Source organism: Ovis canadensis, chromosome 4 (genome assembly GCF_042477335.2).
Source record: "Ovis canadensis isolate MfBH-ARS-UI-01 breed Bighorn chromosome 4, ARS-UI_OviCan_v2, whole genome shotgun sequence".
NCBI lineage: Eukaryota > Metazoa > Chordata > Mammalia > Artiodactyla > Bovidae > Ovis > Ovis canadensis.
This window is the reverse complement of record NC_091248.1, coordinates 66,921,348-67,065,526: the sequence shown is the minus strand read 5'-3', so window position 1 is coordinate 67,065,526 and position 144,179 is coordinate 66,921,348. Positions and strand designations below refer to the sequence as shown.

Sequence of the window (144,179 nt, the reverse complement as noted above, 5' to 3'; positions counted from 1 at the left end):
ATAGCTCTTGGTTTACATCTTTAAAGCAAAGCACATACCTTAAGGTTCAGAGTGACAAGCAGTATGCTTCAAGTATAAAAGTTAATCAAAACAATTCATTTCTCAAATGCTGATATTTACTTATTTTTTAAATACAGTTGACCCTTGAACAAAACAGGTATGAACTATGTGAGTCCACTTATACGAATTTTTTTTTGTTCGGTATTAAATACTTCAGAACTACACAATCAGCACTTGGTTGAATCCACAGATGCAGAACTGGGGATGAAGAGGAGCCTTGTATATGATGTGCATATACAGGGCTTTCCAGGTGGGTGAATGGTAAAGAATCCACCTGCCAATGCAGGAGACACAAGAGGCACGGGTTCAATCCCTGGGTCAGGAAGAGTCTCTGGAGGAAGAAATGGCAACCCACTCCAGTATTCTTCCTGAGGAAAATCCCACGGACAGAGGAGCCTGGCAGGCTATAGTCCATGGGGTTGCAAAAGAGCTGGACGCAACTGTGCTACTGAACACCCAGATGCCACAAAGGTCACATATGTGGAGGGCTGACTATAAATTATATGGGGGGAATAGTGACTCCTTGAGGGTTGGTGTTCCTAACCCTCATGTTGTTCAAAGGTCAACTGTAGATATTATTACCGACTTTTTACAAATGGGGAGATTGAAGCTCAGAGATCTAACTATTTTGCTTGAGATTTCAAACCTAAGTGCAAAAGCTAGCCATAAAATCCTGATTCTAAGTCTGTTGTGCTTCCCATATTTCCAGAGACACTATTTTTCACAATAAGACTATTTTAAAAGGACTACTTTTTACAATAATACAGGAATACTATACAGGACCATTGATCTCAATGGAAACCAACCTTATAAATAATACAAACAGCTAAAGAATGTGTTGAGAAAAGGTGAGCAAAAACCCTTCTCCAAAATATTTCATTCACTGCCTAACAGATTTCCTCATCCTGGAATCCAGGTCAGGAGGAATTTACCTGAGATGAAAGCAGTAAGACCTCTGTCTTTACCAGTTAGTAATGGATATCAAAATAATATTGGTAGCCTTTTCACTGTACAGTACTTATGCCTAGAACCCTCTATCTCCTCCTCCCAAATCAGTATTTGGTGTGGGTAGGGACTAGCACACCCACTCCAGTGTTCTTGCCTAGAGAATCCCAGGGAAGGGGGAGCCTGGTGGGCTGCCGTCTATGGGGTCGCAAGAGTCGGACACGACTGAAGCGACTTAGCAGCAGCAGCAGCAGGTACTAGCACATATGTATAATGACAATTCAGGGGATTCTCAGTTCAATTTAGTCGCTCAGTCGTGTCTGACTCATTGTGACCCCATGAGCTGCAGCATGCCAGGCCTCCCTGTCCAACACCGATTCCTGGAGCCAACCCAAACTCATGTCCACTGAGTCGGTGATGCCATCCAACGATCTCATCCTCTGTCATTCCCTTCTCCTCCTGCCCTCAATCTTTCTTATCATCAGTGTCTTCTCTAATGAGTCAGCTCTTCGCATCAGGTGGCCAAAGTATTGGAGTTTCAGCTTCAACATCAGTCCTTCCAATGAATAGTTAGCGTTCATTTCCTTTGAGATTAACAGGTTTGATCTTCTTGCAGTCGAAGGAATCCTCAAGAGTCTTCTCCAGCACCACAGTTCAAAAGCATCAATTCTTCAGCACTCAGCTTTCTTTATCATCCAAATCTCACATTCATCCATGACTACTGGAAAAACAGCCTTGGCTAGGCGGACCTTTGTTGGCAAAGTAATGTCTCTGCTTTTGAATATGCTATCTGGGTTGGTCATAACATTCCTCCCAAGGAGTAAGCATTTTTTAATTTCATGGCTGCAGTCACCATCTGCAGTGATTTTGGACCCCCCCAAAAATAAAGTCTCTCACTGTTTTCACTGTTTCCCCGTCTATTTCCCATGAAGTGATGGGACCAGATGCCATCTTGCACCAGATGCCATCTGGAACCAGATGCTTAGTTTTCTGAATGTTGAGCTTTAAGCCAACTTTTTCACTCTCCTCTTTCACTTTCATCAAGAGGCCCTTTAGTTCCTCTTCACTTTCTGCCATAAGGGTGGTATCATCTACATATCTGAGGTGATTGAGATTTCTCCCAGCAATCTTGATTCCAGCTTGTGCTTCTTCCAGCCCAGCATTGCTCATGATGTACACTGCATATAAGTTAAATAAGCAGGGTGACAATATACAGCCTTGACGTACTCCTTTTCCTATTTGGAACCAGTCTGTTGCTCCATGTCCAGTCCTAACTGTCGCTTCCTGACCTGCATATAGGTTTTTCAAGAGGCAGGTCAGCTGGTCGGGTATTCCGTTCTCTTTCAGAATTTTCCACAGTGTATTGTGATCCACACAGTCAAAGGATTTGGCTTAGTCAATAAAGCAGAAATAGATGTTTTTCTGGAACTCTCTTGCTTTTTCGATGATCCTGCAGATGATGGCAATTTGATCTCTGGTTCCTCTGCCAATTTTCTAAAACTGGGGGATTCTAACTTACTCTAATTTAATAACTGTCTTATCAGGATTTGTTGATAGACGACAGTGGGTAAACTAGTTTTCTTTTGTTGAGGTGGTTCTTGATTTAGTCACTGAGTCAAGTCGGACTCTTTTGTGATTCCATGGACTGTAGTCTTCCAGGTTCCTCTGACCATGGGATTTTCCCAGGCAAGAACACTGGAGTGGGTTTCCATGCCCTCCGCCATGGGATCTTCGCAACCCAGAAATAGAACCTGCATCTCTGATGTCTCCTACTTTGGCTGGCAGGTTATTTACCACTAGCACCACCTGGGAAGCCCCACACTGTTCTTCCATCTGTGTCCAAATGTCCTCTTTTTATAAGGACATAAGGAGGGCCTAGAGGAGAGACCCCACATTCAAGATCACGAGGGGTGGCAGTAAGGAGATACCCCTCATTGAAGGTAAGGAGCAGCAGCTGTGCTTTGCTGGAGCAGCCATGAAGAGATACCTCACACCCAAGGTAAGAGAAACCCAAGTAAGATGGTAGATGTTGCAAGAGGGCATCAGAGGGCAGACACACTGAAACCATAATCACAGAAAACTAGTCAATCTAATCACAATAGGACCACAGTCTTGTCTAACTGAACGAAACTAAGCCATACCCTGTGGGGCCACCCAAGACAGGTGGGTCATGGTGGAGAGGTCTGACAGGTGGTCCACTGGAGAAGGGAATGGCAAACCACTTCAGTATTCTTGCCTTGAGAATCCTATGAACAGTATGAAAATGCAAAATAATAGGACACTGAAAGAGAAACTCCCCAGGTCAGTAGGTGCCAAATATGCTACTGGAGATCAGTGGAGAAATAACTCCAGAAAGAATGAAGGGATGGAGCCAAAGCAAAAACAATACCCAGCTGTGGATGTGACTGGCGATAGAAGCAAGGTCCAATGCTGTAAAGAGCAATATTGCACAGGAACCTGGAATGTTAGGTCCATGAATCAAGACAAATTAGAAGTGGTCAAACAGGAGATGGCAAGAGTGAACGTCAACATTCTAGGAATTAGCTAATTAAAATGGACTAGAATGGGTGAATTTAACTCAGATGACCATTATATCTACTACTGCAGACAGGAATCCCTTATAAGAAATGGAGCAGCCATCATGATCAACAAAAGAATCTGAAATGCAGTACTTGGATACAATCTCAAAAATGACAGAATGATCTCTGTTCATTTCCAAGGCAAACCATTCAATATCACAGTAATCCAAGACCATGCCCCAACAAGTAACACTGAAGAAGCTGAAGTTGAACAGTTCAATGAAGACCTACAAGACCTTTTAGAACTAACACCCAAAAAGGATGTCCTTTTCATTATAGGGGACTGGAATGCAAAAGTAGGAAGTCAAGAAACACCTGGAGTAACAGGCAAATTTGGCCTTGGATTACGGAATGAAGCAGGGCAGAGGCTAATAGTGTTTCGCCAAGAGAACTCACTGGTCATAGCAAACACCCTCTACCTACAACACAAGAGAAGACTCTACATATGGACATCACCAGATGGTCAACACCAAAATCAGATTGATTATATTCTTTGCAGCCAAAGATGGAGAAGCTCCTTACAGCCAGCAAAAACAAGACTGGGAGCTGACTATGGCTCAGATCATGAGCTCCTTATTGCCAAATTCAGACTTAAATTGAAGAAAGTAGGGAAAACCACTAGACCATTCAAATGACCTAAATCAGTTTGACCTAAATCAAATCCCTTATGATTATACAGTGGAAGTGAGAAAAAGATTTAAGGGCCTAGATCTGATAGATAGAGTGCCTGATGAACTATGGAATGAGGTTCGTGACATTGTACAGGAGACAGGGATCAAAACAATCCCCATGGAAAAGAAATGCAAAAAAAGCAAAACGGCTGTCTGGGGAGGCCTTACAAATAGCTGTAAAAAGAAGAGAAGCGAAAAGCAAAGGAGAAAAGGAAAGATATAAGCATCTGAATGCAGAGTTCCAAAGAATAGCAGGAAGAGATAAGAAAGCCGTCCTCAGTGATCAATGCAAAGAAACAGAGGAAAAGAACAGAATGGCAAAGACTAGAGATCTCTTCAAGAAAATTAGAGACACCAAGGGAACATTTCATGCAAAGATGGGCTCGATAAAGGACAGAAATGTTATGGACCTAACAGAAGCAGAAGATATTAAGAAGAGGTGGCAAGAATACACGGATGAACTATACAAAAAAGATCTTCATGACCCGGATAACCATGATGGTGTGATCACTCATCTAGAGCCAGACATCCTGGAATGTGAAGTCAAGTGGGCCTTAGAAAGCATCACTATGAACAGAGCTATTGGAGGTGATGGAATTCCAGTTGACCTATTTCAAATCCTGAAAGATAATGCTGTGAAAGTGCTGCACTCAATATGCCAGCAACTTTGGAAAACTCAGCAGTGGCCACAGCACTGGAAAAGGTCACTTTTCATTCCAATCCCAAAGAAAGGCAATGCCAAAGAATGCTCAAACTACTGCACAATTGCACTCATCTCACATGCTAGTAAAGTAGTGGTCAAATTTCTCCAAGCCAGGCTTCAGCAATACGTGAACCATGAACTTTCTGATGTGTAACCTGGTTTTAGAAAAGGCAGAGGAACCAGAGATCAAATTGCCAACATCCACCGGATCATGGAAAAAGCAAGAGAGTTCCAGAAAAACATCTATTTCTGCTTTATTGACTATGCCAAAGCCTTTGACCGTGTGGATAACAATAAACTGTGGAAAATTCGGAAAGAGATGGGAATACCAGACCACCTGATCTGCCTCTTGAGAAACCTGTATGCAGGTCAGGAAGCAACAGTTAGAACTGGACATGGAACAACTGACTGGTTCCAAACAGGAAAAGGAGTCCGTCAAGGCTGTATATTGTCACCCTGCTTATTTAATTTATATGCAGAGTACATCATGAGAAATGCTGGGCTGGAAGAAGCACAAGCTGAAATCCAGATTGCCGGGAGAAATCTCAATAACCTCAGATCTGCAGATGACACCACCCTTATGGCAGAAAGTGAAGAGGAACTAAAAAGCCACTTGATGAAAGTGAAAGAGGAGAGTGAAAAAGTTGGCTTAAAGCTCAACATTCAGAAAGTGAAGATTATGGCATCCGGTCCCATCACTTCCTGGGAAATAGATGGGGAAACAGTGGAAACAGTGTCAGACTTTATTTTGGGGGGCTCCAAAATCATTGCAGATGGTGACTGCAGCCATGAAATTAAAAGACGCTTACTCCTTGGAAGAAAAGTTATGACCAACCTAGACAGCATATTAGAAAGCAGAGATATTACTTTGCCAACAAAGGTCTGTCTAGTCAAGGCTATGGTTTTTCCAGTGGTCTTGTATGGATGTGAGAGTTGGACTGTGAAGAAGGGTTAGAGCCGAAGAATTGATGCTTTTGAACTGTGGTGTTGGAGAAGACTCTTGAGAGTCCCTTGGACTACAAGGAGATCCAACCGGTCCATTCTGAAGGAGATCAGCCCTGGGTGTTCTTTAGAAGGAATGATGCTAAAGCTGAAACTCCAGTATTTTGGCCACCTCTTGCGAAGAGTTGACTCATTGGAAAAGACTTTGATGTTGGGAGGGATTGGCGGCAGGAGGAGAAGGGGACAACAGAGGATGAGATGGCTGGATGGCGTCACCGACTCGATGGACATGACTTTGTGTGAACTCTGGAAGATGGTGATGGACAGGGAGCCCTGGCATGCTGGGGTTCATGGAGTCACAAAGAGTCGGACACGACTGAGCGACTGAATTGAACTGAACTGAACTGAACTGAAGTCATATTGGATCAGGGTCACCCTAATAATCTCATTTTAGCTCAATTATCTCTTTAAAGACTCAGTCTTCAAATATAATCACATTCTGAAGTACTGGAGGTTAAGACTTCACTTTGGGGTAGTGGGGAACAAAATTCAACCCATAATAGAAATTCTTACTGTGTACAATATATAGCTTGCTAGTAATTTCTTTAAGGAATCCTTCATCTTGATTCTTTCCATCTCAGGCTGGGTTAGGTTTCTTTCCTTGAAACTCCTAAAGCAGGGTATACATTCCTCTATCACATGAAAGGGTCTGGTTTTTTTTTTTTTCACTCCACTCTAAGATATGTTTTTATTTTCTTCATTCCAGCACTTATCCCTGTTCTTGGGACATGGCAAGTATGCAAGACTCTTTGTATTTATTTGCTTTATTGAAGTATAAGCCTTCTGGCTTGGCTGTATTATGACAGCATTTCTTGAAATAGGAAATATAGCATTAGCAAGTTTGCCAAAGGAGCTTTCTTTTGTATGCTGAGTTTAAGAGCTATCTATGGGAAGTTCTTAAAGAGATGGGAAGTTCTTAAAGAGATGGGAATACCAGACCACCTTACCCATCTCCCAAGAAACCTGTGTGCAGGTCAAGAAGCAACAATTAGAACCAGACAAGGGATAATTGACTGGTTCAAAATTGGGAAGGAGTAGGACAAACCTTAGATATGCAAATGGTACCACTCTAATGGCAGAAAGTGACAAGGAACTAGAGAGCCTCTTGATGAAGGTGAAAGAGGAGAGTGAAAAGGCTGCCCTAAAACTCAGCATTAAAAACACTAAGATCATGGCATCTGGTCCCACAACTTCATGGCAAATAGAAGGGGGAAAAGTGGACAGTGACAGATTTTATTTTCTTGGGCTCCAAAATCACTGTGGATGGTGACTGCAGCTACAAAATTAAAAGACACTTGCTCCTCGGAAGAAAAGTTAGACAAATGTAGACAGCATATTAAAAAGCAGAGAAATCACTTTGCCATAAAGGTCTGTATAGAGAAAGCTACGGTTTCTCCAATAGTCATATATGGACATGAAAGCTGTACGATAAAGAAGGCTGAGTGCCAAAGAATTGATGCTTTTGAAATGTGGTGCTAGAGAAGACTCTTGAGGATTCCTTCGACTGCAAGAAGATCAAACCTGTTAATCTCAAAGGAAATCAACGCTAAATATTCATTGGAAGGACTGATGTTGAAGCTGAAGCTCCAATACTTTGGCCACCTGATGCGAACAACCAACTCATCAGAAAAGACTTGATGAGAGAAAGATTGAAGGCAAGAGGAGAAAGAAGCGGGCAGCAGAGAATGCAATGGTTAGATAGCATCTCCAACTCAATGAATTTGAGCGAACTTCGAACTTCGGGAGATAGTGAAGGACAGGGAAGCCTGGACTGCCACAGTCCATGGGGTCGCACAGAGTTGAACGTGACTTAGCAACTGAAAAACAACAACAGCAAAGCAGGAAGTAGGAAGTGTGAGCACAAGCTCGGCATTTGCTGAATGGCTGTTATCATTTAGTGAGAATATAAAAATGAGAAGAGAGACAGGAAAAAGGCCTTTAAATAACGACAAAATTTTAAAGAGTGGGAAGAACAAAAATTAAATGGAAAAGTTAGAGATGTAAATGAGACTTAAAGAAGGTGGTTTCAGTTTGCATTTACTCTAATTTCCAAACTGGAATCTGGAGTTTGTGGTGAGCTGTTTTCCTTTTATGTTGCCACCAGGGGTCTCTAGTAACTCCTGCAATATCTGTTAGGGGAGCCCTCAACAAGTACCCTTTCAGTTCAGCTCAGTTCAGTCGATCAGTCGTGTCTGACTTTTTGCAACCCCATGGACTGCAGCATGCCAGGTCTCCCTGTCCATCACCAGCTCCCAGAGCCTACTCAAATTCAGGTCCAAGGAGTCGGTGATGCCATCCAACATTCTCATCCTCTGTCATTCCCTTCTCCTCCTGCCCTCAATCTTTCCCAGCATCAGAGTCTTTTTAAATTAGTCACTTCTTCACATCAGGTGGCTAAAGTATTAGAGTTTCAGCTTCAGCATCAATCTTTCCAATGAATATTCAGGACTGATTTCCTTTAGGATGGACTGGTTGTGTCTCCTTGCAGTCCAAGGGACTTTCCAGAGTCTTCTCCAACACCACAGTTCAAAAGCATCAATTCTTCAGTGCTCAGCCTTCTTCACAGTCCAACTCTCACATCCATACATGACAACTGGAAAAACCATAGCTTTGACTAGATAGACGTTTGTTGGCTAAGTGTTGTCTCTGATTTTTAATATGCTATCTAGGTTGGTCATAACTTTTCTTCCAAGAAGCAAGTGTCTTTTAATTTCATGTCTGCAGTCACCATCTGCAGTGATTTTGGAGCCCCAAAAAATAAAGTCTCTCACTGTTTCCATTATTTCCCCTTCTGTTTGCCCTGAAGTGATGGGACTGGATGCCATGATCTTTGTTTTTGAATGCTGAGTTTTAAGCCAACTTTTTCACTCTCCTGTTTCACCTTCATCAAGAGGCTCTTTAGTTATTCTTCGCTTTCTGCCATAAGGGTCATGTCATTCGCATATCTGAGGTCATTGCTATTTCTCCCAGCAATCTTAATTCTAGATTGGACTTGATTCATCCAGTCCAGCATTTCTCATGATGTATTCTGCATATAAGTTAAATAAGCAGGGTGACAATATGCAGCTTAGATGTACTCCTTTCCCAATTTGGAACCAGACTGTTGCTCCATGTCCAGTTCTAACTGTTGTTTCCTGATTCCTGACCTGCATACAGACTGCTCAGGAAGCAGGTGAGGTGGTCTGGGATTCCCATCTCTTGAAGAATTTTCCACAGTTTGTGGTGATCCACACAGTCAAAGGCTTTGGTATAGTCAATAAAGCAGAAGTAGATGTTTTTCTGGAACTCTCTCACTTTCTCGATGATCAAATGGAAGTTGGCATTTTGATCTCTGGTTCCTCTGCCTTTTTAAAACCAGCTTGAACATCTGGAAGTTCACAGTTCACGTATTACTGAAGCCTGGCTTGGAGAATTTTGAGCATTACTTTACTAGCATGTGAGATGAGTCAATTGTGCGGTAGTTTGAGCATTCTTTGGCATTGCCTTTCTTTGGGATTGGAATAAAAATTGACCTTTTCCAGTCCTGTAGCCGCTGCTGAGTTTTCCAAATTTGCTGGCATATTGAGTGTAGCACTTTCACAGCATCATCTTTTAGGACTGGTGGCTCAGGGGTAAAGAATCTCCCTGCCAATGCAGGAGACGCAGGAGATGTGAGTTCAATCCCTGTGCTGAAAAGATTCCCCGGAAAAGGAAATGACAATCCACTCCATGAACGACTGAGCATAAATGTGGCTTTTCCAGCTGTGCTATCCACACATCAGGTGCCTCACAACAGTAAGTTTATTGGATGCCAGATACTCTTGATTGAAGTAAAGTTAGATGAGTCATCAAGTGATCCATTGGTCTGTGGTCTATTGACTTCCCTGTAGTCACTTGTATTGGCAGTTTTATTGCATGATAAATGAATGAAATGTACTTTTCCCATATCTGCCTGGACACACTAGTGCCCAACATACAAATTGCATAAGGTCTGGTGAGACCTCTAAGCATACTGGAAAAATAGAAAAACCTGATGTTCTAAAAAAAATTCATCATGTTATAGTAGCTCTAGAAAATATTTTTCTTTCTTAAAAAAAAAAAAGATGAGAAGAAAAATAGATCTGTCACCTAGAATGACAGATGGGTGAGACTAGATAGAAGGTGAGACTAGATAAAGCTGACAAGTGTTTATTTCTAAACTTTTCCCTTTTTCTAATTATTCCTACAGATGACACTATTTCTGTAATGACAACATCAGTATCTCCAACAGGTTATAATGCAATTAAGTTATGTGCATATGTACTTTTATATTGGATATTTAAAGTTTTACTAACATGAAGATGTTTGTTAATACAGAAAAGTAGAAATAGCAAAATATCACCTAGAGATGTCCTACATCACTAACACTTTGCCATATTTGTTTATCTGTTTTTTCTCTTGAACCCTTATAAAATAAATTATAAATATTCTGATGCTTCAACCTAACTGCTTTAGCATGCATTTATAGAAAAATAAGAGCATTCTCCCAGCTATTGACAGTACTGTGTGTGTGTGCGTGCTGAGTTGCTTCAGTCATGTCTGACTCTGTGTGACCCTATGGACTGTAGCCCATCAGGCTCCTCTGTCCGTGGGACTCTCCAGGCAAGAATACTGGAGTGGATTGCCATGCCCTCCTCCAGGGGAGTCTTCCTGACCCAGGGATTGAACCTGTGTCTCTTACATGTCCTGCATTGGCAGGTAGCTTCTTTACCACTAGCGCCCCCTGGGCAGCCTGACAGTACAGTAATCACGTCTAGTAAATTTGGAAAACATCTTAATGTCACCTATTTCCCAGTCTGTATTTAAATATTGTTACCTCTTTCCAAAACACATTGTATAGCTCTTTACTTTCAAACCAAGAGCTAATCAAGAACCATGCATTGTCTTCAGTTGCTTTGTCTTCCTTAATCTAAAACAATTACAATTCCTTCTTCCTTTTTCCACTACAATACAGACTTGAGATAAGACAAACTGTCTTGCAAAACATCCCGTATCCTTGATTTCTCTATTTCCTTGTCGTATCCTTTAAATTGGGCTTCCCTAGTGGTTCAGACCTGGAGGAGGAAATGGTATCCCATCCCAGTATTCTTGCCTGGAGAATCCTATGGACTGAGGAGCCTGGCATGCCACAATCCATAGGGTCGCAAAGAGTCTGACATGACTGAAGTGACTTAGTTAGCTAGCTAGTGGCTCAGACAGTAAAGAATCTGCCTGCAATGCAGGAGACCTGGGTTCAGTCTCTGGGTCAGGAAGATCCCCTGGAGAATTCTATGGATGGAGGAGCCTGGCAGGCTGCAGTCCATGAAGTTGCAAAGAGTCGGACACGACTGACTTACAAACACACACACAGTTCAGTTCAGTTCAGTTCAGTTGCTCAGTCGTGTCCGACTCTTTGCGACCCCATGAATTGCAGCATGCCAGGCCTCCCTGTCCATCACCAGCTCCCGGAGTTCACTCAGACTCATGTCCATCGAGTCAGTGATGCCATCCAGCCATCTCATCCTCTGTCATCCCCTTCTTCTCCTGCCCCCAATCCCTCCCAGCATCAGAGTCTTTTCCAATGAGTCAACTCTTCGCATGAGGTGGCCAAAGTACTGGAGCTTCAGCTTTCGCATCATTCCTTCCGAAGAAATCCCAGGGATGATCTCCTTCAGAATGGACTGGTTGGATCTCCTTGCAGTCCAAGGGACTCTCAAGAGTCTTCTCCAACACCACAGTTCAAAAGCATCAATTCTTCAGCGCTCAGCCTTCTTCACAGTCCAACTCTCACATCCATACATGACCAGTGGAAAAACCGTAGCCTTGACTAGATGGACCTTAGTCGGCAAAGTAATGTCTCCGTCCTTTAACCCTCTAGCTCCTATATTTCCTACATACTGGAGGTTAAAACTGGGCCTCCTGAATTATGTTCAAGGTTAAATTCTTAACAGGAATTCTTCTTAAGTGATACTGTGAACATTGCGCATCACACTGAAAGGCACTGGCAGTGTGTCCCTGTCATGTCTGATGTCCCACTTTTAGTGACAGTAAATGTGATTACTAGATTAAAGGCTATGAGCTAATCTCTTGGTTTTAAAATTAAGTTATTTTCCTTTGAGAGCTACATATAATCTGCATTCCCCATCAACCATTTACTTACTGGTTTTAGAATTCATTAACTTTCCCTACTGTGACATGCACAATAAATCCCTCAAAGATGTCCATGTCATAGTCCCCAGAACCTATGAATATGTTACCTTACAAGAAACAAAGAAGTTTCAGGTGTGATTAAAGTCAAAGACCTTGAAATGGGAGAATATGCAGGAATATTGAGCTGAGTCCAATCTAATCACTTTTCCAAGTGGAGCAGAGAACCTTTTCCACAGGTATTCAGATAAAGTGATATAATGATGAAGCAGGGTCAGAGAGATGCTAAGTTGCTGGCTCTGGAGGCGGAGTAAGGGATCCTCGAGTCAAGGAACTCAGGCAGCCTCTAGGAAATGGAAAAGGCAGAGAAGCAAATCCTCCTCTAGATCTTCCAGGATGGAGCACAGCATGCTGACATCTTTTCAGTCCAGTGAGAACCCTCTAGGACTTCCAACGTACAGAATTGTAAAACAATACATTTGTATTTTAATGCTATTTATTTGTTATTTCTGGTGGTGCTGGATCTTCTTTGCTGCAAGGCTTCTCTCTAGTTGCTGTGAGGGAGGGCTGCTTTCTAGTTGTGGTACCAGGGCTTCTCGTTGCAATGGCTCCTCTTGTTGGGAACACGGGCTCTAGGGCACACAGGTTTCAGTAGTTGTGGCACATGGGCTGTGTAGCTGTAGCTCCCGGCTCTGGAGCGCAGGCTTGCTAGTTATGGCACACGGGCTTAGCTGCTCCACGGAATGTGGGATCTTCTCAGATCAGGGATAGAACTTGCGTCTCCTGCATTGGAAGGCAGATTCTTTACCACTGAGCCATCAAGGAAGCCTTATATATTTGTACTTTTTTAAGTCACTAAATCTGTGGTAATTTGTTATAGCAGCAATAGAAACTAATGCAGATCTTCTTCAACTTATAATGGGGTTGCTGCTGCTGCTGCTGAAGCTAAGTCACTTCAGTCGTGTCCGACTCTGTGTGACCCCAGAGACGGCAGCCCACCAGGCTCCCCCGTCCCTGAGATTCTGGGTTACAACCCAGTAAATCCATCATGGCTTGAAAATATGATTAAGTAAAAAATACACTTAATACACCAAACCTTCTGAACGTCATAGCCCAGCCTACCTTAAACATGCTCAGAACACTAACATTAACCTGCAGTTGGGAAAATCATCTAACACAAAGCCAGTTTTATGAGAAAGTGTTGAATGTCTCAAGTAATTGTTGAATACTATGTTGAAAGTAACAAACAGAATGGTTGTATGGATACAGGATAGTTATAAATGTACTGATTGTTTACTCTTGTGATTGCAAGGCTGACTGGATAGCCGCAGAGTGCCACTGCCCAGCATTTCAAGAGAAGATCAAATGCATGTCACTAATCAGGGAAAAGATGAAAATGCAAGATTTAAAGTATGGTTTGAAATGCATATCATTTTCATGTCATCATAAAGCTGAAAATCATAAGTTAAACAATTGTAAGTCAAGGTCATACCTACATTAATTATTTATTGAGGGATGTGAGTGAAAGTGTGTACACATTTTCTACATCAGTCATATTCCAAATCACGTGTTCCTAAAGGCTGTACCTGGTCTATTATGTTGAACTATAACCATGGCCCATCAGTATTTAAGTAGTTATGCAATTGAATGATTTTTACTAATTTTCATGTCAGAGAATGAGATTTTTCTGGTTTTCAAATACTCTACACCTTCTCTATCAAAACTTAGGACTTTATTATATAGTAACAATATGGAGGCAAGCCGGAAAGTATTTATTCTTGGAAAGCATTATCATCATCAGTTAAAAAATATTGCTTATATGGGAATTTTCTTGCATAGCTCAGGAAGTTTTAGAAACTTTATAAACATTAGTTTCCTCCTCTTTCCTATACACTACTTTGTCCCAGAAGACAAATGCCAACAGTAACTAGAAAGAGCTGGAGTATCTGTTACTATTGTCAGACAAAATGAACTTAAAAATAAGAACTGTTACTAGAGACAAAAAGGGCATTTCATAAGGGTAAAAAGGATCATTTCATTAAGAAGATAAAACAATGATAATATGTATGCACCTAAAAACAGAGCTCCAAAATGCATGAAACAAAAACCGACAGAATTAAAGGGGTAAATAGACAATAACAATAATTGTTGGATACTTCATAATCCTATTTTCAATAATGGATATAACAACTAGAGAGATCAACAAGGAAATAAAAACTTGATCAAATTATAAACATAGCAACAGACAAAGAACATCTATAAAACACTCCCCCAATATCACAATATATATTCTTTTCAAATGCACATGGAACCTTCTCCAGAAGAGATCATATATTAGGTCATAAAAACATGTCTCAAACTTAAAAGAAGCAAAATCTTACAAAATGTATTCTCCAGCTTCAATGGAATGAAGTTAGAAAATCACAATAAAATGATGGATGGAAATTTGAAAATTTCACAAACATATAAAAGTTAAACAACATACTCCAAAATAATCAATAGATCTACCTGGCTGGGCAGCTGGATTGGGAGATGTTAGTGCTATAGAAGATTGTGCTAAGCCTTAAGGCTAAAATCAATGTTAGGTAGGGCCTGAGGAGCACTGTTGTGTTCAACTCTCAAATTTTATTTCTTGGATCTGTCTTTGCCTATAAGCAAACATACATTTAATGGCTTCTGAGATAAGCTCCCAATCCCATTTATAATCAAACTAATCTATTAAACTATTGCTCATTACTGCCAATTCAACTGCCCAGCTAGATTAATCCCTCAGGGTTTTGTAACTCAAGGAGCCTCCACATCCTCTGTGCCTTAGCTGTACTACTGAATGCCTGCTCTCATCTCTCTGCTTAGGTATGACACTCCATACGACATTATGCTGTGTGCTGTGCTGTGCTTAGACACTCAGTTGTGTCCAGCTCTTTGCAACCCCGTGGACTACATCCTGCCAGGCTCCTCTGTCCCTGGGGATTCTCCAGGCAAGAATACTAGAGTGGGTTGCCATGCCCTCCTCCAGGGGATCTTCCCAACCCAGGGACTGAACCCAGGTCTGCTACATTGCAGGCAGATTCTTTACCAGCTGAGCTACCAGGGAAGCCCCAATAAGACATTATGTATATGCAATGTTGTGTAAACTAGAATACATTGATGTAAACTACGTTTACTTGCATCCACATCCTTCAAGAACCAGTTAAATGTCCTCTTCTTCCAAGAATCTTACTAAACTCCTATAGTCCTCATTGATCTTATTTCTTTTTATTTTCTAGATTTTCCTCTCTCCCTTTCTCCCTTCCTTCTTTCCTTCCTTCCTATTTTCCTTCTAAAACTGTATTCTCCTTCTTCTATACCTCTATCCCCCACACACCTGGTAAAAACTATTTTGAATTCTGTATTTATTATTTCCTGGTTTATTTCACAGAATTTATCATTCATGTGTATTTCCTGAAATAAAACACTGCTACATTTTGTCTTTTTTAACTTCACATAAAAGCAATTATAACGTATTTATTCTTCTGTACTTTGCTCCTTTTTATCATCATGGGTCTGTCAGTTAACTTGAGTAGGAATTATATACAAGGTTCAGAAAACAAAGCAACACAATACAAAATACTGAATAGCCTTACTCCACCCTCCCCCTCTCCGCCGTAACCTCTGTCTCCCTCTACCTTCTTCCTATGCTTCTATTGAATTTTTCCAGTGAAAGCGAACACCACTGTATTCTTATCCCCGCCCCACCTTTTCAATTAAAAAAGGAGTTAGCATCATGTATAAATCTTTTCATATAAATTTACAGAGAACTTTCTTATTTTTTTATAATATGCATCTGCCTTAGTTTCATAACTAGCCTCTTTAATGGACTCTTGGATATTCTCTAATCTTTTACTAATACCATGTTGCAGATAACAACATATGCCATTTTCTTCTGTGTGCATGTATTTCTGTAGGATAAATTCCTATGAGTAGGACTCCTGGATGGAAAGGGAAAATATATTTATAATTTTGACAGGCATTACCAAATTGCCCTTCAGAAAAAGTGTGCTATTTTATACTTATCCAACGATATGTTCCTGTTTTCCCTCTGTTTCGTTAACCTTAGATTTTTGCTAATCTAATAGGTGAAAAATTCATCTATTGGATTTTAAATTGTGTATATTTTCTTATTTTTAAGACCATTTGTCTATTTTTCTATGAGCTAGCTTTTCATGTCTTTGGTACATTTTTCTTTTAGATTATTGATACTTTTTCAAATTAATTCCTAGCATATCAATTCATAGAGTTATATGAATAACAACTTATTCTCTGATTTTTTATCTTTCACTTTGTGTATTATAGTTTTGCCACAAAGAAATTTTTATAAATGTTAGTTAGTTTTGTCTGTTTTAAAATAGCTCTGGGTTTTTAATCAAAGGTAAAGAGTGCATTCCTAATTGAATTTTGTCAAGATATTCTTCAATGTTTTCGTCTAGTACTTACATGATTTTATTTAAATCTTTGAGTAGAGTTTGAGGACTGGCTCTAACTGTGTCTTTTCCTGAGTGGGGTTTACCTAGTTGCTCCACCCCAACATCATGTATGAGATTCACCAGTGTTGATGCTACTGTTCATTCATTCATTCTACATATTGAATTCCATTGTGTAAATATGAACAACTTTTTATTTTCTCCAGCAATACAGTGATGTTGGTTATTTCCAAAATTTTGCAATTATAAGCAAAGCTTTGTAAATGTGCTTATAACATTTTATTTCTAAAGTCTATAGCACTTACTGTCTATCACATATAACTTGCATTAATTGGATAAATGATTTGATATTTAACTATTTCCTATTACTTATTCACTCTTTTCACACTAGGACTTGAGAAAAAGAAGACAGTAATCTTACATCTTTTCCCCTGAATAGAAGAGAGATGAGCTCTCAGTAGTAAATGAATTGAGTTGAATTAAACTGAATAGAATCAGTAGCCTGCTATAGGCAGTGAACTGTAACATTATTTCCTGTTATTCAACAAAAGCAGAAGCAACAGGATAAAATTAACTGCATACATATTTTGAATATATATAGCTGTTTATTTTTTAAGGGTACAGAGAACATGAATCTTAACGAGAAGCCTGTTGTTATTGTTTAGTCACTAAGTCATTTCTGACTCGTCTGTGACCCCATGGACTACAGCCCACCAGACTCCTCTGTATATGAGATTCCCCAGGCAAGAATACTAGAGTGGATTGTCATTTTCTTATCCAGGGTATCTTCCTGACCCAGGGATCAAATCCACGTCTCCTGCATTAGCAGGTGGTTCTTTACCACTTAGCCACCTTGTTAGTCCAGTCAATTAATTCATTCACCTTTGATACTCTTGGAATTTTTCATGTGCATATGAATACTGATACAGATTCTGTGTGTGCTGTGCTTAATTGCTCAGTCGTGTCTGACTCTGCAACACCATGGACTGTAGCCTGCCAGCTTCCTCTGTCCATGGGGATTTTCCAGGCAGGAATACCAGAGTGGGTTGCCATGCCCTTCTCCAGGGGATCTTCCCTACCCAGGGATTGAACCCAGGTCTCCTGCATTGCAGGTGGATTCTTTACTGTCTGAGCCACCAGGGAAGGCCTTTTATGACCTATCAAAAACAGATGAGAAATGAGAAATGGAAATGTTACTGCAGAGTTTCCTTTTCATGCATTCAAAAATAACACATTGACCTTATTTGGTGTTATCTCTCACATCACTTTTGACTAATCCTTTTGTTTAAATGATAGGCGTCTAGGAGTTCCTACATCCTCTTATGGTAGAAGCAAATGCCTTTTAGAATGCATTCCAGGCTAGGTTTTTGCCCAGGGATTAAAAGCCTGCGTTTTAAGTGAACAAAATCTACATCTCTTTCAGAACTGTAATTGATTTTCCTCCTTACCCAGCTATTACTGCAAGTACTACACTAAAATACTCACCAATAAGCTGGAGTCATCCCTTTTTAGGACTGATTAAACTTATGAAAAATAAATTAATATCTTGTGTTCACACTGAGGCTTACCAGAGGCTCATATTTATACTACAGTTAAGAGGCAATCTTAAAAGTACATTTCCATTAGCAATAACATATTGAGCTCTCAGGAAATGGCATGCCCAAGGAAAAGCAGTGTTTGAAAAATGAGATCTATGTACATTCCTAAGGTAAGAAAATTTGTTAAACGACAATATAACAGAAAGATGCTTTTCTATAAAGCAAAATCATGATTTTACTATTAAGTGATAATATTCCATTAAGGCAAGGTGTTGTGTTATAGTTTAAGTATTAATAGAATTAAAATGTCTGTGAGCTTTGAGCCATATAGGAATTGCACATAGTACTGTCTGACATACAAGCCACTTTGTCTTTTTCTGTACTAAAACACTTTTCTAGAAAAACTATAATTACATTATTTAAGAAATAAACTGCTACAATAGTTAGAAAAATGTAAGACAATACTATTTGTTTAATTTTTTGTGATACTTGTCTTAGTCTTTTGGGGGTGGTATAATAAAACTACCATAACTTGGTGGCTTATACAGCACATATTTATTTCTCACAGTTCTGGAGGCTGGGAAAATCAAGATCAAGGCACTAGCAGATTAGGTGTCTGGTGAGCACCTGCTTCTCCCTATGTCCTCACATTGCTCAAGGGCAAGGGAGCTCCCTTGGGCCTCTTCTATAATGAGTGTGTACTCAGTCATGTCCAACTCTTTGTGACCCCATTACCCTGCCAGGCTCTTCTGTCCATGGGATTTCCCAGGCAAGAATACTGGAGCAGGTTGCCATTTTCTCGTCCAGGGGCTCTTCCTGACCCAGAGATCGAACCCGTGTCTCCTTCCTCTCTTGCATTGACAGGCAGATTCTTTACCACTGTCATGAGAAACCCTCTTTTATAAGCACATTAATCCCATTTATAAGAGTTCTACCATCGTGACCTAATCACTTCCCAAAGGTCCCACCTCTTACTATTACTGCATTAGGGGTTAGATTTCAACATGAATTTTGGGGAGATGCAAGCATTTAGTCTATGGCAGTGCACATGGTTTTTTGTTCCTGCCAATGAGCAAAACTTCAAAAAGCCCTCAGTACTTATTCCTAAAAGCTATCGTTCTATCCAGGGAACATGCTGCCATAGACAATAATTCCACAAATACCATTCAGCCCTCACTGCATATGCCCACAAGGAAATATTTATTCTAAAAATGATGTAAAATTCTCCATTGCAAGAAACACAAGGATTCCTAGCCAATGACTTCAATAAACTCCAAAGCTCTAATGTCTCATGCTTTTATTTTACAACCCTATCTTTTACATCACATTTTCCTTGTTTGCCTAGGAAAGTAGTGAGCATTTAGCATTATTATTAATGTTTAACACTGACTTGTGGAAGAAACAGATAATAGCTTTGCTTTCTGCTTTTTACATCATTTCTAAATTCATCCAGCAATTCAAGAGGGATTACTCAATGCTCTAGGTTTAGGTTAAAAGTAAATCTTACTAAATTGTGGTGAAATAGTGATGGAGTTCTTGCTTTCAAAGCAAAAGAAAACAAAATTTTCCCTAGAATAGGAAAATGATTATGCCAGCATTTCCTTAAGATTATAAGGGACTTAAATAGATAATAACACCTTGTGACTCCTTAGTTTAATAAGAAAAAAAAACTGGTCATAGATCATTTCCAGAATTTTTCAAAATTAAACTTGTAAAGAAGAGTCTTATTTTACTTAGTTATGAAAGATGTGAACTTGAATTATCTGTTGCCTTGTCACTGGTAACATGAAGAAGCTTTGTAAGGGAATGAATCTGAAATACTGCAAGGAAGAGAAATAATTCTAATGAAGTCAATAAACCCAACTGGGTTAAACTAGTTCAAATTATGTTTCTGTCCTATGCTACCTAGACAATGGCAAGACATTGAGAAATTACTATCTGGAAGATGGGGTATTGCAAAGGAAAGGCCTTAATATGTGATTCTATTGGTGAAGGAAGACAATGGTGAGATACAATCCATTGAAAATGATATTAAGAAAGTTAGTTAAATTTCTTTCCAGTTTTCTATTAGGACACAGGCCATGCACACCAAGGCTGTTACTTAAAAGAATTCCAAAACAAATGTCAGGGTATTGGAGGGTGTGGGTGACATCTTACAGTCTTCATAAACTACAAGACAGAGATAAGCTGGATCATCAGAAGGAAGAAAGGATCCTGTGGTATCAACCAACAGTGTCAGTGTTGTTAAGATAAGTACTTTCTACCTGTGGCCAGAAATCCAAAACAGCAGAAAGTCAAAAAAGCACATGTTCTGCTCATACAAAGATGAAACACTCTGTCTCATACTGAACGTAGTGTGTTGGCTTAGAGAGGTGCTTTCAGGAGGAATCAGAGAAATGGAAGATTTTATCCCACATGACTCACCAAATGATCTCCTGTGTCCTCGCTGTTAGGCTACTCTGCAAAAGCCTCATTTCAAGATGCAACCTGGAATCAGTCCTGTGGCAAGGTGAAGCTTTCTATTATCTCTGGCTGTTTGAGGATAGTGGCTTAGAGCAGGCAATTAAATTGAGGTTAGAGAGGTAGACAGAAAACCAAACTTGTTGCTCAGAGATCAAATCTATGGCTCAAGGCTAGAGATGCAAAGATTTCACTTGAAAAGGGTGGCAGATTGTATCCAAAGATGACCATAAAAATATTTTCCATGCCACATTCTTAACTGTGTGATATTTACATCCTTCCTATTGCACAGTAAAGTCTATGATACCATGATCTTGAGGGGACCTTTGTAACTACATTGATCAACAGAACTTAGTGAAATTGATACCATGAGACTTATGAGGCTAGTTTAGAAAAAAATGTCAATCACGTCCACCTTGCTCTCTTGGGATGTTTATTCTTGGAACCCAGCTGCCACATGTGAAGAAGTTCAAATTAGCCTATGCTGAAAGAACACATGGAGAGACCATTTGCAGATGTTTTTGCTGATAATCCTAATCACCAACCATCATCAACTAGACACGTGAAGCACCTTCAGATTATCCTAACCCTAACCACTGAGACAACCCCAGGTTTCAAGTCTTTCAGCAAACAAGCCTTTCCTACGTGTGTGGTCCCCAAGACCACTCTCAGGTTCAATGATTCAGTAGAAAGACTCACAGAACTCAGAAAAACTGTTAAACTCATGTATGATTCATTACAGTGAAAAGATAGATTAATTTCAGCAAAGGAAAAAGACACACAGGGCAGAATCCAGGAGAGACATGAGTTTCTAGTTCTCTTCTTTCAGTGGAGTTACAAGGACAGCACTTAATTCTCCCAGTAATGATGTGTGACAATATTCAGGAAATGTTTTCAGCCAGAGAAACTCACTTGAGCCTTGGTGTCCACTGTTCTACATAGGCATGGGCTGTCTGTGTGACTGGCCTTTGTAACTCAGTCTATAGCCCCCAAGAGGTCCAACTGATACAGCACAGCCCATGAGTCACATTTTTCAACCATCTACTACCTCTTAAGTCTCCAGATATATAAATGCATGTTTCTGAGGCAGGATACTCCAAAAGTTTAGAGGTTATCTCCTAGGTGACAATTAAAGCCAATTTTATTTTTGGAATTTGCAGGGTTTGAACAACTGATATCCATTGAGTTACCCCTCTACTGAGCGTGAGGCTAGTTCAGAAAGATGCCCAGCACTTCCATCTTGCTCTCTGGGACCTTGGAATTCAGCTACCATGCCATAAGGAAGTTCAAACTAACCCAGGCCAAAAAAAAAAAAAAAGAAATCATAGAGAGGCGATATTCAGATGTTCTTGCTGGTAGTGCTGGTCAATATCTATCATTAATCATATATGAGAAGACATCTCCAGAGAATTTTGTTCCCCAAATGTCTTAGGCTCATCCTTAGCCTTTAAGACTTCCAGCTGAAGTCCCAGAGATCATGGAACAAGACTTTCCCACCATGCTCTCTCCAAATTCTTGATCCACATAGTTTCTAACCCTACTAAAATGGCTGTTTTAGGCAGCCAACTTCAAGCACAGGAAGTAAGGTCCTGCCTCCTTCTCCGCCCTGCCTCACACAAAAAAATCTAAAACATCTTACACTGGCTTTGGGAAGAAGTGAGAAGAAATTCAAGGGCCTAAGTATACTATCTGAAAGTCTAAAGAGATTCCAGGCAGCAGTTATCTAAAGCTAAAGAAGGCTGTCAGTGAGTTTTTAAAGGAAAGTATGAAAGTGTTACTAGAAACTGGAGGAAAGAAAGCAGTTGTTAACGTAGCGGTAGAAAATTTGCCAAGACTGTTGTCTGTGGTAATGTATAAAACAGAAAACAGCTAGAACTGGGTAACTGGAGAATATTGAAAGCGCCACTTGACTTCTTTTTACTCGCATGATAAAATGTGAGAAGAGAAAAAAAAATGTGAGAAGAGAGATGAACTAAAGAATGAAATGCATTGTTAAATAAAAAAGGGACTGGTACTTTCTGGGTTCAAAAGCAAAACTGTTTCACATAACCAACATTTCCATATGTCTAACAATTTTTAAATTAAGTATTGAGAAATGGCTTCTTGGTAAATATCAAACTCGGGGTGGTGTATAACAGTCTTTGTTAAGACAGCAGAGAAGTTTAACAGATTGACTCATACATAGTCTTTTAGACAGATGGAAGGCCGCCTGAGGTTAAGGGTGTGCCTCAGATATCATCTGCATTTTAAAGTGTTTCTAAGAATACTAAATATAATGTCTCATGGAAATTTCACACTGGAAGGACAAGATAAAGAAAGGATACTATCAGAGAAGTCTGTGGATGTGGCTTTGGCTTAACAGAATATATTACACATTGGCACATAAGAAACACAAATGGTTTTTCAAATAATTATAAAAGCTTGAACTGAAAGGAAAAAAATCAGTACAAAATGCTAAAAGGCCTTTGGACTCCTATCTTTTGCATTCAGCAAGCAGGTTGAGAAAATGACTCGAATGCAAACATGATGTGCTCTTGGTAGAAAAAGAAGAATGCATCAGAAAGCAAAGCCAAGATTCCAGAGTGGAGTCAAGATCCATGAAGAACAATTGCCAAGGAACAGAAATGAGTGCCAATCAAGGAAGTCACAGCGTGGTCCTGGCCAGATTTCGGAACTGCTATGGAACAGCGGTTGTTATGTGCCTCCTGTTTTACACATTATTGAAGGGGATTGTCTACAGCAGGTATTCCAGGACTCGCCCTCTATACACTAAGTATGCTTGAGGCACAGATTTCTTGTTTGTTTAGTTCAGAGTTTTTCAGATCAAGAGGAATTGTCCTCAAGGAGCTGTAACCAGTTACGCTTGAGGAGTATCATCCACATCTGGCCTTGATGTCGATGACAGAGACTAGACTTTGCACTAAGGAGACCTGCAGCTCTGAGAGAGTGACATAGTTATATTTGGCATGTGAAGGAAGGTGAGTTTTTGTGACAAAGGGTAGATGGTAGATTATATTTTCCAAAGAAGATTGCAACAATATCTCCTATTTTATATACTCTTCTTAAATTGTGATTTTTATACTCTTCTCATCAAGGTGGGGTCTATGTCTCCTCCCCTTAAAACTGAGCAGATGTTTATGATTATCTCAAACAACAGAGCATGATAGAAGTGGTACTACTATATGACTTCCGTAGCCAGAACATAAAAAAATGCCATGAATTCTACCTAACTCTCTTGGAACACTTGCTTTTGAAACCCAGCCACCAAGCTGTAAAGAAGCCCAAGCAGCCCATAGAGGCCCTAGCTGGAGAGGAACTGAGGCCTTCCCCCACCCACAAACATCACTGAGGTCCAAGCTGAGAGCCAGCACTAACGTGCCTGTTGTGTAAAGCCATCTCGCAGTATGTCATGTAGTATTCAGGCATCTCAGCTGATAGTGCATGCAGTGGAGACAGGGGATTCTGGCCTTTCCTGCTCAAACTGCAGATTTGTGAGCAAAATAAAATTGTTGTTCTTGTTGTTTAAAGCTATTAAGTTTTAGGGTGGTTTGTTACACAAAGATAGATAATAGACCTCTGGGATCTTTTAAAGCTGAGTGGTTCTTCACTGGGGATAATTTTGCTCCACAGAACACATCTGACAATGTCTGGTTGTCACAACTGGGGAGGGATGCCACTTGTGTCTAGTGGGTGAAAGCCAGGAATGGTATTTAACATTCTATAATACACAGGACAGCCCCCTGCAACAAATAATTACCTGGCTCAAAATGTCACTGGTCTCATGGTTGAGAGATAGTCAGACATAACTAGCACTTTCAACTTTTCTTAGCACATAGTACCTGAGACATGAAGTCTTCTTAATCTTCTTTCATCACAGGCCGACCTTCTGAAAGCCATCAACTGGAATTAATTTGGGTTTCCCAGGTGGCACTAGTGGTAAAGAAACTGTCTGCCAACGCAAGAGACACAGGAGACTGGGGTTCGATCCTTGGGTCAGGAAAATCTCCTGGAGGAAGGCATGGCAATCTACTCCAGTATTCTTGCCTGGAGAATCCCATGGACTGAAGAGCCTGGCAGGCTACAGTCTGTAGGGTCACAAGAGTCGGACACAACTGCAGCAACTTAGCACACATGTGAAATGTCATTGGTCTAATGGTTGAGAGATGCTGATTTAAAGTTCCCCTGAAATAAAAATGACAGGCATATTCTTAAGTCTCAAGCCTGGCAAAAGGTGTTGTTTTATCCCAAATATCTCAGTCCTCCAAAAAGCTGCTCTTATGGTAGCACAGCTTTCCAGAAGGAAATCCTCAATCAATGCCTTTTTAGAATTCATTTTAAGGAACAATGGATAAGGAAGTGTTTTCCAGAAGTAATAATCCAGTGCCTCTAAAGCAGAAGACAAAGGAACTAACGCCACTGACGGTAAATTTAGTGCTTATATTCTCAATTCTGCAAGATATATTGTTGAGTGTGGAAGAAAGGCCACTGATTGCTTCTGCTTTTTCCTAGTAACAGTTTTACTGTGACTATGTTGCTTTTGTTCTCCCACTGTAATGGGTTATATTATGTCCCCTCCCCCCCAAAAAAATTCATATCCACCCAGAACCTCAGAATATAACCTTATTTGGAAATAGAGTTTTTAATAGACATAATTAGTTAAGATGAAGTCATATCAGATGTGCATGTTAAGTTGCTTCAGTTGTGGCCAACTTTTTGCCATCTTATGGACTATAGCCCACCAGGCTCCTCTGCTTATGGGATTTTCCAGGAAAGAATACTGGAGTGAGTTGCCATGCCCTCCTCCAGGGGGGATTTTCCTGACCCAGGGATCAAACCCACGTCTCTTAAGCCTCCTGCATTGGCAGGTGGGTTCTTTACCACTAGTGCCACCTGGGAAACCCCATACCTCATTAGGGTTGGCCTTAAATCCAACGACTGGTGTCTTCATGAGAGAGAGGTGAGAGATTTAAACAGAGGTACAGAGAAAACAGCCAAGTGAAGATTCTTCAGGAAGGGCTCATGAGAACTGTATTTCCTAAATTCTATGTTTATGAAAGTCTTCGCCCTTTAACTTGAAAGTTACTTCATATAAAATCCTTGGTTTACATTGTCTTTCTTGAATAGCTTAAAATGTTACTCTATCCTCTTCTGATCTAGAGAATTGCTAAAGCAAAAGTGCAATGTTAATACAATTGTCTTCCCTTTTTAAGTCACATCCCTTCCTAAAGCTGAATACCCAAAGGATTTTCTTTCCTATTCTTCAAAGTCCAGTCACTTTACTAGATATGTCTTGTGTTGGTTATTTTGAGTCAATATATTCTCAGGTAAGCAATATGATCTTTCAATATCTAGTTCCATATCATTTTTTTAATTTCAGAAAGTTTTCTTGAGTCACCATTTTTCAGTGTTTGTTCCTTTGGTTTCCATCTTCAGAGACTTATATCATCCACGTACTTGATCTCATCATCTTTTTAATATTTGCTACTTTCTCTGGAATACTTTATATTTGTCATTACTTTTTAAAATTTTTATTTATTTTTAATTGAAGGATACTTGCTTTACAATATTGTTTTGGTTTTTCCCACACATCAGCATGAATCAGCCATAGGTAAACATATGTCATTACTTTTCAATTTTTTAGAAAGAAGAATTTTTACTATCCTATTGTTTGTAGGCATTATCAGTTTTTTGCCATAGTATTCTTTTTAGTTTAGCCTTCATCTATGTAATATTATTTTCTTCATTTCTAATTCTTTCCTGAATTCTATTACCTCAGTTATGAGCTTTTCTAATTCTAATTTGTGTGATCCTTTTATGACATGCATTAACTTTTTGATGTCTTTAATTTGTTTTCAAATAATACACTTTTGCTCAGTTTTGTGGACACATCTTTCTGATGTACTGTAGGGAAGTTATTCTGCTCTGTTTGCTCTCTTTTCTTATAAGTGTGTACTGGATTTGACCTTAATAAATTACTGTTACCCATTATTATGTGACAATAATTTTCCTAAACTTATACAATGATGCAGAGTTTAGAAAATTGTGTCCAACTTCAAAGAGCTTCCTAGTTTTTATGAAGCGCTAACAAATACAACAAGATTTTGGAGATTTCCTGACTCCATTTCCTTTCCTGGCTGTTGAGCACTTGAAATATGGCTAGTATGACTGAGAAGTCAAATTTTAAGTTTTAATGGATTTTAGTTAACCTAATTAATTAAATTTTAAATAACTACATGTGGTTACTGGCTACTACATTGGAGAGAGCTCCTCTAGCCTTTCACTTTCCACTGTCTCTTCTGCCCCAACCTACTTATTCTGATTTCCCTTGACAAAGTTTCTTATTGTGGGACCCTCTCCTAGAAAGAAGTCCTAGTGGGTGAGTCATGAGATATCACAGGGTGAGATTAATTCAGCCCCTTCTGTCACATTTCACTGTTTCCACTGCTGTTTGAAATTTGGCCTGCAGTGTTTTAAAATGGATATCTGGAGGAGAACATCTTAAATTTTCCTGGTGTCCATCAGACACCAACTTATTGCTTCTCTCCCTCCCCTGACAGAATTTTTTATACATGCATGTCTTGTGGCTCTTGTTGGCTTGTCCTTATCTGTCATGTTTTTGGATTTATGGAGATACCTTGCCAGTTTTGTTATGAAGGCTGTCCATGGCTTTTGGTTTTGCTAACCAGTTGATCAGTTTTTTTTTTTTTAATGTAGATTTTTCAGGCAGATTGAAAAATTATACTGCCACTGCCCCACCTTCCTAAAATGCTTTGAATAATATATTTTTAGATAAGGTTTTTCCATTAAGAAATATGCCATGATCATGGAATATTTTTTAAAGGAAAGAAGGAATCCCCATGGACCTATCAATCAGAGACAAACCACTGCTAACATTTTATGAATTTTCCTCATGTTTCTTTTCTGTGCATGATATTTTTGCACAGTTGTGAGCATAATCTATATACCATTCTATTTTCTATTTTGTTCCTATAACATTATGATTGTTTACTGTTAGAAAAAATTAATATAAACTTTTCATGTGAATCATTCATTATTTCCCTAGCCAAACACCAGTGTTTGGTCAACTAAAAAAATTTTTTACAGGTAATAATTTGCTCTGAAAAAATGTTTGTCTCCCCATAGAACAATGTGTAATCCATACAATCTGCTAATGAGCAATAATAGCTAAGTCAGTAGCATAGGAGTTCCTCTAACTGGTGTTAATAAATTATGAACATTTGCTAAAGAGGCCACCTGGGGCTACATTAATAATTGAGGAGACAGGTACAGTCATCTTTATCTTGGAAATTTACCTTACCTGGTGTAGAAAACTTTCCTATTGGTGTTTTCTTTTCCTAATGTTTTGGTATGTTGAGTGTGTGTGTGTTTATATGTACATGTGTATATGTAGATGTTTGTGCCTGTGTATTTATAACCAGTCATCTGCATCTCCATCCCAGATGTCTCTTTTGACTGCCAAACTCAGATCCAATCAGCCTTGCAAAATCATTGCATGCAAATGAAACTCATCTTAAGGTTGGAAAGGAGAGATTTACAGCCACCGTACAAATCACCAAATTAGATTCCTAAGAGTGACTCTTAGGAATGCTCATCCATCCTCCCTTCGAGTCAATCACTCAATTCCAACATTTTCTACTGCCTTAAAATCATTGGTTATTCCTTTAACTCTCTATGTTGCTGCCTCAGTTTGTCCCATAGCCTATTTGACATGGGATACAGCTTTTACTCCCCAAGTTTACTTTCTGTTAAATTCAATGAGAATTTGACCCTTTTCTATAGCTGGACATTGTTGATGAATTCCTTCTTGAATTTCTTCTCTTAAGAGGTTGTTGGGAACTCTAATTTTTTTTTTTTTTTTTTTTTACTAACTAACCTTTATTTCCGTTCTGTGCTTTTCTTGCTCAACTGCGCTCAATTGAGGTAATTGATATTCTCTCTTATTTTGTTATATTCCATGCTGATCTTTTCCATCCATGGCTTTCAATTATTTATCTATGTAAGATATTGACACTTAAATCACCATTCCACTCCAGTTCTCATCTCTAAGATTAATATTTGGATACTTCAGTATCCCAGCCTCAAATCTAATGAATTAAAAACTGTACCCTTTGTCCTCATCCCACTCCCAGGAAAACACAACTAAACACAACCCATATTTTCCTTTTTCCAGAACCACCTACAAAAATGAGCAAGCCAGCAACATGTGTATTATCTTCTACTCATTTTTCTGTCATCAATTACATCTTGTCATCAAACAATGCCAGTTCTAATTCCTTAGTATCTCTTTAGCATAACACTTGAACAGCTAATAAGAAATTAGAGTCTAATCCTCCTAACCTAAAACTTATCTACCTCAATGTTAATTTGTATATAATTGGCACAGTAATGTTTCCAGGTAGATAAAAATTTCAATTAGCAAATGATACACAAAGTGATGCTAGAAGGTTTGGGAGGAAAGAGAGAGAGAAGGGCAAAATACAATGCTAAAAAATGTTTCCAGATATTTTCTTTAGTGTTTGTCTCTCAAATTTCACAAAATAAGCCCAAAATTTATGTTACAACATCATTTGATTCCTTATTTAAACTGTTTCACTGGACATTTTCCATCTGTTAAGCTCCCTGAAAGAGACCAAATTGCCTTGTCATAACTAAACCTCATGTTCATTGGAGTTTACATTGGGTAAACTTTGCAGGAGCCCAAACATTGTAGCATGGTTTGGGAAAATGGCTTGGAAAAGTTTTAATTAAACTGAGTGAGAAGAAAAATTCATGACCATCTTGGTCATTTCATTTTTAGTTTATTAATAGAATAAGAAAAACATCACATCATAAATCAGTGCTCTGTTTGTTACTGAACTGAATTTGGGTCTGCTCATCCAATATGAGACAAAGCTAAGCTACTGACACCAGGTTGTGGTGAAGCAAACTGTAGTGTTTATTGTGAAGGCATCAAGCAAGGAGGACAAGCAACTAAAGCTCAAAACACTAAAACTCCCCAGTGGTTTTTACGGGAGGATTTTTAAAGGCAGCATTTGGGGTATGGGTTGTAGGGTGCCTGACCAGCTTGTGCACAATTCTCTGACTTGTCGGTGATGAAGTAACAGCACACAATTTCAGGAATCCCAATCATCAACCTTCTTAATTCCAACCAGTCTGGGGCCTACATGTTGGTGGTTCATCTGGTTGGAGATGGGCCTGGTTTCTATAAAACCAGTACAAGGATATGGCTCAGGATACTATCTATAGCACTGAAGGAAGAAGCTAAAGGCCCTTGGCTTTACTTTACAGCCAAACTATTATTATTTAGTTTCATTTGACTGTTTTCCTTTGTTTTTGCAATTTCTCATTTAACCGATTAAATTTGCTTTTGGGAACTTGGGAAAAGCGTAGGAAGTTAATGTTCTTCTGCAAACAAAAGGCAGGGGACACCAGGGGTCTGTCCAGGGGAAGATCCTAAGGGTTGAAAACGTTAGCTAAAATGATTTTGGGTTTTTTAAGTTATCATATTTCAAAAGGTAAAGGGGAGAGAGGGCTTCCCTTGTAGCTCAGTTGGTAAAGAATCTGCCTGCAGTGCAGAAAACCTGGGTTCGATTCCTGGGTCAAGAAGATCCTCTGGAGAAAGAAATGGCAACCCCCTCCAGTATTCTTGCCTGGAGAATCCCATGGACAGAGGAGCCTGGCAGGCTACATACAGTCCATGGGGTTGCAAGAATCAGGCATGACAGAGAGACTAAACCACCACCACCACCACCACCACCACCACCACCACCAAAGGGGAGAGAAATGTGGACCTAAATAGCTATATGATTTGGGACTTTTTCCCTTTTAAAAGTAGATGCAGATTAGGTGGTCACTTGCTATCTAATCATTATAATTTTCTATCATTACCATGAACAGAGGAAAAAAAGTCAAAAGGTTGTTTTTTTCCATCTGGAACAAGCTGAAGACACTGCTTAAAGACTCATGAGCTTTAGCTCTGTCCTCAAGAGACTAATAAATTGGGCAGGTCCCTATACTTCTGGGGTCCTCAGTTCCCTGCAAAATGAGAAAGTTATACTCAATAATCCCTAGATTTCCTTTCAGGTCCACCAAGGCAATAGTATTCATTGCCATTGCTCCTGAACGAGGCCATAATATGGATCCAAATCTAGAGCTGCAGCGCTGCTTGTTATGCCTATGATACTGCTTCATCTAAGCATGAGGCACATGAGCAGCCTCACATCATTTCACACAACAGGGGCAAAGGACAAGCCTCTCCTTCCAAAGGAATGGTATAAGTTATCCCTTTACTGGTTCACACTATCCTCATTTTTGAACTATCAAATGCTCAGAAAACCCATATAACCCTCTTCATTGGCTGTCTGAGATAAGGTTTCCAGCCAGTGCTTGGGATATTGGAGAAAAGTATTTAGCCAAGTGCCTTTTCCACAACTCAACAGTGAAATTATAGAGTGCATTTCCATCACGAAGATCCCTAACAATCCCCACAACTTCTCTTTTTCTTCGCTCTGAATTCATATTTAAAGTCCCAAGGAAAACAGGTTCAAGCTGACTGAATGGAAAAGGCTCTTCCTCATTTCAGCTGGAGGCAGCTTGGGCTCCAATTCTTTGGGAGCAGGTAGTCAGGACGCCCAGCGGAGCCTCAGAGATCAACTCCGGGCTACAGGATTGAGCTCCGCAGGGTACCGCCCCGAACGCGGCCCCGCCCCTCACCTTGCTGGCGCCGCGCTCGGCAGCGAAGGTGCGTGCGGCGCTCAGTGATTGGCGGCTGCCTGGAGGGGCCCGGCTGCCATTGGCTGCTTGGGCCTCTTTGTTCCCGGTCCCCGCCGCAGGCCGGCTGCAGCCGACTGGGCAGCGGAAGTTTGACCGTGCCGGCAAGTGGCTGTGGCGGTGGCGCCGGTGTCCCGGTACATCTCCTCCAGTACCGGCAACGGTGCCAGACGCCCGGCGATCCTGGGTGTGTTATCCCCGACAGGAGGAGAAACCCCCTCTGACACATAGACATGGACCTGGAGGCCAAAGTAAAGAAGGTAGGGTGGCTGGCAGCAGCCGCTTCACCTGCGCGGGGCGCCGCCCCCTGGCTACCAGTGGCTGGTGGGGCGCAAGGGCCGTCAGGCACGAGCGGTGTCGGGATCGCCGGCGCCCGGGGCCCCAGTACCCGGTCCTTCGGGTAGAGGGGGTGTCCGCTGGCCCTACTAACTCCTGAAACCCAGGAGCGACTGAGAGTCGCGCGCGAGGGCGGGCGCGGGACATTTCTCCCTGTCTAACCAAGTCCAACGGTTGGAGGTGTTTGAAACTTTTCCTTAAGATGTTTTGGCTGGGCTTGTGCCTCCCAAGAAGAAAAGGATGAGCTTAGGGCGAGTTCGGGCGAAACCGTGACACTACTTCTTCCTGTCTCAGGAAGCTGAACTTTATTAAGCCTTTGTGGTTTGGGGTCACTGATGAGACTTTTGACAGCTCAGACCTCCTCCCTTCCCAGCTTGGCAGTCAAGAGGCTGTCTAGAGTGAGCGTTGATTTAATGTGCTTCCTTCGCAGCAGCGGCTGGTGATGGCGTGAAAGGTGAACTTTTTTTTTTTTTTTTTTTTTGGTCTCTGGTCATTCATTACTTGACTTCCAAAGCACTGCCTTCGTCTTCCAAAGAAAATGTTCTCCTTCTTTGGCAACTAGTCCCAAAGGACGATTGTCAGCGGTGGTTTAGCTCCAGGAGACGTTTCCTGACTGGCTGCCCTCCGGGCGTCAGGACCCGCTGCCCTACCTGAGCCGCTCCGTGATGTTAGGAGACTCGCGTTTCCTGGGAGAAAAGGGTGGGACTAGACTGTGACTCAGAGGGAATGCTGATGTCACATTCCAGTGTAACGTTCTGTGTGAAAGGTCGTCTCATTCCAGGGAATTGATTAAGCTACTTGCTCCTTGGAGAAGGAAATGTTGCTCCTTATCAAATAAGGAAGGAAGTTCTGCTGAGAGTAAAGGAGGGGAAAGTAGAGAACCTAATTTTCTTGTCTTGCTCATTGTGGGTTATCAACATTGCCATTACTTTATCTTCTAAAGACAAGGTTTCTAACCTAAGCATTAGTTCTGTTTCATGCCCAGAGTTGGATTTTTGAAAATATATGCAAGCGCAAAATATTAGGTTAGGTTAGGAGGCTGTTGAAAAATAAAAAGCCTGCAGTGGGGAAAAAAAAAAAACATGTTTGCCCTTTGTGACTAGACTCAGCTTCCAAAAGGGAATTCATGAACAGGAAAACGTATTCTGAGAGTACAGTGATTGAATTCTATTGTCTTCTAGTTTGGTTTCTTATTCTTTTCTTTGCTTTTAGATGACACTTCACTTTCACTTTTCGCTCTCATGCATTGGAGAAGGAAATGGCAACCACTCCGGTGTTCTTGCCTGGAGAATCCCAGGGACAGAAGAGCCTGGTAGGCTGCCATCTCTGGGGTCGCACAGAGTCGGACACGACTGAAGCGACTTAGCAGCAGCAGCAGCAGCACATTTTTTGTTAATCTTGCTTGCTACTAGGAAAGCATTTTGTTTGCCCCTTAATTAGCCATCTGTTGATGAACGCTGCTTATTTTGTTTTTCATGTGGGAAACAGTGGGTAATTTAGTACTTGTCTAAAAATTTTTTGGGGGGATCTTGTCTATGCTTAAACATAGTGCTTCAGAAAAGACGTTTTAAATGCCCAGATCCTTTGGGAGAGAGGGATGAATGGGTGAAACCATTCTGTAAGCTACTGTAATTGTGAATACCTGTCATTATATATTTGTCAAAACCCACAGAATAAACACCAAGAGTGGACCCTAAAATAAACTGTGGACTTTGGGGGATGATGATGTGCCAGTGAAAGTTCATCAGTTATAGCAAATGTACCACTTTGATGTGGGATATTGATAATGGGGGTGGGGGTTGGTCTGAAAAGGGATAGGAGATATATGGGAATGCTGTATCTTCTGCTAAATTTTGCTGTGAACCTGACTGCTCCGGAAAAACAAAACAAAAAACCCCTCTATTTAAAAGGAGGGGGAAAAAAAAAAAAAAAACAAGTAACATTCAAAAGTGATTTTGAAATTATTTGAGACAAGAAGTAGTTCTGAGGGAGAAAGTCCAGAGTTAAGAATTATATGTGCTAGCAAGGGAAAAATCCAGACATTATTTATACAGTTTCCTTAGTTTCAGAATGTGGATTATCATAAATAATGGTCTTGATATATGGTGTAATTTTTCTCCTGCATCTTCCCTTTACTTTAAAAGGTTATCTTTTCAACCGAGAATCTTATCCTTCTCTCTCATCTTCCTCCTCCCCTCCCGCCGCCCCAAGAAAAAGGATTCCATAAATTTAAAACTTGTACAGACAATACCATGACAGTAACAAATCCTTGTTTCACTACCTTGTCATCACTGGTGATTCTCAGGGCAAAGTCCTCAACTAGTAAATTGGAAAGTAAAAGATCCCAAAGATGTCCAGTCTGATTGCCAACATACCTTCTCTGTGTCTAGGTAGGATCCTTGACAGATTAATGTTCTGTGTATTTGACAGAGTGTTTCCCAGTACAAAGAATTTAGAGGTCCCAGAAATACATTTCATAATTTCAGAAAGAAACTTGCATTCCCTTTAGAAATTGTTTTCTAACACATGAGAAGAAGGAAACATTACAAGATCATCTTTGATCTTATGAGCCTTCTTACCCTATTTTGGTATCTAGATACTTTTCAGGTCTCCCTTCTTTTTCACTTGGATATACAAGAAAACTGATAGTTTTACTATACCTTTTAAAAATCATAGCTGAAAGTTGAAATAAAGACACAGCCATTTAACTAAAACTAAATTTAACTTCTGTTTTAAGATGCATGGCATTTTTTTTCCTTTTAAAACCTTTTTACTGTTGTTTTCATAAGAAATTTTCTCCAGGCAGATGACAAATGTTACTTTCCCATTAACATTTCATGTAAAAAGAATTAGAGGGTTATCTTTATTTCACATCCACCTAGGTGGATAATGTTATTATAAGATTTTTTGTTTTTAAGAGGAGAACTTGGGTGTCTATCATGGGCATAAATTTGGATTAATTACCAGTTAAAATACACCATCAAAAAGGCAAGGAATTTTTATAACTAGATTTTACTATATTGTATTTTGTTTGAGATAAGTGAGCTGTTGCTAGGAAGTAAGAGCTAGTTTGGTTATACAGAGTTTTGTTTTAATATTTTAGAGTAGAATTTGAGTTTTACATCTTTGCTCTGTCTTTGGAGTTTCTTGTCTAGATCTCTTCCTTGTGTCTTATGCTTCTTCATTATAATTAACTTCATGTAAGTAGAGCCTGTGTCTGCTTGGAAAACACAATGACCTTTGAGAAACAGAGACAGAGTCTCATTTTGTGATGAATGCTAAATCATGGCCCACAGCCAGCTATTTTCCTCTTTCCTTTCTGTGTTACTCTCCCCTGAGAAACACTTTTTTCCCTTTAAAAACATACCAGAGAGAAAGAGAACTATAGTAATTTCCCTTATGCTGCCTGGAATTGCTATAGAACTTTTAATTTTACACCTTATTCATTGTTTGCCTCCTTTCTAACCTCCATCTTTTGATCCTTCCTGATGTCTTGCGTATTTTTTCTGTAAGATCCTTTTCTTTGTTTCTTTCATTTTAAAAAGATGAGATTTTAAAGATTACACAGTCACTAAAACATCTCCTTTCTCAGCATCCAAACATGTTCTGAAAGCTTCTGTCATTTGCCGAAAAATCAGAGTGACACCATGTGATTGCAGTTGGCAAGATAACTGCACCACAAAGACTGTCTCCGTTAGAAATTAGAATGAACCTTTTCTCTTAGGGTGGCCCCTGACTGAAGTGGGAAAGGCAAGTACACGGTGACCTGGAGGTTCAGCTCTACAGTTGAATTCTCTGCTTGAAGCCGTTCTTGCTGAGAATCATTGGCAAGACTTAGGGTAATGAGAGGGCTTCCAGGGCTTTACCTTAGAGGCAGTTACTCTCTCAGAACAAGTACAGAATAAAGTGTTCCTCAGCAGGGCTTTTATCTCTTTTAAGCCATAGTGTGAGTCATTACATTAATTAGACATGAAAAGTCGCTTTTTCTAACTTGCTTTGAATATTGGTTTGAATAGAACTGTAGTAGATTTTCTGTTGATTTGTTCCTTAATCCTATCCTATGAAGTTGAATTAGGGGTTTATGTCTCTACTGGCTATCAAGCTGTGTACCATCACCTCTCTCCTTGACTTTGCTAGCTCACCTTCAATAATACTAAATATTACTAATCCAAGACACACTCCTCACCCTACTTGCCCCCCTTTCCCCCCAACACACACATCACCCTCCAGGTAATCATTCTTCTTGTTACCAGCTAGATGGAAAATCTCTTTCTTATATATTCCCAAAGCATGTTATTATAACTCTTAGCAAACTTTTTACTTTCTCCCTCTACATTATAGTCTTTCTCTTACTTGGATTGCAAGCTTCTTGAGGGAAATTCATATCCTATTTATACTTGTATAGTTATTTTGTTTTCTGTTCAAAGCAATTTATGAAGCAGACTAGCTTCATTTTAAGGATAAGAAAATTAAGGCTTAGATAGGTTGATCTGAAACTGGCAGAAAGTAACTATGATCTTGCACCATAGTCTTCATAATCCATGTGACTTCCATCACATCACCTAGCCTGAGTCCTCTGATACCCTTGCTCTGATCACTGCATATATGTTGAATGAAGTTCCCTAATAGAAAAAACCTAACATGCATTTCAACATTTTTATTTGTTTAAAGGAATTATATTGGGGAAATGGTTTCTATTCCAATAAAATTACTACTCTACTGGTTTTCTATAGTTTATACTTTACCCATGATCATATGTATGCCTTTAGGGTAAGTTGCCTTTGACATTTTTTGCATGGAAACAAAGTCTAAATAAGTACAAATATCATGAAAAGTAACTTCTGGGAGATTTTACAGTCAAAGAAATTCCATAAGCTCCAATAATATTCTGGACTGTATCTTCTAGGATTCCCAGGTTTTGTTGGGAGCAGTGATAATGCTGCCTTCTAGCTACCTAATATGGTTCTGAACAATAGCAACCCTGCTTTTGGCTCTTTGTCTTTCAACTAGTGACATCTGGAATTGTATACAGGTACTCATGGTTGGCCTGTAGAAGAATCTGTTCTACCTGCTGAACCCCAGAGTTGATAGTAAGCCTTACACGTAACATGGTAGGCTAAACCTCTTTTTCTCCTAGCAACAAAATACTCTAAGTGCTGCTGGAATGGCAGATCAGAATAGAGCAGTTAAAAACAAAAAGTTCAGTGTTAGCAGAATTGTTCATACAAGAAGACCTATTGAGAAGCAGTAGGAAACACCAAAATGAACTATTTAACGAGGCACTCACTGAACTCCAGTAGGGTACCAGTCTTGTGAGCCTGGAATTAACATCATGGACCATAGAGTTAGTCTAGTCTAAAGGGTCTGTTCAGTAGAAAGAACAATAAATTGGTAAAAGAGTACTACTTCCTATATTCTTTTTCTGAAAGCCAGAAGTAGGGATATAGTTTGCCCCATGCTAATTTGAATATGTTTTTTACACGCCAAATCACTACCATGTATTCAGAAATTGAAAAGATTAGTAAGTACCCAGTATAGGTAAAGCGCAGTAGTATACAGAAAGATCTTTTATGGTATATTAGCTTTCTCACGTCTGTTTATCAGTATGATGTTTTAAATTCACTCTGGGCTGAGAATTAGCAGATCTGGGTCCACTGTAGTCTTTGTGATCTTTGCCACTCTGGATCTCAGTTTCCATATCCATAAAAATCAATAGGGGAGCCAAGTGATTTCTAAGATTTCTTCAAACCCAATTACTCTTTTTGACTTTGGAAAATATTATCAGTAGTTTACCAAATATAATAATATTACACAGTGCTTAAAAATCATACAGGCCAAGAATATATAAATATTTATGATTTTCAATGAAATGGCCTGTATATAAATGTTATATATTCGTATGGAGTCCATGAGAAAATGAAAAAATTTTTAATAGATCTTAGCTGCTTTTTCAACTTGTTTTTACTTAGTTTGCCTTTTACATGTTTGTGGCGTATTTGAAAACATTGTTTAATTCATTTAACTCTTTAGTTTACAGCTTCAAAGGCATATAAATTGCTTTCTTAGCATGAGGCAAATAAGCCTAGTTATGATGTATATCACTCTCTATGGTACTTAATTACAGGAAAATGAAAAATAATGGAGCTTTTATTGTCTTTAAAAGTTATCTCTCCCAAAATAAGATGATTCATTTAAAAACTATGTGAGTAGTTTATGTGCAAAACATTTTTCTAAACCCTGGGGGTATAGTATGAACAAAAAGACAAGATACCTTGTATTATAGAACTTACACTATTGAGAGAAATGATAGAGAAAAAAAATGACAAAATAAATGATAGAAAGTAAGTACAAATGGGATTATATCCCTTAGTGAACTCTTTACAGGACAAGACTACACTAGATTTGTAACACAGAATGTCCTAATTTAGTGGTGATTCTTGGCATTTGTTCCTGGCTTTGCAAGCTTTATAATTAGGAGTGATTATTTGTCTTAAGTAATATCAAATGAAAAAGAAATGAGAAAGCAGCTTATATGTATTAGAATGTGAAGAAGCTCATAATCAGATAAAGCTAAAACATTTACAGTGTTACACCTATAGATACACAAACTGTCTTTTTCCTGATTACAAATGTGCTGCAAGGGTCATTCCTGTATTGCATTTCCTGTTTACAATCATTACTAGTTTTTGTTTGGTAACTACTGTCATGGTACCTGAAAGAATGACTTTTTAAAAATCCATTTATTAGATCATTGATATACAATACATAAAGGAAATTATTTTGCTTTTTTACAAAGTAGTGATGTTAGGGATTATTATATAAATTATGAATTATGAAATAACTTCAGTGATAAGAAAATAGAGAAAAGACTAACCAAATTGAAAAAGAGTTTTAGAACCTCAAACTTTCAAGATTTTAAGGAAAAATTAATTTGATAAATTTGTATTTGATCTTTGAGTAAAATCCATGGATTAAAATGTGCCTTAAGCACTGTTATTAGAGGATTAAATTTAGAGGTTATGTTTTTCAGCTATCCACTTCCAGTCTTTGACTCTTTTATAAAAAAGCTCCAGTCATATTTTAAATAGTTTCACTTATTTTTTTTTCAAGTACCTGATCTACCTAACTCCCTACTTAAATAATAGGAAATTAGAAGAATTAATATGCATGACTATAATTTTCTAATGCAAGTTCAAGCTGTGATTCTAAAATGACTTTTTAATTATTTTTCTTTCTTTTTTCTTCTCAACATTTATAATCACTGTTCATTGCCATTTACAAAAACTATAAGAAAGAACAGAAGGTGATAGAAGAAAGAACCTATCTAAAGAAACTCACTAGGTATAATCTGGGGACTGCTATGGAAGTATTTCATGTTTCTGTAGTATTTAGCTATAAAAATTGGTTGATTGTAGGTATCACTGCTTTTATTTTGGTCATATTCAACAAAGGAGAAAAGCATAGTTTAGGATTGCCACTTTCTCTTATCCTTGGCTAGTCAAGAATGTAGGACTGCTTGGGTTTGAGTATGGCTTGAGGGAGGGACTGTAGGAGAAGCCAGGCAGTTTGAGGACTGCCGAGAGCGCATCTGCTAAGCAACAGCCAGGCTACCACTATGTAAATATAATTAAACTCTGGATGAGGCCGGATCATCCTCAGATCACCTATGCTTCAGTCTGTCTTTATTACAGTGACATTCTGACCACCATACAGATTTTAAAAAGGGGTTTCAGGGCATCTGTTGGTTACATAGCTTCGTATCTGAACAGTGCGCTTAGCAAAAAAAGAGGCTGAAATCCTAGCACAGATGCCTTGGTGCTGAGTCCGTTAATGTCTGTTGCCACCATGAACTTATTACCCCTGTTTTGTTTAAAGATAAAGTGATATCATGTTTCATTGCAAAATGACAATGCAAATATTAGGTGTATTTTTCTTTTTATGAGTGTAATATCATGGAAGTCTTCATAGAATGAGTCACAAAGTAAAGGTAAAGAATATATTTTCATTATGGAATACTGGCATACAATACAAATAACTGAGGGTTAGACAAAACAAAGTCACCATTTATTTTTCACAGAGGATATTAAAATTTCAGTTTAGATGTAAAACTACAGTATCTTAATTCCTTTTCTATCAGTATCACCTGTTGAGCTTATGTCCCCCAAAATTCCATGATGTCATCTCTGGTGGATCAAAGAAGGAATGTAGGCAGGCTAGCTAGTGGGCAAGATGTGAATTAACTACAGTGCTGGATAAATGACATAAGTGCTGTAATACAGTATTGCTCAAAATATCTGTGTTGAGGAACCATTTTTTCAAAACTCCGAATCTGTCCCAGGCAAAATACTTTTAAAAACACAATAAAAATGAATTACTAAAAGAAAAAGACAAAAATGAGGCCAATTTAAGAAATATACCAGACCTACTGTCAAAGTGCTTAACAATTCCTAATTTCTTTCAGTTTCTTTGTATGTTTCATAGCAAACTGGTAACCAACAGTTTGCAGGCTGCACACTTTGTAGCACTGCAATAATAGGAATACAGACCATTACGACTACCATTCTCTACCCTTATCAGTGGAGAAGATGTTTCAAGACTCCCAGTGGATGCCTGAAACTGCAGATAATACCAAACCGTTATATATATGGTTTTTTCCTATATACACATGCCTATCACAATAAACAGTGGAAAATTCTGAAAGAGATGGGAATACCAGACCACCTGACCTGCCTCTTGAAAAACCTGTATGCAGGTCAGGAAGCAAGTTAGAACTGGATACAGAACAACAGACTGGTTCCAAATAGGAAAAGGAGTCCGTCAAGGCTGTATATTGTCACCCTGCTTATTTAACTTCTATGCAGAGTACATCATGAGAAACGCTGGGCTGGAAGAAGCACAAGCTGGAATCAAGATTGCCGGGAGAAATCTCAATAACCTCAGATATGCAGATGACACCACCCTTATGGCAGAAAGTGAAGAGGAACTAAAAAGCCTCTTGATGAAAGTGAAAGAGGAGAGTGAAAAAGTTGGCTTAAAGCTCAACATTCAGAAAACGAAGATCATGGCATCTGATCCTATCACTTCATGGGAAATAGATGAGGAAACAATGGAAACAGTGTCAGACTTTATTTTGGGGGGCTCCAGAATCAGTGCAGATGGTGACTGCAGCCATGAAATTAAAAGACGCTTACTCCTTGGAAGGAAAGTTATGACTGACCTAGCTAGCATATTCAAAAGCAGAGACATTACTTTGCCAACCAAGGTCCGTCTAGTCAATGCTATGGTTTTTCCAGTGGCCATGTATGGATGTGAGAGTTGGACTGTGAAGAAGGCTGACCGCCGAAGAATTGATGCTTTTGAACTGTGGTGTTAGAGAAGACTCTTGAGAGTCCCTTGGACTGCAAGGAGATCCAACCAGTCCATCCTAAAGGAGATCAGTCCTGGGTGTTCTTTGGAAGGACTGATGTTGAAGCTTAAACTCCAATACTTTGGCCACGTCATGCGCAGAGTTGACTCATTAGAAAAGACCCTGATGCTGGAAGGGATTGGGGGCAGGAGGAGAAGGGGACGACCGAGGATGAGATGGCTGGATGGCATCACCAACTCGATGGACATGAGTTTGGGTAAACTCCTGGAGTTGGTGATGGACAGGGAGGCCTGTCGTGCTGCAGTTCATGGGGTCGCAAAGAGTCGGACATGACTGAGTGACTGAACTAAACTGATGATGAAATTTAATTTATAAATTAGGCACAGTAAGAGATTAACAACAAGAACTAAAAATAGAAAAATGATAACTATATACTATAGTAAAAGTTTTGTTGATGTGGTTTCTTTCCTTAATTAACTTCTTCATTCCTACCCAAAATGGAGCAGTGGCTTATTCAATGGCAGACCTAGTCTCTGCAGTAATTTTTATATTTTTCTGTCCAAACCCATTCCCGAATATTTGTAACCATCCCTTGCATGCGTGCTTGCTAAGTTGCTTTAGTCATATCCGACTCTTTGCAACCCTATGGACTGTAGGCTGCCAGGCTCCTCTGTCCATGGGATTCTCCGCGCAAAAATACTGGAGTAGGTTGCCATGTCCTTCTTCAGAGGAGCTTCCTGACTCAGGGATCAAACCCATGTCTCTTTTGCCTCCTGCAGTGGCATGCAGGTTCTTTCCACTAGCGCCACCTGGGAAGCACTAAGTGGTATAAGTCATCTTAGGGGATCCCTTGCTGAAGTCTTCATGTGGGCTTCATGTTTTCTGGTGCCACATGTTACCACCAACTAGAATATGTTTCTGCTTATGTCTCCCACCCATGACTTTAATGCCTTTTCCATCTTAACTAGGCAATTAGCATGCACTGTGTGGCTATAATTTCTGCAGTTTGAGGTGCAACAGCAACACTAGCAAGAATTTGTTTTTCCTTCATCACAATTTCATGGATAGAAGATTTCTTCCTACCATAGATCTTAGTAGCATCAGCATATAATTTTTTTTGTTGTTAAGTGGAGAAATTTCATCTTTCACTTAAAGGAATCGCTTTAAGTTTTCTCTTTGTCATATCTGAATTGCCAGCATCACTATTTCTGCAGTTTGGAGCCATTATTAAGTAAAAATAAGGGTTATTTGGAATGCAAGCACTACAGTGATACTGTAACAATCAGTCTGGTAATGAAATTAGCTACTAAGTGACTAACCAGCTGAATAAACTGGACAAAGGATGATTTGTAACTAAAGGCAGGACAGAGCAGACTCCAGATTTCATCACACTACTCAGAATGCAGTTAAAATTTAGGAATTGTTTACTTCTGAAATTTTCCATTTAATATTTTTGGATCATAGTTAACCATAAATAACTGAAACTGCAGAAAGCACAAGTGTGGATAAAGGGCAACTACTGTATTATGAGGTTTCAGAAGCAGAAGCAATATAATTGAGTGGATTGAGAACAACATTATGGAGGAAACATCAGTCAAACTAACTCCTGTAAGATAAGTAGACAAAGAAGGATTTCCAGGAAGAATAGATAATCTGAACTAAAGAAACATGGCTGCAAAACGTCAGTAAACCCTTCACATTCTCACCATTAACATTTTTAGCATTGACTCTTCTAGAATAAAGCTAAGGTATATGATTTGTGATTTTCCTAGATTATAGGTTTGAATTTCTAAGTGTGCCACTGAGCTTGTACGGGAACATAATCTACTGCTGAGGATCTATATCTCTCTCCTAATCATGATTCTTATTTAATGTCATCTCTTGACTTAGAGGAGAAAACATCACACTGGAGTCTAGCTGGGGTAGTCTGGGCTTGGCTGCAAGCTGTGGGTTGGGACTACACTGGCTCTCCATATCTCTCATCTTCCTTAGATCACTGGATATCTTAAGCAGACATTTGGAGAATAGTGGGCATGTCCAACTGCAGGAGTACATTTTAAGCCTCTGCTTGTGTCACCACAATCACATGTCCAAGTTCAAACTCAAGGGGAGGAAAGTTCTAGTCTAATGACTACGAGGCAAGGGTCTGGATGTTTAATACAACTACCTGGGAATAAAGAATTTGGATCATTACTTCAGGCTATTATATATTCTATAGTGGGATTAATTTTTTTTTTTTAATTTGGGGGTTGAAGTATACTTTTCTGAAGTTCTTTCCTGTAACAAGTCTGTTCCAAGAAGATATTCTGCACAGTTTCATAGACAACTGATACTTCAAAGCAGGACAGTCTTTGACCTTTCTGAAAAAGCTCTGAAAAAATCTTGAAATATCCTTTACTTGATTTTTAGAGTGATCTAGTCTCTTTTCTGTTAGTTTTGAGACTAACAGACCTCTCTAGATTCATCCCAGCTAGGTCATATGATCTCCATGTGAAGAAATGTAGAACTCATTTCTCTGGAAAAGATCAAATTGCCAAAGGTTTTTAAGAGGAATTACAAAATCTAACCTTTTAAATACTGCAATAAATTGAAAGTAGATTATACAGATATTCAAATGATGCTGTGTGTTATACTCTGCCATTGGTGGCAAAATAGAAAATTTTCCCAAGAGAAATAGGCAGATTAGCAGTAGAGAGAGGCAAGACAGATGAGTGGCTCAGTATCCATATTTTTTTTATGATGTCACAGGTAAAAATAATTGAGATACTATTTGTTGGCACTTTTCTCATGGACCAGATGAAATCAAGCTGGGGAATGGAAATCATCCAGTGGACCACTGCTGCCCACTTCTCTGGAACAGGGAGTTTAGAGGATGCAGAACAGAACTTACATAGATTTGAATCCTGGTTGACACTCCCCTAGAAATTTAGACAAGTTTCTTAGCCTCCTTGGCTTTAGGAAACTTATTTGTAAAACATGGATAATACCTCCTTATTGGGTTATTGTGAGACTACATAAAATGATACATGTAAACACTTAGAACAGTGCCTCACATGTAGCAAGTACTTGATCAGTGTTATTATTCATGTTCTCTGATGAGTTTATTTAGTTATCTAGACCTTAGCATCAATAAGTAAATATTTGGAGATCCAGAATTGCAGAAAGTTCATCAGCTTTAGAATTCTGAGTTGAATTCTTAGCCCTGACACTTACTGGCTGTGTGAATTTGGCAAAATTACTTAAACCTTTAATCCTCAGGATCTTTATCTGAAAATGCATTACAACCATCTATCTCACAGGGGTATAAAGAATAATTAACATGAACATTTTAAAGCACAAAGTATGGTACCTGCTCATATGAAAAATAGGTGTATTATAATTATTATCAAGAAATCCAGTTTAGACAGAAGAAAATCCTGCATAGATTTTAAAACCATTTAACAGGTACCTGAATATATCATCAAGGATTTTATGACTTAACACTTTCAGAAAAATTATTGATACTTGATGCTTTGTTGGACACAAAGAAATAATTAAAATTCAATAAATGGAATGTATTAAATTACTGGATTTCATTTTTTCCTTTTTTAAAATTTGCAAGTTTTTTATGATAAAAATAAAAATTTATAAGTAACTGTTGCTAGCAGTTGGTTGAGTACATGCTGTATGCTAGTCACTGTGGGAAAGATTTCAGAGCTATGTTATTGGGTCTCTAGTGGGGCCACTTGATGTAACATTGCCAGGTACTCTGGTCCAGTATAGCAAACAGTTATGTTTTCCTGAATGTAGTCTTCCTTAAAGTTTTTGGTAAGTTGCAAAAATGGATACAGTTCTTTTTAGCACCTCCCATCAAGAAATGGAGTCTATTTTCCTACGCTTTGAATCTAGGCTGCTGGCAGACAGTGTTAGAAGTGGTGTTGTATGTGCTGTGACCAGGGACTTCACAGGGCTTGTTTGCATCTCTTTTTTGGAACCCTGTTACCAACATGTGAGTTAGCCTAGCTCACCCCACTGGAGAATGAGACTACATAGAAAAGATGAAACATCCCATATGAGCCTCCTCTGAACTAGTTGTCCCTAGCTTACCTGAAAGGTGACTACCAATGCAGTGAGCCCAGCTCAGACCAGAAGAGTCATCAGCTGAACTCAGCCCAAGGTGCTAAACTGCAGAAGCATGAGCAGAATATCATGATCAGAAACTGCACACTAAATGGTTGCTATTTTAAGCCACTCTGTTTAGTGGTGGTTTGTTAGGCAACAGATCGTAACTTATACTCCCTCTATTGCTAGGATGTAAGTCTTCTTGGCCTCCCACAGTGAAAGCTATGGAAAAGGTCTGAGAGAAGACTTTTCTCATTCTGAATTACCCTCCTAGCCCTCTGTACATAAGAAAGAATCTGGGCACTGTAGCTTCCCTGATATCACTGATCACTTGAGAACGGCCCCCTTTCTAACCAAGTCAAATCTAATTTTGATTTATTTGCTTATTGTTTCATCAATATAAAGGAAAATTAAATTACTCTGCAATTGAAATTTGATTCTAGTTGTAAGAAGGTGGTGTATGTGTTTTGAAAGTTGTCTATTTCCCCTGAACCCCAGTACCTTTTGTAGTGAGGAAGTCCTTGGGCTATAGTTTAAATATAGAACAAAAAGCATGTGAATCCACACCACTTCTCTAATAAATCAAAAACCAAACGATGGGTCAAAAATTAATTAAAGCACTTAAGTTTACATAGCACATCATATAAACATAATTCTATTTTTCCAGAGCAATGGATGGTGTGAAAAGTTTAGACAAAAAGTACATAAGAGTAAGGCATCTGGCAGTAGGGTTCCTGCATCTCTCCCTTCCTTTCAAAATTTCTAACACCTCTACCGGTGCTTTAAAACTTTACTTTTGCTCTAAATACACCTGAATGCCAATCCTGGGCAAAGTGGAAAATAAGATCGCCTTTTGACACCTTGTACCCCAGATTTTCTGTGTCTTCTCCTCATTGGGCTTTTCCTCTCCAGATTCCCTTGGATGCTTGTGCTTGCCTGGGCAGCCTGCTCTGACAGCTCTTTCAAGCCAGTGCCGCAGGGCTTTCCCTTCATTCTGTCTCTGAAAACACGCCTGTACTGTTCTCTTTTCTGCATGTGCTCTGATTAGGTACACAGTCAATGGCAATACATCACATAATTGTATAGTCATCCTTACTCCTCAGTTATACTCCTAAAGAAATACTGTAGCCCTTAAGCCTGGTAAAAAATGATGGCAGTATTCAAGTTTTGGTATGTACAGTCTTTAAAAAGGCTTTTCAATAAACAGCGATATCTGTGGAATCCACTCTTTGAGCAAGCTGTGGAGTTAGTGACACAAGACCAAATTAGAATTGTTTGTCATGATCTAAATTCTTTTAGGAGACTCTTACAGATGCCTTTTGGAATCACATTTTAAAAATAACCTTTTATAGCTGATAATTGGAAGTTTCTGAGGCCTGTGTATAAAAGCACATGCATTACAAAGTCTTTCCATTGAGCCACAGCTCAGCTAATCCTAATTAAGAAATCATTTCATCAGCAGCTGTAGCCTGTGACACTTTTATAGCCTGCATTGTCTTTCTCAAAGTAACAGAGTTAGGAGGAGGCTCTTTTTGAACAGAATTCACAGAAGAGAATTGGTGAACAGCTCAGGTGACTGCCTTTACTTAAGAGTTTAGAAATAATTTGATAGTAGTCAATTTGAAAAATGTTTATAAGGAACCAGCATAAACTGAACAGATGCAGTACATTTCTTTTTATAATTTACTTACCTAAAATAAGTGCAATCTTTAAAAAAAACCTAAATTATTTTGTCTCCAATAATACTGTGAGGATACATTAGGTTTTGAATAAGTATACAGTACTGAAAAGTTAGTTATGAACTGCTGCCTATAAATATACCTAATTTGAATCAAGTAATTTATATTCTGATATCACAAAGAAGTACTATATATGTTTTCCTTTTCATCATCAGAAAAGTTATGAAATAAGGTTTATATCAGTCTTTTTCCAGTTTTATCCTCTGTTCATTAAGGAGGACTATGACATATTATAAAAATTGTGAAATTTTTCTTTTAAGTGTATTTCTAGAAATTTCTTGCTAGTCAAACCTGATAGTTTGTATTCTGGTTTGTGACTGTGTTCTAAAACATGTATGTATGTGTGTGCACAAGTGTGTATATATGTTGAGATGGTTAGAGAATAAGATGAGAGACAAAATCATTCTACTCTGTCTTCTGAAAGACTGTTCCCTGAACTTGACTGAGTGAACAGTTAAACTGAGGGGAATAAAATGAGAGCATTTATAAGGAAAGAGCAAAGTTTTGTTTACTCTGCCCTTTGGGGTGAATAGAAACTTAAATATTTGAAGTGGAAAAAAAATAAAGGCAAGGGTGGTAGATAAGCACGTTTATATCCCCTCCCTTTGTAAAGTCTGTCATTACAGATCACTTAGTCGTAGCTTTTAAAATCAAAACAGAATAGAGGCTGTCAAGATGGCCTCCATTGATCCCACCTCCTAGAATTCATAGTCCCTTCCCTTGAGTGTGGGCTGGTCCTGGTCAATAGCCGCCAAGGGATGTAACATGGCAGATGTGATGGTACTTCGAAGATTAAAGACTTCAGCTTCCATCTTGGGTACGCTCACTCTCTGTGGTTCGCTTGGCCTGGGAAAAACTTGCTGCCATGTCATAGGTGCCAGTGTGAGACAGCTTAACAGTGGATCTTCCCCAGTTGAGCCTTGAGTGACTACAGCCCTAGTTGACCCCTGATTGCAACCTTGCAAGAGGCTCTGAGCCAGTCCACCTAGATAAGCCACTCCCACCTGCCTGACCCATAAAAAGCTATAAGATGATAAATGTTTGTTATTTTCAGCCCCCAAATTTTGAAGTAATTTGAAAGTAATACACGTTTTCCACTAGGAATCTAGGAATTTAGTGATTTGAAAAAGAAAAGAATTATTGCAGTTTTTGCTTCATTATATTACCCCTGGACACTGCATAAATATATGGAATCTTCTATATAATATAGTTAATAATTTTCAGTACTAGTGATAAACCTACTTGTTTTGAATAAAGATCTTTCAACTTTGAGAATTAACTTGTTCATTTGCATTTCATTTGTTTTTTTAAAACAGTTTTTTTCCTCTTCCTAAAACATTGTAAGAGACCTATTTTGCATTAGGACCCTGAATATTTCCTTGACCTATGCCCCATACTTTTGAGGGTCCTCTTGTATGTGTGAATGATCACCTCAGGGCTTCCTGTGTAGTGCTGGTGGTTTGCAGACACTCAGGTTTCTTATAATCAGTCTCAGGTTTGTCTAGGAAGGAGGAATTCCTGGCTGATGACAAATAGACAGTCTTTCAGATGAATATCTATTGTTCTACAGAAGTTATAGATGAGGACTATGACTCATTTAAATTATTACTTATCTTCAGAGTCTCATTTTAGAGGAAAAAATAGTGATTTTGTAGTTAAGCTCAGGATTTGGAGTTAGAAAGGTCAAGATTCAAATCAGCTCTGTCGGCTTTTGGCAGATTGCCCACAAGACAAATTACTTAATCTCTCCAAGTCTCAGTGTCTTTATTTGTGAAATAGGAGTAATAACACTTTCCCATCAGTTGTCTTGAAAATTCAATCAGGTGATGTATGTATCGTGCTTGGTAAGTATTAACGTCTTAACAAATGGTGCATGTGCGTACTAAGTCGCTTGAGTTGTGTCTGACTCTTTGTGACCCTATGGACTTGTAGCCCAAGAGGCTCCTCTGTCCATGGGATTCTCCAGGCAAGAATACTGGTGTGGGTTTCCATTTCCTACTCCAGGGGATCTTCTTGACCCAGGACTCGAACCCGGGTTCCTGTACTACAGGCAGGTGCCTTACCAGCTGAGCTACCAGGAAAGCCCCTAACAAATAGTAATTGAGGTATTTTTATTACCACTTCCACCTTCACAACTACCAGTGGTCATTAAGAAAAAGCATAATTAGAATTGCTTTAAGGTACCCTAACAAAACTACAATTCATTATTGTTTCCTAGAAAAAAGCAACAGGATCTACTTCTGGTCTTCATCAAAACTGTTACTATATTTATTGAGGTTGTGTAGATGTTTTAAGTAATTTACGATTTGATTATATCCCAGACCAAAGTAGACAAATTGCCTTGGTTACAGTCCTTGTATCACTTACCTAATACTGGTACTGCCTTAAGGAATGTAGGGAAAGACTGAATGGGAGTTATCTATTTAATTTGTTAAAGTTCCAGGAAGATTGACCCAGTACCTCCAGAACAGAATTTATTATGAACTATTTAGACTGAAAGATCACTTGTTTTCTTTTGCTTCCTATCACAGTGATGATTTACTACTATGTGTGAACAAAAAAGTGTCAGTTCATTTGTCTCACAGTGGATTTTATGATATAGTTTCACGAAGGGCTCTGCCTTTGTACTTCATGCACTGAAAAGCTGAAAGGATGTGAAAATGAATTCTAGAATCTGCTGTGAAGAGTTTTATTCCCACTTGCTTCTGAATAAGTGGTCCTGACAACTAAAGACCCTTACTTGATTATTTTATTCTTGGTATAATATTTTGATCTCAAATTAAAATTTACATTTCTATTTAAAAAGAATTAATATATTACATATTTATCTGAGCCGAGGTCTTTGCATGTTTATGATCTGTGCTTAGGCACTAGTGGTTAAGAACAGGCATTCTGCAGTGCAGCTGACCTTAGACCTGTCAACAGTTTTCTGCTTTAGTTTCTTCACCTGGATGAAAATGCAGATAATAATTAACAGGTTTCATAGCATTGTTATGAGTATAAAATGAGATGGCCCAAGTGAAAATTTATAGCCGTTCCTGACAATATAATTGCTCAATAACTGTTTGCCATTGCAGTTATTATCACCACCACCCCTGCCAGAGCCCTTTTAAAATCTTTATTTATTTTTTGTGAAAAGCAATGGGAATTCCTTGGTGCTATATCATAAATGATTTTATTAAATTAAAGCAAGTATTAAATAAGTAGATAACACTTTCTGGCATTTCTACAAATCTCAGGCTCTGCAGCAGGCATCAGGAATTCAAATATAGAAACTCAGTCCAGTGAGGTAAATGAGTATCATAGTATAGAAAAAAGGACTAAATAATAGAACTTGAACTAAGACCAATGGAATTCGGAAGAACTCTGCTGAGGATGGTTCAAGAAGGATACAGAGTAACTGCTGTTTGAATTGGGTATGTACAGATGGAGGAGAAGAGGAATGAGATCCAGGTAAGGGAAAAGCTCCTCTAGAAGCAGAGCATGGCTGGAGGGGAGGGCTGCGAGGAAGGGAGTTGTAGGAACCAGGGTGGTGCCAAGTTGAAAGGCCTTTCTCTGCCAGGCTAAGACATGTGGAATTCATTGAGCTCACTAAAAGTATCTAACAAGGGTAATATTACGATCACCTTTGGGTTTTATTAAAATAATTTTGGGAGCAGCACTATGATATTACATGAAGGGAGTGATCAGTTTGGAGAGTGTGATCCCAGGTTGATGTGATAGAAATTTGGACATGAACAGGGAAGTGGAGATGAAAGAGCAAAGTGTAGTTTTTAACGAAACTTGGACATTAAAAACATGACTTTGACAAGGATAAAGAGGCCCTCATGCCCAAGTTTGGGTAACTAGATAAGTGTAATGACTTTTTCTTCATTCTTCTTTGCATGTATTTCAGAATTAAGTGAGAGATGGGAAGTTTTTGTTCTTATGAGCAAAGCAAAAAATAACAGCAATTTTACTAGAAATGATTAATCATACCTCTTAATCATGATAAGTTTACTTCTTTGTATTCCCACCTAAAAAACTTGATAAACTATATGAAAGTTGAAGGTGCCTCTCTTTATGTTTAAGTCTGGTTTTCTCTGTAACCTGACCTTTTTTTTTTTCTTTTTTTGGTGGTGGGTGGTCACTGAGAATCTTAGTAGATATTGGGAAACAGGCATTGAGCTAAAAAACTAAAACAATTTAAAATCTTATGTTAGATATTAATGAAAACATACCAATTTGAAGTTGGGTTGAGGGGGAAACTTCAAAGATTATATCAGGTTTCTAGAAGAGCCATGTGCTGAGAAGAATTGTTTATTTAGAAATTTAATTCCTTTGTCCAGAATATTCACTTGTGTGAACAAGATCTAAAATACCTGAGTGTAATATGAATATATGTGTGTATACATATATATATATATATATGTGGATGAATAGATGTGTACATGTACAGAGAGAGAATATATATGTATTTCATATAATCTACCTTGGTCAGCTTCATTCCAAGATGATTAAAGAATTCTTAGGAACACTTGTGTGTTTAGTAACCACATATGATTTTTTGCTCCAGAGGGAAATTTGGTTATGAAAACAGCATGAATCAGATGATCTCACTATGAATACTGAATAATATCTTCCAGACCTAAATTGTATCCAAATCAAGTCAGACTGTATTAGAAATACCAGATGTTCCCTACTTTCCTTTTTCTTTAAAGTATCTGATATGTAATACCCTTTCCTGGGTCAGAAAGGTCGCCTGAAATACTGCCAAGCTATGTGGTTGCCTGAAATTATAAATATGGAGAAATTGATCCCATTCTCATTTCTCTCTCTGAAATAAGCAGGAGATGAGGGATATTTTAGGCATGGATCACAGTGCTATATGTTCAGTATCTGGATCCTGCAGTTAAGGATATTTAAAAAGTCTTATTTGTCTATGACTGGTATTTCAGGATAAATATTATACAGTCATTTTTATTTTTTCAAAGGACCTAGATAGGTATTCCTAAAGCATGACTGTAGTTTTTCCAAATATAGTCAATCCAAAGGACCTGTTTTCTTGGACACTGAAGAAGAAAAATTAATCTGTCATATCCTTGTATTGATGCTGGCCAGAATATGTTACTAAAATTATATGAAGTAGACAACTTTTGGACTTGTGTGCTTATGAAAAACACGTGTTTTCAGGCACCAAGTGTTGACTCTGCAAGGAATACTACATCCCATTTGCTGCTGAAATAATTATGTATAACAGAACTGTGTCTTATCCCTCAGAACTTAAATTTTGTGTTTCCTATGTAGTTTTTAAACTACTCTTCCAAGCTGAATTCCAGATGCTTCTGACCTGTTAGAGCCAATAATACATTAGCTTTCTCAAATAATTATTTTCTATTTAGTATTTAAATGTTAAGCAGGTGACCATGCTGAATAGCAACTGAGATGAAGTTAATCTGAGACACAATTTTCAGCCATAATTTTAGAATTGAAAAGTGTCTTAGAATTGATGTAGTTCAATTCCTTCATTACCTAGATGAAGCCTGGAGAAGAAGAGTAACCTCTAAAATCACTGGACTTGGTCATAATTCCTTAGGACCACATAACAGTTTTCCTGACTCTCTTCCAGTGCTCTTTCTACATTTTCACCATTTAGTTGTGTAATTCTTGATCATTAATACCTGGTATAGTTAATTCTCATCCATATTACATATAAGCACATATATAAAACACCAATATATATGACCTTCCTGTTCTAAACAGCCAGGCTGCCTTAGGTGAGGAACTAATACTTCCTCTACCATCCCCTCCCACACACCGTGGGTATCATTAAATAACAACTTCCTTGTTCTCATCACTCACCAAAAATTCTCCAGCCCAGAAACCTGGGCAGAATCTAACCTATAAGATCTGGATGTCTAAGAGTAGTGGCCATAACTCTTGAGGAAAGGAGAAGGACCCTGACTGACCAAAGAGCGCAGTCTGTGCTGTGGGTAAAGAGGGGCATGGGGTATAGAGAGGAGGATTCTGGTCCTGGGATTAGGGGCTCCTGAACGCTAAGGAGGAAGAGGAGTTGTCTGAGCCCTTACACGGGATATAGAGAGGATTCTGGTCCTGGACTTAGGGGCTCCTGAACACTAAGGAGGAAGAGGAGTTGGCTGAGCCCTTAGAACAGACGGCATTCCAGACCCGCAAACTGAGACTAAGAAAAGTTAGAGACTCCAAGCTCCTGTGACCTCTGCCCAAAAGAGTCTTGGAATAGGTCTTGAGAATGTTCCTGGGGAAGCTCTGGCTCAGAAATTCATTTTACTACAAAGTAGACTTAGAACATTTAACCTCATTTTATATGTTTAACTTGTTAAAGGGAGAATGGCAGATGCCTAAATTGGGGCAGGAACAAAAGCAGAAGGAAGTTACCTCATACCAGTAGAGATATGTCTGCTGGGGTGCAATTTTATCACCTAAATTGGGTTGAACAGGATTAGAGAACACATTGTACTCTGGATTATTACTTAATCTGAAAGTAGGCAATCTATAAAACACTGTTTTCCACAGATCTTTGTTGTTTGAGTATGATACAGAGTTTGTGCTTTTGTATCCTAACAGAGTTTGATAAAGAGGGTGAGATTATGGAAGAAGTTCCCGTCCCAGTAAGTGGCATAAGTTAGAGATCTTCAGTGCTGGGTGTTAAGGTGGTTGAGTTCATAGCTTCATTTACATCTATAAAATTTCTCTTAATGAAATTACTCTAAAGAAAGTAAGTTTATTGTCAGTCTGAAACTCTGATCACTTTAGCTGCTAAAATGGTTTTGAAACCTAGGTGCTTGTTTTCACTTGTGTGTTGTTTTTAAATTAGAAACATTGGGTTGTAACAGGAGAGTGTGTGTATCATATTGCTGTGACCTCATTCCGCTCTCTTTCATTTACTTGTCTCTTTGTGATATTTTGAGAGTCTCCTCACTCCTTATGGACCCCAGGGGAAGAGGAATGTGTGTGTGTTTGGGAAGGTGGGAAGGGACACATTCTTCAGGTGGACACAAACCCAAACTGCAGGAAAGAAGATGAAGTTGCTCTTCCAGGCAGGCCAGCAGGAGTAGAACAACACTGGAGCAGTGCTTTCTGAGCTTTCCAGGGCAGACTGCAGAACTGTTTTCTCAAATTACTGCTTCTCTCAGAGTTAGGTCTCCTAGTCTCCCTAAGGGTCTTCCTGAGGTTTGGCCAGCAGAACTTAAGAGGGGCTCTTGCTTCCCCGTTCCCCATCCCACCCTGTACCTGCGTGCCTTTTCTCTAGGACTGTCCTCCATAGAGTCTCATCTTCTCTCTAGGGATGTCTTCTTTTTTAAACCTGGTAACCTAAGACATGGTGCCAGATGCTTCAGGAGATTTATTTGTTCCTCAGGAAAAGTAAAGAAAAAGGATAGAAAGCCCCACTTGGCCACTACAAGGCTGGCCCTATCTCTTCTCATGTTCTCTAAGAGTTCCTCGACTCTAACCATCCTTCTGTCACTGGCTTCAAATACGGTATCCCTTCTGCCTTGAATGTACTTCCTCCTCCTCTTTACTGAGTTAGATGTTCATCATTTCCAGCTTATTTCATGTACCACTTGTTCAAAACATCTTTCCCATCTTCCCTGCCTGACTCATGGTGTCTCTTTATATAGGTTTCAAAGTCATCTCCATTGAGAGGCAAAGCAGGAGGCTTGGGGCTTGTAGTCCTTTTCCTTGAAGCAGAAATGAGCCAGGGAATCTCTTTGGAAACTGGACACCCTACAGAGTCTGCCCCAGCAGCACAGTAGAGCACAAGTCAGACACTGGGTTTTAGGTTAGTTTGCTGTTGACTGGCCGTGTAACCAGCAGCAAATCATCTCCTCTAAATTTTGGTTTCCTGATTTCTTATATCAGGAGGATGTCTAGGCTTGTCCAGCACGAAGAATATGTAGGGCACTTTAAAAGAGTAGGTTCGTGGAACACCACCAGTTCTAATAGCTCTCATGAATAAACGGATAACAATTTTAAGAATATTAAAACACAGGTAGGAAAGAAACGAATTGCCCCTTTCCAAGGCTGACATCCTCAAGAAAAAGAAATGCAAAAAGGCAAAATGGTTGTCTGACGAGGCCTTACAAATAGCTGAGAAAAGAAGAGAAGCTAAAGGCAAAGGAGAAAAGGAAAGATATGCCCATTTCAGTGCAGAGTTCCAAAGAATAGCAAGGAGAGATAAGAAAGCCTTCCTTAGCAATCAGTGCAAAGAAATAGAGGAAAACAATAGAATGGGAAAGTATAGAGATCTATCTCTTCAAGAAAATTAGAGATACCAAGGGAACATTTCATGTAAAGATGAGCACAATAAAGGACAGAAATGGTATGGACCTAACAGAGCAGAAGCTATTAAGAAGTGTCAAGAATAAACAGAAGAACTGTACAAAAAAGATCTTCATGACCCAGAAACCACGATGGTGCAATCATTCACCTAGAGCCAGATATTCTGGAATGCAAAGTCAAGTGGGCCTTAGAAAGCATCACTATGAACAAAACTACAGGAGGTGATGGAATTCCAGTTGAGCTGTTTCAAATTCTTAAAGATGATTCTGTGAAAGTGCTGCACTCAATATGCCAGCAAATTTGGAAAACTCAGCAGTGGCCGCAGTACTGCAAAAGGTCAGTTTTCATTCCAGTCCCAAAGAAAGGCAATGCCAAAGAATGTTCAAACTACCACACAGTTGCACTCATCTCACATGCTAGCAAAGTAATGCTCAAAATTCTCCAAGCCAGGCTTCAGCAATACGTGAACCATGAGCTCCCAGATGTTCAGCTGGATTTAGAAAAGGCAGAGGAACCAGAGATCAAATTGCCAACTTCCATTGGATCATCAAAAAAGCAAAAGCATTCCAGAAAAACATCTACTTCTGCTTCATTGACTATGCCAAAGTCTTTGACCGTGTGGATCACCACAACCTGTGGAAAATTCATCAAGAGATGGAAATACCAGACCACCTTACCTGCCTCCTGAGAAATCTGTATGCAAGTCAAGAAGCAACAGTTAGAACTGGACATGGAACAAAAAACAGGTTTCAAATTGGAAAAGGAGTATGTCAAGGCTACATATTGTCACCCTGCTTATTTAACTTATATGCAGAGTACATCATGAGAAATGCTGGACTGGATGATGCTCAAGCTGGAATCAAGACTGCCGGGAGAAATACCAATACCCTCAGATACACAGATGACACAACCCTTATGGCAGAAAGTGAAGAAGAACTAAAGAACCTCTTGATGAAGGTGAAAAAGGACAGTGAAAAACTTGGCTTAAAACTCAACATTCAATAACAAAGATCATGGCATCCGGTTCCATCACTTCATGGCAAACAGATGGGGAAACACTGGAAACAGTGACAGACTTTATTTTGGGGGTCTCCAAAATCACTGCAGATGGTGACTGAAGCCACGAAATTAAAGGACACTTGCTCCTTGGAAGAAAAACTGTGACCAACCTAGACAGCATATTAAAAAGCAGAGACATTACTTGACCAACACAGGTCCTTCTAGTGAAAGCTTTGGTTTTTCCAGTAGTTATGTATGGATGTGTGAGTTGGACTGTAAAGAAAGCTGAACACTGAAGAATTGATACTTTTGAACTGTGGTGTTGGAGAAGACTCTTGAGAGTCCCTTGGACTGCAAGGAGATACAACCAGCCTATCCTAAAGGAAATCAATCTGAATGTTCATTGGAAGGACTGATGCTGAAGCTGAAACTCCAATATTTTGTCCACCTGATGCAAAGAACTGGCTCATTTGAAAAGACCCTGATGGTGGGAAAGATTGAAGGTGGGAGGAGAAGGGGACAGCAGAGGATGAGATGATTGGATGGCATCACCGACGCGATGGACATGAGTTTGAGTAGACTCCAGGAATTGGTGATGGACAAGGAAGCCTGGCGTGCTGCAGTCCATGGGGTTGCAAAGAGTGGGACATGACTGAGCAACTGAACTGAACTGATGCCTTCAAGGCACTTGCAATCTAATGTCCTTTCCAGACTGGCACTGAATTCTCCTAGCATCCAAATATCAGCCATGTTTATTCAAAAAACTACTCTACATAAAGTATCAAGCCCTGTGAGACACTTAGGAGAAACCCTCCTATATGGTCAATACTCTGAAATTTACAATCAACAAATTATACAAGTACATAAACATAAGCATACCTGTTACATGCTAGTTAATACTGCAGAGAAAGTAAGTGCTGCAGAAGTTTTTCCAGGAATTCACAGGAGGGGTTATAGTAGTTAGTCATGATGCAGTGAGTAAAGGTAAAATTTTAAATGGTAATTGTAATTTCCAAACTTAAATTACTTGAGTGATTTTAAATATCTGGAACAGTGAAAAGGAGCTGGACAGGACTGAGCGACTGAACTGACTGAAGGCTGACTTTGTAAATCAGCAATGAGCTACACTGAGTTCTTAGTATAAAACCTCTGCTAACTGATTGAGCTTCTAGTTACATTAGCTGAGCTTCCAAGTTTCATTCAGAAATACAGAATGAGGTGGTATTGGTCTAGTATGTTTCTGGTATTTTAGGCCAGTATTGCTCAAACCAGATGATTCAGATTTGAAGGCAGGCAAGAATTTGTTTAGGTGGCCATTTAACTTAGAGGCAGAATCATACTTAGTTCTCCATATTATATAAGCCAATAAACCTTTGTTTCAGGATTTTATACACACCCACAAACATACAAGTTTGTATGTGTGTGCATGTTCTCTTTCAGGAGATAAAATGTATTTCTTTTTTTAAAAATTTATTTAATTGGAGGCTAATTACTTTACAATATTGTATTGGTTTTGCCATACATTGACATGAATCTGCCACAGGTGTACAGGTGTTCCCCATCCTGAACCTCCCTCCCACCTCCCTCCCCATCCCATCCCTCTGGGTCATCCCAGTGCATCAGCCCCAAGCACCATCTCATGCATCAAACCTGGACTGGCGCTTAGTTTCACATATGATAATATACATGTTTCAATGCCATTCTCCAATCATCCCACCCTCGCCCTCTCCCACAGAGTCCAAAAGACTGATGTATACATCTGTGTCTCTTTTGCTGTCTCACATAGAGGGTTATCATTACCATCTTTCTAAATTCCATATATATGTGTTAGTATACTGTACTGGTGCTTTTCTTTCTGGCTTACTTCACTCTGTATAGTAGGATCCAGTTTCATCCACCTCATTAGAACTGATTCAAATGTATTCTTTTTAATGGCTGAGTAATACTCCATTGTGTATATGTACCACATCCATTCGTCTGCTGATGGACATCTAGGTTGCTTCCATGTCCTGGCTATTATAAACAGTGCTGCGATGAACATTGGGGTACACGTGTCTCTTTCAATTCTGGTTTTCTAGGTGTGTATGCCCAGCAGTGGGATTGCTGGGTCATATGGCAGTTCTATTTCCAGTTTTTTAAGGAATCTCCACACTGTTCTCCATAGTGGCTGTACTAGTTTGCATTCCCACCAACAGTGTAAGAGGGTTCCCTTCTCTCCACACCCTCTCCAGCATTTATTGCTTGTAGACTTTTGGATCACAGCCATTCTGACTGGTGTGAAATGGTACCTCATTGTGGTCTTGATTTGCATTTCTCTGATAATGAGTGATGTTGAGCATCTTTTCATATGTTTGTTAGCCATCTGTATGTCGTCTTTGGAGAAATGTCTGTTTATTTCTTTGGCCCATTTTTTGATTGGGTCATTTATTTATCTGGAACTGAGCTGCAGGAGTTGCTTGTATATTTTTGAGATTAATTCTTTGTCAGTTGCTTCATTTGCTATTATTTTCTCCCATTCTGAAGGCTGTCTTTTCACCTTACTTATAGTTTCCTTTGTTGTGCAGAAGCTTTTAATTTTAATTAGATCCCATTTGTTTATTTTTGCTTTTATTTCCAGTATTCTGGGAGGTGGGTCATAGAGGATCCTGCTGTGATTTATGTCAGAGAGTGTTTTGCCTATGTTCTCCTCTAGGAGTTTTATAGTTTCTGGTCTTACGTTTAGATCTTTAATCCATTTTGTTTATTTTTGTGTATGGTGTTAGAAAGTGATCTAGTTTCATTCTTTTACAAGTGGTTGACCAGTTTTCCCAGCACCAACTTGTTAAAGAGATTGTCTTTACTCCATTGTATATTCTTGCCTCCTTTGTCGAAGATAAGGTATCCATAGGTGTGTAGATTTATCTCTGGGCTTTGTATTTTGTTCCATTGATCTATATTTCTGTCTTTGTGCCAGTACCATACTGTCTTGATGACTGTGGCTTTGTAGTAGAGCCTGAAGTCAGGCAGGTTGATTCCTCCGGTTCCATTCTTCTTTCTCAAGATTGCTTTGGCTATTCAAGGTTTTTTGTATTTCCATACAAATTTTGAAATTATTTCTTCTAGCTCTGTGAAAAATACCATTGGTAGCTTGATAGGGATTGCATTGAATCTATAGATTGCTTTGGGTAGTATACTCATTTTCACTATATTGATTCTTCCAATCCATGAACATGGTATATTTCTCCATCTATTAGTGTCCTCTTTGATTTCTTTCACCAGTGTTTTGTAGTTTTCTATATATAGGTTTTTTGTTTCTTTAGGTAGATATATTTCTAAGTATTTTATTCTTTTCATTGCAGTGGTGAATGGAATTGTGTCCTTAATTTCTCTATTTTCTCATTATTAGTGTATAGGAATGCATTTCTGTGTGTTGATTTTATATCCTGCAACTTTACTATATTCTTTGATTAGCTCTAGTAATTTTCTGATGGAATTTTTAGGGTTTTCTATGTAGAGGATCATGTCATCTGCAAACAGAGTTTTACTTGTTCTTTTCCAATTTGGATTCCTTTTATTTCTTTTTCTGCTCTGACTTCTGTGGCCAAAACTTCCAAAACTATGTTGAATAGTAGTGGTGAGAGTGGGCACCCATGTCTTATTCCTGACTTGAGGGGAAATGCTTTCAATTTTTTACCATTGGGGATAATGTTTGCTGTGGGTTTGTCATATATAGCTTTTATTATGTTGAGGTATGTTGCTTCTATTCCTGCTTTCTGGAGAGTTTTTATCATAAATGGATGTTGAATTTTGTCAGAGGCTTTCTCTGCATCCATTGAGATAATCATATGGCTTTTATTTTTCAATTTGTTAATGTGGTGTATTACATTGATTTGCAGATATTGAAGAATCCTTGCATCCCTGGGATAAAGCCCACTTGGTCATCTTTTTAATGTGTTGTTGGATTCTGTTTGCTAGAATTTTGTTAAGGATTTTTGCATCTATGTTCATCAGTGATATTGGCCTGTAGTTTTCTTTTTTTGTGGCATCTTTGTCAGATTTTGGTATTAGGGTGATGGTGGCCTCATAGAATGAGTTTGGAAGTTTACCTTCCTCTGCAATTTTCTGGAAGAGTTTGAGTAGGATAGGTGTTAGCTCGTCTCTAAATTTTTGGTAGAATTCAGCTGGGAAGCCATCTATTCCTGGGCTTTTGTTTGCTGGAAGATTTCTGATTACAGTTTCAATTTCCATGCTTGTGATGGGTCTGTTAAGGTTTTCTATTTTTCCTGGTTCAGTTTTGGAAAGTTGTGCTTTTCTAAGAATTTGTCCATTTCTTCCAAGTTGTCCATTTTATTGGCATATAGTTGCTGATAGTAGTCTCTTATGATCCTTTGTATTTTTGTGTTGTCTGTTATGATCTCTCCATTTTCATTTCTAATTTTATTGATTTGATTTTTCTCCCTTTGTTTCTTGATGATTCTGGCTAATGGTTTGTCAATTTTATTTATCTTCTCAAAGAACCAGCTTTTGGCTTTGTTGATTTTTTGCTTTGTTCTCTTTTGTTTCTTTTTCATTTGTTTCTGCCCTAATTTTTAAGCTTTCTTTCCTTCTGCTAACCCTGGGTTTCTTCATTTCTTCCTTTTCTAGTTGCTTTAGGTGTAGAGTTAGGTTATTTGACTTTTTTCTTGTTTCTTGAGGTAAGCCTGTATTGCTATGAACCTTCCTCTTAACACTGCTTTTACAGTGTCCCACAGGTTTTGGGTTGTTGTGTTTTCATTTTCATTCGTTTCTATGCATATTTTGATTTCTTTTTTGATTTCTTCTATGATTTGTTGGTTATTCAGCAGCATGTTGTTCAGCCTCCATATGTTGGAATTTTTAATAGTTTTTCTCCTGTAATTGAGATCTGATCTTACTGCATTGTGGTCAGAAAAGATGTTTGGAATAATTTCAATTGTTTTGAATTTACCAAGGCTAGATTTATGGCCCAGGATGTGATCTGTCCTGGAGAAGGTTCCGTGTGCACTTGAGAAAAAGGTGAAATTCATATAATTGTTATATCTTCCTATTGGATTGATCCTTTGATCATTATGTAGTGTCCATCTGTGTCTCTTTTCACAGCCTTTGTTTTAAAGTCTATTCTATCTGATATGAGTATTGCTACTCCTGCTTTCTTTTGGTCTCTGTTTGCATGGAATATCTTTTTCCAGCCCTTCACTTTCAGTCTGTATGTGTCCCTTGTTTTGAGGTGGGTCCCTTATAGACAGCATATATAGGTGTCTTGGTTTTATATCCATTTAGCCAGTCTTTGTCTTTTGGTTGGGGCATTCAACCCATTTACATTTAAGGTAATTATTGATATGTATGATCCCATTGCCATTTACTTTATTTTTGGGGGTTCGAGTTTATATACCCTTTCTGTGTTTCCTCTCTAGAGAGGATCCTTTAGTATTTGTTGGAGAGCTGGTTTGGTGGTGCTTAATTTTTTCAGTTTTTGCTCTCTGCAAAGCTTTTGATTTCTCCTTCATATTTGAATGAGATCCTTGCTGGGTACAGTAATCTGGCCTGTAGGTTTTCTTTCATCATTTTAAGTATGTCTTGCCATTCCCTCCTGGCCTGAAGAGTTTCTATTGAAAGATCAGCTGTTATCCTTATGGGAATCCCCTTGTGTGTTATTTGTTGTTTTTCCCTTGCTGTTTTTAATATTTGTTCTTCGTGTTTGATCTTTGTTAATTTGATTAATATGTGTCTTGAGGTGTTTCACCTTGGGTTTATCCTGTTTGGGACTCTCTGGGTTTCTTAGACTTGGGTGATTATTTCCTTCCCCATTTTAGGGAAGTTTTCAACTATTATCTCCTCAAGTATTTTCTCATGGTCTTTCTCTTTGTCTTCTTCTTCTGGGACTCCTATGATTCGAATGTTGGCACGTTTAACATTGTCCCAGAGATCTCTGAGATTGTCCTCATTTCTTTTAATTTGTTTTTCTTTTTTCCTCTCTGTTCCATTCTATCTTCTACCTCACTTATCCTATCTTCTGCCTCCGTTATTCTACCGTTGATTCCCTCCAGAGTGTTTTTGATCTCATTTATTTCATTATTCATTATATATTGACTCTCTTTTATTTATTCTAGGTCCTTGTTAAACCTTTCTTACATCTTCTCAATCCTTGTATCCAGGCTGTTTATCTGTAATTCCATTTTGTTTTCAAGATTTTAGATCATTTTTGCTATCATTATTCAGAATTCTTTATCAGGTAGATTCCCTATCTCTTCCTCTTTGGTTTGGTTTGGTGGGCATTTATCCTGTTCCTTTACCTGCTGGGTATTTCTCTGCCTTTTCATCTTGTTTATATTGCTGTGTTTGGGGTGGCCTTTCCATATTCTGGCAGTTTGTGGAGTTCTCTTTATTGTGGAGTTTCCTTGCTGTGGGTGGGGTTGGATGGGTGGCTTGTCAAGGTTTTCTGTTTAGGGAAGCTTGTGTCTGTGTTCTGCTGGGTGGAGCTGGATTTCTTCTCTCTGGAGTGCAATGAAGTGTCCAGTAATGTGTTATGCGATGTCAGTGGTTTTGGAGTAACTTTGGGCAGCCTGTATATTGAAGCTCAGGGCTGTGTTCCTGTGTTGCTGGAGAATTTGCATGATATATCTTGCTCTGGAACTTGTTGGCCCTTGGGTGTTGCTTGGTTTCAGGGTAGGTATGGAGACATTTGATGAGCTCCTATTGATTAATGTTCCCTGGAGTCAGGAGTTCTCTGGTGTTCTCAGGATTTGGACTTGAGCCTCCTGCCTCTGGTTGTCAGTCTTATTCTTACAGTAGGCTCAAGACTTGTCCATCTATACAGCACCAGTGATAAAACATCTAGGTTAAAGATGAAAGGTTTCTCCACAGTGAGGGACACCCAGAAAGGTTCACAGAGTTACATGGAGAAGAGAAGAGGGAGGAGGGAGATAGAGGTGACCAGGAGGAGAAGAGGGGGAACCAAAAGAGAAGAGAGAAAGCTAGCCAGTAATCACTTCCTTATGTGTGCTCCGCAGTCTGGACCGCTCAGAGATGTTCATGGAGTTACACACAGAAGAGAAGAGGGAGGAAGGAGACAGAGGTGGCCAGGAGGATAAAGAGGGGAATCAAAAGGAGAGAGACAGATCCAGCCAGTAATCAGTCCCCTAAGTGTTCTCCACCGTCTGGAACACACAAAGAGATTCACAGAGTTGGGTAGAGAAGAAAAGTGGAGGGGGAGATAGAGGCGACCTGGTGGAGAAAAAGGAGAGTCAAAAGGGGGAGAAAGCAGTCAGGCCAGTGATCTCGCTCCCTCACAAAAATGAGTACTGAAGATCAGGTTCTTAAAGGTACAAAGTTGATAACAAATACTAAAAAGCAAAAATTAAAAATCTATTGTAGAAGTTGGATTCTCAAAAATACAATATTAAAAAAACAAAGTCACAAAAATTATAAAATATATATATGAAGTTTGCTTTAAAAATTAGGGTCTTTTTTTTTCAAAGTAATAGTAGATAATGAAAAGTAAAGGAATAATAGAGAATTTAAAAAAAATTTTAATTAAAAAATGATAATAGTAAAAATATATCTTGGACTTTCTCTGGTAATGTGGACAGTGTGGGGTCAGTTCATTCTCCCATAGTTCCTTGATCTGGCTTATACCTCTCAAGATCTATAGGCTGCTTCCTATGTAGTCGGTGCTAACTACAGGGTTTTATTCTATTGCACCTGTCTCTTCCAAGGCAGTTCCCTCTGTTTGTTTTAGCTTCTTCTGTTTGCTGGTCTCTTCAGTGTCTAATTTCCGCCCTGACACAAGGGGGCGGTGGTGGGCACTTTTTTAGGCTCACTTGTTCAGTCGTGCTGTGGGGAGGGAGGAACGCTGCAAACAAATAACACTGGTGTGTGCTCGCAGTGTCTTAGCCACACTGGGTTTGCCCCTGCTCACAGCCTTATGGAAGAAAGTGAAGAGGAACTAAAAAGCCTCTTGATGAAAGTGAAAGAGGAGAGTGAAAAAGTTGGCTTAAAGCTCATCATTCAGAAAACTAAGGTCATGGCATCTGGTCCCATCACTTCATGGCAAATAGATGGGGAAACAGTTGAAACAGTGTCAGACTTTAATTTTTTGGCTTCCAAAATCACTGCAGATGGTGATTGCAGCCATGAAATTAAAAGACGCTTACTCCTTGGAAGGAAAGTTATGACCAACCTAGATAACATATTGAAAAGCAGAAACATTACTTTGCCAACAAAGGTCCGTCTAGTCAATGCTATGGTTTTTCCAGTGGTCATGTATGGATGTGAGAGTTGGACTGTGAAGAAAGCTGAGTGCCGAAGAATTGATGCTTTTGAACTGTGGTATTGGAGAAGACTCTTGAGAGTCTCTTGGACTGCAAGGAGATCCAACCAGTCCATTCTAAAGGAAATCAGCCCTGGGTGTTCTTTGGAAGGAATGATGCTAAAGCTGAAACTCCAGTACTTTGGCCACCTCATGCAAAGAGTTGGCTCATTGGAGAAGACTCTGATGCTGGGAGGGATTTGGGAGCAGGAGGAAAAGGGGACGACAGAGGATGAGATGGCTGGATGGCATCACTGACTCGATGGACGTGAGTCTGAGTGAACTCCGGGAGTTGGTGATGGACAGGGAGGCCCGGCATGCTGCGATTCATGGGGTCGCAAAGAGTCGGACACAACTGAGTGACTGAACTGAACTGAACTGAATGGCGTGTGTGCTTTCCCTGTCTACACTGCTTAGGCTCTAGGTTGCTCTGCCGGGAACTGTCTAAGGCCGGCCCTGGGTTGCATGCACTTCCCAGGTCTTAACCGCTCAGGTTCAGGTACTCAGATACTCCACAGAGGCACAGACTCGGTTGGGCCTGTGTTTTGTGCCCATCCCAGGTCTGAGCAACTCAAGTGACCAGGTGCTTGGCGAGAATGGTCGCTGCAACTTATGGCCTCCCCCCATCCCTGCCGCTCGGTTTTCTGGGTGTACAACGGAGCACCTTCTCAGGTGTGCTGTGTGTCTCTTCTGGGGATCTGATCTCTGGCTGCAACCCTCCCGGCAGATGTTGACCATCCAGAATCCCAAGAAGTCTTGGTTAGCAACGAAGCCTGCTTGCAGTTTGGTAGATGATGCCTCTCTGGGGCCGCGATTGCCCCCTTCCAGCTCTGGCTACCCTCGCCTGCCTCTCTGGCAGGGGATGGTCCAGTCCGCAGCCGGCTAGCTCTGCTTAGTCCTTTGTTCTGTGAGCAGGCCTGGCGATGTCTTAGGTTAGGGCTTTTCTTGGGATAGCTATCCCACAGACTGGTTTGCTATCTCAAGTTAGTTCCCTCAGATTGCCCTCGGGGCATTCAGGCCTGGTCCTTACTGTAAGCAGTGCAGCCCGCACCTCCCTGCCCAGCCCCTGCTTGCTAGTGGCGGATGTGGGCATCTGCAAGCATCTGCGGGTGTCTGAGGCTGCTTCTCCACTGGGAGTTACCGTTGGGCACGTAATCTGTGGGTTTTAATTATTTATTTATGTTTTTTCCCCGTTATGTTGCCCTCTGAGGTTCCAGGGCTTGCCACAGACTCGCCAGTGAGAGTGTTTCCTGGTGTTTGAAAACTTCTCTCTTTTTTAAGGCTCCCTTCCCCAGACAGATCTCTGTCCCTACCTCTTTTGTCTCTCTTTTTATCTTTTATATTTTTTCCTACATCTTTTTGAAGACAATGGGCTGCTTTTCTGGGTGCCTGATGTCCTCTGCCAGCATTCAGAAGTTGTTTTGTGGAATTTACTCAGCATTCAAATGTTTTTCGATGAATTTGTGGGGGAGAAAGTGGTCTCCCCGTCCCATTCCTCCGCCATCTTAGGACCGCCTCAAAATGTATTTCTTACTGTGAGTTTAGAAGCAGCTGATTTAAGCTGAGCTATGTGATTAAGCCTTAATAATATAATCTTAATTTTCATCTGAGATTCAGTTTAGCAGGGGATACATGGAACATAGTATGAGGCAAATCCATATACCAGACAGACTCAGGATCATTACCTCTCCTGTAATGGAAAACAAGGAAGGGCTGGAAAAATAATTGACCTTTTTAGATTTGCTATTCATTTTACTATGGATATCGTAGTGGAGAGAAAAACTCTTTAATTATGTTCATCGCAAAAGACCAGTAAACTAAAATAGCTAGAATCTGTCTTTTGGTAACCCATTTTATTTCTGTACTGTGAACTATAATGATAAGTGACAAGAAAATAATTTGATTCTTTCAAAGAAAAAAATAAAGTGGCTAGTATTAAAGTATACAATTTAGAGAATTTTTAATCTTTTGAAAATGGTAATGGAGATATGGCAAAGGTAATAAAGTATAGTTAATGCTGGACAGGTTTTTATCACATTTAGCAAATGTTCTTGAAATGGTCTAACTTTAAAAATCGTAGGTTCTCCTAAGCAGCTGGGTAGACCAGCTGGTTTTGAATATGCCCTTAGTTATGTAAAAGAATGTGGTAAAATTCTTAAGAGAAAAGGAAGGGCTTCATTTAAACTTCATGGGCTGATCAAGCTGATCTTTCATGGAACAAGTTACAATGTGTTTTGTTTTAAATTTTTTAATCAAAGGATAGTTGCTTTACAGAATTTCGTGGTTTTGATTGCAGTGACAAACACAACTTGATAAAGCTACAAAAGGGAGCCATTGAAAAAAGTCTCTTGTCTGACTTGTAACACTCACTCCAGACACTAAACAGTAACAAATCTGTCAGCAGTCAGTGATATGAATGATGGAAGCACTGGTGATTTGTTGATGTGCTGAAGCAAAGCTAGTTGATCTTTTTCACTCTAATACCAATAGTTGGGTTACAGAGCTTACATTGCCTTCTGGTGTCCTTCCCTCATCTGCACCGCTCCTCTTTTGCTTATTAAGTCATGTCTCAGCAGTTCCTGAGAATTACTGTTAATATGGTAGAAGGAAAAAAAATGGTTTGCTATATAAGGGCAGTAGTGCAATCCCTGTACCCCTATCTAGGGCATAAGAGCACAGACCTTGAAATCAGACTTGGAGTCAGATCTCTTGTACACCATTTATTAACACGTTGATCTTAAGTAAGCTCTGTGGCCTCTCAGAGTTTCAGTTGTCATCTCTTAAGATGGAGAATAGAATTGCCTACTTTATAAGTATTTTATGAGGTTCTGTAAAATTTCAGTGAGATAAATGCTCATCTCTATCCCTGTCATTCAGTATATTTGTCATTGCTATTATTATTATTATATTTATCAAAAATGAAATAATATTAAATCAATTTTAATTAAATAATTAAAACAATATTTCCCCCAATCATTTGCATATTCCTTGTTTGCCAAAAAATATGTCATTTGGGGCCAGGCTTGCTTTCCAAGCTCTGGCTCCTCTGACTGTTCCCTGTACCTATTATATACAGGGCATGTGGTGGCCAAAAAGATAAATTCATGACTTTTTGTGACTTTTTCAATCTGTTTAGTCTTCTATATAGTTGTATTCTAATGCTTTTTTATTCATGAAAAAAGCAATAAGAATACAGGGTATATTGTGTATGCACTTGGAATCGCCATAGAGCATACCTGGGTGTCATCACTGACTAAACAATGTGATACCCATGAAAGATCTGTTTGAAAGTTATATCAAGAGGAGTAGTAAATTGAATTAAAGTTGTGGTCTATTGATTTTTTAAAAACATAATAAATCCATGTTGTTTTCTCTTTAACAGATGGGTCTAGGTCATGAGCAAGGATTTGGAGCCCCTTGTTTAAAATGCAAAGAAAAATGTGAGGGATTCGAACTGCACTTCTGGAGGTAAGGTTTTGAAAACTAAAGCCACAGTAGTAATTTCTGCTTTTTGGCACTGCTTCCTCAGACAGTGGAGACTGCTTACAAGTTATCCAGCATGGTTGATAAGTTGTGATCTAGTGTATTCTTTTCTAAGAAATAAGAAATAAAGCTATTCTGACTTGTTATCATTATTTGAGCTTATTGAGCTATAGTGACTGTATTTATTTGCTTGATTTATTTGCTGGTTTTCAGTTTTCCTGTGAGACTAAAATATTGAATATGTCTCTTCTCTGAGTGGCAAATAAGTTTATGGTAATCCTGAAGGACTATTTATTAGCTGTTATTCTTTTATTAAGAATGGACAACTATATTCTTTTATTAAAATGGACAACTATGCACATCTCATCTGTATATTTGTGATTAAACAATAAATACAATGAATTGAGCATTCATGTCCTAGTTGTCAGGAAATGGACTTGAATCTAGTTTTTTTTTTCCCCAAAATTTTCAGCTGTAAATTTACTACTGAAAACCTTTGAAAAGCTTGAGTTAAAAAAAATGATAATCCTTTGCCAATGTCTTGATTTGAATCAAGTGCCTACCTATGGAAGACAAATGTTAGTGGATCAAAAATGTGAATTTTTTATAGCTCTTATTTGCATGTTTTTTTAAAATTGTTATTCTATGTCATATAAACCTAAAATTGGTATTTTAAATCCATTCTTTTAAAGAACATAAATGTTGTTCATCAGTGGCTGCCAAGACCATAATGATAGTTTATAAGTGTTCAAAGTTCAGTTCAGTTCAGTTCATTTCAGTCACTCAGTCATGTCCAAGTCTTTGCGACCCCATGAATTGCAGCACGCCAGGCCTCCCTGTCCATCACCAACTCCCGGAGTTCACTCAGATTCGCATCCATCGAGTCAGTGATGCCATCCAGCCATCTCATCCTCAGTCGTCCCCTTCTCCTCCTGCCCTCAATCCCTCCCAGCATCAAAGCCTCTTCCAGTGAGTCAACTCTTCGCATGAGGTGGCCAAAGTACTGGAGTTTCAGCTTTAGCATCATTCCTTCCAAAAAAATCCCAGGGTTGATCTCCTTCAGAATGGACTGGTTGGATCTCCTTGCAGTCCAAGGGACTCTCAAGAGTCTTCTCCAACACCACAGTTCAAAAGCATCAATTCTTCGACACTTAGCTTTCTTCACAGTCCAACTCTCACATCCATACATGACTAATGGAAAAACCATAGCCTTGACTGCTGCTGCTAAGTCACTTCAGTCGTGTCTGACTCTGTGTGACCCCATAGACGGCAACACACGAGGCTCCGCCGTCCCTGGGATTCTCCAGGCAAGAACACTGGAGTGGGTTGCCATTTCCTTCTCCAGTGCTTGAAAGTGAAAAGTGAAAGTGAAGTCGCTCAGTCGTGTCCGACCCTCAGCGACCCCACGGACTGCAGCCTTCCAGGCTCCTCCGCCCATGGGATTTTCCAGGCAAGAATACTGGAGTGGGATGCCATTGACTAGACGGAACTTAGTCGGCAAAGTAATGTCTCTGCTTTTGAATATGCTATCTAGGTTGGTCATAACTTTTCTTCCAAGTTAGAATTAGCATATTATTGCTAGAAGAAAAAATTAAAGTGATCAACCATACATCATTAGGATGGCAGCTGACTGTTAGAATGAATCTCATTTGAGGACCACTCTTACACTGCATATTTCCATAGGAAACACTGTAGAATAAAAAATGTAATCAGCTATAGGGTTGTATACAGTATAAGTTAAAGAAGAATGTAAAATAAAATTTAGGGTATTAAGTTTCTTTAAAAGCTCATTTACATAATAAGTTTTAGGAAACAAGGACAGTTGTTTTAAATAGTGAAGGCAAAGGAAACCTTAGCCCTCCCCCAAATGATGATACAGTTCTTTATGTGTAAGGAGCTAAAATGGCCCAGGGAATTTTAAAATTACAAGATTTTACTGGCTCTTCTTTGTGCCGCCTCTTCAAGGGACATAGCAGTTTGTGAATATGTCTGTAATATTTTGGAAAGGTAAAGTCACCAAACACAAAACAGTTGTCATGCATTAGAATATTTCAGCTCCTGAGAACACAGCTCTTTGTACTCAGTGGATTTTGTGGAGAGCTGCTCTGCCCTCTGCTGGGCACAGTTCTTGCTTTGCAGTCTCACATCATGCTCTTTTTAGTTTGACTATGCATTTGCCTTAACTGCTAATGAGATTTTTATTTAAAGCAGGTTAGTTTATAGTAGTTCTTATTTGCTCTGTATTATTTTTGTATTGTAGAAAACTATCATCTGATATTTTCACACAAAAATGTCACATAAGAGCAGTGACATAAAAATCACTTTATTTATTATCATTTTTCCATGTAGTCTCATCTCTTTACCCTCAGTATTTTCTGAGAATCTGTTAAGAACCATAAAAGACTACATCTTCTGGTTGGGCTTCCCTGGTGGCTCAGAGTGTAAAGCATCTGCCTGCAATGCGAGAGACCTGGGTTTGATCCCTGGGTGGGGAAGATCCCCTGGAGAAGGAAATGGCAACCCACTCCAGTATTCTTGCCTGGAAAACCCCATGGATGGAGAAGCCTGGTGGGCTACAGTCCATGGAGTCACAAAGAGTCGGACATGACTGAGCGACTTCACTTTCACTTTTCTTCTGGTTAATAACCACAGTGTTGGGTATGTGATGTAAGCTGACCCAGTCATGGTTCGTCATTTCCTTGTTCACACTGATTGGTCCATTTATGGGCACTTGACAAAAGTCAGATCTACTTCCTAGAGGTGGTAGTTGTTGAATAAGTTTACCCTAGGGACCTGCAAACGTCTTGTGTTTCTGATTGCCTCAGGTTGCTTATGAGAAACCATATGCAAGTAAAAAGAAACAAACTCTGATTACTACCTAGTAGTATTTTCATTAGTATGTTGCTGCCTGATCTCCCAGGGTCTCAGAACTCAGGCTGAGTTATTTGCTGTTCCACACACATTCACCAAGCATCTGTTATGATTTAGATATTTTGCCATGTGCTAACTCCAATACTTTGGCCACCTGATGCAAAGAGCTGACTCATTTGAAAGGACCCTGATGCTGGGAGAGATTGAGGGCAGGAGGAGAAGGGGACGACAGAGGATAAGATGGTTGGATGGCGTCACTGACTCAATGGACATCAGTTTGGGTGGACTCTGGGAGTCGGTGATGGACAGGGAGTCCTGGCATGCTGCGGTTCATGGAGTCGCAAAGATCAGACACGACTGAGTGAACTGAACTGAACTGAAGAAAGAGAAAAGTCCCTGATCTCACCCAAAGTGTAGATATTCGTATGATTTACTAGTTTCTCTGCGTTCCCTAGAGTATTTGAGAAGTTATTTATCCCCCATAATCCAGTTTTTTTCCCCTACATTTTCCCTTACATTGTCTGCACAAATGATACTGGCCTCTTTATCCTGTTGGGTAACTGCTCAACCCTCAGATCATGGCTTAAATGTTACTTCTTCAGATAGGTTTTTTGTTTTCTCTTATTTCCCCATTTATGTGGATTCATTCTGTTGTTGCTCTGTATTAATGTACCATGTTTCTTTCCTTCCTGATACACATTGTTCTAGGGCTTCCCAGCTGGCTCAGTGGTAAAGAATCCACCTACCAATCCAGGAGACACAAGAGACAGGGTCCAATCTCTGAGTCGGGAAGCTCCTGGAGTAGAAAATGGCAGCCCACTCCAGCATTCTCGCCTGGAGAATCCCATGGACAGAGGAGCCTGGTGGGCTACAGTCCATGGGGTCACAAAGAGTCAGATACAACTGAACATGTTCACACATATTCATAAAAGACTAGGGCTTTGCCACAGCTTCCAGTCTAACTTGGATTTATATCATCTGTACAAATGGTGTTATTTAGTAGTTCTGTCTTCTTCCTGGCATCAGTCCAGACACATTTCTCAGAATTTTTGATAATTCCTTGACCTTTTCACCACAGCTGGAAAGCTTGAGGGTAAGTCCCTTTGACCTCCAGATGAGCCATTTTCGGTAGTCTTTGAAGACTTTTACAGACTTTCTAAGGCTGGTTGTCCTGAGTGTAACAAAGATTCCAGATTTGGTTCGAGGCCATAGAACTGCTGTGATTGAAGTAGACATGCGGTCTCAGGTTCCTGCCCATTTAACCTCCTCCTCCATCTTCATGGTGACCCTTGACTTCTAAGACCCTTAGGGCTTCTTGGAGCACATTGTGAAAATCAGAGCCTAGTTATTCTTCACTTTTATCAGTCTGACCTTCTATGCAGCCACAAGAATGGTCTTTTGAAAATGGATACTATTGTGTACTTACCAATAGCTTAAGAATCTTAATGCTTTCCCACTGGACTTGATCCTTTGAACAAAGTCTTTGGCCTTTAATGTTAAACCTCAATATCTGTCCTCTGCTTACTCTTCCAACCTTCCTTCCATTTCAAGTACCCTGTGCTTCAATTACTTAGACACATGCTGTTTCCTGAAATTTCTGTGCCTTATCTCATGTTCCCTTTGCCTAGAAAGACCCTATATGGTCAAACTAAAAAGAAATCTCACCACATGGAAACAAAAAGTCCTTCCTGTTCTCTTCAAGTCTTGGCCCAGGCGATGTCTCTGAGAAGTTGTCTTTGCTCCCTGTATGAGTCAGCTCAGCTTCTGTAGTAAAATACCACAGACTGGTTTCTTAATAGCAGAAATGTATTGTCTTATACTTCTGGAGGCTTGAAGCCCAAGACTAAAACATGAGCATGGTTGGGTTCCTGTGAGGAGCCACTTCCTCGTTTGTAGATGGCCGCCTCCTGGCCGTATCCTCACATGCCCTTTTCTCTGTGTGTACATGCAGAGAGAGAAGGTCTCTCTCCTCTTATTATATGGCACCAATCTTCTCAGATTAGAACTCCACCCTTATGATCTCATTTAAATTTTATCTCCTAAAAGCTCTCCCAGTACAGTCACATCAGGGGTTAGAGCTTCAAGATATGAATTCCATAGCACCTTCTTTTCCTGGTTCACACACACCCAAGTAAAGTAAATCATTTTCCCCTTTAGCACCTTGTACACTTGTAGAAATCTAGGAAGTAAATGCTCAAATTTCATTTTCTTCATCGTTCAGACCTCCTGCTGGTGCTTTCCATTGGTGGGGCAAGGTGGCCCATTGCCACAGTCCTTAAGTGTCTGCCTGCTAAGGCACTGCACAGGGTACTATGCAGAGTGGGTCTAGAGAGTGAGTGGGAGAGATCCAGCAGGTATGACTGCCTGTTCAAAGTGTGTCCCAAAGGTTGTAAAAAGCTGAAAACAAACTCTTAGACATACAAACGTCTAGAGTGGGATTCATAAGTTAGCTAGCCAAAGCTCATTTCACAGATCGAACTTAAAACCCAAAGGAGTTTTTAAGAAAAGACTTATTTGAGCCTGTTGGTTCTTAGTAAGAAATACATTAACACTTCTTTGTCGCACACCAATAAACACTTGTCTGTTGCTCCATAACAAATTACTATAAATTTAGCAGGTTAAAACAATAACTGGATGTTAATTAACTCAACCTCCATTTGCGCTTTAGGTCAGAAGTCTGGGCTGCTTAGCTGGATTCTCTGCTTAGGCTCCTAAAAGGCTGAAATCAGGGAGTTGGCCAGGTTGAGCTCTAAGAATCTGCCTCCAGGCTCACTCCTTAGGGAGGTAGAATTTATTTCTCTGTGATTGTAGATCTGAGGTCCCTGTTTCCTTGCTGGCTGTTAGCCAGGGACTACTCTCAGCCTCTGGAAGCCACTCACATGGCAACCTCCGAGCCAACATAGTTGGCTTAGAATCCTTTCTGCACCTCTGATCTCTTCAAATTCCTCTTACACTCCCAGCCAGAGAACTTACTATTTTTTAAGGGCTCTTGTGATTAGATTTGGCACACCTGAATAACCTCTCCTTTTCCATATAAAGTAACATAATAGGAGTAATACCAAGGTGAAGGTCATAAGGACTGTCTTAAAATTCTGTTTATCACAGCACTTTATTTACTTGATTGTACCTCATCCTCATAATACCTTTTGAGATAAGTGGTAGTATTCCTATTTTATATTTGAGAAGTCAAAGACTTAAGGAAAGTTAAATAACTTATTAAGGCATGGCTTATAGATGGCAGAGCTGGAATTTGGACCCAAAGCCTACCAAAACCTTCCTTATCACCACTTTTCTACAGGACAGAACAAAAACTTGAACCCACATTCACACTCTTCTGCCCAGTGAACTGTGGACTGCACCAGCTGTGTGCCCTCCCAGTGTGGCACTTTTGCAGCATAGACATGGTTGTGGACAAAAATATTGTAACTCTGAGCTCTCCTTTTTTTCAGTGTACCAGTAATTACAAAGCTAGAGGAAAATAAAAGATTGAGGATACCTGATATTAATACTTATCATGAAAAAATTACTATCTTCTGGGCACACTTTTAAGTAATATTTAGAAATAACAAATATTTATGAAATGCGAGACAGAAACCCAGGATATGAAGTCTATAACCAATTATTTCATATTGAAAGTAATATCATTGGAACCATAGATCATTTATTATATAAGTAACAGAATAAGTAATAAAATTATTATTTTATTTAATCCTCGATAAATCGTTTCAATAAAACAGTTGCATTTTACAAGAAAAGTGTTATTTGGATGAATAAAGCATACATCTGTCCAGAGAATTTCTGATTGGGTTAGAGCTGGCTGAAAACTGAAAATTCCCCACCATAAATGGATTAATGCCTGTGTTGAATTCTATAACAGAGGCCCACTCTTAAGTCCATATATGTATATCCCTGTTGTAAAAGGGCAGCTTCCAACCCTTTTAAATTATTCGTTTATAGCAGTGTCATGACCATTCCGTTAAATCACTGTGACTGCTGGCGGTATGTCAGAGCACTCCAGTTGCTACTACTTGCCTTGGAAAAATAATAATTTTTACAAATAGTGCTACAAAAATAACTTCTCTTTTGAGAAGCTGTGAGGGATAGTTTCTTGACTGCTTTCAGCTTGCAACTATAAATCTATCTACTTTTCTGAGCAGTGCTTTTGGTAAGTTTTGTACTCTCCTGAACTTAACTCAAGAACTCTGAAGTTGTAATATAAAATTGTGAGTATACAGTTCTGATTTGTCATGCATATTAATCTTTGCATGTGTATGTGTTAACAGCTTTAAACTTTTTAGGACAAATAGCCCTCCTCACCCTACATCATAGAGCTTCCCAATCTACCAGTCTACCCTCAAATCTTTTTTAGAAAGTCATATAAAAAAGACTGTTTTAAACTAACTTAGTTCAGAGTTTCCCCTACATTTCCCCTTCACACAACTTTAGCCTCCCATGGAAAATTTGGGCAGAAATGCTATAGGGCAGTTTAGAAGATTTAGAGATATGACGGCTATGCTAAGTATGGGAGCGGATTTAAATACGCCCCTCAAATGAATAGCTCAAATAAATTTAATAAAAATAAACTTTTTAAGCCTTACACCTATCATCAAAAGTTACATGTGAATCATCTGAAGAAACATACCGTACACACCTTATAAACATAGCCCCTTGCTCATGGATACTCTGCTCACCTGTGCTGTTTTCATTTTATTTCAGGTTGGTCTAAAACAAATTTTTTAAAGTTCCTTGTTTTCTTAAATGTCCTACTCATCCTCAGACTTTCTCTTAGATAAAAAATAACGGTATCTCTCTCTTCCCTAATTTCTCAACAAAATTTTCCGTTTAATAAATTTATTGACTATTTTCCAAATGACTTGAAATTTCCTGAAAGATATTTCTAAAAATTAAAAAAAAAAATTTAAATATGGGAGATTAGAATATAAAACACTGTAGACTAAAACCCCCCAAAAATATTTTTTAAAACCTGGATAAGTAGTGGATAGCGCACATTTCCACAAGGATAGCTCTTGGCACCTGGCCCAGATTTTATGGATTTCTTTCTTGCCTAGTGGTTTGTAGCTGTCCCTTTTTATTGCAGAAACGGAGCTCTGGTTTTCAGAGTCTGGGACGAATGTGGTCATTCCAACTACTACATTGATGACAACTCTCTGGCTAAAAGAACCATCCTACCCTTCTTGAGTCATATTCTTGCCAGTTCTGTTATTGCAGGTCACAGTTTTGGAGTAAGGATGCAGATGAGGCTTATAGTGTATATTGGGATTTTAAAAACGATCATGAATCAAGCATAGGTTTTCCCCACTTAGGAAACTGTTAATCAGGCATAGGCTGACTCCTTTAGCTACTACTTCTTCCCTCATCACTGCGCTATCAGTGTGGTGTCTTAACCTGAATTTACTTGCTTAATAAAGTTATATTGGATAGGTTAACGGGTAGACAGGGAATATAGATTTTTCTCAGAATGTAAATCTTCAAAGAATCACCAGGATTAATAAGAAGAAGAAGTATAGAGACGGCTAGTATGTCATTGGTTAATATACTTTTTTATATAACATTTTCATAGTAAATATAATTTATTTAACCATGCTACAGCTTGTCATAGTATAGTTCATGCTTTAGAAAGACCACAGGCTTTGTTTCACTTACTCTTTTACTATTAATCCTTCAGATTTTAGAGTCTTACTCTCTATTTCGTGGCATACGTGTTATACTGGTGTATACCTGGACAATAAACGTTTTTGAGGGAACTCCAATATTTGTCACTATCCTTGTAACATGATTCCTTCCTTCTTTAGTCAGTCACTTTGCTAATGCCAGGATGCATGCCATAGTTCACAGCCATATAAGGAGCGAGTTATTTATATAAGAACTGAATTCCCAGCCCACCTCGTTCCCCTCAGGAAGGTGTCATGTTAAACTTGATCCAGAAGCACTGTGGTAGTTTTACGAATAATTACGTTGTTTTCGTTAACTGAAGAACATGCTGTAGCAGGAGAGTATGCTCCTCTCCAGTAGATGAAAGTGTGAGATAACCAGATGGAAGTCTTTCAGGGCTGAGCTAGAATATGCAAACTGTTCAGCAAGTTATTACCAAATGAAGAATTCTGACCGATGTGTACACAAGGGAAGTACTCTGCCTCCCTACCCTACATTTCTTGGCACACTGTCTTTCTCTCTCTTTCTGGGACTGTATAAGTCCACTGTAATATTTTCAGTTTGCATACCTCACCTTAAGAAAAACAGAACATACAAGTAAATAATTATTTAATAATTTGTTATTTGACAAAGTGTTTAGGGTTTTTTTTTTTTTTGGTTATATGTAAGACATTAACTTTTCATGATGCGAATACATTTTTATATGATCGATTCGAGCATGTGTAATTAACAGTTTAGTTTCTCCCTTTCTGATGAATCCTTACCACTTGTATTTCTTTGAACTTTCTTATTGCTCTGATTAGTACCCAAGGAAAAATGAATGAAGTGGCAATGGCAAGGTTGCTTTCTTGCTTCAGATCCTAAAATGAATGCACTAAGTATGACGGATGCTGAGTGCTTGCTGACTTTTTTCCCCAGAAACCCTTTCTAAAGTCCTAATTCCTTTCTACAACTAAAATTACTTTAAATGTAATCAGAAGAAATGTTGATATGTATTGAATGTTTTCTGTATCCAATGAGAAGCAAACCTTTATCAGTTTCTGTTATTGTCTTTATCTTCCTTTTTACTTTAGGTTTTGTCTGAATATTTCCTAAGGTCCTGAGTTAAACACTTAACTTATTAATTTTTATTCTTCTTTCTAATTTGAGCATACCTTAACTATAATTTTCCTCCTCAGCATCTCTTTAGTTGTATTTTACAAGTTTCAGGAAGTTATAGTTTTGCTTTCTTTTTTCCTAAAATGTTTTTTGTTTTAATTTATATTGTAATTCTTTTCTTTCAACATTTAATTTTTTAAGAGTCTTTTTTAAAAAGTACTCTGTAATGTTTTTGTTGATGATTTTTAACATAACTGCATTCTGTTCAGCTTACCTGGTTGATGATCTGTCCTTGAGACTTGCTCTATGGCCTAGTAGATGTTCGGTTTTTCAAAGTGTTTCAAATAGTTGTAAAAAGAATATATATTCTCCAGTCACTGGATATAATGCTTTCATGTGTCTCTTAGGTCAGGCTTGATACTTGTGTTATTCAAATCTTTATCTCTAATTTTTTTAAATCTCACCATAATGATGGCTTTGTCCATTTGCTTCTTATAGTTCTGTTACTTTTGCTTCTATATGTTGAAGTTAGGTTATTAGGTGGTATTCAGTTAATTGCTGAAGTTAGGTTATTAGGTGGTATTCAGTTAATTGTTATAGCAGAGAAGTGATTTTAAGTATTTGTTACTGTGAAGTGACTCTGATACTCATTGAGGGAAAAAGCCTTAATTATATTCCCTAATATCATGGCTCAGTTGGTCTAGAATCCACCTGCAATGTGGGAGACCTGAGTTCGATCCCTGGGTTGGAGAGCCCCTATAGAAGGGAAAGGCTACCCACTCCGGTATTCTGGCCTGGAGAATTCCATGGACTTAGTCCATGGGGTCACAAAGAGTTGGACACAACTGAGCGACTTTCACTTTCAATATATGTAACAACGTTTTGCTGGTATTTGCCAGATTTATCTTTTTGCATCATCATACTTTTCATCTTTTCTATGTGGTTAAAATCTAAGTGTTTCTTAAACAGCATATAGTTTAACTACTTTGTTATATTATCCTTCTGAAAGCCTTTATCTTTTAACTGGAGAAATGAGTCCATTTATTGTGACTGTTGATATGCTTGGGTTAGATCAACCGTCTAATTTGTGCTTTCTACATCTCCTAAGTTCCCAAGTTTATTTTTCTCCAATCTTGTTTGACTGATTACATTTTCATATTTTCATCCCTTTTTATCATAGTTAGAAATTACATTTCTTTCTTTAGTTATCTAGATATTTTAACATATATAGTTAACAACGTCCAATGTTAATCTGTATCTTCAGTATCTTCCTGAACAGTGTAAGGATATTAAAATGTTTTTTTTAGCTCTCAGATTTCTCCCTCTAACTTATATGCTATCATTGTGCGGTATTTTAGTTCCAGCTTATATTTTTAATCCCGCAGATTCTTTCTGCTCTCTGTTTTCCTCTGTCATCTTTGCCAGCTTGTGCTCCTGTACCAGGCTCCCTCCTGAGGCCTCATCTCCCTCTGCTCTTCCCCCAGGAGGTGAAAGTGCTCTATTCAACTTATTCCCTGACTTCTGAATTTATATTTTCCACCAGGCTACAGTTTCTAATAATAGATCTATATATCCTATAATCTACTTGATATCTTTACCCTGTTTTATAGGCATTTCAAACTTACTATTTCAGTTTGGATAGATTTCACCAACATTTTCATCCCATACCTCAGTACTATTCTTATTTTGCTTTTATGATCTAATAAATTACATTCCTTTTACAATCTTACTCATCCCAGAAACCTGGCTTCATTTTTTAACTGATTCTGTCTTCCTTTCATCACTGTATTCACAAGGCCTAATTCGTTTCACATTGTTTGTTTAGTCACTTAGTCTTGTCCAACTCATTGCACCCCATGGACTGTAGCCTGCCAGGTTCCTCTGTCCATGAGTTTCCCAGGCAAGAATACTGGAGTTGGTTGTCATTTCCTTCTCCAGGGGATCTTCATGACCCAGAGATCCAATTCAGGTTTCCTGGGAGTCACCTGCATTGCAGGCAGATTGTTTTACCACTGAGCCGCAAGGGAAGACCAGTTTCACATTAAGGATATCTTAAATTTGTTCCTTTCTTTTTATCTCCACTATCAGATACTTCAGTGCAAGCTATTACACATCTTACCCAGGCCAAAACAGTAACCATCCAAGATGTAAATTCCAGGTTTGAAATAGCAGTAGAATCCCTGTTGCTTAGGACCTTGCAGACTGGATGCACCATTGACATGTTAACTGGTCTTCCTGCTCTAAGTTACATCTATCCCTAAGTCCTCCCTATGACAGGTATTACAGCTTTTGAAAGTGATAGATCTAATCATGTTATTCCATGACTTAAAAGCCTTCAGAGCCTCCTGATTGCTCATACAATGAAAGCCAGACTTCTTAATATGCCTTACAAGTAGTCCCTGCATGATCTCAGGCTTGCCTACCTTTCCAGCCTTGTCACTACCCAAGTTACTTAGCTCACTGTAGTCATACATACCAGACTTCTCTGATCATAGGGCCTGAGGACGCAGTCTCCTAACACAGGACGACCACACATACTCTTTCTACCCAAAATGTCTGGAGGCTTTTCTTCTCCTGTCTTTACCTCTTCTCAAACACATACACACAGTTCACATTCATTTTACACATCCTTCAGATTTCAACCTAAATGTCACTTTCTTAGGATTAATGTTCTTATGGAGTCCTTTGCTCACCAGTTCCAAGTCAAAATTATATCCTCTCAAAGTAGTCTGTGATTATCACAAATGCATTTATAGGTATATGTATGTGTGTGTGTGTGTGTCTGTGTGTCTGTGTGTATATTTGTTTAATGTCTGTCTCCTCACCAGGTGGTAAGCATAAGATCTAGACTGTCAGAGACTGGGCCTAATTATTTTCATCATTATGTCCTAGTATCAGGTACATTGCTTGGCATGTGGACACACATATATGTTGCGTAAATGAAAGATTACATACCACGCCAGATTGGGGAAGGGAGATTGTGTCTTTTATACATAAGGGAGCACAGGTTAGGTGGTCACTAAATGTTTTGAAGAAATAAAAGAAGAGGAAAGGGAAAGGAAGAGAAAGGAAATGGAGCATGAGAAAAGAGAGAAAAGGAAATTGGAAAGGGGACAGGAAAGAAAATGAAAAAAACTAAACATAAATCTTGGGTTACCATCCTTGAGGAGAAAAGTTATATCAACTTCTTTATCTCTCACTTAGGGAAAAAAAATAGGTAATGGCTGCTATCATGCAATAAAATATGAAAATGCTTGCTGTGATAGTTTTTGGTGATTTTGTTTTATTTGCATATCTGGTTGAGAGAATGAGGACTATCACATGGGGTTACTCTCAGTCATACTCCCTTGAACATGCACTTTCTAATCAAAACCTTTTTCAAAGTCTTATAAAGCAAAGATGCATTTTTATGTTTCCTTACTTAAACTTATGTATAGCTACTTGTAATCCCCTCACCCCCACCTGTCATAAGTCTTGACTTTGCATACCATTATAAGGAATATTTGTAAAAATATATTATGAACTACATATGTATGATTGATTAAGTATAATTAATCATTGCCTGCTTATCTCCAAAATTATAGAAAAATATGTCGTAACTGCAAGTGTGGCCAAGAAGAGCATGATGTCCTCTTGAGCAATGAAGAGGATAGAAAAGTGGGGAAACTTTTTGAAGACACCAAGTACACCACCCTGATTGCAAAGCTAAAATCAGATGGAATTCCCATGTATAAACGCAATGTTATGATACTGACCAATCCAGTTGCTGCCAAGAAGAATGTCTCCATCAATACAGTTACCTACGAATGGGCTCCTCCTGTCCAGAATCAGGCACTGGTAAACAATAAGGGGGAAGGAAGTCCCTTTATTGAAGTTCCTAGGCTACTTATTTAGGGCAGTTCCTTTAGTGATCTAATTGACCTCAGGTCTTTTATTTTTGGGGGTTCCCATTACCTTGACTTCCAACTCCTGCTGGACTTTTGGAAGTAAGATTAGATATCCCATAGAATTTTTCTCACTACATAGATAATCGGTGTTGACCTTTTTCAAAGAAATGGCATGACACTTTCAGTAATTAAATGAAAAACATGTTTTGTATAAAGCTAGTAACTTCGTTACTTTTGGGAAGATTTTTCTTAAGATGGTTAAAAAAATCTAAAGAATAGAATTTCTGTCAATTTTTTGTAACTCAAAAGGTGGTCAACACTATATTTCTTTTATATATAAGGCAAAAAAAAGCAATTTTGTGTCAAGCTCCTTCCACTAATATAATAACTAGATGAGACATTTGGAAATCTTTTAAGATGGTTAGTTAAATCATGAGAATGAATCTTGTGATATCATTTTCTTATACAATACTGATGATCCTTAGGCCATTCTGAACATGTGGCTTAAAAAATTTTCTTTTGCAGTTATATAGTTGTATTTTTGTTTGTTTGGGGGGCTTTGTCTTTTTTATTAATTTTATTGGAGTATAGTTGATTTACAATGTTGTGTTAGTTTCAGATGTATAGAAAAGTAATTTTAGCACAAGTAAACATTAGTAACCCAAGTCTTTACAAACTGAAAAAAAAGCTTTACTTTCATGAAGAAAAAAATGTGTTCATTTTTACTGACTAATCTATTTATTGCACCATTTTTAATGTGTTTTTTAATATATTAACATCTCAAGATAACTTGTATTATGAAGATCAATTGTTATTAATGGATAAAACTGAATTCTTCAGTAATTTGATTCTAATGAGTGTTATATAGTATTGTTTGTCTGATGGCCAAGGCATCTCCCAGTTAACGCTGGTCTCCTTTGTGGTCTAGGCCAGGCAGTACATGCAAATGCTGCCCAAAGAGAAGCAGCCGGTGGCAGGCTCAGAGGGGGCACAGTACCGGAAGAAGCAGTTGGCAAAGCAACTCCCTGCCCATGACCAGGACCCTTCAAAATGCCATGAGTTATCTCCCAAAGAGGTGAAGGAGATGGAGCAGTTTGTGAAGAAATACAAGAGCGAGGCTCTGGGCGTAGGAGATGTCAAACTCCCCCGTGACATGAACACTCAAGGCCCCAACAAAATGTACATTCCTGGAGGGGACAGAAGCACCACGACAGCGGTAGGGGCCATGGAGGACAAATCAGCGGAACACAAAAGAACTCAGTATGTAAGTAAAGCAGTCATGATGTTAGCCCATTTGGTATATTTTACAGGTTCATTCTGTTTCTTTGAACTGTGGGAGGCTGGTGGGGGAAGTTGCATTCCTCTGTTTCCAGAAGGGAGTAGATGAGGGAAGTAAATTGAATTATAATTTCAGTTTAGGCTTATTTTAGAGAATTATCATGTTTGAAGCCTTGGTCTAAAGCCAAGTTTTCTGATTATCTGTTGCCAAAGATAATTACAAGTGTTATGTGTACACAGCAGTTAACATGGTGTCATGCTGGAATAAAACATACAATCTAGAATCTGTTTCTAAACATAATTTTTCTGTTAATTGTTCTCTCTTCCCATAAATAAGAATAATATATGCTTAGGTTAATTCGGTTTTGCTTGTGAGAACATGCATAACATTCAAACTTAAACATGTGGATATATAGTCAATCATACTTTTTTAAAATGTCTCCTAAGACAGGGGAATTGAAGTCATTTTTATGCCTTGAAAGTAGAAGAAAATTGTGACACAGATGAACCAAAAATAAGAACTAAACTTACTGTTAGGTATTTCTCATAGATCCTGTTAGCACATCAACCAACCAGGCTTAGTCCTGTATTAAAACAAAACAGAAGAAAAAATGTAGAATAAGTTTTAAGGTAATCATTTTTGAGAGACTGCTTAAAACTGAAGTGCAAATTACTATTAGCCTTTTTCCATAAGCAAATTTGATTCAGTAAACAGTGCTCTGTTACCCATTGGTTGCAAGAATTACATTTGGAGAACCTGGAGAAAGCCAAGAGAGTCCTTTTCACAAATACTAACACCATACTCCTATATGGACAAATTACTAATTTCAGTAGAAATTATTTCTCTTGGAAGTGGTTTCTCTGAATTCCCGCTGGAACTGTTGATGAGAAGCGCCAGTCTTGGATGACTAGCTTGTTTTGGCTGGTTTCCCTTTCAGTCCTGCTACTGCTGCAAACTGAGTATGAAGGAGGGAGACCCAGCCATCTATGCTGAAAGGGCAGGATATGATAAACTGTGGCACCCAGCTTGTTTCGTCTGCAGTACCTGCCATGAACTCCTGGTCGACATGATTTATTTCTGGAAGAATGGCAAGCTGTATTGTGGCAGACATTACTGTGACAGTGAGAAGCCCCGGTGTGCTGGCTGTGATGAGGTATGTTCCCTAGGGCCACCCACATGCAGGCTCCCTTTTGCATCTTCCTATGGTTCCCTCACCATGCTAACCAGGCCTCCCTTAGCGAGAAAGCAGAATGAATTAAGCCAGTATTGTGTGCTTTATTTACATCCAAAGAAGTTGAATGAAAAAAACATTTCAGTCATTCTGAATGCCCATGTTAATAGTGTTGACAAATGAAGACTGTCCAGATTCCTGAAACATTAATTTGAACTAAACCAAGTAATCATCCAAGTTCAAGCTTTAGGTTATCTTTAGGCTTTAAACCCCCGAAAGTAGACTGATGTTCCTTGTGGATCTAAATCTGTTGTCTAAAGAACCTAGCTTGGTCATTTGAAGCAAAAAGGAAAAAACATGATTGATCTTATTTTTATCCTCTTTCTAGCTGATATTCAGTAACGAGTATACCCAGGCAGAAAACCAAAACTGGCATCTGAAACACTTCTGCTGCTTTGACTGTGACAACATCCTAGCTGGGGAAATATACGTGATGGTTAATGACAAGCCTGTGTGCAAACCCTGTTATGTGAAGAACCACGCTGTGGTAAGAGACACCTTGGGATTCAGTAGCCTTGACCTGCTTTATTTAGGTCTCTTACAAAGGAGAAACAGAAAGTACTACTCTCAAATAGGAAACAGATGAACTCTACCATAGGGTGTTAAAATCTAGGTAATTCAAAAACAGTACATGCGTTGACTAGGATGACCCACCTCAAGATTCTGTGTATGCAGTTTATAATATAAAGTGCTACTTGATAACCAAATCTCCACCAAAAAAATTCCTTAATGGGAGTAAGATTGATTGATTCTCATCATACAGATCAGCTTTCACTTAAGGTTTTTAGAGACTGTTCATATGCCTTAGCTCTATTTGAATATTTATAAATTTCTGTTCATGTTACCAGATCACACACTGTGGCTTTGTGTTTGCTACCTGGAGATTGTACAGTGCCCTTTCTTAAACCCTCACTGAATTAATATATGTGTGAAACAAAATTTCAGAACAAAATTTGACTTGCATATTTATTTGCATAAGCCAAGCATTCAAATATTTAATGTGAAAGTATATATATGTGTGTGTATACACACACACAGAGACACACATATATGTATGTGTATAAAATCTACCATGCTTACACAGAGCTTCTATTGCATGATGGCCCAGAGATAGATAAAGAGTTGACCATATATGGTAAAACTTATAATCCAGGAATATTAAAAGGATAGATGTTTACTTTATATGCAGGTAAATAAGTACTAAAGATCTCCCTGAACTATCAACTAGAGGAGACTCCTGGCTGAGGAATATAATGACATATTTATATAGTTCTAGAAGTATGTTATTATTAATATGAAAATAAGGTTAAGAAGTTTTGATGTCAGTGCCAGTTTTCAGCGTTTACCCATTGCCCTCAGATATAATCTATCAGCTATCATTTTCTATCAACTCTGCCTCATCAGTGTATCGCAGGTTCTCACAGTTACAACTATTCCACTTCAGAGCTTTGTTTTTTGTCATTTTGATTATTATAGCGACCTCAAATTTGGCCTCCCCACTTCCATTCTTCTTGTTCAAAGCTACGTTCCATAATGATGGAAGGTAATCTTTCTAAAATGAAAACCTGATCATTAAGCCTTTACTTAATAGATCCAGCCCCTTCTTACCTATCCGGCCACTTTTACTAGTTGTTGTTCAGTCGAGTCCAGCTCTTTGTGATCCTGCGGACTGCAGCAGGCCAGGCTTCCCTACTAGTTATCTAACCCAAATCATACCATTTCCCAAGTTATCTGCGTTTCATAGTTTATACTGTTCTTTGTCTTCTGCTTCTCATTCCTTTGTCTGGTATATCGTCCTGTTCTCTTTTTATTTATTTATTTATTTTTGGCTGTGCCACATAGCTTGTGGGATCTTAGTTCTCCGACCAGGAATCGAACCCAGGCCCCTGGCGGTAAAATCACCAGGTCCTAAGCACTGGGTTGCCGGAGGATCCCCTGCCTGTTTTACCTGATTATGCCTGCACGCTCCTCCAGACTCAGTTTAAGCTTAACTTTTTGAGAACACCTTTCCCAATTCCCTACCCATGTTCCACCCCTTTCTCTCTGGCTAGGCAGGATGTCTCTGTTCCCTTGGGCCTCTTTGTGTACTTACCCACATGTGTGATTGTCAATATCACTCTCATCTGTCTCTTCCACCAGACTGTAAATAGCTGGCACATAGAGCTTCCCTCTATTTCCATACCCTCAATGTCTGCACTTAGGAAATGTTTGAGTGACTGACTTGTGTTTTAACATTTCTCATTTTCTGTGAGGGTCAGCATGGACCCTCCTTATAACTGAGGATAAGATGTTGAATCACTATGCAGTCTAATAGATCATTGAGCTTTAAAAAATGCTTCTTTGAATGTAGTTGCAACAGTTTCTCTATGGAAGAGGATTATCATAATAAGCATTCACTGTATGGTTGTTACCTTGGCCTCAAGGACTACAATGTAAACTCCATGAGGGCAGGGATTTTGTCTGCTTCTTTTCGGTTCTATTTTCAACACTAGAACAACACAGTAGGCACTCATATTTATAGAATAAAGCTTTTAACAGATGAAGCTACTTTGTTATTAATACAAGCTTCTCTCCATTATGTTGCAGTAGTTATTGGAGAGGAATAACTACAGAGAGAATGCAAGAGACCCTAAGTTATTTAGCTTTATAATATAGCATGATTTATTTTAGAAGGTGTACTTTCTCAGTAAGATACACTATTGCCATGTGCTTAATACTAAAATGAATATTCATCACCTGAACAAAACTTAGGTGATAGCAGCATGCTAAAGGATATAAAAATTGGAAGATTGTCTAGTTCTGGGCATTGATCTGCTTAGATCTTTTAATTTTAAAAAGAAAAAAAAAAGGAGTGAGAATATAAATTATTTTTAGACCTGAAGCTAAAACCTCGACTCAAAAAAGGACTTTTCTGAAGAAAAAATTAACCTGGAAGGAGGAAAGTGGGAAATACATTAGTTTGTCTCTGCATGGTCTCTGGAATTCCAGTCTCAAATGGCCACCCCAAGATTTCACATCTCTGAGATTTCACAGGATCCTCCTGCTAGAGAGCAAACGTCATTATCAATTTTTTAATTTTATAATGCATATACAAATAAATAAAAGAAGTAGGAGGAATTGAAGGAAATAATAACATATTGGATTATTAGCAGTTTAATTAAGAATTCAGGGTAATCAAATATCAAGCATAAAGTGGTGAATGAAGTCCATAAACTCCCTTACTGGTCCCGGAGTCTCCAACCCTTAGTTGAGTCCTGGGCAGCTTTCAGATTTATGAAGAATTAGGGATAGGGATCTGGAGAAGGCAATGGCAACCCACTCCAGTACTCTTGCCTGGAAAATCTCATGGACGGAGGAGCTTGGTAGGCTGCAGTCCATGGGGTCGCAAAGAGGCGAACACCACTGAGCAACTTGCTCTCACTTTTCATCTTCATGCATTGGAGAAGGAAATGACAACCCACTCCAGTGTTCTTGCCTGGAGAATCCCAGGGATGGGGGAGCCTGGTGGGCTGCTGTCTGTGGGGTCACAGAGAGTTGGACATGACTGAAGCAACTTAGCAGCAGCAGCAGGGATAGGGATTGGTAGTTTTTACCTGGGGACATGTCAGATTTGGGGATGAATGACAATCAAATTATTAATAAACCTAAATTTTCTGAAGCCCATAAACCCTACATTCTATGCTATTTCAGTTCAGTTCAGTCGCTCAGTCATGTCCGACTCTTTGCAACCCCATGAACTGCAGCACGCCAGGCCTCCCTGTCCATCACCAACTCCCGGAGTTCACTCAAACTCATGTCCATCGAGTCGGTGATGCCATCCAACCATCTCATCCTCTATTATCCCCTTCTCCTCCTGCCTTCAATCTTTCCCAGCATCAGGATCTTTTCAATTGAGTCAGCTCTTCGCATCAGGTGGCCACCGTATTAGAGTTTCAACTTCAACATCAGTCCTTCCAATGAACACCCAGGACTGATCTCCTTTAGGATGGACTGGTTGGATCTCCTTGCAGTCCAAGGGACTCTCAAGAGTCTTCTCCAACACCACAGTTCAGAAGCATCAGTTCTTCGGCGTTCAGCTTTCTTCACAGTCAAACTCTCACATCCATACATGACTACTGGAAAAACCATAGGCTTGACTAGACGGACTTTTGTTGGCAAAGTAATGGCTCTGCTTTTTTTTTTTTTTTTTTTTTGCTTTTCTGAAGTTTTTAATTTATTTTTTATAGACTTCAGCTTCATTTAGTAGAGTCACAGAGTAAAATATTAGTAAATTTCATCATAATTTAAATGTTCAAAATGGCCTCCTTTTCTCTTATTGTTTTTTTGTTTGTTTTTTGTTTTTTTAATTTTTATTTTTACTTTATTTTATTTTACAATACTGTATTGGTTTTGCCATACATTGACATGAATCCACAACGGGTGTACATGAGTTCCCAAACATGAACCCCCCTCCCACCTCCCACCCCATACTGGCACATAGACAGAAATATAGATCAATGGAACAAAATAGAAAGCCCAGAGGTAAATCCACACACATATAGACACCTTATCTTTGACAAAGGAGGCAAGAATATACAATGGAGTAAAGACAATCTCTTTAACAAGTGGTGCTGGGAAAACTGGTCAACCACTTGTAAAAGAATGAAACTAGATCACTTTCTAACACCACACACAAAAATAAACTCAAAATGGATTAAAGATCTAAATGTAAGAACAGAAACTATAAAACTCCTAGAGGAGAACACAGGCAAAACACTCTCCAACATAAATCACAGCAGGATCCTCTATGATCCACCTCCCAGAATACTGGAAATAAAAGCAAAAATAAACAAATGGGATCTAATTAAAATTAAAAGCTTCTACACAACAAAGGAAAATATAAGCAAGGTGAAAAGACAGCCTTCTGAATAGGAGAAAATAATAGCAAATGAAGCAACTGACAAACAACTAATCTGCTTTTGAATATGCTGTCTAGGTTGGTCATAACTTTCCTTCCGAGGAGTAAGCGTCTTTTAATTTCATGGCTGCAATCACCATCTGCAGAGATTTTGGAGCCCCCCAAAATAAAGTCTGACACTGTTTCCACTGTTTCCACATCTATTTCCCATGAAGTGATAGGACCGGATGCCATGATCTTAGTTTTCTGAATGTTGAGCTTTAAGCCAACTTTTTCACTCTCCTCTTTCACTTTCATCAAAAAGCTTTTTAGTTCCTCTTTCTGCCATAAGGGTGGTATCCTCTGCATATCTGAGGTTATTGAGATTTCTCCTGGCAATCTTGATTCCAGCTTGTGCTTCTTCTAGCCCAGCATTTCTCATGATGTACTCTGCATAGAAGTTAAATAAGCAGGGTGACAATATATAGCCTTGATGTACTCCTTTTCCTGGTTGGAACCAGTCTGTTGTTCCACATCCAGTTCTAACTGTTGCTTCCTGACCTGCATATAGGTTTCTCAAGAGGCAGGTCAGGTGGTCTGGTATTCCCATCTCTTTCAGAATTTTCCACAGTTTCTTGTGATCCACACAGTCAAAGGCTTTGGCATAGTCAATAAAGCAGAAATAGATATTTTTCTGGAACTCTCTTGCTTTTTCGATGATCCAGCGGATGTTGGCAATTTGATCTCTGGTTCCTCTGCCTTTTCTAAAACCAGCTTGAACATCTGGAAGTTCACGGTTCATGTACTGCTGAAGCCTGGCTTGGAGAATTTTGAGCATTAGTTTACTAGCGTGTGAGATGAGTGCAATTGTGCGGTAGTTTGAGCATTCTTTGGCATTGCCTTTCCTTTGGATTGGAATGAAAACTGACCTTTTCCAGTCCTGTGGCCACTGCTGAGTTTTCCAAATTTGCTGGCATATTGAGTGCAGCACTTTCACAGCATCATCTTTTAGAATTTGAAATAGCTCAACTGAAATTCCATCACCTCCAATAGCTTTGTTCGTAGTGATGCTTCCTAAGGTCCACTTGACTTCACATTCCAGGAAATCTGGCTCTAATTGAGTGTGAGTGATCACACCACTATGATTATCTGGGTCATAAGATCTTTTTTGTATAGTTCTTCTGTGTATTTTTGCCACCTCTTCTTAATATCTTCTGCTTCTGCTAGGTCCATACCTTTTCTGTCCTTTATTGAACCCATCTTTGCAGGCTTCCCTGGTGGTTCAGATGGTAAAGCATCTGCCTACAATGTGGGAGACCCAGGTTTGATCCCTGGGTTGGGAAGATCCTCTGGAGAAGGAAATGGCAACCCACTCCAGTACTCTTGCCTGGAAAATCCCATGGACGGTGGAGCATGGTAGGCTTTGTAGTCCATGGGGTCACAAAGATTAGGACATGACTGAGCTACTTCACTTTCATTTTGCATGAAATGTTCCCTTGGTATCTCTGATTTTCTTGAAGAGATCTCTATTCTTTCCCATTCTCTTCTTTTCCTCTATTTCTTTGCATTGATTGCTGAGGAAGGCTTTCTTATCTCTTCTTGCTATTCTTTGGAACTCTGCATTCAAATGGGTATATCTTCCCTTTTCGCCTTTGCTTTTTGCTTCTCTTCTTTTCACAGCTATTTGTAAGGCCTCCTCAGACAGCCATTTTGCTTTTTTGCATTTCTTTTACTTGAGGATGGTCTTGATTCCTGTCTCCTGAACAGTGTCACGAATCTCCGTCCATAGTTCATCAGGCACTCTGTCTATCAGATCTAGTCTCTTAAATCTATTTCTCACTTCCACTGAACAGTCATAAGGGATTTAATTTAGGTCGTACCTGAATGGTCTAGTGGTTTTCCCCACTTTATTCAATTTAAGTCTGAATTTGGCAATAAGGAGCTCATGATCCAAGCCACAGTCAGTTCCCCGTCTTGTTTTTGCTGACTGTATAGAGCTTCTTCTGGAGAAGGCAATGGCACCCTGCTCCCATACTCTTGCCTGGAAAATCCCATGGACAGAGGAGCCTGGTAGGCTGCAGTCCATGGGGTCACTAGGAGTCGGACACAACTGAGCGACTTCACTTTCACTTTTCACTTTCATGCATTGGAGAAGGAAATGGCAACCCACTCCACTGTTCTTGCCTGGAGAATCCCAGGGACTGGGGAGCCTGGTGGGCTGCCGTTTCTGGGGTCGCACAGAGTCAGACACAACTGAAGTGACTTAGCAGCAGAGCAGCAGCAGCATAGAGCTTCTTCATCTCTGGCTGCAAAGAATAGAATCCATCTGATTTCGGTGTTGACCATCTGGTGATGTCCATGTGTAGAGTCTTCTCTTGTGTTGTTGGAAGAGGGTATTTGCTATGACCAGTGCATTCTCTTGGCAGAACTCTATTAACCTTTGCCCTGCTTCATTCTGTACTCCAAGGCCAAATTTGCCTGTTACTGCTATTTATATGTTAAATATTTTTACCAAAACAGTTTCCTTAATTGTACATAGAACAGTAGTTATTACTTTTTAAAAATTGCAGTGAAAACATGAGTTTTGAAAGATTATAAAATGATCTAAAAATATTATTAAAGGGCTGAGATACAGAGGGTAGATCGTGATCTAAAATCAGAGGAATAAAATATTGAGTGTGAAAACAACAAAGGGCTACATTCTAAATGAATTACAAAGCTATAAAAATGAATTTATACAAAAGCAATTGCTTGCATGGTGCAGCTTCAGATTAGGAGTCATTGTAATCAAAACAGTCATTTTTGTTGTATTCAGGATCAATCATGCAAAGATCTCCCCTACTTCTCAGGGAAGACTGGGTTGACATAAACTGTGAGATAAGGAGTTACAGTCTCTGTAGTTAGAAACCTTGTAGTTATCTAAAAATATAGAAAGTATTACTATATTGCAGGTCTGAAATGGATATCTATACCAAGGCCTCACACCACATGCTAAATCAATTCACCCAGTGAGTGGCAGTCACACACCTGTGACCCTCCTCAACCCATCCGCCTTCATCACACAGAAATTCCTGACAATCACAGTAAGAGACCAAGAGTGCAGAAGATTAGCCACCTTTATGTAATGCTGGACAATCTTACTGGTTTCTTCATTTGTTATAAAATATTTAAGAGAAAAATATTAGGCAGTTTCAGTCATAACATATAAACAAGAAGGCATATGAACTATCTAATGTTTTACAGCTCTCAGTTGGGTAGTTTTGTCTTCTGCTGTAATAATGCCAGTTATTCATTTATTTTCTTGCTAAATATGTATAGCTAAAGAAGAAAATTATGTGTGTTTGTGGGTGTGGATGTGTATATCTCATGCTGCTGCTACTGCTAAGTCGCTTCAGTTGTGTCTGACTCTGTGCGACCCCATAGACGGCAGCCCACCAAGCTCCCCAGTCCCTGGGATTCTCCAGGCAAGAACACTGGAGTGGGTTGCCATTTCCTTCTCCAGTGCATGAAAGTGAAAAGTGAAAGTGAAGTTGCTCAGTCGTGTCCGACCCTCAGCGACCCCATGGACTGCGGCCCGCCAGGCTCCTCCGCCCATGGGATTTTCCAGGCAGGAGTACTGGAGTGGGGTGCCATTGCCTTCTCCGATATATCTCATATTTATCTGTATATAACATACATATATACTGAATGACATATGGAATATAAGTGCTAATATTCCATGATATTTGATTTTACATAAATTATGACATGACAGAAGAGATATTTTTAGTGCACAGTAATTATTCTGAAACACTATCAGTATTTTTGATTGAGTCCTGAATTACTTTGAACATAGTTTTCACTTGTGTGTGCTAAGTCACTTCAGTCGTGTCTGACTCTTTGCAACCCCATGGACTGTAGCCCGCCAGGCTCCTCTGTCCATGGGATTCTCCAGGCAAGAATACTGGAGTGGTTTGCCATTCCCTTCTCCAGATTTTTAACTTATTGCTGTCTAGAATTTAGTAGTGTTAATCACCTCACGTGTCATAGGTAAGACTGGTAAAATTATCACTTCAGAGCTTTAGTGAATGAGGAAAAAATCTTTTTGAAAAAGACTGTTTTTTAGAGCAGTGTTAGGTTTATAACAAAATTAAGAGGGAAGTACAGAGATGTTCCCATGTAGTCCCTGCTCCCACACGTGCATTGTCTTGTGCATCATCAACATCACTCACTAGAGTGGTACATTTTTAAACAAGGATGAATCTACATGGACATATCCTAATCACCCAGAGTCCACAGTTTAGCTTAGAGTTCACTCTTGATGTTGTGTATTCTCTGGTTTGGACAAATGGCATATATCTATCATTGTAATATCATACAGAATATTTCTACTGGCCTATAAGCCCTCTGTGCTCTGCCTATTCATCTCTTCATCCTGCCTGTCTCCTACTCCATACCCCTAGCAACCAGTGATCTTTTTATTTTCTCCCCAATTTTGCCTTTGCTAGAATGTCATATAAGGAATCATACGGCATATAGCTTTTCCAGATTAGCTTCTTTCACTTAATAATGTGCATTTAAGTTTCCTCCATGGCTTGATAGCTCATGTCTTTTTAGCTCTGAGTAGTATGAATGTGGAGACTTCCCTGGTGGCTCAGACAGTGAAAGCATCTGCCTACAATGCAGGAGACCCGGGTTCAATCCCTGGGTTGGGAAGATCCCCTGGAGAAGGAAATGGCAACCCACTCCAGTATTCTTGCCTGGAAAATCCCATGGACAGAGGAGCCTGGCAGGCTACGGTCCGTGGGGTCGCAGAGAGTCGGACATGACTGAGCAACTTCACTTGAGTATGAATGTATTAGTTTCTTTATCCATTTACCCACTGATGGACATCCCGGTTGCTTCCAGATTTTGGCAGTTACAATTAAAGCATCATGTGCAGGTTTCTTTGTGGACATAAGTTTTCAAGTCATTTAGATAAATACCAAAGAGCACGACTGCTGGAGTATATAATTAAAGTATGCTTAGTTTTATTATAAGAAACTGCCAAACTGTCTTTCACATGAGTTGAAACATTTTGCATTCCCACCAGCAATGAGTAAGAGTTTCTGTTGTTCTTGCCAGCATTTGTGATATAGGAAAAAATCATAAAACTTAAAAAAAATATAACTGCTGATATACAATCTAATAGATACACTGGGACCGAACACACTGCTTTGGAACTTCAAGACTTTCTGCCTTGAACGTCCATGGCTTATCTTAGAAGCAGCAAGTGCTGTTTGGACTTCACCTGTTATTTCCCACATGCTCCGCATATAACTATGAAGGTTAACTAGAAGGTCATTCTCAGTTGTGTATCTTTGAGGTTGTCATTCTTGGTTTATTTTGCCATCTAAAGAAATGCACTGTTTGTTCTAACGTGAAAATGTTACCATCACAGTTTGATCTCTCATCCTTTTCTCTTCTTTGTATAACTGCCTTAACAGGTGTGTCAAGGATGCCACAATGCCATTGATCCCGAAGTGCAGCGGGTGACCTATAACAACTTTAGCTGGCACGCATCCACAGAGTGCTTTCTGTGCTCCTGCTGCAGCAAGTGTCTCATTGGGCAGAAGTTCATGCCCGTAGAAGGGATGGTTTTCTGCTCAGTGGAGTGTAAGAAGATGATGTCTTAAGAGGAGAGCACCAAGCAATATTGAGCCCTAGCTATCCAGAGTGGTCTGCATTTCTACTGTAAAATGCAATTTGGAAAAATAAAAGGAAAAAAAAAAAGAAACTGTAAAGGAAACCAGGAAATTTTGTTCAGTATCTTTCTTTGATGTTTTTCCTAACCAAATTTTTGCATCTCAATTTTTAAAACCTGCTTTAAGCATTTAATTTTTAAAATGGTAAAGAGTTTTACCTTTCTTTGGCTTTCCAGATGTAAAATCTTTTGAGTTGGAAGCCTGAGTTTAATGTCTTCATATTCCTACCTTCTTTATGCCAAACACAGTATATATGAAACACTTAAAAGTTAGTGTTTGAATGGAAAGATGAGCATTTCATGTTCTATATTCTTTTTCCCTTCTTGTATAAAATGAAAAGGAAATTAAACTTGCCCTAATGCCAAGGCTGTACGTTTATTGCCTCATCTTATTCGCTGAATTTTATAGTGATACACAGTGAATTCTTTTGACAGAGAAAATAGAAATGCAGCATAGTATGAAGAACCATTATCATTTTAATGTCTATGCATTTGCTATTTCCTAACTTAGGCAGAGATGGCTTTACTGCATATCTCTATTTTTTTTTTAATCTGCTCTACCTCTCAGTATTCTCTTTGTAAGCTGATGACCTCCATTTGTGGCCTTGAATATTTTATTGTCACATGTGGCTTCCACACTTTTTACTTCTATAGATGATTTTTGGCAAGCCACTCATTTATATTTTCAATCCAAAGAACATGAATACTTTTTTGTATCCAAGAAGCTATAACTTGTACTCTTTGCACTTGGCTGTGTGGTTTGAATAGACTTTTTGCACGGTTTCCATTCTTTTCTAATGGATACTGTCCTATGATATGATGCCTGTTCGTGGATATATAACAAATGTCTTCTTTGCCTGTATACTTCCTTCCTTAAGTATTTCTAATGTTTATTTTTCCTTTTCTACTTCCATACAAAGCTATGCACTATGAAAATTAAATGGAATGAATATGTATTATTATTCAAAATAAAGTCTCTTTCACTTTAATAATTATAACTTTATTTCTTATATCTTTTTCGTTTGAGAGCCAAAAAGTCCTTCTGCAATTAAGTATTTGTTACAGCAGGGGGCAGTGTTTCCAAGGATAAAAAATAACCTGACAAATAAGGGCACTTCCTGACAAAACAGAACAGAAACTAGACTTTTCATTATGCCGAAGGGCTAAGTTTTATGAAACTTCATAATAAGTGAAAGCATTTAAATAATTGGTTTTCAAGTCATGCATGAGTTCTTTCTTTCAGAAAAAAGAAAGTGTCATTTTAATTGAAGTCGGGAAAGCTACGTTCTTTTCAGGTAAGTCTAACGAGTATTAACTCTTATACTCAAATTGCAACTCTGGATTTCTATGAATTTTTTCACAGCAGGCTATTGTGAAAAAGGAAGCAAAAGTGGAATAGTTGTAGCTTTGTTCTTCCTAATATTAGCAGGTTATGAGGTGGTGTGTTTTTTTTTCCCCTCAGTCTAAAGTATTTGTCACAGTAGAAGTAGCACTTTTCTCTGACACACACCCAGGATAATTTGATTATTTTTGAGCTCATATTTGTTTGGCTAATAGTGTTTCTCCTAAATTTTATACCCCATACCCCCACCCATCCCAACTCCACACTCACTAACATACCAGCATTCCACATCTCTTCCCTCTCTGCATTATGCTTTCCTTAGCCATGAAGAAGTGAGTTGAACACGTCACCTTATCCAAGAAGTAATCTAATCCTACATATAATTTTAAATGCTAATGTCACAGATATCCATCATTGTCTATAAGTATCACTTTATGCTTTCTCTAGTTTACCTTTGTCTCAAATGGCAAAAGATATATTTCCATTGCATTTTTTCTGTGAAGTTTAACAGCTTAATTTTCCCAAACATGGCTAAGTGAGAATAAACTGAAACAGTTTCTCTGCAGTTAACAGAACTACTCTTCACAGGTCTGCCTGCACAGCCTCTCCTCTCTTGGAGCTGAGATTGAAGCAGGCTGTTTTGGAGATGGAGAAGCTCAAGAAATTTGGTTAAATCCATCTCTCGCTACCTGAGATACTGATTGCATGATTTCCTGGAAGAGGAAACTACTTTGCCTGAGGAATACAGAATCTTTGTTTTGATTCATTACCCTGACTTAGTTTTACTTTGGCCTTGTAATACAATAGAATGAACTGTAATGAAATGTAATGCAAGAGAATGTGCACCATTTTCATTGTTTATCACTTTTTTTTTTTTTAGAAAAAGGATTTTCAAATACTTTGCCCTTTAAGCACTTAACAAGAGAGTAAGATGGTTACTAGATTTATAAGATTTTCTTTTCCTCTAGCACTTAGGATATGGTCACCCCACTTTATATAGTCATCACTTTATATTCTGCACTGACTTCAATTCTAAATAATGGCTTACTTGATACAGGTGCCAGCATTAAATCCTTCCCTTGCAATGGGGAAAAGATAAGAAAGTAATATTTCTATCTGAATGTGTACATTTTTTCCTTCAAAAATAGATATGAAGAATAACCTTTTGGCCTACTTAACTGCCTATGGGGTCAATAAATGGAAATTTCTATCATCCAAATCCCATTTAAGTTATATTTTTCAAATATATAGCTTATCCCTTTTTTGTACTCAGTATAGCAGGCATTTGACTAACATGTCTGTGTATTGATAATTAGCAGTTGAGAGACCCTTAGCCTGAGAGGGACTAGATAGGAGGGACAGGATACTGGAATATGAACCACACAATAAAGGTACCACAGACAGTAAGAAAATAAATGCCTTTCCCCTCTTATTCACCTGTTCAGCAGTGAGTACTTGAGAACAGCAATGTTAGATGCAGAAAGAGAAGGGAGATATTTCTTTCCTGAGACCCAGGAAGTTCGAAAGAAGATTTTGACACATCAGTTGGTGGAGTATATTGAAGTAATACATTTAGCATCCTTATTGGAAGAATCAGACATATTAGAATGACTAATCATGAACTCATCCACAGAATTTGCATATCCTATTCATCTTTTAAGGGCTTCCCAGGTGGCTCAGTGGTAAAGAATCCTCCTACCAATGCGGGAGATGCAAGTTTGATCCCTGGGTTGAGAAGATTCCCTGGAGTAGGAAATGGCAACCCACTCCCATAATCTTGCCTGGAGAATCCCATGGACAGAGGAGCCTGGCGGGCTGCAGTCCAGATTGTTTCCAAGGGTTGGACACGACTGAGCACACATGTATTCATCTCTAAACAGAAGGATTTTGCTCTTAACTTTTGAATACAGTTGTAATTTTAAGAAATCAGTGCATTTTTGTTATCCAGTCCCTTTAAGAAATACAAGTTGCTCAAGAAACTAGTCATCATACTTTACAGTATGGTGTCCTTTTTATTTAATTTTTTTCTTTTTTAAATGAGGGGCTGAAGGTTGTTTTTCCTTTAATCAACTCTAGCTGAAGCTTCTGTGACTCTGAAGTCTTCAAGCACAGATTTCCAAATCTGACTTTGAAGTATTTCAGCCCAGTTTCACCGAAGTCAAGAGATTCATTACTGACTCATTCTTAAGGAATTTTCAACACGCAGTGTTTAAGCTCATCCAACGTCACCATGGTTACCAAAGAGACACCACAGCCCAAGATGAGCATTAAGCCTTTGTCTTAAGATGCCCTGGCACATCTGAACTTGTCTTCTGGCTGTTCACTTAATTCCTCAGAAAACTTATGACTCTATCAGTGCCTCCATAAAATAGCACTTTACCACACATTCTCGTTAGATACGTCCTGCCCCGCCCTGACTTCTCCCAATTTGAGTGCTCAGTGAGAACTCTTAACGTTGAACTAGATATTCATATACATGAAAGGGCTCACTGGGGTACATGGGTGTGTTTTGAGCAAACAACCTAAAACACATTCTTGCTTGATTAATGAGAGTTTTTTTCATGTATTTACTAGATGTTTAAATAGCTTTAAGTATTTTGCCTCTTCATGGGCTGACAACATGTCATTGTAGCTTCTATTTAATCTGATAATGTATTTTGAAACCCTCAAGACATCATTAACCTTTCATATTGTTTTGAATGGCATTTTATGCTGACATTTTTAAAGGAGACTATTGATTTTTCTTCCGTGATACTTTTCCCCAGGATATCTTGACCTTCAAACAATAACACAAACAACTTGTACCCAAGTATCTTTACTAGAGCCAGCCATTGAATGCAGAAACATTTGAATTGACATTCTCAAGTAGTGACTAACTTTGAAAGCATCATGGCATAGTTCAAAGGAGGGCTGGAGTTAGGAGTCTAGAGACCTGGCTAAGTCCCACTGATCCTCTCTCTCACAGTTACACTGAATAGAACAGAGGAAAGATTGTTGGATTTGAGGAGTCTAGGAAATAACAGGCCTGAGTGTGGGTTGGACATCTACAAATATATTGAAGTCACCAAGAACGGTAACTTCAAAATTGGTAAAGGAGTACGTCAAGGCTGTATATTGTCACTCTCTTTTTTTTAACTTATATGCAGAGTACATCATGTGAAATGCCAGGCTGGATGAATTACAAGCTGGAATCAAGATCACTGGGAGAGAGAACAAACTCAGACATGGAAATGATATCACCCTAATAGCAGAAAATGAAGAGGAACTAAACAGCCTCTTGATTAGGGCGAAAGAGGAAAGTGAAAAGCTGGCTTAAAACAACATTCAAAAAACATTTGAATGGCATCTGGTCCCATCATTTCATGGCAAATAGATGGGGGAAAAGTAGAAACAGTGGCAGATTTTATTTTCTTGGGCTCTAAAATCACTGTGGATGGTGGCTGCAGCTATGAAATTAAAAGACACTCCTTGGAAGAAAAGCAATGATAAACCTAGAGAGCATAGTAAAAAGCAGAGCCATCACTTTGCTGACAAAGGTCCACATACTTAAAGGTATGGGCTTCCCCTGGTGGCTCAGTGGTAAAAATCTGCCTGCAATGCAGGGGTAGCAGGAGATGCAGGTTCAATCCCTGGGTTGGGAAGATGCTGGAGGAGGAAATGGCAACCCATTCCAGTATTCTTGCCTGGAGAATCCCGTGGACAGAGGAGCCTGGCAGTCCATAGGGTTGCAAAGAGTCAGACACAACTGAAGCGACTTAGCATGGTTTTTCCAGTAGTCATGTACAAATGTGAGAGTTGGACCATGGAGAAGGCTGCAAACCAAAGAACTGATACTTTGGAACTGTGGTGTTGGAGAAGACTCTTGAGAGTCCCTTGGACTGCAAGGAGATCAAACCAGTCCATCCTAAAGGAAATCAACCCAGAATATTCATTGGAAGGACTGATGGTGAAGCTGAAACTCCAGTAGTTTGGCCAGATGTGAAGAGCCGACTCACTGGAAAAGACCCTGTTGCTGGGAAAGATTGAGGGCAGGAGGAGAAGGGGGCAACAGAAGATGGCATCACCAACTCAATGGACATGAGTTTGAGTAAACTGGGAAATAGTGAAGGACAGGAAGCCTGGCATGCTGCCGTCCATGGGATTCAAAGAGTCAGACAAGCCTTAGCAACTAAACACCACCACCACTGAGAATAACAATAGGGAAATCAGCAGAGAGAAGAATGAGCCAGAGGCTAAAGTCATGTTAAAAAATGAAGGAGTGTGCTGGATTTGATAGAACATGGCATCTAAGGATAGAAATAGATGGTAAAGTCTGTAGCCATGTACTAGATACATTTTAAAGAGCTGTGACTGAGGAAACAAAAAGGAATTGACATGAAACCAAGAAGGATCATGAGGGGCTCCTGGGCACAGAAGTCTTCTTATGCCCCATTTGTTGTAGGCAAGACTCCAGTCTTCTCTGAATTCCAAAAGGCAGATTCGGACAGTTGCTAATCAGAGGAGAAGCAGCCAAGAAATCACGTGAGGCAACGTTAAAGGGACCAGAGAAGCTCTTAAAGATCGGAGACCAACCATCTGAGGCACTGCAGATACCCTAATCTTGTCAGCTGCTGCTGCTAAGTCACTTCAGTCGTGTCAGACTCTGTGCGACCCCATAGACAGCAGCCCACCAGGCTCCCCCACTCCTGACAACCCCATTTTTGCTATAAAACTCCATCAGATTCCCCAAGGTTGTGAAACCTAGCTTTCGAAGGCAAGAGCTCACTTGTCCCCCTTTGCATGGCCAAACAATAAAGCTATTCTTTACCCCAAACTCTATCTCTGAGATTCAGTTTTGCATTGGTGTACAGAGAGGCTGAGCTTTTGGCATCAGAAATAACAATGAGGAATGAGGAAGATACCTACTCCACTGGCATTGCAGAACTCCCATATGGGAGAAAAAGTAGCTGGCCTCTGCTTGAAAGACTTTGAGGGATAACCAGGGATCAGTTGGAGCAAGATGAAGCTCTTGAGAGTACAAGGTAGTTTGCAGTTCATAGAAGTTGAATTTTAGAGAGCCCAGAGGTAAAGTTAAGGAGTGTAGGAAGGAAAAGAGCCAAATTAGGAAATTCACAAAGAAGAATGGATATCAAGTTTCCAAATGAGGCCAGAAAAATCTAGATATCTGGGGTAAACAGGACTGAGGGGCATACCAAGTTTAGATTGCTAGTGAAGGATGAGCTTTTGGCTGTAAATAACTAAAAACACAGCTAAGATCAACTTAAAGACCAGACATAGGCTAGTCCAAATTTGGCTCAAAACAAGCTGTTTTTAATCTCTATGCTCTGCTATCCTCTCTGTTGCATTCCATTCTCAGGTTTGTCCTTCCATTCAAGCACCCCTCCTTCACATAATAGCATCCAAGATACAGAGCAGAGAGAGGGCAAAAGGTTATTTTACTTTCTTAATAAGGAGAAAAATCCCCAGAGGCCCCAGCAGACCTACCTACCCTTCCATTTCATTAGCTAGAACTAATTCACATGCTCCTTCACATGAGAAGAAAAAAACAGTAGCTAGAGTTGACTTATCTGATCATAATTCATACTCTGAGTACTGGACACATGACCATCCAGAGCAAAATCAGTGTTCTGATACAGGAAGAAAAGAAATGACCATTGAGTTGTTGAATGGCAAAGACCGCATAAATGAATAGTCATTTAGAACTCAGAGTCTTTTAGCCAGGCAATTGTTTATGAAAGTTGGGGTTTCTGTTGGCCTGTGAGATGAGACAGGGGCATCATTTGGGAGCATCTTTCTTAGGCAGGATGTCACTTACATGACCAGAGGTTATGTGGAGGCAGAGCAAGAGAAACTGTGAAGTCCTTAGGATGACATTACCAGATTTTGCTTGGCTTGCCTCACCACCACCACCATCTCATTCTGTCTATCTAATTTGTGCCTTAAAATGGTAAATAACAAAATGAATTAAGTGAGATCTCTATAAGCCATGAAAATTAAGTGAGAATTTTACTAAGTTTGATGGAATTCATTTGGTCATTTCTAAAAACTACAACAGTAGAAGAAACAGCTCAGGAGCTGTAAGCTTAAAAAAATCAAGGTTTACTTAAATATTTAAAAAATATATTGCTACAAAATCAAAGTACATTGCTCCAGCAATACTTATTTTAAAAATTCCCTCTTCTGTCCTGCCTGTTTTCCTCAGACCTCCATCTGCTCTGTCCACAAGTCCCCCAAACCCCAATCTTGTCCAACTTCTCCTCTCTTGACCTCTGCCATTTCCATTTCTCTCCAGTGCCTCATCCATTCACTCACTCACTCAATTAATGTTTATTGAGCATCTGCTATATGTCTGGAATGGCCGCAGTTTGCAATGTAGTAAATGAGACAAGATCCTTGCTGTTATGGTGCTTTATGTTCTAGAGAGAAGAGAAGTAAAGAATTCTAACACAAAAAAGGGAAATGTGGCCAACTGGGGAAAATAAGATTCAGAATCAGAATATACACAAATAACAAATGGAGGCCAAAGCCATTAAAATATTAAAGAATAAGGACCTACCTAGTAGCTACAAATGGAAGTCCACATTACTCTATGATTCTAAGCATTGCCCTTTATCTTTACAAGTGAGAACTGGGAACCTCTTTGACACTCTGAGTGGACTGAGGGAAGGCTGTGAACTCTCTCACATGGATTATTTACCCCACGGCCTAAGAAAATTACTATTAGATGTCAGTACTAATAGAGCTTCACTCTCCAAAGGAAGGCATTCATTTCCATGTTTCTGAAATTGAGAGTGAAAAAAATAACTGTAATTTCCCTTTAATTTTACTTCCAGGAAATTTTGAACAAAATCTGACCCTCCACTAACATAGCAACTATAACTCAAGTATCTCTATTATTTTGTCCAGACTATATGATTATATGAGTTCCCCCTTTGACCTGCTTCAGATTCTTTGTGGAACTAGGTAGCATATCTTTTTGGTTAGCATTATTTTTGTTTCTTTTCCAAATGGCCAAAAAAGATTACTCATCATAAAGGTACAGGCAGGAAGTCATTGACCTAAAGAAAGAACAGAAATAGTCTGGGCAGCCATCAGATCTCTTCCCATCTTTCTCTCATTCCAGGTCTCCCATGCACATCTGCTCCATTTTTCTCTTTGCTGTAGACACATTCTCTCCAGTCCTCAGTCCAGTGAAAGAGGGCTGCCCTAACATTTCTGGGTTCAGTCACAATGAGAGACTGATGGGCTGTCTCTAGGTTCTGATTCCAAATTTCCCCCAAAGAAAATCTAATTAATACTAGTTGTTTCATACTGGACAAAATAGTTTAATTCCAGAGGGTAGACTCATGCAATGTAAGTAAACAGTTAAAAATCTGCTTGAATGAGATTTGAGGGAGAAACAGTGAGAATAAGGGGTGGGGGGTGCGGGTAGGGTCAGCTATTTAGGGAGTCATTGTGAGCAGAAAGATATTCCTCCAGATGACTCTTGTAATTGCAAACATGTAGATAGTTAGAATGATAGTGTGATGTTGTTGTTTCGTCACTAAGTTGTGTCTGATTCTTTGCAACCCCATGTACCAGGCTCCTCTGTCAACTGGATTTCCCAGGTAAGAATAGTGGAGTGGGTTGCCATTTCCTTCTCCAGGGGATTTTCCTGACCCAGAGATTGAACCCATACGTCCTGCATCGGCAGACGGATTCTTTACCACTGAGCCATGAGGGAAGCCCAACAGTGTGATAAACACTGCCTATTTCCAGTGGGACTATATTTCCCAGCATCCATTACAGTTGTGTATGGCTTTGTGATTTTGTTCAATAGAATATGAACAAAAATAAGTAGTTTCCTTCTAGGCTTGGCCTTAAAAAAATCAGAATCCCCCAGAAGATGGTGGAGCCAAGAAATAAACTGTTTCACTTTGGAACATATGTGAGCCAGAAACAAACTTTTACTGTTGTAAGCACTGAGATTAGGTTTGTTTGTCATAGGAATTAACCTTTCCTAACTAATACTGATAAATAAAGCAGACCTTTTTGTCATTCTGCAAACATCCCTTGACTTGGTCATGTGTTATACTGGGATGCTGGGGAATTGGGGGTGAACAAGGCAAGGCTCCTGTTCTTGCATTCTTCTCTTGCTCTCTTCTCCATAGTCTCATGTAGGAGACGGGAAATTGGAAATTAAAATAGAGAAGACCTGTCCCCTAGAGAAGACAATGAAAATGATCCCAGAGTGACTGTGATACTGAAATGTCTTCTCTAATAGCAGAGGTTATATTTAACTTTCTTAGGTGAGTGGATGGATAAATAGAAGAAACACTGCAAAAACAGTCTTAAAAGACCTATCACAGTGGGATTGAAGGACAGGAAAGAGTCAAGGACAACTCTGAAGCCCCAGCCCTGCCATTTCAAAGGATGACAGTGAAATCCAGATAAATGGGAAAGCTGCTTAATGGGGGAGCTAGGTTGAGAGAAAAAAATGATGAGCTTGCTTTGGAACACACTGAGTTTGAGGCAGGTGGAAAGATAAGTTTAGAACCTGAAATCTGATGCTCAAGAAAAACCTCTGGCTGCAGATATAGATAAAGAAACCAATGGATAAAAGTTACATTAGTATCTCATATTAACTTACAAAAAGGGCCCAAGTTTTCTTATGAAATGTGTCTATATGTCAAAAATACTCTTGAAATGATTTTCATATTACTTTTCCTGGATATAATTAAAGACAAGTTTAGTCTATTTCCTCTTTTTTGAGAAAATGAAAAGTATACTAACAGTTTTGGTACTTCCACAATATACATTGCAAGCTCTGAACAACCATAACCTTTCTGTGTTTCAGTTTCTCATTTATAAAATACAAACATGAATCCCTATGTGGCAGATTGCATTTTGAAAAATAGCTGTGGTAATAGTTCTGGTCCTATATCCTCTTCCAGAACCTTGCCACTCACCATCTGGAGTCTGTCTTCCCTCACCTTGAACCTGAGCAGGACTTTGTAACTACCTGGATGAAGAGAATGCATGCCTTCCTAGGCTAGGTCATAACAAGTGATATGACCTCTCCAGGCTCTCTGCCTCAAGGATTGTACCTAGTCACCATACTGTAAGGAAGACAAAAATAGCCCACTTAGTCCATGTGGAGAGAAACTAAGGCTCCCAGTCCAATACCAACATCAACTGCCAGAAACGTGAGTGAATGATTCTTCAAATAATTCCAATCCAGAGCCTTGAATCTTCCAGCTGAAACCCTGAGATTGGTAGAGACAAGCTAAACCCATGTGTCCTGTCCAACTTTTGGAACCATAGAATCCATGAGCATAATGAATGTTTACTTAGTGCTGCAAAATTTGGGGTAATCTGCTATGCAGTCATGATATCTATAACACCTATTGAACAGAATTATTACATACGTGTTTTACAGGAATCTTCTGCATTACTATGCATAATACATATATATACACACATATGTATGTATTATAACATATACACATTATACTTTATACATAAAGCATTCCTGCAAAATATGTAAATTTGCTACAGACTATAAAATTTTATTTTTATAAATATAGGATTTTATATTTATATAAATTTATATTTAGGCAAAAATTATATAAAAATTTATATATATTAAATATATATTTATGCTTTTAATTAGAAAGAGCAAACACTACAGGCAAAGCTGTTGACATAAAGGGTTTCATCCCAGAGGGAGAGTTCCTCAATCCTATCGAAGGCTGAGAATATTTCTTGCTTCTTCACTTATAAAATGAACATATGAATTTCCATTACTTATCTCCAGCCAAAAAAATCTTTGGGGGATAATCACAAGACCTTTTTCAAAGTACTTAATGTGGATTTTGTTGGGACAAGCATTATTAAATGAGAGAAAATTTAGACTGAAACATTTTCTTTAAACAAAATTCATTCTTAGTCACTCTCCCCTTTTTAAAATTCCCTTTAGAGTCTTTTGAACAACTGAATTAGTCACTGTTCTAAATGTTTTATGCATATACACTCACTCAATCCTTATAACAACACTTTCAGGTAGGTATTTTTATTAAATCTTTTGACAGATAAGAAAACTGAGGACAGTGGAATTATGTAATTTGGCCCAAGTCACAGACCTAGGAAGGGGAAGAACTGAAATTCACATTCTGGCAATCTGGCCCAAAAGTCTGAATTCTTATTCACTTCACTATACTGCCATAGCGAGTATATGTAACTTCCCTTTCATATAAACTATGTCAAGACCACATAAAAATTTTTTTTTTACTTTTTTGCCTTTGCACAGGGATTTCTTATATGCACCTCTGCATCTTCCAAAAGATTTAGCTCATCCTTTAGAGGAAGTTTTTCTCTCCTTAAGGAGTTTCTCCACATCACACTGATCATGGGCTGCACAGCCAGCAGCAGCCCTGTGTCAGGCTGCTAAAGACAAAATCCTTTCTGTTTCTCAACCAAATCCCTCATATTTTGAGCTGAAAACAAGAACTGCCCTGCTGAGGTGCCAAGGGAAACATACTTACGTTATGAACTGTTTCTAACAAATGTTTTGGAGATTTTAAAGGGACAGCTTTCTAAATATCTGAGACATTTGCAAACAACCCCAGAAACAGGCCAGCTTTGCAGCCCAAGCATTGCTTCTGGTTGTATAATCTTCTTTCTGAAAACAGCTGTTGCAATGCCCGGTTATCTATTGTTCAATGACAACAACAGATGTTTTCTAGGGTTAAAGTAACCAAAATAATCTAGGTCTTTGGTTTTTAAATGTGCATTGCTAATATAATTTTGGCATTCTTTAACAGATTTCAAAGTGGAATCAAAGGTTTTGTTTATAGAGTTTATATTCATTCCACAAAGTTCAAGATATTTGGCAGTGCTAGGGAAAACTTGAAAAGAGTAACAAAAGATTACCATGAGGAATTCAAAGCTGCCTTGTATGGTAACACTGATTCAAACCACCACATTGCTCAGCATTATAAACTTAGCTGTAGTTTTAAGGAATGATCAGTGTGTAGCTGCAGAGATAGCTTAATATAACACAGTGGTTTGCGCATTAACAATGAATAACGGACTTTGGAAATTTTGTAATTAATGTCTAAGTTTTGAAAACATTGAAGAAATGAGAAAGAAATAAAGAGAGAGAGAACTGTTCATTTTATTAGCTTCTTTGACTTCTTCTGCACCAGCAGCTCCGCCTTGCCTTGTAATTGTAAACTGCACACTTTTGCCAACCTGGAATGCACACTGTGTTCCTGCCCAGCCCCAGCTCACTCTGAATCTGAGCACTCTCAAAGCCTGCTCTCCCAAGCTCTTGATTTGTTGGCAGTCAGTAAAAGGGGTTTCCTTATGAATCATAGTGTGTGGGGAGACTGAGTGGTATACCCCTCACTTGTGCCATAATCTGTATGGAATGCATTTGAAATAGAAGACAAATCTAGAGTTTAGTTCAACATCTGACTTCAAGCACACTATCAAAAAAAAAACTGGAGTGCAATATGGAAAAAGCACTGTGTCTCTACTGCTTTGGAAAAGTTTATTCCCATTAACATTGTCTCCAAAGGGACAGGAACTAACTTGTACACTTTTGGGCTCTGAGCTCTGATTAGGAAGGAGTCCATTACTTGACCCTTTTAGATGACCCAGCTTTCCTCGTCAGTTAATGTGCTTTTATCCCATCCTTTGGTGTGCTGAAGTGGAAAGGCATGTGTTTGAGAAAACTGAGTTGCCATAAATAATAGTTTTCATCAGTCCTATTGAACAAATGTGAAGTCTGATGGCTCACATCATTAACTGCAAGAAGACTAAGAATATTGTAAGACAGATATGTTTATAAAAGTCAGAATAGATGTGGGAACACTTTCCCACCACTTGTCATCACCTGTTTATATTACATAAAGAAAATGGATTTACTTATCAGCAATATGCACGTTATCTGGCAAAATGAATTGTAACTAGCTATCAAGTTCTAAATTTCATTTTAAAGAAACTAGATACACTGTAGGGCTTCCCTGGTGGCTCAAAGGTTAAAGCATCTGCCTCCAATGTGGGAAACCCGGATTCAATCCCTGGGTTGGGAAGATCCCCTGGAGAAGGAAATGGCAACCCACTCCAGTATTCTTGCCTAGAGAACTGTAAGAACCAAATCTTCTTTTCTTCTTAGACTGCATTAATCACTCAAATATCTTAAATGAAAAAAAAAAAAAAAAACCTAGTAAAAGTACCCTGAGTACTCATCAGAAGGACTGATACTGAATCTACAATACTTTGGCCACCAGATGTGATGAGCCGACTTAATGGAAAAGACCCTGATGCTAGGAAAGATTGAAGGCAAAAGGAGAAGAGGGAGGCAGAGGATGAAATGGTTGGGTAGCATCGCTGATTCAGTGGATAAGAACTTGAACCAACTCCAGGAGATAGTGAGGGACAGGCAGGCCTGGCGTGAGGTAGTCCATGGAGTTGCAAAGAGTCAGACACAGCTTAGCAACTGAACAACAACAACAAAGGCATTTTGAATGAACAGAAAAATTGGGAAATATGTGGCTACAAGTTTAGAATTTGCCCTAAAAGCTTGTATCAAGCACACATATTCTCTCAAACTATAGAGGATAAATCATGTTGACTACTAGGCGATAAAATGATTATGCCTTCTTAGTTCATGATGCCAGTCACAAGTCCAGGTTTTTACCCGGGATCTAACCACTGGCTGTAAGTTATTCAGAGAAATAAGTCAAGTTATGTTACTTATATTCCTTGCAACATGTATTTCCTGGTAAAGGTGAATGATGTGAGAAAAGAGGAATTAATAATATGTAATCCTTTTGGGGATACCATGACTTGATGCAAAATTCCCTTCATATCAATCATCTGATACAGTCACTGGATATGGCTGATGTTAGCAATCTCATAAGTATGTAGAAAATAACAAGCGTGTGTTAACTCAGTTATTCAACAATCAACCTCTCAAGGCTTACCAAATTTTGTGATGTTTACCAGGTGTGAAAGAGGTATATAACCTCAAGAAGCTCACCATAGGGGAAGAAGCAGACATGCCAACAAGTAATTAGTATACTGCATGTTAAACCATCAATAGACGGAACCATTCTTCCATACATCTGGCAGTTCTTGAGTTATACCTTTTATAGTAAACTGGTGTTCTTGTAAGTAAACTATGTTCCCAAGTTTTATGAGCCTCCCTAGCAAATTAATTGACCCAAGGAGTAGGCTCTAGGGACCCCCAACTTACAGCCAGTGGTTAGATCCCGGGTAAAAACCTGGACTTGTGACTGGCATCTGAAGTACAGGGGAGCAGTTTTGTGGGTCTGGGCCCTTAACTTGTGGGATCTGATGCCATCTCCGGGTAGATAGTATCAGAATTAAGTTAAACTGTAGAATACCCAATTGCTGTCACAAAATTGTCTGGTGTGGGAAAAGTACCACATATTTAGTGATCAGAAATGCCAGAAGTAAAGTAGTGCAGTGTGATTGCAAGGAAACACAGATCTGGCCACTGAAGTGTTCTCTGTGAGCAGGAAAAGGAACACACAGGAATGTGGTCTTTTTTTCTTTTTTCTTTTTTTTCAGAAGAGAGATGGAGCAGTAAAGGGCAATTCATATAATGCCATTTGCAGCAACATGGTGGACCTAGAGATTGTCAAACTGAATGAAGTCAGACAAAGAAAGACAAATGTCATGATATTGCTTATACATGAAATCTAAATTTTAAAAAATAGTAAAAATGAACTTACCTATAAAACATAAATAGACTTACAGATGTAGAAAACAAACTTATAGTTACCAGGAGATAAGGGGGAGAGGGATAAATTGGGAGATTGATATTGACATATATATACTATTATATATATACAATAATAACTAAGAAGGACCTACTGTATAGCACAGGGAACTCCACTCTGTAATGGCTTATATGGGAAAAGAATCTGAAAAAGAGTGAATATATGTATATGTATAACTGATTCACTTTGCTCTGCCCCTGAAATTAACACAATGTTGCAAATCAACTGTACTACAAATTTTTTTTAAAAAGACATTGTGCAGGAACAAGACATGAGTATGGGATGAAATGAGGTTGTAGTAATTTTTGATTATAAAGAGAGGGAATATTGGTGGAGACACTGACAGACTTCGGGCTGGCAAAGAAGAAAGGCAAGGTGTGAGTCTTACTGCAAGGGTTGCAAAGGAATATGGCAAGATCTGGGAGTTGGTGATGAACTGGGAGGCCTGGTGTGCTGCAGTCCATGGGGTCACAAAGAGTCAGAGATGACTGAGTGACTGAACTGAACTGAAGGAATGTGGACTACACAGCAATATTTTCCAAAAGGTGTTTTATGAACTATTAATTTCATAGACCACTTGTTTCTTGGGTTATTTATAGTAAACTGAAAGCTTCTTATTCAAGTAAGTTTGAGGAATGCTGAATTTCTTTTCTGCAGTTCTCAGAGTCTTCAGTATGCTAATCCATATGGCTATACAAAAAAGGGTAGAAAAGAGAATTTCCCACATTTATTTGACCAAAAAACCTTATTTTGCACAGGTTACTTTGAAGAACCAGTGTTCCACATAAGGTAATTAGGAAATGATACTATAAAGAGTTGAGTGGAATTGAAAGTCTTTAATTGTTAAAGGTCAGAGAGTTTTGTGGCCAAATCTGCATTTCAGAAATGCAACTCTGGCAAGATTAGGGGAAATGGATTGGAAGTGAGACAGAGTTGGAAGATGAGTGAGGAAGCCAAGAGAAAAATCTAAGCAAAGGCCATGAAAAAGAAGGGAAAAGTCTGAATTGGGGAAATTTTCAGAATTGACAGCACCAAAGGACTAATTGGACATGGAGAGTAAAGAAGTGAATGAGAAGGGAAAAATAACTAATAACTTAACCAAGTAGTCCAAGGTAACATCATCCATAATGAGACAGGTTGGCACCATATTCTTACTGATAAAATATGTTAAGGAGGATACAGTATCACCTACATTATATTCCAAATAATATATGACCTGAAAATAATTTTCTTAAGTCTTTATTGAATGTGTTACTATATTGCTTCTGTTCTATGTTTTGTGTTTTAGCCACAAGGCATTTTAGCTCCCTGCCCAGGGATCCAAAAGTCTTAACCACTGAACCTCTAGGCAAGTCCCTAAAACTAATCTTGAAAAATATCAGATAACCCAAGTTGACAGACATAAAATCAATGGACTGATCTCTCTAAAAATGTCAATATCACAAAAGACAAAGAAAAGCTGAAGAACCTTATCAGATTAAGGGAGACTAAAACCTGGACCAGCAAAAAAAGACATTAAAAAGGCAACTGGAGTGACTTGAGTAGGTCCTGCGGATCAGATAATAGCATTGTAGCAGTTAATTTTTGATTCTGAAAACTTTTACTCTGATTATTAGGAGAATATTCTTATTCTTAGAAAACAACAGTGAAATATTTGGAGTGGGGTACATGAGGTCTGTAATTCACTCTCAAAAAGAACAGAAAAAGTTATATGAATATATGCATGCATATAGATATATGGAGAGGGAGCGAGAGAGAGAGAGAATATGAAAAAATGTTAAAAAAAACTGGTGACCAATCTAGGTGAAGGGCATTTGGAAATTTTTAGTTCTTTTTGGAAACTTGTGTGTAAATTTAAAACTATTTCAAACTAAAACATTAAAAAAAAAATTAATTCAGCCATTTCACTTGCAATGCCAAGAGGTGCAAAATATAAGTTAATGATGTTTTTGCAGTTTCTAGCATCAGTGATGAATGGACCATATAGGCTAGGGAGGAGTAGGACAGAGAGAGGAAGGTGGAGTTCTGTTTGGGGCATGTTTCATTAAAAAGACAATATTATGTCCAGGGAAACATGGCTGGTAAGGTGTGCCTGAAGTTCTGGAAATAGCGCACATGAGTCAAAAATTTTGAAGACATCATTATATATGATGGTCTCCACCTGCTGATATTTTAAATTAAATGACAGTTTCTCTTTTCATTCAAACAACTTTTAGTTGAGCCAGAGCAAATTTGCAACTTTAATTTGGGCTTAATCTTTAGTTCCTAAATATGACATGTGAAATTTTACCACCTTTTTGATAAGCCAGACTCTTCCCCAAAAGATACTGACATAAATGACTTGGTTATAATTAAAATTATATTATATTAAATAATTGATTCTCAATGGGTGTTAGGGATCAATAGCCACACCCTGGCTTCCTAGACATTAACAGCAATTAAGATTTTGTTCATGTTCTCAAAAAGTTGATTGAAAATATAATAACATATTAGTTGAGATTGAGTTCAGTTGACTCAAAAATACCAGTCACGTGTTTTTAATCTTCCTAAACTAGAGCCAGACATCCTGGAATGTGAAGTCAAGTGGGCCTTAGAAAGCATCACTACAAACAAATCTAGTGGAGGTGATAGAATTCCAGTTGAGCTATTTCAAATCCTGAAAGATGATGCTGTGAAAGTGCTACACTCAATATGCCAGCACATTTGGAAAACTCAGCAGTGGCCACAGGACTGGAAAAGGTCAATTTTCATTCCAATCTCAAGGAAAGGCAATGCCAAAGAATGTTCAAACTACCACACAATTGCACTCATCTCACACACTAGTGAAGTAATGCTCAAAATTCTCCAAGCCAGGCTTCAGCAATATGTGAACTGTGAACTTCCAGATGTTCCAGATGTTTTAGAAAAGGCAGAGGAACCAGAGATCAAATTGCCAACATCTGCTGGATCATCAAAAAAGCAAGAGAGTTCCAGAAAAACATCTATTTCTGCTTTATTGACTATGCCAAAGCCTTTGACCGTGTGGATCACAATTTTCCACAACTGTGGAAAATTCTAAAAGAGATAGGAATACCAGACCACCTGACCTGCCTCTTGAGAAACCTATATGCAGGTTAGGAGGCAACAGTTAGAACTGGACATGGAACAACAGACTGGTTCCAATTAGAAAAAGGAGTACGTCAAGGCTGTATATTGTCACCTTGCTTATTTAACTTCTATGCAGAGAACATCATGAGAAATGCTGGGCTGGAAGAAGCACAAGCTGGAATTAAGATTGCCAGGAGAAATCTCAATAACCTCAGATATGCAGAGGACACCACCCTTATGGCAGAATGTGAAGAGGAACTAAAAAGCCTCTTGATGAAAGTGAAAGGGGAGAATGAAAAAGTTGGCTTAAAGCTCAACATTAGAAAACGAAGATCATGGCATCCGGTCCCATCACTTCATGGGAAATAGATGGGGAAACAGTGTCAGACTTTATTTTGGGGGGCTCCAAAATCACTGCAGATGGTGACTGCAGCCATGAAATTAAAAGACGCTTAATCCTTGGAAGGAAAGTTCTGACCAACCTAGAGAGCATATTCAAAAGCAGAGACATTACTTTGCCAACAAAGTTCCGACTAGTCAAGGCTATGGTTTTTCCACTGGTTATGTATGGATGTGAGAGTTGGACTGTGAAGAAAGCTGAGCACCAAAGAATTGATGCTTTTGAACTGTGGTGTTGGAGAAGAGTCTTGAGAGTCCCTTGGACTGTAAGGAGATCCAAGCAGTCCATCCTAAAGAAGATCAGTCCTGGGTGTTCATTGGAAGGACTGATGCTGAAGCTGAAACTCCAGTACTTTGGCCACCTCACACGAAGAATTGACTCATTGGAAAAGACCCTGATGCTGGGAGGGACTGGGGGCAGGAGGAAAAGGGGACAACAGAGGATGAGATGGCTGGATAGAATCACCGACTCGATGGACATGTGTTTGAGTGAACTCCGGGAGTTGGTGATGGACAGGGAGGCCTGGTGTGCTGTGATTCATGGGGTCACAAAGAGTCGGACATGACTGAGGGACTGAACTGAACTGAACTGAACCTTCATGATCTACAGATCTTGTGTTTCAGAAGCAACTTGGATATTGGTTTGGTTAAGTTAAACAACATTACAGTGAAAACATTTATTTTAATAAAGACTTCCTTCTAACCTAAACCTCTAACTTCATTAGAAATTGGGAAAACTAATGCTAATGTAGATTAAACTGGCCAGGCTAAGAAAATGTCAGCTTTTCCAAACCTCGGGGTATAAAAGTGAACAGGCTCAAAGTATTTTACCGAAATAAATATTATCTCAATTTTGTATACATAAGGCAGTTTCAACTTTTCCGGGACTAAATGCAAGATATCCTTGATGACTCTTGCCTGTTGTAAAATGCCAGAAATATCTACCTGTTACACTGGGACACCAACTCACCCAAACATGTAAATAGCTCATGCAATATTTCCTTCTGTCTCTTGGAACAATTATTTTAATAGCAACAGAGCAATCCTTCCACTCTCTTTCCTAGATGTAAGTGCTGTTTAAAGCATATCAGACAGAACATCTAGCCAGACTGCCTGGGTTTAATCCTGTCTTTGCCTCTATTAACTGTCATCTTGAACAGGATGTTGAATCTCTTTGTGCCTTGTTTTTCCATCTATTAAATGGAGCAATGGCAGTACTTAGAGCTTTGGTGATAGTATTGTTGCTGTTGTTGTTTGGCAGCTGAGTTGTGTCTGACTCTTTTGCGACCCCATGGACTGTTTCCTGCCAGGTTCCTCATCCATGGAATTTCCTATATTAGAATACTGGACTGGGTTGTCATTTCCTTCTCAAGGGGATTTTCCCAACCCAGGAATTGAATCTGTGTCTCCTGCATTAGCAGGTGGATTCTTTACCAGAGCCATCTGCAAAGCCCTGGTCATAGTATATGTCATTTAAATGAGCCAAAGTAAAATTAATCCCCCCTACCTAGATGAATGGGCTTCCTGGTGGTTCAGATGGTAAAGAATCTTCCTGCAAAGCAGGAGACCTGGGTTTGATCCCTAGGCTGGGAAGATCCCCTGGACAAGGGAATAATAACCCACTCCAGTATTCTTGCCTGTGGAATTCCATGGACAGAGGAGCCTGGAGAGCTACCGTCCATGGGGTTGCAAAGAGTCAGACATGACTGAGTGACTACCACACACACACACATACACATCTAGATGAAAAGGGCTTCCATGGTGCCTCAGCGGTAAATCATCTATCTGCAGTGCAGGAGACATGGGTTCAATCCCTGGGTTGGGAAGGTTCCATGGAGAAGAAAATGGCTACCCACTCTAATATGTTTGTGTGGGAAATCCCAGGGATAGAGGAGCCTGGTAGGCTATAGTCTAAGGGGTCACAAAGAGTTGGACATGACTTAGGGACTAAACAACAAACGAAAACCAACCTAGATGAATAGAAGTGCCAGCTTCCTCTAGGGTATCATCCCTAGCATCATCAAGAAGCTACAGGGGTGCTCACTTACGTCCAAAGGGAGAGTCTCAGTATTTCTCAACTACAATTTAGACAGTTTTCTTGGGATATGAGGACTGCACCAACACTATTTATATGACGGTAATTCCGGAAACAAATGCCCTCTGTGCTGCTGTTGTGACTGCTGTCACTCCTGTCCTGATCTGAAGATGCTTCTAGAAGTGGCTGTGGGTACTGCTCATGCTCTGTCTGTGTTTGTTGAACATTACTATACTCTGATCTAGAAGAGAAACCAACTTCCCTCTTTACCTCTCTGCCCCAAGAAGTCTAATTCTATCAGCCTATCACTGCTGTTTAAAAATTCTAAAAACCAACCAATCAATAATTTTAAATTATCTAGCACACTATTCTGTTGTGGTTTTTTTTTTTTAGAATAAAATTCTTCAATAAATTGTACTTATAGGTTATCCTGGGAAAATATCCTTATCCCAGTGCAATGTTCAGGAGAGACAACACAAAGGCCATTGGAAGAGGCGAAGGGCAGACTAAAGGTCTAGGTACAGGAACTAAAAAGAGAAAATTGTGACCTGAAGTGAGTTAAAGAAAATTTCTCAAAGCATTTTTCCCTTGAGAGTTAATAAAAATGAAGTGCAAATAGATGAACACATGAACTTAAGATAATTCTAAACCCCAATATAGAAGGCAGCAAAGCATTCCTACCACTGTCTACCAGTTTGTCCGTGTCTATTGCATTGCGCTCAAGGAATGCCTTAATGAAAATCACAATAAAAATTGGAAATGTTTTCTGATGGGTTGTTTTCCGATGGGTTGTTTTCCTGATACTGGTTAACCATAACCTCATATTTTTTCTCCTAAAATTATGAATATTTTTGGTAGAAGATAATTTGCTTTTCCCCTGCAGAGAGTCAGTAACCTGAGTGAGAGATACCACATCATAACCAGAGGATGAGTTAAATGAGTTAGCAACCTGGTGTGACAGCCCCTAGGACAGTGTGTCAAGAAGGGTTGAGTGGGCATGCCACAATATCCTGCCTACCTGAGTCCTGATGTCTGGGGCAGCTGGCAGGGGTGGCTAGCATGGCTCATCTAGAGCCCCTCGGAAGGCAGCTCAAGTCTTGCTGTGGTCCATGCAGGGGGCAAGTGCAACAGGTCTTCTTGCCACTAGCACAGATAGGATATGGCAGTCAGTGAACTTCACTTCAACAGCCAGCTACCAAGTGCCTACTGCCTACAGGGAGCAAGGGCCCTGCTTTAGTTTCCTGTGGCTGAGGTACATAGTACCACAAACGTGGTGGCTTAAAACAACAGAAAACTATTCTGTTGAGGTTCTGCAGGCCAGAAGTCTGAAATCAAGGTGATGCGTTTACATTTCTTCTGGCAGCTCTAGGGGAAAATTTTCCTTTGTCGCTTCTGTTCTTTGACCCTGCTGCTAGCATTCCTTGACTTGTGGCCTTAAGGCTGCATCACTCCCATATCTGCCTCTGTGGTCGTATCACCTCCTCCTCTTCTGTCTGTCAAATCTCCCCTGTGTATTTCCTACAGAGATGTGTGACATTGGCTTTAGTAGACTGTATGGATATTCCAAGACGATCTCTTCATCTCAAGATTCTTAATGAAACTACATCTGTAAAGATCACTTTTTCTGAATAAGGTTCTAGTTTCCAGGAATTAGGAAATAAATATATCTTTCTGTGGGCCACCATTCAACCTACCATGGAGCCCATGAAGGCTACTGGAGGAGTTAGTATTGAATCTACATTTGGATCCAATGTGGGTTAGATTGGATCCACATTGGATCCATTTGGATTGGAGTTAGCATTTGTACACCAAGTTAGATTGGAGTTAGCCTTTGTACACATGGTAAAGGGTCAGGACATGACTTAGTGACTGAACAACAAGAAGAAGCTCCGAACCAGTTGCCCCACATTTCTGGCTTCCCATAAATTGATTTTTTGTTGTTGTTGTTTTCAGTTGATGTGCTGGCTGCACAGTAGCTATTTTGACATGAAGAAGACCTGTCCCAAAATAGAGCTTTGCTATTATCTCAAGACACATGATCTGAAAAAAAATCTATTGGATTAAAAACACCTATCCTCATTAACAAAGGAAATTTCAATGTTATAATTGTCATGAGAGACAAGGAAGAGGTTGCTAGAATTTTCAAATATAATTTTAAGTTTGAATATTTTAATGGTTTTAATTTATCATGTATGCAAAAAAAAAGTGTCTCATCAATGACGATTATCAAAGGTTTGATCATCATTGTTGTTGTTGTTTAGTCACTAAGTCATGTTCAACTCTTTGTGACCTGATAGACTGCGGCATACCATGCTCCTCTGTCCTCCACTATCTCCCAAAGTTTCCTCAAATTCATGGCCATTGAGTCAGTGATGCCATCCAACTATGTCATCCTCTGCTGCCCGCTACTTCTTTTGCCTTCAATCTTTCACAGCATCAGGGTTTTTCCAATGAGTTGGTTCTTCACATTAGGTGGCCAAAGTATTGGAGCTTCAGCTTTAGCATCCAGTCCTTCCAATGAATATTCAGGACTGATTTCCTTTAGGATGGACTGGTTTGATCTCCTTGCAGTCCAAGGGACTCTCAAGAGTCTTCTTCAGCACCACAGTTCGAAAGCATCAATTCTTTGGCACTCAGCCTTCTTTATGGTCTAATTCACATCTGTAGTGACTACTGGAAAAACTATAGCCTTGACTATAGAGGCTACACATGCTGTTAAACCTCCTGCAATGTGCTTACTGCAACAAATTGTAAACTGTAAAATAAATGTTTCTCCTAACTTTATTTCTGACTCTCATTTCTATTTACTTATTTTTTGGTGGAAATGTTATTCATTGGAGAGCAATGCCATTGCTCTCAATGAAAAGAAAAACAATAAACCAAGGACGTATATGTTCTTCAGTAACAAGTGTCTATTTAAAGGCCAGGTGAGCCTTCCCTCATGGCTCATTAGTAAAGAATCCACCTGGCAATGTAGGAGACGCAGTCTGATCCCTGAGTTGGGAAGATCCCCTGGAGAAGGAAAAGGTAATCCACTCCAGTATTCTTGTCTGGGCAATCCCATGGACAGAGGAACATGGCAGGCTACAGATCATGGGATCCCAAAAGAGTCTGATACAACTCAGCAAGTAAAAAACAACAGTGTAGCAGCATGACTATACATGAGATTGGAAATATGGAGAAGTAGAACATGCTTTTGGAGAAGGCAATGGCACCCCACTCCAGTACTCTTGCCTGGAAAATCTTATGGACGGAGGAGCCTGGTGGGCTGCCGTCTATGGGGTCGCACAGAGTTGGACACACTGAAGCGACTTAGCAGCAGCAGCAGAGTATGACTTTTGATCAAAGAAGAGTCTATCTCCTCTGTTGACTTTGAGGTAGACTGGAATCCAGATTTTCTGGACTCCAAGACCCATAAGTTTTCAACTAGCTCAAGGGTGGCAGAAGCTGCTGACAGCTCCTCCATCCCCCAGCCTCTCTTAGAGTTCCAGCGGGACCACATGACCAATTATAACAGATGGGTAGGAGTGGGAATGGCGCAGGTCACTCTGAAACCATCCTGACTCTTCTAGCTCTCTTTCTAGCACATGAGGAAACAAGACTTTACAAAACAGAAACTGAGTATGGGGTAGGAATAAATTTATGGAAATCACTTATTATTCACATTAAAATGTAACTAGGAAGGTCAGTACAAACAAAAATCCTTATTATACAGAGCAGTTATATGATTTTAAAATTTATTTTCATTATCTTTTGCTATTTTCTTCAAATTCCATTTAAGTATTTCACAGCTTTGATCTTGTTAATGTCCTTTAGGCTTTATTTTGTTTTTAATATAGCCAAATAATGTAAAATAACATTCATCTGAAACCTCGCTGTTTCTGCCCTTTTCTGTCGATGTCTCTCTGTCTCACTGTGTCTTTCTGATTCTCTCTCACAAATATATACACATACCCATTATTTTCCACATTTACTCTGAACATTACAAAAATCTACCACCATGAGTAAATTTACACAAAAAGTCAAAATAAAATTTAGACCTAAATGTTGCTTACGGCTTGTTAACTAATAGCAACCCACTACCAGTATGATTCAATGATTAAAATTGCTCTTTCATTTGAATGGTTAAAGAAGACAGTGTGGGCAATGGGGAGAAGGAGGGGAAGGAGAGAAAGAACAGGGTGTGACTGTGTTTAAGAGGAGGTATGAGTGTTAGAAATGCAGAAGTACAAGTAGTTAAAAAAAAAGAATGTTTTTGAAGAAAGTTATATGGCAGAAAGGAGCCCATTACCGAAGCATTGAGTTTATAATTTAATGCCTATTCTTTTATATACTTATTTGTTAATTTCTTCAATTTATTTTGCTGGCTCACAAATTGCACCACCCTTTTTAGATAGGAAAATCAAGTACAGGAGAAAGATAACTAGGAAATTGTCTGGGACTTTATGTTGCTTGATGCAGCAGTGCCCCTCCCCCGCTTTTAAATAGAAATATGTAGGCCAGTGGTTTATCAGAAGAAAGCTGTCTTCATACTCAAGAAACTCAGGGGGAGGTCGCTGAAAAGAACAAGCAGTCCACACAGAAACACGCCCAGAAGAAACAGGCATTCCCTGAGCTGGAATGTTAGATGTGCTTTGAAGTAGCTGAGGTGATGCTGCTCTCCCTGGAAAAAAGTGGGAGTAAACCAGCAAGGTCATTCACCTTGGCAGCTTGGGTAAGAGCAGAGTTGGTCAAGCAGTCCATGGCTATATATATACATATATATGTACAATGCACTTTTTAAACTTATTTTTAATTGGAGGATGATTGCTTTACAATGTTGTGTTGGTTTCTGCCTTACAACAACACAAATCAGTCATAAGTACACATACATCCCCTCACTCCTGAATCTCCTCCCTTACTTCCCCCTAGCCCACCCCTCTGGGTTGTTACAGAGTAACAAGTTGAGCTCCCGGTGTCTACAGTAACCTCCCAAGTACTCTTGCCTGGAAAATCCCATGGACGGAGGAGCCTGGTGGGCTGCAGTCCATGGGCTCGCTGAGGGTCGGACACGACTGAGCGACTTCACTTTCACTTTTCACTTTCATGCATTGGAGAAAGAAATGGCAACCCACTCCAGAGTTCTTGCCTGGAGAATCCCAAGGACGGGGGAGCCTGGTGGGCTGCCATCTCTAGGGTCGCACAGAGTCGGACACGACTGAAGCCACTTGGTGGCAGCAGCAGTAGCAGCTATTTGGTATCGTTTTACATATGGTAATGTATATGTATCATTTCTTCTCTCTCATTTTCTCCCACCCTCTTCCCCTGCTGAGTCCCTATGGCCATATTTTTATTCAATGTAGTTGACTTCTCAGTGGATGGGGTTTAGGATTCCATAACTAACGAATCAACAGATGAAGAAACCAATTTAAAAAGTGGTGGTGGGGGGGGGGGGAACAAAAAACCTTGACTACTAGGAGCAAATGGAAGATGCATTTGTGTGCAAATAGGAAGCTAGGGCATGAGGTGGTGACAACTGATTAGATTTGGAGACCAGAATCCTGGACACTTATCTAGTCTGCACCACGTGTGAGTAGCTTTTTATGTCTGGTCTTCATTTTCCTCATCAGTAAAATGAACAGATTTATATTAGATGATCCAATAAGACTTTCTCTCATACCATAAACATTCTATGCATAGCTTTCTGACTGGCTGAAAATTCTGACTCAATATGACTCATACAATGTAACTTTGTGCTGGCTTGTCCTTGATCCTGGAGCACCTCGACGCCTCAGTGAACTCTTCCTCTGAGGTCTCCTTGTATAATGGTGAGACTCCCCACAACACAGGAGCCATCCACCCCCCCACCCCGTCCTTATTGCTAGGGATTCGGTTCTCACTTTGGCCAATTCTATGGTGATCTTATCCTCTGAAGATCTGCCTAACCAAGTTTGCTATAGAAAACTGAACCCTGGTGCTAAACTGGGATTTAGATGCTCAGTTTTGCTTTCTGTTCCTTAAAAATTGAGAGCAAAGTAGTTCTGAATTAGAATGAAATGATTAATATAATGTGCTAAAGTTTGCTTCTAGGGCCATTATTCCAGTAATTAAAGAATCATGTGGATGCTCCAAAATAGCAATTGCTAATTAAGATGCCATCAAAAACTACTAGAGCTCATCAATGAATTCAGCAAAGTTGCAGGCTACAAAATTAATATACAGAAATCTGTTGCAAACCTATACCCTAACAATGAACTATCAGGAAGAACCATTAAGGAAACAATCCCATTTACAATCACATCAAAAATAATAAAACATCTAGGGATAAATCTAACAATGGAGGTAGAAGACCTATATTCAGAAAACTACAAAACACTGATAAAATAAATTGAAGACTACATAAACAGATAGAAAGATATACTGTGTTCATGGGTAGGAAGAATTGAGATCCTTAAAATGACAATAATACTCAAGGGAATATACAGATTCAATGCAATTCCTATCAAAACACCAAAGGCATTTTCACAGAACTAGAACAAATACATTTAAATTTTTATGGAAATACAAAAGATCCCAAATAGCCAAAACAATTTTGAGAAAGAACAGAGCTGGAGGTATCATGCTCCCTGACTTTAAACTCTACTCCAAAGCTACAGTCATCCAAATGGTACAGTCCTGTTTCAAAAAACAGACACAGAATAAGAAGCCCACAAATAAACCCACATACTTATGGTCAATTCAAGAAGGCAAGAATATACAATAGGGAAAAGACAGTCTCCTCAATACATGGTGCTGGGAACTAGACAGCTATATGTTAAAAAAAAAAAAAAAAAAAAAAAACTCAAAATGGATTAAAGACCTAAATGTGAAACCTGAAAGCACAAAACTCCTAGAAAAAAGCAGGCAGAACAGAACATTCTGACATAAATCACAGCAATTTTTTTTTTTGATCTGTCTCCAAAGGCAAAGAAAACAAAAAGAAACAAATGGGACCTCATTAAACACAAAAGCTTTTAGACAACTTACTGAATGGGAGAAAATTTTTGCAAATGATATGACCAATAAGGTGTTAATAGCCAAAATATATAAACAGCTCATGCAATTCAATATCCAAATTTAAAAAAAACTACTTGATTTTAAAAAATGGGCAAGACACCTAAACAGACATTTTCCAAAGAAGACATACAGATGGCCAACAATCAGATGAAAATATGCTCAACATTATTAATTATCAGAAAAATGCAAATCAAAACCACAAGGAGATATTTCTTCACACCTGTCAGAATGACTATTACCAAAAGGACCACAGATAACAAATGCTGACAAATATATGGAGAAAGGGAATCCTTGTACATTGTTGATGGTAATATATGTTGGTGCAGCCACTGTGGAAACCAAAGGAGGTTTCTCTAGAAACAGAACTACAATATGATGTAGCAATTCCACTCCTGGGTATATATATCCAAAGAAAACAAAACATTAATTTGAAAATGTACATGTATCCCAATGTTTATAGCAGCAACATATATAGAGGAGCCAAGATATGGAAGCAACGTTAGTGTCCATCAACAGATGAATGGATAAAGATGTGGTATATATATATATATATATATATATATATATATATATATATATTCAGTGAAACAGTGCTCAGAAATAAAGAAGGATGAAATTTTGCCATTTGCAACAACATGGATGGGCCTGGAGGATATTACGCTTAATGAAGTAGGTCATTAAGACAGAGAAAGACAAATACTGAACACTATCACTTATATATGGAATCTAAAAAACAAATGAGTGAATATTACAGAACAGAGACTCATTTAGAGAAAAAACTAATGGTTACCAGTGGGGAGAGGGAAGGGAGGAGGAAGGGGCAGGATAGGGGCAGGGGATTAACAGGTACAAACTACTATGTACAAAATAAATAAGCTGCAAGGATATATTGTATAATACAGGGAATATGGCAAATATAATAGCTTTAAATGAAGTAGAATCTATAAAAATTTTGAATCACTATGTTGTACTGAAACTAATACTATAAATCATCTATACCCCAATTAAAAAATGTAAAACAATAAAAAGTTACCCAAACAAAGTTAGTAAAAGCAAAACAATAAAAATGTCCGTTGATAGATAAGTGGATAAAGAAGATGTGGTTTATACACACATTTTATTGAAAAATGAAAAGCAATTAATGTTACATGAGGAATCTTAATGATGTTTTAAACTTTATTCTTCAAAATCTTAGAATCACTATATTAAAAGTTTGTTCCAGCTATATTAAATCATTGATTTGATATCAGCCCACCAACTTCTTACATGTTCTTTACTTATTAAGATATGCTGCCTTAGGCATTTAGGAAAAATAAGAATTTCTAAATTATATGTTATTCTTTTTCTTTATGGTACACAATTTCTATTTTTCTAAATGCCTACTCAGTAATATGTTCTTCTCACGCTTTGCCTTGTCAGATGGTTTTAAACAAAATCTTTTTTGGTTTGGTTTATATTCCTTAACTGCTTTGAACACTGCAGACATATGATAAAAAATTCACTAGACCAGAAAAACCAATCTTGTAGCCACTCAGTACAATCAATAAAAATCTACAATAAAAAATACAATGAAGTATACTATTTAACAAATTATTTTTTCTTTTGGTGGAGTTTCAGTGGGAAATTTAATCCACTCAGATCATCTAAAATGGTTCCTTCCATGGCATTAAATAAACCACTGGGCTGATGAGGTTGTGCCCAATCATTGGAAGAGAGACTAGGAACTTTAACAGCTCTATATAAATAAAGACATTTCAACTCAAGGCACAGTTTAAGATCCAGCCCCAGACACAAGGAGCCTGAAGGCAAGAGGACTTTGAAGGAGATTCCTGAATAAATAGTGAATCTATTACTAAGGAAAACCAGGGTAAATCCCTTTTAATAGATCTCAATTAGGCACGAATTCTAGAAGACTTTGCTCAGAGTCATATTGGAAAATTCTCCAGTAAATATAGCCACAGACCAGACATTTTCATGGGGTCATAGAAAAACCCAAGACAGCCCTGGATCAGAGTCGCCAGTGTCTGTACTATCCCAAGGAACACATTGGAAAGCAAGACTACTACTTTGAGACTTGGCATGTTAGATTCAGAACTTTTACCACCTTCTTGGAATTCAATCCCTTCAAGGATCTGAGAAGACTCTCTGAGTTGTCATCTGTGGCTGAGGCCAGGTTCACAAACCAACAAGAAGATTGTAAGATAAGTTGGTGATGGAGCAGTTTAGGATCTCCACATTTCAGGAGTTCCAGGTCTTAGTCAAGGAAAGTGGTTTGGAAAATTGCAAAGACCCAAAGGACGTGCTAAGAAATGAAAAGAAACCCAATAAATAGACCACAGTCACCTTACAAGGAGAAAAATTTCTTCTGCAAATTTGAACATTCAGATGGTAGAAATTGAGGTCAGTGACATGGGTAATGGGAGAAACTTATTCAGGAAGCCCAAACCCTCTAGGAGTGACATACGTCAGATGACAGAAGGAACAGAATATTCTCCTGTCAAAGACCATTCCTGAAAAAAGGGTACACTGGAGGGTCTGAGACTCAACAAGAAATTGAAGAAGGGCCTGATGGAAGACGGGGCAGAAGGAAGAATACTTAAATTTCAGGGTCGTGAAAGGGAAGTTTTGACTCAGAGTGGACACAAAAGAGGCTCTCAAAAGAGTTCCAAAAGAAAAATGGGACAACAGTTCCATTTCCCAATAAGTACCTCAAGAAGGAGCCACATATTTGTCCTGAGCTGCTCAGGACAACATGGGCCAAATTCAATTCCTTCACTGAACACTGTAGGTCATCCTACTGGAAAAGAAGTCACAGACACTGAATGAAAGTAGGGTATGCAAAGAAAAGCTTCCATTATAAACCTCAGTTTGCCAGAGCACACACGCAGGAGAGAGATTCTTTAAATGCAATATCTGCCCCAAAGTTTTCATGCAGTCTTCAGATCTCCAAGCTCACCAGCAAATCCATGCAGGCAAGAAGCCATGCCATTATGAACTCTGCACTAAGGAATTTACCCACTACTCCACCCTGTGCACTCACCTGAAGATCCACAGAAAGAAGAAACCGTGCCAACATGAAGACTTCAAGAAATCTTTCAGTCACAGAGAGAACCTCAACATTCACTGACAAACTCACTCTGGACTAAAACAGCACCCTCTGTCAGTTGGGGACTTTTAAACACCATATACAAACACAATTAAAAATTATGTCCCAATGATCCCACCATCAGGTCCAAATCTCTTCTCCTCTAAGAAAGAAATTAATCTGTTACAAAAATAATGTATGATATGTTGAGCAATTAATGAGATTTCTGGAACATAATGGGGGTTTTATAAATATTAATTTCAAGAATCTTTGAATAATTACACATCTTCCCTATTGGTTTTTGTTTTCTACTTCATTATATCCCTTTGTTTTACTATAAGATTTTGGTTTGTGTCACCATTCTTCTTCAATGAATGCAAGTTTCATGAGTTTTCAGTATTTCATAATCAAACTGAAGCTGCTTAAAACAAATAAATAAATAAAATATGGTTTTTCACTGTACAAGAATTAAGATGTCCAGTTATATATATTGCTTTTGCCATTTCACTCCAGTAGTGTTCCAGTTTGCTTACTTAGCATAATAATCTCCCTCTTAATGTCATCTTACTTTTTTATTACTTTAATGCCATCTTACATATTTATTTTTGATTTCATAATTTTAAGTGTTTTTTTTTTTTAAATAAACTCAAGGCACTCACATAAATTGTCTTCCATTCTTTGGTATTTTCCTCCAGACCAAGTTCATCATTTTGTCTTTCACATACCATATTTCTCATCTAATTATCCAACTATTGATTGATGGATCACGCTTTTACATCTCATTCTTTTATAATATGACTGTGGACACTGTATGGTAAAATCTACTTGATAGTCTCTCCTCATCTCTTGGTATGACATTTAAAGATCTAAATTTTGAGATTTTTAAATCTCTTGTTCTATTTCCTGTATACTGAAGCTACCAAGGGAGAAATGCTTAAATGAAGTCACAAACATGGTTTTCCTTCTGAAACACTGTTACTAAATACATTTTAGCAGGACCCCTGCACCCAGCCAGGGATACATTCACTTCTGCAACCTTCTCCTGCTCTATCCACTTGGTACACATTCCTGGAAATGCACAACTTTCTGCTTTTGCTGAGATCCTACAGTGAGAGCTCGTGCACTCAAGTGTTTCCTGTATTTCTCTCCTGACTTTCCAAGGATGCCTCCTCAATCCACTTCCCTCCTATGGACGATGTTGGTGAGAATGTCATAATGTTGTGGAATGCACAACATTAACAGTGTTGTTTCTGCCAAATAGAAACAGAGTGCCACATCAGAATTCACTCCTACATTCAACACCTATTTTTCTGTGTCAACTCTGTGGTGAGCACCATTCTAGGTTTACATCAGTGGGAAAAAAAATAGACCTGTTTATTAGCCTTCTGTATGTCTTCTTTGGAGAAATGTCTGTTTAGTTCTTTTGCCCACTTTTTGATTGGGTTGTTCATTTTTCTGGTATTGAGCTGCACGGGCTGCTTGTATATTTTGACAATTCTTTGTCAGTTGTTTCGTTTGCTATTATTTTCTCCCACATCACTCTTTGTTAGAGAAATGCAAATCAAAACCACAATGATGTATCATCTCATGCTGGTCAGAATGGCCATCTTCAAAAAGTCTACAAACAATAATAGTGGAGAGGATGTAGAGAAAAGGGAACCCTCTTACACTATTTATTGGTGGGAATGCACACCAGTACAGCGACTATGGAGAACAGTGTGGAGATTCCTCAAAAAACTAGGAATAGAACTGCCATAAAGCTCAGCAATCCCACTGCCGGGCATACACCCCAACGAAACCAGAATAGAAAGAAACACATGTACCCCAATGTTCATTGCAACACTGTTTACAATAGCTAGGACGTGGAAGCAACATACATGTCCATCGGCAGATGAGTGGATAAGGAAGTTGTGGTACATATACACAATGGAATATTACTCAGTTATACAAAAGAAATGCATTTGAGTCAGTCCTAATGAAGTGAATGAAACTGGAGCCTACTATACGAGTGAAGAAAGAGAAAGACAAATATTGTATACTAATGCATATATATGGAATTTAGAAAGATGATAACGATACTACATTCAGGGCAGCAAAGGACACAGATGTAAAGAACAGACTTTTGGACTCAGTAGGAGAAGATGAGGGTAGGATGATTGGAGATAATGGCACTGAAACATGCATATTACCATAGATAACCAATGTAAGTTTGATGCATGAAACGGGGCACACAAAGCCAGTGCTCTGGGACAATCTAGAGGGATAGGGTGGGGAAGGAGGTGGGGGGTGCTGTTCAGGATGAGGGGACACATGTAAACCTGTGGCTGATTCAAAAACCATCACAACATTGAAAAGCAATTATCCTCCAATTAAAATAAATAATTTTTTTAAAAATAGACAAAGTTTCTGCCTCATGAAGATTACTTTCTGGTGGGAATGAGATAACAATGAATAAATAACAAAATATACATAAATCAGGTAATAAATGTGATTTAATAAAATGAAGCATAATAGTTATAAGGCTTGCTGTTTTGGATAGGGTGGTCAAAAAGAACCTCTGATATGGTGACAGAGCATGAACCAGAAGAAAGTGAGTAAGTGAGCCAGGTAGCTATGAGCGGAAAAATTCTCCAGGCAGAAAAGCCTAAATGCAAAAGCTGGGGACTGGGAAGGCAACTGGCATATCTGAGTCACAGTGAGGAGAACAAGGGCTTCCCTGGTGGCTCAGATGGTAAAGAATCCTCCTGCAACATGGGAGAACTGGGTTCGATCCCTGCGTTGGGAAGATCCCCTGAAGGAGGGCATGGCAATCCTGACAAGGTGACTGGTAAGCTGTGAGGTCAGATAGGTGGTGGGAGCCCAGGAAGACACTTGCACTTTTAATTTGAGGAGGATGGGAAGCCATTGGAGGGTTCTGCATAAAGGAATGATATATTCTGGAAGGATTCCTCCCTCTGTCTACTCTCCTTCTCTTAGCTTGCCACTTTCCAAATTTATGGAGAGAAGATTGCCCTTTTCTTGTTAAGCTGCTCTTAATTTTCTAACATGTTTCTGCTGTTAATTTACCTTTTTTTTTTTAAGTTAAACAAAAGAAATTGAAGCAGTAAATCCTCTTCACTGAGCCATCTCTACCTCTGTCATTCAGTTGGAAGTTTCATTCCCACTGTGCTCTGGTGGCTTGTAGGCATGGTCTACCCATACTCACCCTCCAGCCCAGGTCAGGAAGGTCGGGTCCTGAGCTCTCTGGAAACCGCACAGCCAGCACATTCACCTACTCCAGCCTTTAATCAGCTTTGCCTGCAATCCAGTGTATGCTTGCATGGTAGTGCTTTAGTTCCTTTTTTCCTTTTTATTAAATACATGATTCAAAACAGTATTGTTCTTTGTTTAGCTTTCATCTTTCTGAGTTTGAAGTGTCTGTAAGAAACAGTTGTAGATTTATTTTTTCAAGATTGCTACCCTTAAATCAAGACTTTTTAAGAACATAAGTATGCCCTCTGATTTTTTTCTTATAAAAGAAAGGATGCTAAATTTACCACAAAAAATAATATTAAATGAATATAGGAAAATTCTTGAATATCTGAAAAAGAGGATTAGTGATAAAAATCTACCAAACTCTGCTAATTTTTTCCTGGAGTACTTAAAATTTAAAGAGACTCCAAATGTTCTTCATGGAAAAGTCTAGGTCTTGTGTCTAAAGTTTACTTCCTTTGAAAAAGTTCAAATGATTAGTTGAGCACAGTAGGAACAATGGCACGAGGTTTATTAAGACGTGGTTTAAAATGTAAAGAATACATAATTTTTATGAATTATTTATCTACTAGTGGGCAAAACTGAAGAAGTTTAAAGAAACAAGAAGTGAACCTTGAACTTACAGATATATGAAATAAAATTTTTGACTGTTGTAAAGGCAATCTGAATTTTTGAAAGATAAACATTGAAAAAAGCCTAAACTTAAGGTTACCTATAAAATATATTGTGCATCATGTCAATAAGCTTCTCATGTTGTACATGTATCATTATTGCGATTATTTTTATCAAAGAATTCTATTCAAATGTGTTCCATATTTTGGTGGAGAAATCCTGGCAACTACACAAAGGCTGTACCAATTTTCACTTCCACCAACTATGTATGAGAACTTTTCAAGACCCATGAAACACTATTTTCTGGTTTGGCTGAAGTTAGAGGGGTATTGTTAAATAATCTAATATTTGCATAACACTTTTTCTGAACACAATTATTTCAGTGTTTTCACAATGTGTCTAAATTTAAAAGAAAGTGCCCTTATTATTGAAAACATTTTTGTGATGAGCTAACCAATTCTCCCAAATTACAATAAATCATACTAGTGAGAGAACTACATTAGACATTTTTACTCTGAGCAAACAAACACATCCAAGACCTTTATGTAACATTATAAAACAATAAGAAAGCATATAAAAACACTTTCAAAGCAAAAAGAAAAACAAACTATAGCCAATATGTCTGCTTCTATCTTTGTATTTTTCAGTTATCTAGTCATGTCTGACTCTTTGTGACTGCAGCACACCAGGCCTCCCTGTCCCTCACCATCTCCCAAAGTGTGCCCAAGTTCATGTCCATTCCATCAGTGATGCCATCCAGCCATCTCATATTCTGATACCCTCTTCTCCTTCTGCCCTCAATCTTCCACATCATCAAGAACTTTTCTAGTGAGTCGGCTGTTCACATCAGGTGACCAAAATACCGGAGCTTCAACTTCAGGATCAGTCTTTCCAATGAGTATTCAGGATTGATTTCCCTTAAGACTGACTGGTTTGATCTCCTTACAGTCCAAGGGACTCTCAGGAGTCTTCTCCAGCACCACAGTTCAAAGGCATAAATTCTTTCACTTTCTGCCTTCTTTACAGTCCAGCTCTTACAACCATACATGACCACTGGGAAGACTGTAGCCTTGACTATACTGACCTTTGTCAGCAGAGTAATGTCTCTGCTTTTCAAAACACTGTCTCAGTTCAGTTTCAGTCAAGATTGACTCTTTGTGACCCCATGGAATGCAGCATGCCAGGCTCCCCTGTCCAGCACCAACTCTTGGAGTCTACTCAAACTCATGTTCATTGAGTTATTGATGCCACCCAACCATCTTATCCTCTGTCATCCCCTCTCCTCCCATTTTCAATCTTTCCCAGCACTAAGGTCTTTTCAAGTGAGTCGGTTCTTCACATCAGGTGGCCAAAGTATTGGAGTTTCAGCTTCAGCATCAGTCCTTCCAGTGAATCTTCAGGACTGATTTCCTTTAGGATGGACTGGTTGGATCTTCTTGCAGTCCCAGGGACTCTCAAGAGTCTTCTCTGTCTAGGTTTGTCATAACTTTCCTGCCAAGAAGCAATCATCTTCTGATTTCATGACTGCAGTCACCATCTGCAGTGATTTTAGATCCCAAGAAGAGGAAATCTGTCACTATTTCCATTTTTCCCCCTTCTAGTTGCCATGAAGATATGGGGCCAGATGCCATGACCTTAGTTTTTTGGGTTTTTTTTTTGTTTTTGTTTGTAAGTTTTAAGCTCTCTTTCACTCTCCTCTTTCACCCTCATCAAGAGGCTCTTTAGTTCCTCTTCACTTTCTGCCATTGCAGTGGTTATCATCCATATATCTGAGATTGTTAATATTTCTCCCACCTATCTTAATTCTGGCTTGCAACTCATCCAGCCTGGTATTTCTCATGATGTTCTCAGTATATAGATTAAACAAACAGGGTGACAGCAGACAGCCTTGTCATACTCCTTTCTCAATCTTGAACCAGTCAGTGGTTCCATACAGGTTCTAACTGTTGCTTCTTGACCTGCATACAGATTTCTCAGAGACAAGTAAGATGGTTTGGTATTCTGTTGAAGAGCTTTCCACAGTTTTCTATGATCCACACAGTTAAAGGCTTTATCTATCTTTAGATAACAGAAGACATTCTCCTTTTTGATTCTCTTTCACTCAGTCATTTCCAACTCTTTGCGACCCCATGGACTGTAGCCTACCATGCTCCTCTATCCATGGGATTTTCCAGGCAAGAGTACTGGAGTGGGTTGCCATTTCCTTCTCCAGACGATCTTTCCAACCCAGGGATAGAAGTAGGGTCTCCCACATTGTAGGCAGACGCTTTACTACCTGAGTCACCAGGCTTATCTAAATCTATCTTATCTCTATCTTATCTATCTTATCTCTCATTTAAATTAAAACCCAGAAAGAAAAAGTATCATAACCACAGGATATCAATAGTCTCATACTGTAATATTTCTTTAAGTTTCCATCAAGCAGTATTGTAAACATTTTTCATGGGAAGTTTTATGTCATGTTTCCAAGGGCCCACACATTTCCTTCTCTAATTGTATACTCCCCAATTCCATACATATTTAAGTTAACCTAAGCCAAGCGCTGGCGGCTGCGACCCCGCACAAGCAGGCCGAGAGGAGCTACCCCACGCCCGAGGTCAGGGGCGGTGGCCGAGAGGAGCAACCCCCTGTCCAAGGAGCAGTGGCTGCATGGGCTCAGGAGGGCCTAAAGAAGCTACTCCACGTTCAAAGTCAGGAGGGGCAGCAGTGAGGAGATACCACTCGTCCAAGGTAAGGAGCAGTGGCTGTGCTTTGCTGGAGCAGCCGTAAAGCGATACCCCATGTCCAAGGTAAGAGAAACCCAAGTAAGACGGTAGGTGTTGCAAGAGGGCATCAGAGGGCAGACACACTGAAACCATACTCACAGAAAACTAGTCAATCTAATCACACTAGGACCATAGTCTTGTCGAACTCAATGAAACTAAGCCATGCCCTGTGGGGCCACCCAAGACGGGCAGGTCATGGTGGAGAGGTCTGACAGAATGTGGTCCACTGGAGACTGCTGCTGCTGCTGCTAAGTTGCTTCAGTCGTGTTGAACTCTGTGTGACCCCAGAGATGGCAGCCCACCAGGCTCCCCCATCCCTGGGATTCTCCAGGCAAGAACACTGGAGTGAGTTGCCATTTCCTTCTCCAATGCATGAAAGTGAAAAGTGAAAGTGAAGTCGCTCAGTCATGTCCAACTCTTCGCAACCCCATGGACTGCAGCCTACCAGGCTCCTCCATCCATGGGATTTTCCAAGCAAGAGTACTGGAGTAGGGTGCCATTGCCTTCTCCGGTCCACTGGAGAAGAGAATGGCAAACCACTTCAGTATTCTTGCCTTGAGAACCCCATAAACAGTATGAAAATGCAAAATGAAAGGATACTGAAAGAGGAACTCCCCAGGTCAGTAGGTGCCAAATATGCTACTGGAGATTAGTGGAGAAATAACTCCAGAAATAATGAAGGGATGGAGCCAAAGCAAAAACAATACCCAGCTGTGGATGTGACTGGTGATAGAAGCAAGGTCCAATGCTGTAAAGAGCAATATTGCATAGGAACCTGGAATGTCAGGTCCATGAATCAAGGCAAGTTGGAAGTGGTCAAACAAGAGATGGCAAGAGTGAACGTTGACATTCTAGGAATCAGTGAACTAAAATGGACTGGAATGGGTGAATTTAACTCAGATGACCATTATATCTACTACTGTGGGCAGGAATCCCTTAGAAGAAATGGAGTAGCCATCATGGTCAACAAAAGAGTCCAAAATGCAGTACTTGGATGCAATCTGAAAAACGATAGAATGATCTCTGTTCGTTTCCAAGGAAAACCATTCAATATCACAGTAATCCAAGTCTATGCCCCAACCAGCAATGCTGAAGAAGCTGAAGTTGAAAGGTTCTATGAAGACCTACAAGACCTTTGAGAACTAACACCCAAAAAAGATGTCCTTTTCATTATAGGGAACTGGAATGCAAAAGTAGGAGGTCAAGAAACACCTGGCTGCTGCTGCTAAGTCACTTCAGTCGTGTCTGACTCCATGCCACCCCATAGACGGCAGCCCACCAGGCTCACCCAGGCAAATTTGGTCTTGGAATATGGAATGAAGCAGGGCAGAGGCTAATAGAGTTTTGCCAAGAGAATGCACTGGTCATAGCAAACACCCTCTTCCAACAACACAGAGAAGACTGTACACATGGACATCACCAGATGGTCAATACCGAAATCAGATTGATTGTATGCTTTGCAGCCAAAGATGGAGAAGCTCTATACAGTCAGCAAAAACAAGACTGGGAGCTGACTGTGGCTCAGATCATGAGCTCCTTATTAAAAATTCAGACTTAAATTGAAGAAAGTAGGGAAAACCACTAGACCATTCAGATATGACCTAAATCAAATCCCTTATGATTATACAGTGGAAGTGAGAAATAGATATAAGGGCCTAGATCTGATAGATAGAGTGCCTGATGAACAATGGACTGAAGTTCATGACACTGTGTGAAAGACAGGGATCAAGAACATCCCTGTGGAAAAGAAATGCAAAAAAGCAAAATGGCTGCCTGGAGAGGCCTTACAAATAGCTGTGAAAACAAGAGAAGTGAAAAGCAAAGGAGAAAAGGAAAGATATAAGCATCTGATTGCAGAGTTCCAAAGAATAGCAAGAAGAGATAAGAAAGCCTTCTTCAGTGATCAATGCAAAGAAATAGAGGAAAAGAACAGAATGGGAAAGACTAGAGATCTCTTCAAGAAAATTAGAGATACCAATGGAACACTTCATGCAAAGATGGGCTTGATAAAGGACAGAAATGGTATGGACCTAACAAAAGCAGAAGATATTAAGAAGAGGTGGCAAGAATACATAGAAGAACTGTACAAAAAAGATCTTCACGACCAAGTTAGTCACAATGGTATGATCACTCACCTAGAGCCAGACATTCTGGAATGTGAAGTCAAGTGGGCCTTAGAAAGCATCACTATGAACAAAGCTAGTGGAGGTGATGGAATTCCAGTTGAGCTATTTCAAATCCTGAAAGATGATGCTGTGAAAGTGCTGCACTCAATATGCCAGCAAGTTTGGAAAACTCAGCAGTGGCCACAGCACTGGAAAGGTCAGTTTTCATTCCAATGCCAAAGAATGCTCAAACTACCACACAATAGCACTCATCTCACACGCTAGTAAAGGAATGCACAAAATTCTCCAAGCCAGGCTTCAGCAATACGTGAACCGTGAACTTCCAGTTGTTCAAGTTGGTTTTAGAAAAGGCAGAGGAACCAGAGATCAAATTGCCAACATCTGCTGGATCATCAAAAAAGCAAGAGAGTTCCAGGAAAACATCTACTTCTGCTTTATTAACTATACCAAAGCCTTTGACTGTGTGGATCACAAAAACCTGTGGAAAATTCTGAAAGAGATGGGAATACCAGACTACCTGACCTGCCTCTTGAGAAATCTGTATGCAGGTCAGGAAGAAACAGTTAGAACTGGACATGGAACAACAGACTGGTTCCAAATAGGAAAAGGAGTATGTCACGGCTGTATACTGTCACCCTGCTTATTTAACTTCCATGCAGAGAACATCATGAGAAACATTGGGCTGGAAGAAGCACAAGCTGGAATCAAGATTGCCGAGAGAGATATCAATAACCTCAGATATGCAGATGACACCACCCTTATGGCAGAAAGTGAAGAGGAACTAAAAAGCCACTTGATGAAAATCTAAGAGGAGAGTGAAAAAGTTAGCTTAAAGCTCAACATTCAGAAAATGAAGATCATGGCATCTGGTCCCATCACTTCATGGGAAATAGATAGGCAAACAGTGGAAACAGTGTCAGACTTTATTTTGGGGGGCTCCAAAATCACTGCAGATGGTGATGGCAGCCATCAAATTAAAAGACGCTTACTCCTTGGAAGGAAAGTTATGACCAACCTAGATAGCATATTCAAACCAGAGACATTACTTTACTAACAAAGGTCCATCTAGTCAATGCTATGGTTTTTCCAGTAGTCATGTATGGATGTGAGAGTTGGACTGTGAAGAAAGCTGAGCACTGAAGAATTGATGCTTTTGAACTGTGGTGTTGGAGAAGACTCTTGAGAGTCCCTTGGACTGCAAGGAGATCCAACCAGTCCATTCTGAAGGAGATCAGCCCTGGATGTTCTTTGGAAGGAATGATGTTAAAGCTGAAACTCCAGTACTTTGGCCACCTCATGCGAAGAGTTGACTCATTGGAAAAGACTCTGATGCTGGGAGGGATTGGGGGCAGGAGGAGAAGGGGACAACAGAGGATGAGATGTCTGGATGGCATCACCAACTCGATGAACATGAGTTTGAGTGGACTCCGGGAGTTGGTGATGGATAGGGAGGCCTGGCATGCTGTGATTCATGGGGACACAAAGAGTCGGACACAACTGAGCGGCTGAACTTACTGAAGCCAAGTATAATGAAGTTATGAATGTATTGTATCAGTTATTGATAGCACAAGCTGGAATCAAGATTGCCAGGAGAAATATCAATAATCTCAAACATGCAGATGACAACACCCTTTTGGCAGAAAGCAAAGAGGGACTAAATATCTTCTTGGTGAATGTGTAAGAGAGTGAAAAACCTGGCTTAAAACTCAGCATTCAAAACGCCAAGATTATGGCATCCAGTCCCTTGACTTCATGACAAATAGATGGGGAAACAATGGAAGTAATACAGACTTTATTTCCTTTATTTGGGGCTTCAAAATTACTACAGATGCTAACTGCAGCCATGAAATTAAAAGACATCTGCTCCTTGGAAAAAAGCTATGACCAACCTAGACAGCATATTAAAAAGCAGAGACATTACTTTGCTGATAAAAGTCTGTATGGTCAAAGCTATGGTTTTTCCATTAGTCATGTTTGAATGTGAGAGTTGGACCATAAAGAAGGCTGAGTGCCAAAGAAGTGATGCTTTTGAACTGTGATGTTGGAGAAGACTCTTGAGAGTCCCTTGGACTGCAGGAGATCAAACCAGCCTATCCTAGAGGAAATTAATCCTGAATATTCATTGGAAGGACTGATGCTGAAGCTGAAGCTCCAATATTTTGGCCACCTGATGCGAAGTTCTGACTCACTAGAAAAGACTCTGATGCTGGGAAAAATTGAAGGCAGGAGAAGTGGATGACAGAGGATGAGACAGTTGGACGGCCTCATCTGTTCAATGGACATGAGTTTGAGCAAGCTCCAGGGTTGGTGAAGGACAAGGAATCCTGGCGTGCTGCAGTCCATGTGGTCACAAGGAGTCATACACAACTGAGCAACTGCAACAATAACAAGTGTGTACCATGTTCACCAAGTCATGAACAAGAGATGTCCAATAAAATAAGTTCAAAATACGAACACTTTTCCTGATAGTTTTTCCTAACTTTCCATTTAGTCTTCTTGTCTAAACAAGTTTTTCCACATAAACAGGCTAATGCATGCTTGATCACATTATTTCTTAAAGTGCTTAGACATCAAAGTTTATGTGTATTTAGAAGACAAATCTTCCCTGGTGAAGGAGTCTTTGGGCCTAGAAAAGAAAACAACAGTCTCAAAGGCCCTTGCTGAATCATCTAACTTTGGAGAAAACAAAACTGAACTTTAGGTCCCACCCTGATGCTCCAGGCCCATTGTATCTACCTGGGACTTATCACTCCCTGTACAGAAACCTTCCCCCCGCCGCCCCACATATGCCAGAGACTTATCACCCCCTGCCCAACTACAAATGCCATCTCAACTAGAGAATACCCAAACATCCCACCTGATGTTTCCCTTATCACTTCTACAAACCTCCCTTTAGATATGGAGCCTCCCTGTGTTATGCCCGAAGTCTGAGTCCCCAAAACTGAGAGAATAAGACATCCACAGCAATGCAAACGCACAAAGGGGTTTATTGCTAGCTCGAGCTAGGGCTCAGGTCTCATCCAATGCAGTGGAGTCTTGTCGAGAGCCCCAAGCTCCGAATCACATTTACTTTTATACAGATGGTTCTTTGTTTCTGTAACAGCATAGCTGATTGCGCGCATGTGGGTCTTTTAAACCTCGCATCCCTATCTGGATTGGCGCAGGCGGGGTTTTCCTGATTGGCTCAGGTGGGGCTACAGGGCTTTTTTCTGATTGGTTGAGCTGCACTGCCTGCGGGAGTTCCCAGTGCCTCAGCTTTCCTAGAGACTAAAACTCAGACCTTAGCCTGCCCATTAGAGCCTATCTTGCCTCCAGTTTGGTCCTAACACCTGATCCCTCTTGCGCTCAGCCTGGTAGTGAGAGGGTAACAGGCAGGAAGGCCAGGGGTCTCCAAATGGAGGAAAGAGCCTGCAAGTGTCAGACATTTTTATCTCCCTTAAGCGGCAGGAAGAAACAAACTAGCGATATTTTTTTTTCCTTCTCTATACAAATTTAAAAGGAGGTTTCTCTTAAAATTCTGTGTTGCCATGACACCTGGTTTCACCTGAAGTTAACCAATGCCTTTTTCTTTTGGAAATGTTTATCTTAAGCTAGCTAATGTACTATGCATTTACCCCAAACTCTGTCTTCAAGTCGGTTCCGCCTTTTGGCTCAGAACCTACTTGATAAACCAGTATGTTATACTCCAATATTGTTTCTCTAATCTATGTAAATAACACTATTTGTATGGTGCTCTGCCCTTCTTCAAGATTCAAGTTAATCTTTTTATGGCCCAAGATGAACCATTTGGAGCCAAGATTATCCCAAAATACATCTTATGGGTGAGGGGCCTGGTGCCATTCTAAGTTTTGAGACATTCCTTTCTTTCATTAACAGACTGCTGATGACTATACAACATCCAGCTAAAGACTAGCAGGGGGGTACTCTTTCTGCCCCCTTCTGATGCCTATGTCAGAAGCTTTCTCTATCTCCTTTATACTTTAATAAAACTCTGTTACGCAAAAGTTCTGAGCGATCAAGCCTCGTCTCTGGCCCCGGATTGAATCTTCTCCAGGGGCCAAGAATCCCAGCATCATAATTCAACAACAACATTTCAGTAGTTAGGCTGACTGTCGCCCCTCCTTGCCTGAATAAAGGTAACCTACTTCCGTTGAGGTCGTCTCTCCTTCTTTTCTGCCTCGGCCCAAACTATACCTTACACCTGGTGGCTCAAATGGTAAAGAATCTACCTGCATTGCAGCCAGACTGGAGTTCAGTTCCTGGGTTCAGATCCCCTGGAGAAGGAAATGGCAAACTACTCCAATACTCTTGCCTGGAGGATTCCATGGACAGAGGAGCCTGCAAGGCCACAGTCCATGGGATCGCAAAGAGTTGAACACGACTGAGCAACTACTGAAAGACGGTTGCTGAGCCAGGAAAGACGCCAGGATTCTTGGCCTCCAGAGGAGAATTCAATCTGGGATCAGTGACAAGGTTTGATCGCTCAGAGGTTTTGTGTAATATAGTTTTATTAAAGTGTAAAAGAGATGCGAAGAGTTGACTCATTGGAAAAGACTTTGATGCTGGGAGGGATTGGCGGCAGGAGAAGGGGATGACAGAGGATGAGATGGCTGGAGGGCATCACTGACTCGATGGACGTGAATCTGAGTGAACTCTGGGAGTTGGTGATGGACAGGGAGTCCTGGTGTGCTGCAATTCATGGAGTCGTAAAGAGTCGGACACGACTGAGCAACTGAATTGGACTGAACTGAACTGAAAAGAGATAGTGAGGAGGAACTAAAAAGCCTTGTGATGAAAGTGAAGAGGAGAGTGAAAAAGTTGGCTTAAAGTTCAACATTCAGAAAACGAAGATCATGGCATTTGGTCCCATCACTGCCTGGTGGCTCAGAGGTTAGTGTCTGCCTGGAATGCAGGAGACCCTGGTTTGATCCCTGGGTCAGGAAGATCCCATGGAGAAGGAAATGGCAACCAACTCCAGTACTCTTGCCAGGAGAATCTCATGGAGGGAGGAGCCTGGTAGGCTACAGTCCATGGGGTCGCAAAGAGTCAGACACGACTGAGCGACTTCACTCACTCACTCACTCACTCACTCACTTCATAGGAAATAGATGGGGAAACAGTGGAAACAGTGTCAGACTTTATTTTTGGAGGCTCCAAAATCACAGCAGATGATGACTGCAGCCATGAAATTAAAAGACGCTTACTCCTTGGAAGGAAAGTTATGACCAACCTAGAGAGCATATTCAAAAGCAGAGACATTACTTTGCCAACAAAGTTCTGTCTAGTCAAGGCTATGGTTTTTCCAGTAGTCATGTATGGATGTGAGAGTTGGACTGTGAAGAAAGCTGAGTACTGAAGAATTGATGCTTTTGAACTGTGGTGTTGGAGAAGACTCTTGAGAGTCCCTTGGACTGCAAGGAGATCCAACCAGTCCATTCTGAAGGAGATCAACCTTGGGATTTCTTTGGAAGGAATGATGCTGAAGCTGAAACTCCAGAACTTTGGCCACCTCATGCGAAGTGTTGACTCATTGGAAAAGACTCTGATGCTGGGAGGGATTGAGGGCAGGAGGAGAAGGGGACGACCGAGGATGAGATGGCTGGATGGCATCACCGACTCGATGGATGTGAGTCTGAGTGAACTCTGGGAGATGGTGATGGACAGGGAGGCCTGGTGTGCTGCGATTCATGGGGTCACAAAGAGTCAAACACGACTGAGAGACTGAACTGAACTGAGAAAGTTCAGTTAGAACTTTCTAAGAATAGAGAAAGAATAATAATAGAGAATAATAGAGAAAGCTTCTGACATAGACATCAGAAGGGGAGTAGAAAGAGTGCCCCGCTGCTAGTCTTTAGCCAGATGTTATATAGCTACTAGCAGTCTGCTAATTAGAGAAAGGAAATGTCTCAAAACTCAGAGAATGGCACCAGGTCCCTCACCCACAACATGCATTTTGAGATAACATTGGCACCAGGTGAGTCATCTTGGGCCAAAAAACAATTGACATGAGTCTTGAAGAAAGGCAGATTTCCAAGCAAATACATAGTTTCAGTAACATAGATTAGGAGAACAATGTATGAGTAAAGTATACTGGTTTGTCAAATTGGTTCTGAGGCTTTAGGCAAACCGACTTGAAGATAGAGTCTAGGGTAAATACACAGTATATTAACATAGCTTAAGACAAACATTTCCATAAGAAAAGTGCATTGATTAGCTCAAGGTTTGAAAAAAGTTAAATTCAGATGAAGACAGGTGTCCATTATGGCAACACAGAATTTTAAGATAAACCTCTTTAAATCTGAGAAGAGGGGAAAAAACCTAACATTGTTTGTTTCCTCCTGCAGCTTAAGAGAGAGAGAAAAAATGTCTGACACTTGCAGTTTATTTCCTCCGTTTGGAGACCCCTGGCCTTCCTGCCTGTTACCCTCTCACTATCTTTCACCTTTCTTTCAGAAAACAAAGCAAATCCTTGTGAGAGATAGTCATTACTGATTAATGCATGTATAGTTTATTTTGATCCTTATTATTTAATAAGAAATATAAATATTTTCAATTTGCTTTTAGTTACAATAGACCTTTATATGTAGTAACTTCAATAATACCTTCATTATTTCCTGAGTAATTATAAATTTTTATTCTCTCTATGGCCTTAAACTTATTGAGAGAAATAGTTTTCAGTGTATAAATTGAGGATCTTTTCTAATATCACTATATAATGAATTTCTAAGTTTATTGCCTTATTGGCAGAGACTATAACCTTTACTATACAGTCGTATAAGTTCCATGTTTGAAAGGTGAGATATTTATTATCTGTCTATAGATTGCAGAGATTGATTTAGTCTTTTAAACTAACATAATTCTCTTATTCAGATCCTATACATTATTATGTCACATATTGTTGTAGCCACGCGTTCCAGGAAACAAACTCACTCAATGCAGATAGTGGGGTGCAGTTTATTACACCAGCAGGCCCAAGGCAGAGTCTCCTCTTAGCCAAAGACCCTGACCAGTTTTTGTGAACATGTTCAAACCCACCTCCCCAGATTCCCTGAAACTAGTCTGAACAAAGGAAAAGAAAGATACAATCAAAGTTAACCTGTGATTCATATGCCTTAAGCATAGGTAATTAACAGTGGACAATTATCAATAGGCCTGTGATCATACCTCAATAAGCATAGTAGAATTTATGATTCTATTTGGTTACACAGATAATTTGGGTATTCTTTTAGCCAACAGAGAGTCTAGGTATGACCCCTGAGGTTCTTCCATCAGGGGTGTCTGGTTTTCCAGTTGGTATGTCGTTTCCATGGTTACTGGGCATATAGCTCAAAGTCCACAGTCTGCCCAAGATGGAGTCCTGCTTTCAAGATGGGACCTGTTCTGTTTCCTCCTTCAACATTATTATGTAATACCACTTCAAGTCTCTATTTCAACTGAGTTCTTAAAGGCTAAAAACAATAGATTAGGTGCTGAGAATTCTTATATCTGAAATCAAGGGGTTGGATGACCTAGATGATACAAGCCAAACTAGTTCTTCCAACATTAGCAGGTCATGGTGGATTTACTGCAGATTAATGAAGACTAAGCTTCTGGGGCTCCTCACAAGCACAAGCCTTTCTCCTTTACTGCATTATTACTGAATAATGCCTGTTTTAGAAAGTATTTAATATTAATTGCTACACCAGAATACTGGAAACACCCTGAAATCTTATAGCTCATATGTGCAAGAAATTTTATAGTGGTTTTCCCAGTTTTTTAAGAATTTCAAAAATTCACATGGCAGTTCCAATAAAACACTGTAAAGGTGGAAGAAACTAAAAATTAAAACAAAAAATAAATTTAATTAGCCATGAGGAGAAAGAACTGAAATGACTTTCTAATATATCTATTGAAATAGATCTATTTCCAAATATCTACTGCCAGCTCATTGTCATATGAAGAGGAGATTAAAGAATATGCAGTCAAAAATGTTAACAAAAAAGGTATTTTAGAAGTGTGTCAGGCAGCTAGTCAATAAAAAAATTACTATTTATTTTGTGAGGTTGAAGGTGTTTGTAAACTTAAAAATTGGTAATAAGTTATGATTTATTTTCACTTTATTGAACATTCACATTACTTCTTAATTTTGCATTGTTTGCATTTGTTTGTATTCTTTAACTTCGCTGAAAAACCGTAGCAGTTTCAGACCCCACAGAAGGTGAGTATTCCCTGGTGACCATACACACCTTCAGCAACAAATGTCAAATAAAGTGTCAAAGGGTTTACAGAGAAGGTTCATTTTTATTCCCTCACCTTACACCAAATAACCACAAATTTGATGAATAAAGAAGCTGAAGAAATATTTAAATCTCTGTGTCCCCACAACACTTCCCCACTCCTTCCCCCAACTATGAAGAAGAGTTTTACCATCACCTCAGTCTGGTGAGAAGGGCCCTGAGGGAATTGTCACAAGTCTTAGTATGTCCTTTAGATGCAATCGTGTCTGAGGATTCCTTAGAGATTATTAATGGCTGGAGCTGTCTTTTTTTTTTTTTTTTTAATCTTTTCATAGCCCTGGGAACAGCTATCCTTGGCAAAGAAAGGATGCCTGAGTTTCTCAAACGGCAAGTAGTTTTCAGCTGGGGGGGGGGGGGGGGAGGCGGGGTGGGTGCCACTACTTGGGAAGTTTTAAAAGGCTCAAGACAAAGGCCTGGAAATGCAAAGGAAGCCCAAAGAGAAAGGCTGTGGAAGGCAGATCATTCCTCCCAGCATAACATCCAGCCCTCCAGCAACTTCCCTTCCCCATGTCCGGGGAAAGGGAGAGAGCTTTACTTTCAGTGAAATTTGAAGTTCTGGTTACAGCATTGGACTGGACATTTTAATTATTAAATTGCAATTTTCATTGTGGCTGAGTGACCCACCTACTTGATGCATCTGAGATGTCATTCATTCAGTTCAGTTCAGTTCAGTCGCTCAGTCATGTCCAACTCTTTGCGACCCCATGAATTGCAGCACGCCAGGCCTCCCTGTCCATCACCAACTCCCGAAGTTCACCCAAGCTCATGTCCATGGAGTTGGTGATGCCATCCAGCCATCTCATCCTCTGTCGTCCCCTTCTCCTCCTGCCCCCAATCCCTCCCAGCACCAGAGTCTTTTCCAATGAGTCAACTCTTCACATCAGGTGGCCAAAGTATTGGAGTTTCAGCTTTAGCATTAGTCCTTCCAATGAACACCCAAGACTGATTTCCTTTAGAATGAACCGGTTGGATCTCCTTGCAGTCCGAGGGACTCTCAAGAGTCTTACTCCAACACCACAGTTTAAAAGCATCAATTCTTCACCTTTCTTCACAGTCCAACTCTCACATCCATACATAACCACTGGAGAAACCATAGCCTTGACTAGTCGGACCTTTGTTGGCAAAGTAATGTCTCTGCTTTTGAATATGCTCTCTAGGTTGGTCAGAACTTTCCTTCCAAGGACTAAGCGTCTTTTAATTTCATGGCTGCAGTCACCATCTGCAGTGATTTTGGAGCCCCAAAACATAAAGTCTGACACTGTTTCCACTGTTTCCCCATCTATTTCCCATGAAGTGATGGGACAGGATCCATGATCTTCATTTTCTGAATGTTGAGCTTTAAGCCAACTTTTTCACTCTCCTCTTTCACTTTCATCAAGAGGCTTTTGAGTTCCTCTTCACTTTCTGCCATAAGGGTTGAGTCATCTGCATATCTGAGGTGATTGAGATTTCTCCCAGCAATCTTGATTCCAGCTTGTGCTTCTTCCAGCTCAGCGTTTCTCATGATGTACTCAGCATAGAAGTTAAACAAGCAGGGTGACAGTATACAGCCTTGACGTACTCCTTTTCCTAATCGGAACCAGTCTGTTGTTCCATGTCCAGTTCTAACTGTTTCTTCCTGACCTGCATATAGGCTTCTCAAGAGGCAGGTCAGGTGGTCTGGTATTGCCATCTCTTTCAGAATTTTCCACAGGTTATTGTGATCCACACAGTCAAAGGCTTTGGCATTCATTAGTGGGGCAAAATTTAAT

General features: G+C 39.3%; 1 protein-coding gene across 1 annotated transcript; it reads left to right on the top strand.

The window, feature by feature from the left end:
• Nucleotides 1-31,010: 31,010 nt before the first annotated feature.
• TES (testin LIM domain protein) lies at nt 31,011-95,613 on the top strand. Its single transcript, XM_069587947.1, has 7 exons — nt 31,011-31,613; nt 67,884-67,969; nt 81,211-81,463; nt 82,442-82,777; nt 83,730-83,945; nt 84,352-84,510; nt 94,365-95,613. The coding sequence occupies exons 1-7, from the start codon at nt 31,587-31,589 to the stop codon at nt 94,551-94,553; spliced, it is 1,266 nt and encodes a 421-aa protein (XP_069444048.1). The 5' UTR covers nt 31,011-31,586; the 3' UTR covers nt 94,554-95,613.
• The last annotated feature ends 48,566 nt before the right edge of the window (nt 95,614-144,179 follow it).

What these genes read in the sequence shown, in the direction of transcription:
- TES (XM_069587947.1), top strand. Translation starts at nt 31,587, where the DNA reads ATGGACCTGGAGGCCAAAGTAAAGAAG. An exon ending in TTCGAACTGCACTTCTGGAG is followed by an intron (nt 67,970 to 81,210) that starts GTAAGGTTTTGA and finishes CCAAAATTATAG; the next exon opens with AAAAATATGTCGTAACTGCA. An exon ending in AACACAAAAGAACTCAGTAT is followed by an intron (nt 82,778 to 83,729) that starts GTAAGTAAAGCA and finishes TTTCCCTTTCAG; the next exon opens with TCCTGCTACTGCTGCAAACT.